We start from the raw sequence: 144,179 nt of genomic DNA, 5'->3' as shown, positions 1-144,179 counted from the left end.
TTTCTCCTGGTATCTCTAGCTAGTTTAAGGCCACTTTCTGCTGCAGATTGAGAATCTAGCCTAAAGTCTCCAATGAAACTGTGTGGGGAATTTTTGGAGGCAGATCCTAATTACCTCATTTTGGAGTTTAGCCAGAAGACCAGAGCTAACGCCCCAGTGCTTGGAGTTACTAAAAGTCTCTGGCACTTTCCACTAGTGGCCAGAAGTTTGGGTTTAGGTTTCTGCTGAAAGAAAAGAACTTATGCTGCTTTATCTGAATACTGCAGTGGCTCATCTGCTGCATGAGATCATGTGTTACACAGAATGAAGGGAGTTAAAGGGGCAGTAAAAGGCTTAGCTCAGTACTCCTCTGTAGGATGGAACTGGCTTGGTGATCTTGCAGTAACCCTACACTGCCAGGTGAAACAGGGGAGAGACATAGACATGCTTCAAACCCTGTATACTCCTGGATTAGATCTGGGACCAGTGAGGAAATAGTTTCAAGGGTAGACCTATGTTGGGAGAGATCCTTTGATGTATGTTTCCCTCCCCTGTCCCACCCATCTCAGGGTCCCAGTTCAGTCATTTTATTCTCTCTAGTATCTTAAAAATCCATTCTCTCTTCTCCCTGTCCTCGATGAATTGCTGAAATCCCTTTCATCACGCTGGCCTTCTCTCACCTTGACTATGTTAGCCTTCTCCTGCCTGGAGCTTCTCACATCTCCCCCGCAAATCTGTCCAAGTGCTGCTGCTGACATTTTCTCCCCCCTGCTCCGACCATGTTCTCACCCTCTTTAAATCCCTCCACGACCTTCCTGATTCTTACTGCACTGGATTCAAGTTCCTCCTCATTTCATAGCCTTACATAATCAGGGTCACTATCTCTGTTCTCAATTCCTCTTCCTGTTCTCGCTCTCCCCCCCAATACTCCCTCCTTATTCCTCCCACTCTTGCCTGGTTGCCTTCTGTTACCTGTGCCTGAAACATTCTCCCTGCCCTCATCCACGAAGGGCCCTCTTTCTCGTCCTTCAAAGTCCTCCTCAGAACTCACCTCTTCAAGCAATCCCTCCTCTCTTTTTCTCATCAGTTATCCCCCCGCACTTCCCTTCTCTTGAGTTCTTACCTTATTCAGAGACTGTAAGCCTTTTGGGGCAGGGAATGTGGCTTATTGGCGACTGCACATTTCTGTGTATATTTATAGTCCTAAATAAATATTTTATAACCATAACAACTCAACTTTGCCATTTAATGGCTACGATGGGAGCTCTGCCCAGTACTCCTCCATGGGAAAAAGGAGGTTTAGGGGAAGGAAAGGTGGTAGTGTGGTAGTTGGGACTGCAGCTAGTGAAAAATAACACTGAGTTTCCCTGTTGCCCCGTCTGTTTCTAGACATCTTTTTTAAAGCTTTGTGTTTCCACAGAACACAATCTTTAAGGGCATGGGAAGTACAGCCTGCCCTGTACAAACCCATCAATTACATGAATCCTATTATTTGTTTCCCCTTCTCGCCCAATCTGGCCCACCTGTTTGTCTCCACCAACCTGGTAAATCTCACCTTTTAGACTGTAAGCTCTCTGAGGCAGGGGTTGTCATTTATTGTGTGTTGATACAGAGCCTGGCACAACATGGTTGAGGCTTTGAGGTGCTACCAACAATATAAATGTCTGATGATGTACTGCAACCCTGATCCAGAGGGAGTACTTACAGTGGAAGGAGGAACTGTGGTCTCCACGGCCTATTCAGTCTTTGGCCTCTGGGCTGTGACCACCCAGAAGTGGTCAGCTGTGATCGCTGGTTCTGTGTTGTGAATCATGTCCACTAGGAATGGGATTGAGATCATCCATCCTCTTCCCCACCAATTCGTGCCACTCAATGACCCACCAGACAGCCAGAAGATGGTAATAGCTCTTGGTTGAGAGGGCTTATGTTTAAAAAGACAAGCAAAACCTGATGTCTTTTACAACTAAAAGCTAATTGATGCAGCCCTAGTGTATCAGTGAATCCTTAGATCACTCTGCTTGATATTCACAACACTTTCTTCATGGGAAAACTGCTATGATTATTCACCAGACACCTAAAAACATTCAATATGCTCTGATTTTTAGAAACATTTTGCTATTTCATTTTCTCTAGTCAGTGAATGCTGCTGGTCCTCTCTGAAACTTTCTAACAGGAGCTCCAGTATGATGTAGAGCAGGACATGGGAAAACCAGCTTCTATGTAAATGCACTACAAAAACAGGAGACGTTCCAAGCTGTTGGAAAGGAAGGTTTTCTACATTCTTTTTAATTGCTCTGTTTAATTTACTACTCATAAAATGACCAAACACACTGTTAAATTAATCCAAATAGGAACAAAATGCGGATGTTAAAAATACTCTATTTTACCAAGCAGTTTCCGTGAGAGTCTTCTGCCTCTTTCATGCCTGTATCTTGCTGAGCCTCATACATGGAGTGCAACTCTACATCATCAGACTGCCACGACGGTGGTTTCCAATATCACTGTTAATGTTTTTTTTTTTAAATGACATGTCAGACACTTTTCAGTAAATCTCAATGGTTTCCAATGCTCCTATATTATGGCAGTGGTGACTTGTCAAGGTGGGTGGTGGTGGTGATGACACTTATTCTAACCACTAATTCCCATTACAAATATCTCTTCTGTTTTACAGGGGGAACACCTGAGCACGCCATACCCAGGACAATAACCCCCTAACAGAAAGTGCTCCGGATGTTTTAGTGACCACAGATAATAAGGCTTCCATTTTAACCAGATGGTTAGTAAGAAGGCACCTCCCAGCACCATACTGAGGTATGAGTTCTGTTAAAATATTCTTTGCCATTATATAAGAATATCTTACAGCAAGGAACAGTTGGCAGGGAGGACCTAACAGATCTTTACCATCTTTAAATTCTCTGATTTTTAATAGAGCATGTTTTGAATGTGGCATTAGATTGCAAGCTCTTTGGCGCAGGGACCACATCTTACACGTTTGTGCAGCACCTAGCGCAACAGTGCTCCGGTGCTGGCTGGGGCTCTGAGCGCGATCTCAGTACAAAAGAATAATGACAATATCTTGGCTGCTTGCAACTTGAAAAGGGAGAGATGACATGCTGAGACCTGTAGTCTCTGTAAGCCACAGATTGTATTAAAATTAATGGTGGCTGCAGTTTGTTCCAATGTATGCAAATTAGCTGCATCTCACAGGCTGTTGGAACGCTGCCAAAGTATGGTGGGTTTTGCTTTGTTTTGTTTATTTTTTGGCTGGACAAAGTTTGGGCATCATTAAAATGGCATTTCCTTTCCCCAGTGCTACACTGAGGGCAGTTTAAGGCTGGCTTTCTCGCAGTATCATTGTACAGGATGCTTACAGTGTATTTGTGATGTGCACTTTGCAGGCAGTTCAGCAGCTTGCTGCTCTCACTCAGAGAGACAGCGGGGAAGGATCTCGGTTGTGTGTCATGTTTCTTGCCGACAGAGACTGTATTTCTTAACCTGTCCAGGCATGCTAAGGTGGCATTTGTGTGATCTGACAAGCCCATCCCACAGGAACATAAGAAAAGAGCAAAAGAGGCAGATGGAAGACAAAACATCCTTTTAGAAAGATCAGAACTTCTAAAAAATTAATCTAGAGAATGTCTCCCTGCCAATGGGATTTCACTAAACCATTGATCTGAATCATGCTGCAGATGGTAATGTCTTTCCAAGTGTTAGGAAAACACAGGCCTCGACCCTTAGTTTCCTTGCATCGCAATTTCTGATCCAGAAACATAATGAGCCCAAAAAGGAAGAGCATGTAAAAGCTGCTCTTCAGCAGCATTGCTATTAGAGATCTGAATAGCTGGCTCGTAGATAGGAAAATTGCCCCCATTTTGTTCAGCACAGCAGTTTGAACACGTTCGCTGAGTAAAATGCACAAGGCACTGCCAACAGAGTGTGAAATCTATAACTCTGCATTTAAGGTTAAGATTCCAATTGACATGTCTCCGCGTAGTGCTAGGGTGACCCAACTGGATAGAAGGTGAGCCCAGTTGTGACGTCGGCAGCAGTAGAGCTCCAACTGTAAATCAGTCTGCAACCAGTTTGAGGCTAAGTTAGATGTTTTCAAGAAGAATTAGAAGTTTTAAAATTGATTTTTAAATATTAAATTAGGTGCTTTACAATGCTATCTATCATCCTTCTATGGTCTCTGAGCACCTCTCATTTAATGTATTTATCCTCCCCAATCCCAGGGCCCGTGTGACATAGGGAAGTGCTATTATCCCCCTTTTACAGTTGGGGAACAAAGGCACAGAGAGACTCCGTGATTTTCTCAAGGTCACACAGGAAGTCTGTGGCAGAGCAGGGACTTGAACCCACGTCTCCCAACTCCAATGTTAGTCCGTAACCATTGGACCAGCCTTCCTCTCTAGAGCACCCATTTGTAATTCCTTAATAAAGATGCTCAACTTAGTAAAAATGTTATACACACAACTACATTAAAAGGACATTGTTAGAGTTGGAAAGTCAAGCACTCCGACATTGGGAAAATGCCAGAATTGAGGTTGCCCATGCAACCTCAGTTCAGCCCCCTTGTGTGTATGCATTATGATAGTCTTTAAATTACATGATTACATGTTTTTCCTCTACAGGACCCCTGCTTTGTTCAGTGCATAGGATTGGCCTGCTCTGGGCATGACTCAGAGTTGTGTGGTGAAGGAGGAGGCTGTCTGGAAGACCCCTACTTTGTTTCTTGCAGAATTTAGAAGGTGTGCACCTGTTGTGGTTGCTGGGAGACAGTGGGCCTAAACCTGTCCATAGCTAAAGCCCATCCTCCCCTCAACTGAGGGGGAGGGACCAGTGGATACTGAGGACAACAAATAAAACAGGGATGGGAGTGAAGGTCATAGGGTCTAAAGGGACACAGAGCAGAGAACCCCTGACAGTGCCCACTGCTCCTTAGAAGCATCTGAGGAATCAGTGGATGCCACCCAGAGGAATCCGCCAGCAGAGGCGATTGAACTAGGGAACAGAAATAGGTCCCACAATTGCAGAGCAACCTCACCATCCAGCTTCTTCCTCCTGGTGTGATGAATGTCTGTCTTGTCCAGCACCAGAAGGAGGAGGTTGATGAGGCGGTCTCGCAACTTTGTGGGGCCAGGAATGGGATGTGTGAATGAGGCAGGGCATTGCAGGAAGAGAAAGGATGGTCTCATGGCTAAGGCAGGTGAATGCTGCCCTGGAGAACTAGATTCTATCCCTTCCTCTGCCACAGAGCTCCTGTGTGATGCTGGACAAATCACTTAAACCAGACTTCTCCCGGATGGTCACTAATTGTGTGTCCCTCGTTTTCTGGGTGCTCAATTTGAGACACTGGGGTCTGATTTGTAGAAGTGCTGAGCATTCATAGTGCAACTGAAATCAATGGGAGCTAAGTTTTGAACCCATATAATCCTAAATACACTGAAAAATGAGGTCTTAAGTGTCTCAAATTGGGCATCCAAAGTTAGTGCATGCTTTTGGCTTTATGTCCTCTGTTCCTCAGTTACCCAACTGTAAAATGGGGATAATATCTCACAGGGGAATGATGGAAAGTAATTCAAGTCTAAGAAGCACTCAGATATTTATAGTGATGAGCACCATAGAAAAGCCCATGTGGAAATTAATAATGCTGTTTCCAGAGCAGAAATAGTGTGCAGTAAACAAGGCCTGGGACCATATATTGAACAATGAGGATTAAACGAACTATTGAATAGTTGATTGTTAGATGAGCACGGTCCATTCTGTGCACTGAAGGAGGCAGGAGTCTTATGGAAAATATAGTGTATGATCAGGTAATTAAAGACAGTATCATAATGCATATGCACAAGAGGGCTGAATTAACGTTGCACAGGCAATCAATTCTGGAATGTCCTAACTTTTGACTGCTTGACTTTGCAATCTTAATAATATTCTTTTATTGTAGGCTGGTGTGTGTGGAATTTTCTAGTGTATTTTTTTTTAAATAAAGGAAGCTGAGAAAATAAATCCAAGTCATGTGGCATCATATTGCCACCTACATAGATCATCACCAGGGTTGGAACCTCTAGGTCCGTTGCATGGACCTCTGCATTTGAGCTAATAGAGTAACTGATAGCAGTAGTAGGTTGTCATCTTCTCTGTGGACCAGCACTAGGGGAGGATGGGGCAGTTTGGGTTCCACAGATATTTGCTGACATCAGAGGAATGCTAAAACTCAGGAACCAAGGGTTACATTTCAGACTCTAGTGTGCTGTAGTGGGGACTGAATCTTCTGCCCATTTCCTCCAAGTATGACCCCTTCTGCTCTGCCTCCTCTAATCTGTCCTTGTCCCAGTACCATTCTCCTCACCTCTCCAGTCCTACTCTCCATTTCTCAGGCTTCTCATCCTAGACCCAGTTTCCTTGCCCAGCCAGTCTCTGTTCCCTCCCATGACTCCCCATCTGATTGGTCTCTCTCCCCCAGCCTGGCCTTCAGTTGCTTCTTTCCCCTGCCCACACTTCCTGTCCTGGCTGGCTCCCAGTCTCACTTTTCCTCCCCAAGATCCTCCTCCAATCTCAGTTCCCCACCTCCTTAGTTCCTTGTCTCAGTCTTTTTTGCCCAGCCAGTGCCAGTTCTCCCTCTGAACCCTGGCAGATCTGTCTCCTCTTCCCCCACCCTAATGGTTCTCAGTCCCAGACTCTTTGCCCAGCCAGTCCCAATCTCTTCTCTCGCCACAACTCCCAATCTCTGTTTCCCTTCCCCTTCCCCTCCACCCCCCAGGCTCACTGTCTCAATCTACTCTTCACCCCCCCCACACATACACACTTGAAAAGTGGTCTGTGATTTTGGGTGTCTCATCTCAAGTTGAGCACTCCAACTACCTTGGGCATCATTTTCAAAAGTTCCAAGCGCTTCCAGCTCTCGCTGAATTGAACGGGAGCTGCAAGTGTTCAGCACCATTGGAAATCAGGCACTACGTGTCTCAAATAAGGCACCCAGAAAGTGAGAGGCTAAAATCAGTGGCTGCTCTTGAGTTGTTGGGTTTTTTTTTTTCCTCAATGACTTGGCCAAGGCCATAGGCGTCAGTGAGTGCTGCAATTAGAGCTTAGGAGTTCCTGGCTCCAGCTCCCTGTGCACTGACTATTTGACCATGTTCCCCTTTTATGAAACCCTTTCTTGTGACTGTTAAACCAGTCTCTCAAAGCACATGGGAACTCTGGTCCCCAGTCTCTTTCACAGGGCTTGCCTGCTGTCAGCATCTCAAATAACATCAGTTTCCAGCAAGAGGGCTGCTTCTAGACTAAGTGCAGCACTGCCATCAATTGGAATTAAAAACGTTGTAAAGTGCACTTGAGTTTATCATCTAGAATTCGAGCAGAAAAGAAACAATCTGACAACAGACTGAGTGAGTGAGGGGCTGTTTTTAGGAGAGCAGACACCGGAGAAGAGATTACAAATATCATTTCACTTGGAATTTTTATAAAAGTGGCCTGAGGAAAATGCACTTTTCTTCAAACCACATAATACCTGGCCGACTTACAGCATAGACAAAGTGGATGTTTCTGTTACTGATATCATCCTTGGTCTTACTCAGCTACCAATGATAGAAAAATGCATTAGCTGAGGAAGCGTCCACCTCCATTTACACACAGCATGGCTGTAATTACATTCAAAAAGATCTGATGATAAGTTAGGGCTTGAGCCAACAGCCAACGCCCTTTCAAATCCATTAAAAGACTCCTGTTGACTTTAGTGGGCATTGGCTCAGGCGCCATAACCTACAAAAAAGTATGAATCACCGGAATCCCCTATGGAGTTGCATGAAAGGGCAGATGCTGTTCCCTGTTAAGTATTGGGAGACTTGGCCCTGATGTTGGTGGGAGCAGAATCAAGCCCCAAATGCAGTGAGTAGCAGGAAAAGAGCTCTGTCAAAATCGCACCCTGAAGTTCCTGGTTTACATTGTTTTACTTAATTTGCAGATCGAATGTGTGGTATACATATAGCTATATGACTTACCTACCTACTGCACCTTCGTGTTTCTAAGGCATCCGTCTGCCTGCAAGGGCAGCTGCCATTGGTGTTCAGTTCAGAAGATACCGAATTGTTAATCGCTCACTTTCTTCTTTGGAGACTTCATATTTGTTCTTTTTGGTTGCTGTTTCTTTAATCTGAAAATATGGGCCAGATTGTCAATCATTATTAGTTTGCATAGTTCCCTGGACACCAACGATTGAAACTAGCTAAGGAGCTGGCCCCTTGTCTTTTGCTCTTTGTGTTCAAGAAAAACAACAATCCAAGCTAATTTTTGTAACTGGCAAAGCTGCAAATTTTAATCTAGCTGGGATCTTTCTATCTATTACAGACTGAATGAAATAGAGATTCTGCTCTTGGAATTGAGCTGACAATATTGTTGCACAAACCTGAAGAGACTCCAGTTTTGTGTGTGTGTGTGAACGTGAACTGTGCCGGCTGTGTGGAGCCACAAGGAATTTAAAACATATTGAGTCATTATGAAACTTATCTTATGTCACTGAGCTGTTGTGATTCCAAGACTCACAATTAACAGAAATGCCAAATAAGGAAGGGCCATTATTTTGCAAAGTCACTTTGCTGGCTGTAACCACACTTGAATCTGGGAACACTTTAGGGATTTGAGTATGTAAGAAATTATCATTTTTTAAGAAGTAAGAACTGTTAAAAATAAACAAAACAGCCTAAGGTGCTTTTTGTGTGTGGCATTTGTCTAAGATTTTAGATTTAAAAACTATAATATAGTAAGTGATTAGTCCATAATTTGACAAATTGCTTAGAGATGTTGAAAAATATAGATTAAAAATGGTTGTAACCTCCCATTGTCCAGTGCTTCCTTCCTCTTTGTTCCCAAAATGTATCATGCACAGTGACTGTGTGTGAGCAGAAAGTGGGTTGATAGTGCACTTAATCCAAGTAGAAACCCATGAATGGAGGTATATTTCTATCACACTTCAGCATTTACAGATTTGCTAAGCAACCCCATTTTTTGACAAATGCCTAAGTCAACTTTCTCAGCTGACCTCTTTGGAGCACATAGCATGTTATCTGAAGAAGAGGGTACAATCTAGAAAACAGCAGCAAGCTGTCTGCTGGGCAAATAACACAACCTTCTCAATACTAGTTGGCTACTGCAGGTATATAGTAGTGGTGAAAGAGGGGTTGAAGATTTAGTTCCCACAAGTTTGCTGATTAGTCGATAGTTTCTTCAGCTGCATGCAGGGCCTTGGATGACTATCCGAAGTTAACAAAATTAAGGTCCCCCTGGCTCACAATGTGAGGATTTCTTCCTCCTTTAGGTTCTAGGCCTCAGAGTTCACCTGGATCCATAATCTGAACACGAAGCAGTGATGGGTGAAACTCAAAATATTTGAAGCGTCAGTTCAAATAAATAAACTTAACTTTTGGGGTATCTGAATCTGCTGCGTGTGCAAAACTGGACTAGAAATGGCAAGTGAACAACCTGTTTCATGGTATCCTACTACTTTCTCTGTTGGTCCTGGCTAGACCCCAGCAATGCTAAATCAAGTATAATATTGTCAAGCCTCTGAAAAAAGGTCAGATTGGGCTTGGTTTAAGTTTGGGGGAAGATAGAAAGGAGAGAATTTGGAAGACGGATTATTTTATCCACATCAAGTTCCCCATTTGTTATAAAGTATTTGATAACTTTAAATCCAAATTCTACTTAACTTTTGAGCTGAAGTGGCTCCACTGAATCAGAGAGGACATAACCTTTACAGATGTTTTTTGTGCGTGTTTGACACCAGAGCAGGAGGAAGGGCAAACTGATGTCTATTTAACCTGGCTCAGAGTTACTGGATACACTCCTGTGCTTCCAATCTTTGTCACGTCAGGCTTCCTTTTTGGAGATGCAGAAGGCAGTTGCCTGGATTTCAGCTCTTTTGGATTTTTGATTTGCTGAGGTCATTTAGACAGCAGCATTGTGAGCAGGACTGTCAAGCAATTACAAAATTTAATCCCACTGTTAAACAATAATAGAATACCGTTTATATAAATATTTTTGGATGTTTTCTACATTTTCAAATATATTGATTTCAATTACAGCTCAGAGTAAAAAGTGTACAGTGCTCACTTTCTATTTATTTTTAATACTATTTCTTTTGTTTTTTACAGTGCAAATATTTGTATTTTTCAATTTACCTAATACAAGTACTGTAGTGCAATCTTTTTATCATGAAAGTTGAACTTACAAATGTTGAATTATATACAAAAAATAACTGCATTCAAAAATAAAACAATATAAAACTTTAGAGCCTACAAGTCCACTCAGTCCTACTTCAGCCAATCGCTCAGACAAACAAATTCGATTACATTTGCAGGAGATAATGGTGCCCACTTCTCGTTTACAATGGAAGTAAGAACAGGCATTCACATGGTACTCTTGTATCCAGCATTGCAAGATATGTACATGCTAGATGCGCTAAAGATTCCTATGTCCCTTCATGCTTAAACCACCATTCCAGAGGACATGCGTCCATTCTGATGATGGGTTCTGCTCGATAACCATCCAAAGCAGAGAGGACTGATGCATGTTCATTTTCATCATCTGAGTAAGATGCCACCAGCAGAAGGTTGATTTTTTTTTTTTTTGGTGGTTCGGGTTCTCTAGTTTCTGCATCGGAGTGTTACTCTTTTAAGTCTTCTGAAAGCATGCTCCATACCTCATCCCTTTCAGATTTTGGAAGGCACTTCAGATTCTTAAATGTTGGGTCAAGTGCTGGAGCTACTTTTAGAAATCTCACATTGGTACCTTCTTTATGTTTTGTCAAATCTGCAGTGACAGTGTTCGTAAGTCAAACAATATGGGCTGGGTCATCACCCGAGACTGCTATAACATGAAATCTATGGCAGAATGTGGGTAAAACGGAGAAGGAGACGTACAATTCTCCCACAAGGGGTACAGTCACAAATGTAATTAGCACACTATATTTTTAACGAACATCATCAGCATGGAAGCATGTCCTCCGGAACGGTGGCTGAAGCATGAACGTTTAGCATATCTGACATGTAAATACCAATGCTGGCTACGAAAGTGCCATGTGAACGCCTGTTCTCACTTTCAGGTGATATTGTAAATAAGAAGCAGGCAGTGAGTTTTTCTTTGCTGTGGAGACATACCCTAAAACAGTTGTTCTCAACCAGGGGTACGTGTACCCCTCAGGGTACGTAGGGGTCTTCGAGGGGGTACATCAACTCATCTAGATATTTGCCTAGTTTTACAACAAGCTACATAAAAAGTACTAGTGAAGTCAGTACAAACTAAAATTTCATATAAATAATGACTTGTTTATTCTACTCTATATACAATACACTGAAATGTAAGTACAATATTTGTTTCAATTGATTTATTTTATAACTGTGGTAAAAATGAGAAAGTGAGCAATTTTTCAGTAATAGTTGCTGTGACACTTGTATTTTTAGGACTGATTTTGTAAGCAAATAGTTTAAGTGAGGTGAAACTTGGGGATACACAAGACAAATCAAACTCCTGAAAGGGGTACAGTAGTCTGGAAAGGTTGAGAACCATTGCCCTAAGAGGCCCAACCGAGGATGGGGTCCCATTGTGCTAGGCCCTGTACATACACATGGAGACAGTCCCTGCCTTGAAGAGCTTACTATCTAAGTCAGTGATACTCAGACTGAGGCTCAGGAGCTGCAAGTGGCTCTTTAATATGTCTCCTGCGGCTCTTTGCAGGACATAATATTAAAACACTGTGTGGTTTAATTATTAACCAATCAGGATGCTTTTACTATGTTATTAATCAATTGTAGAATACTTGGTCAGTCATTCTGCTGTGAGAATTATATATAAATACAAAAATAGTAAATGAAACAAGGAATTCACACTATTGTGGCTCTTTGGGGTAATGCTAATCACCAGTTTGGCTCCTGAACCACTGAGGTCTGAGTATCACTGTTGTAAATTGGCAAGGCAGATGAGGAGAAAGGAAGGCGTGTCATCTCCATTTATGGGGAACTGAGGTGCAGAGAGATTAAGTGATCTGGGAAAGGTCACACAGGAAAGGGTCAGGAAATGAACTCGGTCACCTGAGTCTCAGCCCAGTGACTTAACCAGTCCTTCCTGTCCTGCTACAGTGCAGCGGTGGTGGAAAAAACCCAACACACACAGAAAACGGCATTTTAATTTGTTACTAAATAAAACCTGTCTCTACGTTCTCTGCAGTAGTAGGGCAAGTAGTAGGGCAACTGGCCCCTTGGTGGGCTACATATCAATTTACTAGTGTGGCTTCTCCTTAGTAATTCATCACTCAGGCAGAAACACAAAGAAACAAATGAAGGGGAGGAAAACCAAGAGTTCAATATTTCATAATAAGCTCTCTCTGTTGTAGCAGCAGCTGCAGTTTCTCCTCTGAGTTCTCTTCTGTTTTTTTGTCTGAAAGAATCAGCAGCTGCTTAGGAAATATTCCAGAAAGATTCACTGAGAAGTTCCTAGTTGCTCTTCAAATGTGACTTGACAGAATCAAGCTCTTTGGAGGCAGGGACTACCTTCTTTCTTCTACATTATATTCGGACAATATGCTCATCTAAAAGTATGTAATAGGGAGAAGAATAAACCCAGAAGGTTATAGAAGACTCAGAAACCAGTTTTTCATGTTATAAGGGGGGAAATAATTTGTTACTTTAAGGGGCCTATTTAATTTACTGAAAATTCCCTGCTAAACCATGCTGCTTTCCACCTTGGAGTATGCGGGAATGGTGGTACAGGTAACACCAATGGAAGGGTCAGTTTGGAGAGTCAGAATTCAGAATAGTCTAAAAGTCTTACCTTTAGGATGGATTAGCCAATGACATTCAGTTCTGATGAAGGAATACTTCTACTTGGTATTTTATTAGTTGTGTGGTGTCAGCTGATATCCCGTTGGAAAGTTGGAGGAGGAGACTTCTTTGGAAAAGCACAGAATCGTCTCTCGCATGCTATTCTATTATTCTCATTCACCTTTGACCCTTCATTATGATTACTACCAAACAGGAATGTCTCTACCGCTACTCAGGGCCCTGGCTGAGAGAGATGCCAGGCCTGACTGCAATGAGAGCGCTTATGAAGAATCTTCCTGTTGTACAGGCCAGAGGAGGAGAAGTTGGCAGTATTTTCAGAGAGCATGATGTCCCCATGGCAGCTCGGAACTGTCAACCTCAAGAGTGAGTTTTACATGGATGGGAGACAGAACTTCTCCGCAACTGGCTGTGGACCTAACTTCCAGAAGCAGAATTCATTTTCCCACTTCTTAGGATCCAATTTATTATAACCATTCATATGCAAACTTAAACCAAAACAAGTCTTCCCCTGCTCCACAATATCTTCAGCCCTTTGCTGGGCTGAACAGTTCTTTCCAAACGCTCAGGTTCTGCTACATGGGATTTCCTAAAGACTCTCTGCTTCAGGTTTCTGCTCCAGTCCATCACTTCAGGTAGCTTTAGCTGGGTTTTTTCACCTTGCTGGTATGGTGAGTCCTTCTCCAGCTCTCTTTGACCTTGGGCCCCTTCTGGAACCTCTGCGCTAGCGTTCCATAAGTCTCTCTCCTCGGTTACCCTTGTATTAGGGCTTCACCCCCAGCTTGCTTGCTGTTTGCATCCCAGATTCTTCTGAACAGGGGAACTCAGGCCCACTTGACAGTTTTCTGGAAAGCCCTCCCGCAAACTCTTCCTAATCTTTGATCTCTCTCGCTCTCCTATGGAGTAGGCTCCCCCTTCTAGGAAGCCCTACCCTGGGTTACCATCATGTAATTATTGAGTCCATGACCAGTTTCCAGCTGCATCACCTATGACTGGATGACAAGGCATGGGTAAAGCTGAGCCCAATCTCTTAAAGGATCATCACCCTGTGACAACCGCTGTGATGCTGGCAGACCACGTGCCAGCTAACGTCAAGGCTCTGAAGCCTCACTGAACAATGACAAATGCATAGCTGGGAATGAGTTTGACTCATCTGTGTTAGCATTGTTAAAATAGATGTTAAGTGAAAAGAATGTGTTGCGTGTTTAGACTTTATGAAATGCTTGTATATTGCTGCATGCATTAATCTCACTTATAATATCTGTATTGTATGTTATAAGATAATAGTTAAGTTTTTGTAACTATAAAAGTGTTTGCTCTAAAACTGTAGATCTCCACTGTCAGGAGAGAAGCATTACCAAGTATGGAGGTAGAAGTTTGCCACACGAGGTATCCCCTCCTGCTCAACAGAAGAAGACCTACAGACACCAGACAAACTATTGTGCGACATCAGTGCATAAAAGGCTTTCATGATTTCTCCCACCACCACCACACATGAAGAGGAGAAATCCTTGTTACATCAGACTGAGCTCTGGGGGAAAGGGATAAAAATCCCTGTAAAGAAAATGTATCGCTATGCTGCTTGGAATTTGGAGAGGGCAATATTTCTGAGCATAAGCCAGTTTAGGTTGGGTTAGCCCCAAAGGACATATAGAGCTTGCGCATTAAAGCAACTTCTGTTACTTTTTGAAACCTCAGACAGTCCTAGGTTTACCTGCTATATCCTTGTAAACCACTCTCATTTCTTTTTCCTAGTTAATATATCTTTAGTATGTTTCTTACTGGACTGGCTACAAGCGTTGTCTTTGGTGAGAGATCTAAGGTACAATTGACCTGGGGTAACTGACTGGTCCTTTGGGACTGGGAGTAACGTGAATATTGTTGTGGATTTTTGGTGTAAAGGACCACCTATCACAAAGGCAGGCTCACCTAGGGGGCATGATAGATGTCTGGAGTGCCAAAGGGGATGGTCTGTGACTCCATGTTAAAGCTGTTAATGTGCTTTAGGAGTTCACACTTGTTACTTGGTTGGTGAAATCCATTAGAGAACATACCACTAGTCTGTGGTTTGTGCCCTGTTCCTTTGACAGTGTGCCCTGAGGTTGGCACTCATGGTCATGAGCTACTCTACACAGCTTGACATCCACAAACCTCAGTGTGTTCAGAACTAAATGCATTTCTTCAATATAACTTTCCCTTGATAACCTTGCCAAAATAAGACTTTTCTTTAGATAACAAAAAAGACCCCCCCTCCCATTATCCTGTCAAGCCAGAGATGTAGGATGCCAGAGCGCTTTTCATACACCTTTGCTCTGTTTCAGCCAGATATAAGTGAAAATGGACAAGTTGGCAAGTCGCTTGGTTTGTGTTACATGGAAAGAAATCACTGGCTTTTTGGTGCCCAAAACTCCGGAATCTTGTATATTAGGGTATTTAAACTCTAAGGAATGTGACGGCGAGAACTTGGGGATAACAGCTTCTGCTACTGGTGCTCATTTGTAAGCAATGGAAAAATTCTGACTCTTCCTCCGTATTGGAATGTGTCCAACAGGCCTGGAACCTTGTGATTCTGTGCAGATCAGCACAGTTATAATCTGAGAAGGCGTACATATTTGTGCACATGTGGCATGCTTGTGCCAAATTATTTTAACAAAAACAAAATAAGACTGTAAACTAGAATGTTCCCTCAAGAGAAAAGTTGATGAACTTATTCCTTTCCTTTATTTTCTCTTTCTTTTGTTTCATTTTTTTCTGGTTTCATTCATTATCTGTTTAAGTGTTATGTTGCCATTTATATTACTGTATGGAAAATAACACTCTTACTGTATTTTGTCAGCTTTCATTCATGAAGCTTTCTATTATTTTACAGCAATAAAAATAAAATCAACAATAGAATCTCCATCCCCAAATAACACAGTAAGATTCAAAGATTTGCTTGTGTTGGCTTTAATAAGTATGATGGGCGTAATCTAAAAAGATTAGATACATTAACTAATTAAACAGGAGCTCCCTGATATCTAAGATGTTTGTGAGACCTTGTTTTGCCCAGCCTGTGCCTTTCTTTTCTGCCATTTTTTCTTTGAGCCCTTTCATTTCTGAGACCCCAGTGACAAATTGTTCTGAGGATCCATGGATGTAACTTGATAACCTGCTTCTGGATTTATGATGGGTAGAATGTCTGTAGAACCAAATAAATGACACTAGAATTCTTCCTCTCCTGTGCCCTCTTAGCTCACTTGAGCTATAGTTATTCAAAGGGGATGTAGTGGTTTACAGAAAATATAAATGGGAGAGTCACTGCCCCAAATGACAGTCTAGCTCAGACCAGTCATAGCCAGGGAACAGCTGTTCAGGTCTGAAAAGGTGCAGACGTAATCACAGAGGAGATGAACGTAGGAAAGCCTTTCAAAATAAGCTGGTTTTGAGGAAGGATTTGTAAGAAGACAGGGTGCTGGGAAGTGGGAGGCTGTTCCAACTGAAGCGGGGCGGGGGAGAGGGGGTGTGAAAAGAGGTCTGTAGCCAAAAGTGGAGGAAGGAGTTTTAACCTTTGGAACTAGACTCCTCCATTCAGTGAGCTCATTTGTGAAATGCCAACATTTCCAGACCTTTATTCTCGGCATTAGGAGCAACTCTTCCAATGGCCAAGCGTCTATTTTAGTTGTGAGAATTATTATTATGGCCCGGGAAACAGTCATCACCTCTATGTTCGCACTTCCAGATCCAAACATGTCCTTGCAGCAACTCCCTGCTCGTTCTGTGCAGGTTTACAGCCTGGGATGGTCACCATCTGAGCATGCCCTAAAGCAAATCTTCCCAGACAGAGCCTCCTCCTGACTTATTTCACCCCAGCAAGCACAGCACCTGCTTACTGGCTGTTAAGAGAGAGCTAGAAGCCCCTACAATTGCTGTCTGGGAAATCACTGCTGAAAGAAAAGGCCTGCACCTTCCTCTCTACAATGACTATTCCTCATCAAACTTTATTCCAAGAATGGAGAGACTTTCTGTTGCTGATCATCTGGACTTGTCACATGACTCTGTGTAGAGTCTAACTAGAAAGAGCCAGTTTCCTGAAGGCTTTCACACATGCCAGTAATGATCTCAGACTCACATAACTCCTCCAAAAATAGGGCCTGATGCTCTCTCATAGTAACCAAACCCCCATAACAAACCTACATCCCTTGTCTCAGTGGCTGCCCAGCTGGCCTGATCCCCCATGACAAGCTCTGGATGTTCTAAGGTGTCAATCCCTTCCATCTCATGATTTGACAAGTTTCCAGCCCCCTTCCAAGGGGTCAACCCTTCTACTCCCCACCCCATCCCTGTGGCAAACACACTGTTCCCCCTTCCCCTTCTCAGCTAGAGTCAATATTTCAGAACCTCACTTTTGTACAGGATAGAGGAACAACAGCCAATCTAAAGATCCCATGGCCTGAGAGCCTTCCTGGAGGTATGAATTGCAAGAGAATATGGGATAGCAAAAGGTTCCTATATGTTCCAATGATTGAGAGAAAGCTTGGGCCTGATTCTTCTGTCCATTTGTACATTGTAACTTCATTTAACTTGAATGGAGCTCCAAAAACAATGTAAAGGAATAATGATTCCTTGCCTGTAGCTTCTGTGTGCAGACCTGAACTTTACAGCTTTTGTGATACACTCCAAACTGTTCAAAGGGGATTGTTTAAAACAATGTTAACATTATTTATTTATTTGGATTCTACAGACCAATCACCTTCTCTCCTAAAACAAGTAACCCACATCTTGGATTGGTGTGTGCTAACCATTCCACAATGATATTAATTTTGATGCCTGTGATATGTGCATCCCTTTGAGGCTTTTCCTATCGCAGTATAGTCTCTCTTAGAGCTAAATTCTGCCCTGGTGTAAGAAGGCCACAGGCAGAGTTGGTTGCTCAACTAACTTGGGCATACAGTATTAAGGCCTTAATGTGCCAAGAGCAAGACCTTGAAATGAATCTCTTTTCTTACTGGCAACTGGTGCAGATCATAGCGTGGGCACTTACTCCTCTGCCAAGCTCACTCACAGTATATTGTATCTTATGATAATGCACCGTCCTTTTTATACCTAATAATTTGGCCTTTTGGACTCTCTCAGTCACCAGACATGCTTAATGTTCTGCCAAATGGCCACATTCGAAACCAGTTGTTGAAGTGGAATACAAGATTTACAAAAAGGCACAGCTGCACTGGCCAGTATCATAAAGTTCTGCAGAATTCCCCAGCAAAAGGCTAATTGGAAGGATTGGTAACGGATATGGCTACAGTGAGAAGTGATCGTGCAAGCTGCCTTTCTGAAAATTCTCCAAGACTCACGCCAGAAATGTTGGATGAGCTGACAAGGCTGCTGCATCGTAGATACCCAAAACAGCTGCAGGGTCAAGAGCAAAATGCCAGACTCTGGAATCAATGAGTCCTTATGCAAACACTCAAGAATGACATGCCAACCAATAGATTTGCAGGGCAGCCTGCAATAGCTGTTATCAAATGCCCCCTGGCAGTGAAGACTGAGACATCTGCAATTCCTGACCCATTTTCCTGCTGGCTTGATAACTAGATAATTGGTCACCCAATAGGGAAGCAAAATCGAGAGAGAGGCACCAAATCACAATGAGCAAGAGATGCCGACGCATGAAGAGGCACCTAGAAAGAATTGAAGGGAAATGCATACACAGGTTGTCTTGTATACTGTTGTTATTTAAGCATCACACTCTCTGGGTTGCTGCTGGAACTGTGTGAAAAATGGAGGTTTCATTTTGCCATGTTGTCTGTGAATCTTTGTTTTTATTTTGCATGCATTTGCATCCTCTGTTTTATGTACTTGAAGTTTCAAGTTAAAATGAACCTAAAAGTACATATCAAAACTCCACCAAAGCTGCCAAGTTTTCCTTAGTTTTCATCTGAAACCAGAAAGCTCTCCTTGGCATCCCCTCCTCTGGTCTCAGCACAGAGGGAAGATCCCCACAATTCTGGTCTCTGGAGCAGCCTTTGTAACAGGATCTCTGCTCCGCAGGGTGCAGGGTTCGTAATGACCCTGAGCTCCACTCCATTTTCTTTTGAGGCAGAAGATGACCAGTGGTCCTCACCTCCCCCTACCCACACTGCAGGGTCAGACAAGATGCCTTTTAGGTTCCTGGCATGCTTTGGGGCCAGCCAGCATCCTGACATTTGTGTCTGTAACCTGCATGTCTTGAGCTATTATGGCTACAATTTATTTAAGAGTCTACATATGGATTTAGCAGTGTAATTTTAGACACCTAGGTTTTAAAATTTACACTGCTAAATCCATGTGTAGACACTTAAATTTAGGTGGCTTGAGTTTTCAGAAATGCTGAACACTAACACATCCCATTTAAGTTTGCATGTTTGAATATCAGGCAATTTATATTGAGCTGTCTACATCTAGATTTAAGAATGGGTATGTCTACACGACAAAATTAGGTCGAATTTATAGAAGTCGGTTTTTTAGAAATCGTTTTTATATAGTCGATTGTGTGCTCTAAAATGCTCTAAGTGCATTAACTCGGTGAAGTGCTTCCACAGTACCGAGGCTAGCGTCGACTTCTGGAGCGTTGCACTGTGGGTAGCTATCCCACAGTTCCCGCAGTCTCCGCCGCCCATTGGAATTCTGGGTTGAGATCCCAATGCCTGATGGGGCAAAAAACATTGTCGCGGGTGGTTCTGGGTACATGTCATCAGGCCCTCCCTCCGTGAAAGCAACAGCAGACAATCGTTTCATGCCTTTTTTCCTGGGTTACCTGTGCAGATGCCATACCATGGCAAGGATGGAGCCTGCTCAGCTCACTGTCACCCTACGTCTCCTGGGTGCTGGCAGACGCGGTATTGCATTGCTACACAGCAGTAGCTCATTGCCTTGTGGCAGCAGACGGTGCAATAGGCCTGATAACCATCGTCATCATGTCCTTGGTGCTCTTGGCCAAGGTCGGTCAGGAGCGCCTGTGCAGACCTGGGTGCAGGGACTGTAATAGGAGTGACTCGACCAGGTCATTCTCTTTAGTCCTGCTAGCAGTCCTATTGCACCATCTTCTGGTGAGCAGCCAGGAGATGAGGCTGGCTAGTAGTCCTGTTGCACCATCTTCTGCCGAGCAGCCAGGAGATGAGGATGGCTAACAGTCCTACTGCACTGTCTGCTGCCAGCCAAAGATGTAAAAGATCAAAACAAGAAATAGACCAGATTTGTTTTGTATTCATTTGCTCCTCCATCCCTCCTTCTCTCCCTCCGTGAAATCAATGGCTGACAATTGTTTTGGTGAGGTCTATCAGTGGCACCTTGAAAAGTTTAATGGAGATTCAGTCCTGTCTGGAATACCAGGGGGAGGGACAGCTCAGTGGGTTGAGCATTGGCCTGCTAAACCTAGGGTTTTGAGTTCAGTCCTTGAGGGGGCCATTCTGTGTGACAGTTGTTTTTGTTTCTCCTTTATGTAAAGCCACCCCCTTTGTTGATTTTAATCGCCTGTAGGCCATTCCGATAAGCTATGTCATCAGTCACCCCTCCCTCCATCAGAGCAACGGCAGACAATCGTTCTACGCCTTTTTTCCATGCAGACGCCATACCAAGGCAAGCATGGAGCCCACTCAGATCACTTTGGCAATTAGGAGCACATTAAACACCACGCGCATTATCCAGCAGTATACGCAGCACCAGAACCTGGCAGAACAATACCGGGAGAGGAGGCGATGTCAGCACGGTCACGTGAGTGATCAGGACATGGACACAAATTATTGGACACATTGTTATTGCTGCTTGCTGTGCGCTCCACAATCTCTGTGAGAGTAAGGGGGAGATTTTTATGGCGGGGTGGGAGGTTGAGGGAAATTGCCTGGCCATTGGTAACGCGCAGCCAGACACCAGGGCGGTTAGAAGAGCACAAGAGGGCACGGTGCGCATCAGAGAAGCTTTGAAAACCAGTTTCACGACTGGCCAGGCTACGGTGTGAAATTTCTGTTTGTTTCTCCCCGATGAAAACCCCCCCCCCGCTGGTTCACTCTACTTCCCTGTAAGCTAACTACCCTCCCTTCCCCTCCCCCCCTTTGATCACTGCTTGCAGAGGCAATAAAGTCATTGTTGCTTCACATTCATGCCTTCTTTATTAATTCATCACACAAATAGGGGGATAACTGCCAAGGTAGCCCGGTAGGGGTGGTGGAGGAGGGAAGGACAAGGCCACACAGCACTTTAAAACTTATTGAATGCAAGCCTTCTGTTGCTTGGGCAATCCTTTGGGGTGGAGTGGCCGAGGCCCCCCCACCGCGTTCTTGGGCGTCTGGGTGAGGAGGCTATGGAACTTGGGGAGGAGGGTGGTTGGTTACACAGGGGCTGTAGTGGCAGTCTGTGCTCCAGCTGCCTTTGCTGCAGGTCAACCATATGCTGGAGCATATTAGTTTGATCCTCCAGCAGCCTCAGCATTGAATCCTGCCTTTTCTCATCACGCTGCTGCCACCTATCGTCTTCACCCCGCTACTTACTCTCTTCAGCCCGCCACTTCTCCTCGCGTTCATTTTGTGTTTTCCTGCACTCTGACATTGTCTACCTCCACCTCCTCATCTGTGCTCTGTCAGTGTGGGAGGACAGCATGAGGTCAGAGAACATTTCATCGCAAGTGTGTTTTTTTCACCTTCTAAACTTCGCTAGCCTCTGGGAAGGAGAAGACCCTGTGATCCTTGAAACACATGCAGCTGGTGGAGGAGGAAAAAAAAAGGGACAGTGGTATTTAAAAAGACACATTTTATAGAACAGTGGCTACACTCTTTCAGGGTAAACCTTGCTGTTAACATTACATACATAGCACATGTGCTTTCGTTACAAGGTCATATTTTGCCTCCCCCACCGCGGGGCTAACCCCTCCCCCCCACTGCGTGACTAACAGCGAGGAACATTTCTGTTTAGCCACAGGCAAACGGCCCAGCAGGAACGGGCACCTCTGAATGTCCCCTTAAGAAAAGCACCCTATTTCAACCAGGTGACCATGAATGATGTCACTCTCCTGAGGATAACACAGAGAGATAAAGAATGGATGTTGTTTGAATGCCAGCAAACATATGCTGCAATGCTTTGTTTTGCAACGATTCCTGACTACGTTCTACTGGCCTGGCGTGGTAAAGTGTCCTACCATGGTGGATGGAATAAGGCTGCCCTTTCCAGAAAGGCTTTGGGAGTACATCCAGGAGAGCTTTATGGAGATGTCCCTGGAGGATTTCTGCTCCATCCCCAGACACGTTAACAGACTTTTCCAGTAGCTGTACTGGCCATGAATGCCAGGGCAAATTAATCATTAAACCCACTTGCTTTTACACCATGTATACTATTTAAAAAGGTACACTAACCAAAGGTCCCTTCTCCGTCTGGCAGGTCCAGGAGGCAGCCTTGGGTGGGTTTGGGGGTGTACTGGTTCCAGGTCCAGGGTGAGAAACAGTTTCTGGCTGTCGGGAAAACCGGTTTCTCCACTTGCTTGCTGTGAGCTATCTACAACCTCCTCCTCATCATCTTCCTCGTCCCCAGAACCTGCTTCCGTGTTGCCTCCCTCTCCATTGATGGAGTCAAAGCACACAGTTGGGTAGTGGTGGCTGAACACCCTAAAATGGCATGTAGCTCATCATAGAAGTGGTATGTTTGGGGCTCTGACCCGGCTCTGACCCGTTTGCCTCTCTGGTTTTCTGGTAGGCTTGCCTCAGCTCCTGAAGTTTCACGTGGCACTGCTTCTGGTCCTTGTTATGGCCTCTGTCCTTCATGCCCTGGGAGATTTTGACAAATGTTTTGGCATTTCGAAAACTGGAACGGAGTTCTGATAGCACGGATTCCTCTCCCCATACAGCGATCAGATCCCGTACCTCCCGTTCGGTCCATGCTGGAGCTCTTTTGCGATTCTGGGACTCCTTCATGGTCACCTCTGCTGATGAGCTCTGCACTCACCTGCAGCTTGCCACGCTGGCCAAACAGGAAATTGAAATTCAAAAGTTTGCGGCTTTTTCCTGTCTACCTGACCAGTGCATCTGAGTTTAGAGTACTGTCCAGAGCGGTGTACAATGGAGCACTCTGGGATAGCTCCCAGAGGCCAATACCGTCGAATTGCGTCCACACTATGCCAAATTCGACCAGGCAAGGCCGATTTCAGTGCTAATCCCCTTGTCGGGGTGGCGTAAAGAAATCGATTTTAAGAGCCCTTTAAGTCAAAAAAAAAGGGTTTTGTCGTGTGGATGGGTGCAGGGTTAAATTGATTTAACGCTGCTAAATTCGACCTCAACTCCTAGTGTAGACCAGGGCTAACTTTAGGCACCCAGATTTGAAAATTTAGTCTACACGCTGTGTCAAGGAATCTTGTAAGGAGTCTAGCATGTCGTTGGTCATGAAGTCTGAGAAAGAGTTTATGAAGTAATTATTCCTGCAGAAAACGTCTGCCTGCTTTCCAAGGACCAGGGCCGGCTCTACCTTTTCTGCCGCCCCAAGCAGTGAAGCAAAAAAAAAAAAAAAAGAAGAAGAAAAAATAAAAAAGCTGGCACCGAAGTGCCACCGACGAAGGAAAAAATAAAAAAAACAAAACGCTGGAGTGCCACCCCAAAAACAGCCGAAGCGTCGCCCCTTCTGATTTGCCACCCCAGGCACCAGCTTCCTTAGCTGGTGCCTAGAGCCAGCCCTGCCAAGGACCCAGACTTCTTCTGAATTCATAATACATTCCTGCCTTGCAGAGCAGCTGGGACACTAAATTCATTAAGTCTGTAAAGTGCTTTGAGAGCCTCAACTGGAAGGCGCTAGAGAAGTAAAAGGTATTCCAAATTATTACAAGTATTATTTTATTACACTGGGCATTTTTTCCAAATATAGAATCTATTCTATGGTTAGTAATAAACAGCACTTAGGCCCCAATTCAGGAAAGCATTTAAGTACAGTATGTACCGGAGCTTATTTTACTGAGAAGGGGAATGTTGGCCAAGTCTAGTGCTGTTTGAATAATATTGTCAAATTGTTTATTTGACCACTTTCTTCTGTAAATTTTCAAATAAATCATTCACAAATATTTTTCTTCATGATTTGGCTAACTACAGATGGTTGAACAATATTTATTAAACAAATTACTCACACATTTTCCCATCAGTCAGCAATAACCTATTCCAAATATTTTTTTTATACACTATCTGGCCAGCTCTAGCCAGGACAAATCAAGGAAATCCCTGTTCTCTTTATCAAATGCCAAGATGACTTTATCATGGACAGCTCAATAGAGACAAGTTTTAATGTGTATTATATAGTGGGAAAACTGAGCTTTTCACAATTTTTTGTGAACTGTCTGCTGTTCCCCATCTTTCTGTTCAGCTACTGAGATCAGAATGTCAACAGGGGTATGCATTTTTCATCCAAATGGATACCAAGCATTTTACAAAACTGATTGTAGAATGTACTATATGTAGGAATCATGTCACCCACTACTGAAATGCAGCAACCTCTGGGGTTGAAGATGGAAGCTGTTTAATATTGCGTGGCAACACTACAGCAGTTTAGGACAAGAAGTGAAGACTACTGTACTCAGCTGAAACTACAAGGGGAACTAGAGGAAGAATGCAATCAACTAAAATGGAATTTGGTCAGTACAGTGGAGGTCATCCCTCCAGCTCTTGAGAAAAATGCCAAAGGATGTTTAATGATCAGGCATGGTGTCATAAATATAAAGGGAAGGGTAACCACCTTTCTGTATACAGAACTATAAAATCCCTCCTGGCCAAAGGCAAAACCCTTTCACCTGTAAAGGGTTAAGAAGCTAAGATAACCTCACTGGCACCTGACCCAAAATAACCAATGAGGAGACAAGTTACTTTTAAAGCTGGAGGTGGGGAGAGGGGGAACAAAGGGTCTGTCTGTCTGTGTGATGCTTTTGCCGGGGCCAGAGCAGGAATGCAGTCAGAACTCCTGTAAAGGGTTAATAAGCAATCTAGTTAGATATGCGTTAGATACTGTTTTGTTTAAATGGCTGATAAAATAAGTTGTGCTGAATGTATATTCCTGTTTTTGTGTCTTTTTGTAACTTAAGGTTTTGCCTAGAGGGATTCTCTATGTTTTGAATCTGATTACCCTGTAAGGTATTTCCCTTCCTGATTTTACAGAGGTTTTTCTTTTACTTTTTCTTTAATCAAAATTCTCTTTTAAGAACCTGATTGCTTTTTCATTGTTCTTAAGATCCAAGGGTTTGGGTCTGTGTTCACCTATGCAAATTGGTGAGGATTTTTTTCAAGCCTTCCCCAGGAAAGGGGATGTAGTGGTTGGGGGGATATTTTGGGGGGGAGACGTTTCCAAGTGGGCACTTCCCCTGTTATTCTTTGTGTAACACTTTGGTGGTGGCAGCTTTTAACCTAAGCTGGTAAGAATAAGCTTAGGGGGTCTTTCAGGCAGGTCCCCACATCTGTACCCTAGAGTTCAGAGTGGGGAAGGAACCTTGACACATGGTCAAAACCAAGACAGCACTTCTACCTGTAATGTATCTTCCTGTACAATGGTAGGGCCCTGGTTCAGTATGGAGTCAGTGCGAAGAGTGGCAACTAATGAATTGCCATCTCCACTTCCTACAGCACCGTGGATTTGGTGCAGAGGTCTTTGAAAATAAAGACTTTGCCCAGAACAAGAGCAAAATGTAAAAAAAAGCCACAAAATCAACAACAACAAAAAAGAGAAATTTTTCACATGAACAGTTTTCAAGAAAAATTGAGTTTTGGAAGAACTTAAACAGAATTTTTGAGCTGTCTGGCTGGAAGGCTCTTGTCAGTTTCATGGGCTCTCTGCTTCTGCAGCCCCAGACCCGGGATGGGGGGGTAAGAGCCAGGGAGGCTTCTGCAGGCCCAGACTGTGGGGCGCAGGTAAGAGCCAGGGAGGCATCCTCCAGGAACGCTTTTGTCAGTTTCACTGGCAGAAAGTGAAATTGACAGGAGCTTCCCAAACAAGCAGCTGGTGAGCTGTCATTTGGAGTTTTCTGATGGAAAATCGAATTTTTTGGCAAAACTGAAACTTTCATGCAGAAAATTTTGGTTTTTCAACAAGAGCATTTTTTGTTGTAAAATCATTTTGATAAAAAAAAATGTGACCAGCTCTATAAGATTTGTGCTGAGGTAACAAACTAGAGGGACACTTAGTGAGAGCTATAGCCTCTTCAACTATTTTTTCCCTACGTGCCCTCCATGAACTACTACAGAAAGGGATTTGCTGGGGAACGGAGAGTGAGTTGTTTGAATGTGTATGTGGGGGTTCTTGTTTCACTGAAGATGAATGAGTGCTGTTTTTGCTGTGTGGGAATAAATGGGGCTTGGTTTAAGGCAGGGATCAGCAACCTTTGGCCCGTGGCCCGCCAGAGTTACCCCCCTGAAGGCTGGGCTGGTTTGTTTATCTGCTGCATCTGCAGGTTTGGCCGATCGCGGCTCCCACTGGCCATGGTTCGCTGTCCCAGGCCAATGGGAGCTGCGGGAAGCGGTGCGGGCTGAGGGATGTGCTGGCCACCACTTCCTGCAGCCCCCATTGGCCTGGAGAGGTGAACTGGCGAACTACGGCCAGTGGGAGCCGCGATCGTCTGAACCTGCGGATATGGCAGGTAAACAAACTGGCCTGGCGTGCTAGGGGGCTTACCCTGGTGGGCCGCAGGCCAAAGGTTGCCGCTCCCTGGTTTAAGGTGTGTATATGCAATACTGTGAAGCCCATGCATTCAAACATCATGAGTCAGACCCCAGTTAGGGGACAAGAGCTGAGGAAGCGTTGTTCTAAGTTAGCCATAAAATGTTGGCATACTGTGGGGCCATGCGGGTACCCATAGCAGTGCTGCTGATTTGAAGGTATACATTGTCCCCAAATGTAAAATAGTTATGGGTAAGGACAAAGTCACAAAGTTCAGCCACCAGGTAAGCCGTGACATTATCGGGGATAGTGTTCTTGATGGCTTGTAGTCCATCTTTGTGTGGAATGTTGGTGTAGAGGGCTTCTACATCCATAGTGGCCAGGATGGTGTTATCAGGAAGATCACCGATGGATTGTAGTTTCCTCAGGAAGTCAGTGGTGTCTCGAAGGTAGCTGGGAGTGCTGGTAGTGTAGGGCCTGAGGAGGGAGTCTACATAGCCAGACAATCCTGCTGTCAGGGTGCCAATGCCTGAGATGATGGGGCGCCCAGGATTTCCAGGTTTATGGATCTTGGGTAGTAGATAGAATATCCCAGGTAGAGGTTCCAGGGGTGTGTCTGTGCGGATTTGATCTTGTGCTTTTTCAGGGAGTTTCTTGAGCAAATGCTGTAGTTTCTTTTGGTAACTCACAGTGGGATCAGAGGGTAATGGCTTGTACTGAGGAAACTACAATCCATCGGTGATCTTCCTGATAACACTATCCTGGTCCCACAGTATGCCAACATTTTTATGGCTGACTTAGAACAACGCTTCCTCAGCTCTCGTCCCCTAAACCCCTACTCTACTTGCGCTATATTGATGACATCTTCATCATCTGGACCCATGGAAAAGAAGCCCTTGAGGAATTCCACCATGATTTCAACAATTTCCATCCCACCATCAACCTCAGCCTGGTCCAGTCTACACAAGAGATCCACTTTCTGGACACTACAGTGCTAATAAACGATGGTCACATAAACACCACTCCAAACCGGAAACCTACTGACCACTATTCCTACCTACATGCCTCCAGCTTTCACCCTGACCACACCACACGATCCATTGTCTACAGCCAAGCTCTACGATACAATCGCATTTGCTCCAACCCCTCAGACAGAGACAAACACCTACAAGATCTCTATCAAGCATTCTTACAACTACAATACCCACCTGCGGAAGTGAAGAAACAGATTGATAGAGCCAGAAGAGTTCCCAGAAGTCACCTACGACAGGACAGGCCTAACAAAGAAAATAACAGAACGCCACTAGCCGTCACCTTCAGCCCCCAACTAAAACCCCTCCAATCAAGGATCTACAACCTATCCTGAAGGATGACCCAACACTCTCACAAATCTTGGGAGACAGGCCACTCCTTGCCTACAGACAGCCCCCCAACCTGAAGCAAATACTCACCAGCAACCACATACCACACAACAGAACCACTAACCCAGGAACCTATCCTTGCAATAAAGCCCGTTGCCAACTGTGCCCACATATCTATTCAGGGGACACCATCACAGGGCCTAATCACATCAGCCACATTATCGGAGGCTCATTCACCTGCACATCCACCAATGTGATATGTGCCATCATGTGCCAGCAATGCCCCTCTGCCATGTACATTGGTCAAACTAGACAGTCTCTACGTAAAAGAATAAATGGACACAAATCAGATGTCAAGAATTATAACATTCATAAACCAGTCAGAGAACACTTCAATCTCTCTGGTCACGCGATTACAGACATAAAAGTTGCGATATTACAACAGAAAAACTTCAAATCCAGACTCCAGCGAGAGACTGCTGAATTGGAATTCATTTTCAAATTGGATACAATTAACTTAGGTTACCTTGCATAATGACTTAGCCACTCCCAGTCTCTATTCAAGCCTATTTCCCCTTGTTTTTTCCTACCCTCGCCCCTCCCCGTTCCTCAGACGTTCTTGTTAAACCCTGGATTTGTGCTGGAAATGGCCCACCTTGATTATCATACACATTGTAAGGAGAGTGATCACTTTACATAAGCTATTACCAGCAGGAGAGTGGGGTGGGTGGGGGAGAAAAAACCTTTTGTAGTGATAATCACCCATTTTTTCATGGTTTGTGTGTATAAAAAGTCTTCTGTACTTTCCACAGTATGCATCCGATGAAGTGAGCTGTAGCTCATGAAAGCTTATGCACAAGTAAATTGGTTAGTCTCTAAGGTGCCACAAGTACTCCTTTTCTTTTTGCAAAAAAGTTCAGTGTCGCATGTTTGAGTGGGCAGAGACAGTGAGTTTGTTTCAGGCTCCAGAGAATGTGCATCGAGGCTTTTGAGGGATTGCTTAGGGCTTGGGGGCGAGGCTGCCAAGTGTTAGACATCTCAGAGGACACTCACACTGACAGGGGCCCCTCCCCTGGGATTCTCACGCATCCAGCTGGGAGGCAACAGGTATTCTCCAGAAGCTGCTCCTTCCTGCTATTGGTAGGCACTGTGGTGCCTGCTGAACAGGTGGCTAAGCATCTCTCTGTCTCTGTGGTCCCTGTTCCCCCTCAGAGTTGGTAGCCACCACAGAGCAGCTGCCAGAAGCAAGCTGAGCAGAGCAGATGCAGCAAGACAAAGGACCAGGCGAGGGATTCCCCTACCCAAGGCTCTCCACCACCTTCTCCTGCATTCCCACCACTACTGTGAACTTCCCCTCCCTTACCCCCCCCAAGCTAGGTTTGCTGGATGCTTATGTGCATGGGCCCTTCTGCCACCTGCTTCTAGGGAGTGTTGAGCTTCCACTCACACTTGCTCCCAATGCTCTAGGTGAGTTTGTATGTATCTACACCAGTGGTGGGCAGCCTGCAGGCTGCATGTGGCCCATCAGGGTAATCCACTGGTGGGCCATGAGACAATTTGTTTACATTGACTGTCTGCAGGCATGGCCGCCCGCAGCTCCCAGTGGCTGCAGTTTGCTGTTCCTGGCCAATAGGAGCTGCGGGAAGCGGTGGCCAGCACGTATCTGTGGCCCGCGCCGCTTTCGCAGCTCCCATTGGCCAGGAACAGCGAACCGTGGCCACTGGGAGCTGCGGGTGGTCGTGCAAATGTAAACAAACTGTTTCGTGGCCCCCCAGCGGATTACCCTGATGGGCCATGGGCAGTCCGTGTGCCGCAGGTTGGCCACCACTAATCTACACTGTCCCTGCCCTCTATTACTTAGGTGGTGAGAATAACTGACTCTTGTCCGTGCAAAATGTTATGCATGGGGCTTTACCAAACTTGGCAATTGTGGAGTGGTGTGAATGTGGAGCCCTTTGTCTTGCTGCATCTGCTCTGCATGTGTGCATGGTGCTTCAGGATCACTGGATGTGAGTGTGTGCGTGTGTGTGGTGTTTCAGGATCACTGGATGTGAGTGTGTGTGTGTGTGTGTGTGCCTGTCTGTCTGTCTGTCTATCATTTGCAAATTGGATACTATTAATTTAGGCTTAAATAGAGACTGGGAGTGGCTAAGTCATTATGCAAGGTAGCCTGTGTCCTCTTGTTTTTTCCTACCCCCCCCCCCAGATGTTCTGGTTTAACTTGGATTTAAACTTGGAGAGTGGTCAGTTTGGATGAGCTATTACCAGCAGGAGAGTGAGTTTGTGTGTGTATGGGGGTGGGGGGGGGATGTGAGAAAACCTGGATTTGTGCAGGAAATAGCCCAACTTGATTGTCATGCACATTGTGTAAAGAGTTGTCACTTTGGATGGGCTATCACCAGCAGGAGAGTGAATTTGTGTGGGGGGGTGGAGGGTGAGAAAACCTGGATTTGTGCTGGAAATGGCCCACCTGATGATCACTTTAGATAAGCTATTACCAGCAGGACAGTGGGGTGGGAGGAGGTATTGTTTCATATTCTCTGTGTATATATAAAGTCTGCTGCAGTTTCCACAGTATGCATCCGATGAAGTGAGCTGTAGCTCACGAAAGCTTATGCTCAAATAAATTGGTTAGTCTCTAAGGTGCCACAAGTACTCCTTTTCTTTTTGCGAATACAGACTAACACGGCTGTTACTCTGAAACCTGTCTGTCTGTCTGTATACTATAACCTAACCCTCAAGTCTGGACACTTCCCTAAGATATGGTTGGATAAAATAAGAGATGCCTTCAGCCCAATAATTACAGAGCACTCGGTGTTTGAAGAAATGTCAGTAAACTATTCTGCAACAGCATCAGTGAAAGAATAATACAGTATCTAACCAACAACGTAACACATGAAAGTCAAATTGGATTCCTTCCTGAGAAACAAACCACTGACCACATATTTACTCCGCATGTCATAAATAAATATGTAGAAACAAACCAACCAACCAGCCAAATATGGGAAGATATTTGTCTGCTTTATAGACATTTAAAAAGCTTTTGATTCAATCTGGCTCTCAAGACTGAACCTTAAGATGCTACAAAATAAAATCGGTGAGAAAATTTGACATATTTAAATCCAAGTAACAATCCATCAAAGGTGAGATAAAAATAAACAAGCAAACAATCTTTCAAGCAAAAAAGAAAAGTAAACCTGGGAAACAAACTCAGCCATGCTCTTTGCAACTTATACATCAATAAACTATCAATCTCATGGACACAGTTCCCAAATTCAGGGTTTCCACGAAATGCAAAGTTAAAGGATCTGCATCTTCAATGCCTTTCACCTTGTGCAGTCATTTACACCTCTGCAAAATGAATGTAATGTACTAACAAATCAGAATGGCAGTGTTTTTCACTTCCTGTGCACTGGTGTAAATGACTACACAAGGGATAGGGCAATTCTGAATTGGGCCTTTGCAGCTGGGCCTTATAATAGATGCCTTTGGAAGTTTCAAACTGGCTATTAAAGTATCACATGGAAAAACTATTCAGGCCTCCTATGACATAATGAAACCACAACTCTGATAAAACTGCTGCTAAAACTATTCAACAGTAGAATTCAGGCTATGAATCAGTGTTCATCAGCTAGAGATGGAAATAGAGACACAAAGCACAGTGAAAACTGAGATCCCGATCCTGCAAATACAGGCACACATGAGGGTAATTTTATGTACATGGCTAATCTCATTGAAATCAGTGGGACTGCACATTCAAGTAAAGTTAAGCACATGGGTAAGTACTTGCTGGACCAATGCTTGAGAGAGGAGCGACTGTTAAACCAATGTGACAGAGGACAGTGGAGGTAGAGAGAGATTTTCTAGTCTGTTTTCCAAAGTACAGGAATCCGCAAATTATCAGATTAAAGTAATTGATTAGGGGGGAAAAACAGCATAACCCCAAGAGAAAGGAAAGCTACAGCAGAGCTAATCAGGAGTAGGCAGTAATGACAGATGAACATGGGATAATATCTTAAACATACTGTGAAGTCCCATCCTGGATAGCCCTTCTTCAGACAGATTTTTGTGGCTTCTGTCTTATTTACACTTTGGAAGCACTGGGTTAGTTTGTCATGTCAACAAATCATTGTTCAATTGAACTGAAAAATTCTCTTACCCAGAAGCAAAGTCTGGAGCCCAACTTTGCCAACCAAATTCACTAAATGGGACTAAAAACCCAACAGAAATTGGACACGTACAGTTCTGCAAACACATTCTACATGTGCGGAGGAACCCAAGGTATACTGGTGGCAGGGCAGAAACAGCATAATTCACCTTCCTAATCAATTTACAAGAAGAATCCATGTCGGCCAAGACAGCAAATGCTCCTTCCACTGCAAAGCACTAGAGGATTAAAAACTAAACCAAACTAAAACAAAATCCATTCCTATAATCACGCCCAGCTCTCAACAATGTCCTGAGCAGAGAAGCAAACCCTTTGGCACCAAACCAAAGAATACTCAAAACCTAAAACACCAATTGATTGTACAAAGCACTGGGAAATAAAAAACAAACCCAACAAGCCAGACTGCTGAAGATCCTTGCACAGTCAAACTTGCAAACCTGAGGCAGGCTCCTTTTACCAAACAATTGATAATCAGTAACCCAGGTGGGGATCAGGAGGCATAAAGCATAATTGGAAGAGAGATGAGAAACAACTTGTAATGTGGCAGAAGAACTGAAACAGAAGATAGTGTCCAAAATACTAGAGTCCAAGAAATATTTCCTCAATCAGGTTTCCTCAATAATCCGAAATGATCAAAGGCTTTCCATTACAAACAAACCAAACCAAAATTTAAAAAAAAATTAACTAACCCAGGGAAAAAGGAGAGAGACAGCAGAGATAGCACTAGGCTGTGCAGAAGTCTGTCACTGAATCTGCAGGGAACCGTCAAAGTACTGATTGAACTCCCAAAAGACTGTAGAAGCTCATGAGGAGATGCTTGGTGTATGGCAGGGGTTCTCAAACTTCATTGCACTGCAACCCCCTTCTGACAACAAAAATGAGTACACGATCTCAGAAGGGGAAACCGAAGCCTGAGCCTGCCCGCGCCCCGCGGCCCCAGGCGGGGGAGGGGTCAAAGTCCTAGGACTTCAGCCCCAGGCAGGGGGCCTGTAACCTAAGCCCCGCTACCCAGGCTAACGCCCTCAGGCTTCAGTTTCAGCCCCAAGCAGTGCGGCTCGGGTTTTGGCAAGACTAACGCCAGCCCCGGCGCCCCCATTAAACAGGGTCATGGCCCACTTTGGGTCCCGGCCCACAGTTTGAAAACCGCTGGTGTACGGTGTTGGGGAATAACCCGCAAACACATGGTGAAGTCCTGTCCTGCGGGGGCAGATTCCTGACAGCTGTCACAGGGAGCGGAGGGTCTGTCACGGTGACACTTCTGTGGCTCAAATATTATGGAACGGACCAATGCACTGTTTCAGACGTGGACATGTTTGGTGAGAGGAGGGAGGATGGGGACCCCTCTGCGACTAGGGGGTGTCACTCAGGGTGTGTGTGTGTGGAGGAGGAGGGAAAGTTCTTTGAGATCAGGGAAATTCCTCTGTGTGTGTGTGGGTGGGACGGGATGAGTGTGTATTCAGGCAGGGGGAGGATGTGTGTGTAGGCAGGAGGAGGAGCACTTCCCACTGACCGGGGTACATGTCTGGGACCAAGGGATCCGTCTCCCCTGTTGCTGTCCCTTACATGGGAGCTCCCCCATCATGTCCAGGGACGTGGGGAGGAGAGGAGGAGGAGGAATCTCTCAGTGGAGCAGGATTTCCCTTCCCCTCATGTGACCAGGCCTCCCCCCGGGCAGAGGTTACCCCGGCGGGCGGGGAATCTCCTCTGCCGGAGCAGGGCAGCCCCCTCCCGGGTGGGCGGGGATGTGTTGCGAGCGGGAGCTCCAGGGCGGGCCGGGGGCCGGCTCTCTCCTCCCCTTTAAGGGGGCGGGGGCCGGGCCGGACCCCAGCGCCTCCCCCCGATACCTGCGGGAGGGGGAGCGGGGGCGGGGGCTGGCAAAGTTTGTCTCTGTGGTTGGCTGCGCCGCGCGGCCGGGCGGCTCCCGGGCGCTCCCAGCCAGGGCAGCGAGCTAGCGGCTGGTGCGCGGCGCTCTCGGGTCGGCGGCGGGTCCAGCAGCTCCCCAGCGCTGGGGCCGGGCGGGGGGCTCCGAGCCGCATCTTCCGCCCCGCACGCAGCCCGGCCAGCATGGGGCACCGCGTGGGGAGCGCGCCCCTTCTCCTGCTGCTGCTGGGTGAGCCCCGGCGCGGGGGGAGCGGGCAGTGGGGCGGGGTTATTGGAGCAATGTAGGGGCTGAGGGAGGGGGTTATTGGGGCGGGAGCGCTGGCTCCCCATGGGGATATTGCACCCCCCCCCGCCGTGTAGCTGCGGGGGAGGAGGTGCCCCAGCCAGGGGGGCTTCGGGCGAGGTGCCCTCTGGGGAGTCCCGGCTGCTTGCGGTGGCCACAGCAGCGCGGAGTGTCCCCCTCCGCCGTGGGCTCAGCTGTGCGAGGCAGCACATTTGCAACGCCGAGGCACTTAGCCTGGATTTGCTCTGCAGCTGGAGCTGACCCCCTCCCTTTCCCAGAAAAGCGCACAGCCCCGAGAAGTTAACCCCCCCACCCCCCCGGTTTGTATCGATTCATGTTGCTGAGAGGGCGTCTGGCTTCCTCTCCCGCCTTGCATGTTGGCAGGGCCTGAGGGACGCTCACCTTGAGCCCCTCCCTTTGGGCTAGGGAGCTTGGCACGGCTTGGCCTGTAATCGTTTACCCTGCTTCCCAAAGGTGCGTCTGTGTTTCTCGGAAGGGGTGGGGGTTAGGAAGTCCCTGAATTTCCCAGTCTCTTGTTAGTCTCAGTATTGTGGCTGAAAGTAAAGCTGTTGCTTCAGTGCGTTCATGCCCTGTGCACATGGCTATGATTCAGCCCTCCATAACCTCTGCCAGGTTCCTTTCTCTCATTGTTTGGTTATTGACTCTGCCATGGCAATGTCTCCAGCAGTTGTTTTTACTCCACTTTGCTATGACAGCTAGGCTAACAGAAATGCAGAATCCTTCTACTGGAACCAGCCAAGGTAACAGTAGAAAGGGCTGGCATAGCTCAGGAGGGAATCCAGCTCCCACCCTGGCATTCAAAGGCTCTCTGGCACTAATTTTAGCCTTGTTAGCTACCATTCTGAATGTACCAAACTGATTAACTCTTGACACATCTGTAATTACTTATTAAAGTATAAATCTCCTGAGTAGCTATGCTAGGTATGGGTGACAGTGCTTCTAGACAAGACAGGAGGTGTAATCTGTGCTTGTGCCCTGGTCTCTAAATGCTGTGCTGTGTTTTCTCTGTAGATTTAATGACACCTTTTTAATTGTCAAATAAGGTGTGTGTGAGCAAATAACCCCAGAGCAGTTAATTGGGGTCAGTAATCTCTAGCTGTATTGGCATTTTAAAGACGAGATAAAATGCTCCCTATGACTCTTACAGCTTCAATAAAATAACTGAGACAGGCAAAGTACTGCTTTTTCCTCCTCTTTAAAAAGAGACTGAAATACCACTTCACACAGTGGATAGTCAGCCTGTGGAATTCATTTTCATAGGAGGTCAGGGATAGAGAGTGTAGCTGAATTCATAAGGAAGTGGGATAATGTTGACATTCTAGTAATACTTTTCTACAGCCTAGTAGAATTGGTATTATCTGTTCAAGATAAGGGTAATGAAATCTTATACTTCAGAGTCAGGAAGAGATTTTTCTCGTGTACAAGCGCCGTTGGCAAGATGCATTATAGGAGTGTTTCAAGCTTCCTCTGAAAAGCTGGATATTGGCTACTACCAGAGCCAGAATGCTGGACTCGATAGTCCAATGATTTTGTCTGATACATCAAATGTTATGTTCCTCTGTTCATCTGTAACAACATATGAGCTCCCTGGGAGGTTCGTTAACTTACATTTTGTAGCACTATTTTTTCTTTTCTTTCACAGTCTATCACTAACAGTGGGCTAAAATGAAGATGATTCCTGCCTTGAAGATCATACAATCTAAAAGTATTTTTCTGCAGATTAAATATGTGTTTTGCAGCTGACAATAGTATTGGAGTAGGGGTATATTTAAGTAGAGACCAAAGATTGCTCAAGTAAGAACAGAATTACACACACTATTTAAATGATGCTGCATTATATCCATTTAATTGGATAGCAGTACTAGAGGTGTTGCTGCATTGTTGTTATAGGCAGGGTGTGAATAGTCTATTTCATTAATTGCTAGTAGCAAATGGGTGCTAAGGCATCAATTTTTACAGAATTTAACATTTCGTTTAAACAAAACAAATTTTCTAGCCTTCATGGCTGCTGAGTTAACCTCCTGAATGTAAGCTCTTAGTTTTGCCTTCCTGAGGCTGCGGACAGAGTATGCTCCGCATTACAAGCAGCTGTGGTGTCGGCTGGGCTTCTCAACAGGCTATTGTTTCCGGGCCTCAGAGGGACTCCCTACCCAAAGAGATGGAGTCTGGGTTTACCAAAAATAAATAAATCCCTGAGTGTAACACTGAATTTACATGGTGCTTTAGGAACTAAATCTTAGGTTAAGATAAGCCCCAAAGGCTTTCGAAGGGTAGTGTTACCCTTGTAGGAGATAAAACGTGAATGAAACATCTCCTTAAAGTAGGGGTGGGCAAACTTTTTGGTCCAAGGGCCACATCGGGCTGCGAAACTGTATGGAGGGCCTGGTAGGGAAGGCTGCGTGTCCCCAAACAGCTTGGCCCTGGCCCCCGCCCCTTATCCACCCCCTGACTGCTCCCCTCAGAACCCCCCACCCATCCAACCCCCCCTGCTCCTTGTCCCCTGACTGCCCTCCGGGACCCCACCCCTGATCCTCTCTCCCCCCCCCCCCGAACCTCTGCCCCATCCAACTGCCCCGGGACCTCCTACCCCACATCCAACCCCCCCAGCCCTGAGCCCCTTACCATGCAGCTCAGAGCAGCATGTCCGGAGCCGCGCTGCTCCACTCTGCTGGAGCCAGGTGCGCTGCCCTGCATGAGCGCACAGCCCCGCTGCCCAGAGTGCTGCCCGTGTGGCTGCGGGGGAGGGGCTGGGGGCTAGCCTCCCCAGCCAGGAGCTCAAGCTGGGCAGGACGGTTCTGCGGGCCGGAGTTTGCCCACCTAATGGCCAGCCAGCAGACTAGAAGGCTGTGTTCGTAGCATGGTTTGCTTGAGTACTCTGGGTGGTTATAGCTGCTTGTTGATTTTTCCCTTATGTTGGGGATTGTTCTATTAAAGCTACAAATGCTGCTGTTACCCAGAAGCTCCTGAGCCTGCCAACATTGCCTGGTGAGAAGGTATAAGTGTTTAGGCTTGGTTTTCTTCTGGTATAAACTACTCAGAGCTGAGGTAACTTAGAGCAGGGGGGAAGCTGGGCTTCACTTGGGGAAGTGCATCTCTTCATACTGGGATGAACAGAGTCTGCTTTCTTTAACCAGTTGTGCATTTTCAAGCAGTTAAATGTGTAACAAATCCAGGTAACTTTCCCCTGCGCCAAACAACTGTCTTTTAAAAACTGTTTTTCTGACATTCAGTTTGTTCAGTGAGAGCTTTTGTGTAAGGGGGATGGGGAAAGGATTTTGGAGTTAAGCAGTGAACAATTTTTCTGATGTGCCCTTCATAGGGGTTTGTACTGTGCTCACTGGGGTAGTGCAGCTCAAGATGTGTGTGGCTGAAGCACTTGTGTGTCAGATTAGGAATAACTCTTATATTCTTAGCAGAGCCAATAGCTATTTAATGAAAACAACCACCATCACAGCTGCCATGGAGTGGCCTATTAGTGCCAGTCTCAGCAGAGAGGCTGTGAGGTCTGAACTCTCCTCTCTCCTGGCTTAGATCTCTCTGGGACAGTGGGAGGGGAAACTTGCTCTGCTGTTGCCAATGTCTTCAATCTGCAGGGCTGTCAGGTGAACACATTTGGTCAGTATGAAAATCACTCAGAAAAAAAACATCCAGGATAGGACTCTGTTTTTAAAAATAATGATCTAGTGATTATTTTATTATTGCTGGCATATGGTGTGTATTTAATCAGCAACCCGAATAACTGCCTTCTTTTTCTTCCTTATTATTTAAAAGTATCATAAGTATTTAAACTTAATTTAAAAAACAAAGCTTGCTCTTATATGAGTGAGAAGGAACTTGGGAGAAGCAGACGGAGACAATAGTCAGGTCCCATTACTGGCACATCTGCTCTGCCTCCAAATGTACAACGTTCTTCATTGGCACAGAAGCCCTTGCAACAGCTTCTCTCCTCTGTAATTCCAGAGATCTGTCCAGCATTACAGATCCTTGCCAGAAACCTTCTGGTATGGACTTCTCGGGTTATTTGTTATGACTTTCCTCTGAAATTGTTCGGTTTCTCAGGTGCTAAACAATTAATATTTTTTGAATCAAGGTTTAATTCAAACTTGGCAATTAAAGGCTTCCAATAATTAGTTGCCTGTATATTGTTGTTGTCAACCTCAAGCCTTTTCTAGTCATTTTCGGCAGCTGCAGTTACACTACGGATAGCATTAGAAAAAACAGAAAATGGTAGAATCTTGAGGTTCTAGGGGATGGGATGGCAGAGGTAAGAGGGATACAGGGCGGGGAGGAAGCTTACCAAACATAGTACAGTGAAACCAGCACTGTGTTCCCTAATCCTCCTCCCCATCACTGGCATGCTTCTGTTGGCAGGCTTTTTATTCTACCACATGGAGTAAGAGAGCGGGAAAGGGCTGTTCCCTCACTGGTGTTTGGAGGGGTGGGAGACATCAGTCCAGGTCCTTTCCTTTTCCCCCCAGAGGTGGATGAAAGTCCCACCAGGAGGGGAGTATCCAGCCCAGTCTTTTGCCATCTTTAGGAAGGGGAAGTATTTTCCATATAATCTTGTCAGTCTGATTTATGTTCTTGGAGGGTGGAGTTAGGGAAGCAGGGGTGGAAGGAAGAGATGGGAGGCACAGCTGTTTTTCTTCATCCCCCTTCCACAATCTGCCCCAACAGGGTTGTAAGATGTTTCTTCCTCTGTACTCCAGGCTGACTTTCACTGGGGCAGGGGGGGGAGTGCTGCTTTCTCCCATATCTGCTTATACCCTCCCACCCCACCTGACAGGCTGGCAAATAGTAGCTTATCCTCATCCTTTCTCCAGCCCTTTCCCATCCTTGGTGTGATGTTTCTCAGAAGTCTATTCAAAACTTCAGCATGAAAGTAGGTAGCACAGGTGTTTGTTTTCTAGAATTCCCCCCTCCCTCCCATGCCACTCTTGATTGCTGCTCTTTGAAGCAGCAGTTTGTTGTCTTCAGGCAGCTACTGCTGTGTTTGACCCAGTGCCCTGCTGTTGATGATGTATATAAGCCTGCCTGAGCAAGAGGTAGGATAAAAAGTGAGGGTCAATTTTAAAAAAATTGCAGCCATGCTCTACAGAAATAAACCCCTTTAAAAATGGTACATGTGCATGTAAAAGTCAATTTTTCTATGATTTGTTTCATGGACTTTACAGAACTCTGTAGATGCTGTTGAAGGGCTATATTTTCTGCAGTACCTCCTTAATGTTCGTAGGCATTCATAGAGTTCCCACAGGTTCCAGGTTTCACCTCTAATAACTCTAAAAATTTTCCACCCAAATCAAATAAAATAGTCCTGGTCCATAGTTCTTGTTAACCACAAATGTGTGAAACAGATTTTGGAAGTTTTCTTTACAGAGATGCAGTTACAAGACCTCATTTTTAGAAAGTGGAAAATTTAATTGTCTTTTCAATATTTGAGAAGTCTTTTAGTGCTTTTGGTAAAGTTGCATATTGGGGGGAAGGGTACAGATTATTCTGATCTGTCTAGACCAATCATTAGAAATTCCAGTCAGAAATAATTTATATATATTAAGCTCGTTGGGTCAGAATCAGGCTTATAATGGAGTATTTCATAATCTTAACAGTTGCTACTTTCTAGCTCAATAATTCCCCCAAACCAAAACAAATGGACAAAAAACCTCTACATTAAAATGGAGTTAAGATTAAAAATATGTATCAGTAATTTAAGAGTAAAAAAAAAAAAAGAGGGCTGTTGCAATTATACCCAAACTTATAAGAACCAGGAGGGGTCCACAGGAGAAGGCATGGAGTTTATTGTCGGCACACTTTGTAAGACAAAAATGCTTATGGATGCTGAATGTTTCATTTTGGTAAATTGTATTTCTTGAGCGTTTTTGGTGGCTGGGGTGGTTTAGTGAAGGTTGTCATCTAAACTGCATTAGCACTCCAAGAGTACCAGGCCTTTTGCCAATACATGTGACACAGTTCTGAAGAAAAGTTATAAAAAGACACCCCAAAATCAACTTCTTGGACATCATGATTAGCTTCAACAATGGAGCTCTACAGATAACTATATATAAGAAACCCACAGATCACCACACTTACTTTCACAGGTTTAGTAACCACTCCAGACACAGTAACAAATGTTATCTATGGCAGTGGTTCTCAGCCTTTCCAGACTACTTGTATCCCTTTCAGGAGTCTGATTTGTGTTGCGTACCCCCAAGTTTCACTTCAATTAAAAACTACTTACTTACAAAATCAGATATCAAAATACAAAAGTGTCACAGCACACTGTTACTGAGAAATTGCTTACTTTCTCATTTTTACCATATAATTATAAAATAATTGGAATATAAATATTGTACTTACATTTCAGCATATAGTGTATATATGCAGACAATGACTTGTTTATATTGCTCTGAAATTTTAGTTTGTACTGACTTTGCTAGTGCTTTTTATGTAGCCTGTTGTAAAACTATGCAGATATCTTGATGAGTTGATGTAGCCCCTGGAAGAACTTTGCATACCCTCAGGGGTACACGTACCCCTGGTTGAGAACCACTGATCTACGGCTAGGCACTCGGATACCACAGAATATATTCCAAAGAGAAAGTCTGGGATTCACACTTAAAACCGCCTCACCAAAAAAGGATGCTCCATGGGAGAAGTAGATCACATCATGGAACGGGTCACCCAAATACCCTGAGAGAACCTGCTTCTATACAGAAATAAAATCCCCTCCCACTGCATACCCCTACTTGTCACCTACTGCCCCATCCTGGAACCTATGCGGGGTATCATTAAACAGTTACAACTCAGACTCAATGGGGAGCACATCCAGTAAGAAATCTGTCCCAAACCCTCTTTTCTGGCCTTCAAATAGTCCCTCAACCTCACCAAGCTCATCATCTGAAGCAAGCTCCCCACAGACCAGGACCCACCAATTCAAGCAGCTGCAGGCCCTGCCACAAGAACAGATGCAGAATCTGCAGACATCTCTCTACTGCTATCATGATCAGTACCACCCACAATACACCTTTCGAGATCCATAGGTCCTACACATGCTTATCACAGTATGTGGCGTACCTCATCCAGTGCACTAAATACCCCAGTAACAACTATGTGGGTAAAATGAGACAATCACTATGCTTTCAAATGAACTCTCACAGAAAAATAAGACAAAAGCACCCTCTTTCCTGTGGGCAAACGCTTTTCACAAAATGATCACTCCATATCTGACCTCTCAGTCCTCAGCGTGAAAGGAAACCTGTACAATGCCCTCAAAAGATGAGCCTAGGATCTTAAATTCATAACTCTACTAGACACCAAAAATCATGGTCTTAATAAAGGCAGTGGATTTATAGCTCATTACAACAATCTGTAACCCACTAACTCTCACTTTGTCCTCTGACTGTAGAGGTGTTAACTGACTGCTTCACCTTGAATGGTCTCTTGCAACATGTTAACTCCTTATCTGTCCACCTTTATTACCTCTTCCATCTTGTCTCCCTTATAAAAAGAAAAGGAGGACTTGTGACACCTTAGAGACTAACAAATTTATTTGAGCATAAGCTTTCGTGAGCTGTATACAGCTCACTTCATCGGATCCGATGAAGTGAGCTGTAGCTCACGAAAGCTTATGCTCAAATAAATTTGTTAGTCTCTGAGGTGCCACAAGTCCTCCTTTTTCTTTTTGCGGATACAGACTAACATGGCTGCTACTCTGAAACTTATAAAAAGAGACTGACAAAAGTTTTGGGAAAAGGGATGTTATGTATAAGCGAGTTGGTCAGGATATTGATAGGTGTACATCTTAACTTGTGCTCTGAAGAGCAAAAAAAAAAAAAAAAAATCTGCTTTCCCAACCATATTGGTGTTCACTAACAAGTTAATTCAGTCCAAAAGTTCCAAGTTTTCAGACACCTTCTGAAGTTCATATATTTGCAGAGAAGAACTCTAAAAGTAACCAGGTAACTGTAAAGTCCTGATGAATCAGATTACATTGAGGTCAAAAGAATAAAACAAACTTAGTTTCTAGACCAAAATGCTTTTGAGATAGGATTTTCTAGATAACAGTGTGAGGGCACCTAGAGCCTTGGATACGTAACTTTCTTTTCTAAATCTTAATAGATAAAACTTAAGACATTTGGAAAGTGAAAAACTACTAAATTTTAGAAATTCCGTATCTCAAAACTGGCTTATCTAATTCAACTTGGACTTCAATTTTTTTATTTTTTTTATTAATTTTTTTTAAAAGATCTGCTCTGGTCTGAGTAAGCAGGACAAAGCAAACAGGATAGAGTTTTTTCAGCGTTAGATGAGGTTTCAAAAGGTGGGCTTATAATGGAAATTGTCTCACAACCTTAACTATGGAGTCACTACTGTGGTGCTATAATTAAGTTTAATGTCCTTAAAGGAGATTTGAGTAAGAGGTGGGGCAATGTCACTAAACTTCAAGAAGGGGATTTTTTTTTTAAAGTAGTCAGAGCCTGAAAGGGGAAGTTAGTAAATTAGAATCAAATACAGTACAGTGTCATGGAGGCTGCTTAAGACATACTGTAGAGCAGGGGTAGGCAACCTATGGCATGTGCACCAAAGGCGGCACGCGAGCTGATTTTCAGTGGCACTCTCACTGCCTGGGTCCTGGCCACCGGTCCAGGGGGGCTCTGCATTTTAATTTAATTTTAAATGAAGCTTCTAAAACATTTTAAAAACCTTATTTACTTTATAATATATAACTAAACTATTGTTGTATGTAGACTTATAGAAAGAGACCTTCTAAAAACGTTAAAATGTATTACTGGCCCGCAAAACCTTAAATTAGAGTGACTAAACGAAGACTCGGCACACCACCTCTGAAAGGTTGCCGACCCCTGCTGTAGAGCATCATGGAAGACTTTTCTATTCCAGAACATAAAAAGGAAACAAATGGAGGAAGAATCCTAGCATGGTTGTATTAATGAATAGGAGTTTATCGAGGCCCTAAAAAAGTCCTTTAACAGATGGAGATCCAGCCTAAGCAATGCTAATAGAACAGAATAATTGTTCTATGCAGTGTTGTTGTAACCGAGTTGGTCCCACAATATTAGAGAGACTAGCTGGTGACGTGGTATTTTTTTACAAGACCAACTTCTGTTGATGAGAGAGAGAGAGAGAAGCTTTCAAGCTTAAGATGAATTGTGTAAGTTTGAAAGCTTCTCTCTTTCAGCAGTAGAGGCTGGTCCCATAGAAGACGTTACCTCTCCCACCTTGCCCCCCCAGAATAATTGTTGACAGTTAACTGGTGATTAAGAACCTGATCCAAAGCACTTGCCCAGGGAAAAGTGCCATTGAAATTGTTGGTAATTCTGCCCTTGGAGGGGAATACAGGGCTGTATAAGTAGCAAGAGGAAATTTGAAAAAGCAAAGCCAAATATAACCTTTTCAGTTTCGTTTGAAATGGGAAATTTGTGGGAGGTTCAATGGGTTCATAATATCCCCAGGGTATAATCTGAGATTATAAGGAGACTGCATCACGCTTTACCAAAGAGGATGATGAGAAAATAACTACCGGGGAGTTTCTTATTTTCAGGTAGTGAAGGTGAAATACTGTCAGAGAGAAGTATCAAGAAGTGATGAAACAAGTCAAAATTTCACTGGACTTGATGATATTTATGTGGGTCTTCTAAAAGAACTGAAGAATTAACTGAGCTACTAACAAAAATAACTACTAAAGTAGAAGACTGAAAGTTGGCCAATATTGTAATCTACTTTTAAAATGGATCTAAAGATGTTTTTTGGAATTAATTGATCGGTGAAGTTCAGTACCAGGAAAAGCAGCTGAGGAACTACTTAGATTGAATTCTAAGGCACTCTATGACTATCAAAGGGACAAACTACACAGCTGTTGATATGCAGAGCAGCTAGCAATGCCTATACTTCAGGTTGCCTAACACTTTCCAGTATAAGACTGTTTGGAACAGTTTGCCTCCAGAGGTTGTGGAAGCTCCTTTGCTGGAGGTTTTCAAAAGGAGGCTGGATAGCCATCTCTCTTGGACGGTTTGGACACAACAATTGCTGCATCTTGGTAGGGGATTAGACTAGATCAATGGTTCTCAACCAGGGGTGCACAGAGTTCTTCCAGGAGGGGGTACATCAAATCATCTAGATATTTGCTTAGTTTTACAACAGGCTACGTAAAAAGCATTAACGAAGTCAGTACAAACTAAAATTTCATACAATGACTTGTTTACACTGCTCTATGTACTGTACACTGAAATGTAAGTACAATATTTATATTCCAATTCATTTATTTTATAATTATATGGTAAAAATGAGAGAGTGCACAATTTTTTCAGTAAGCGTGTGCTGTGACACTTTTGTATTTTTTGTTTGATTTTGTAAGCAAGTAGTTTTTAAGTGAGGTGAAACTTGGGGGTATGCAAGACAAATCAGAAATACAGTAGTCTGGAAAGGTTGAGAGCCACTGGACGAGATGACCCTTGTGGTCTCTTCTATCCCTATGATTCTATGTTTTAGTTGTTTATAATGAAGCTTGGCAGAATTTGATTTTTCAGTTTTTCATAATTTTGATGGCTAATAGCTACAGTTCAAGCATTTCTTTAGCTTTCCATCAATTTAAATGTTCATAGTTATAGGAAATTATGAAGGGGGGGGTCAGACAATCTTTAATGACAGTAAATGTCTGTCATTACTGGCCTGTTCAGTAGTTTGTACTGACACGTTACCCTTCATGATAACCAGTGTATCCTCTAGCTATGGCATTTTTCTTAGTCTAAAAAGGAATTGTTCAGCAGAATCTAAACTCTTGTTTTAAAAATGTTCCTGGCCCATATGTGGGCAAAGAATATCTGCCAGATATGTAGCAAACTTGAACTAATCCAGCACTCTTCCTGGATTTTCAGACAACCCTAAGTTGTTTAGAGAGAAGTGCCTTGTTTCTTCATCTCATTTGGGTGTTAACTCTGAAGCTTAATGATGACCATTTAAATCCCAACACTAACTATATCACTGCTGATCATTAGAATAGCAATATATCCAGCTAACGTACTTATCCACTGTGGTTGAATACAGTGACTGGTATTGAGGGGTGGGTCACTGAGAGAGCCCTTTACTAATGAGAACTGCTGGGATGGACTGAGGTGTTCAAGGTTTCTTCCTGTCTGCTCTAACCCTACCCATAACATGAGGAATGGAGGGTGGAAAGAGATGATGCGTCTCCCTCCCCATTGGCAAAATCTTCTTCTGCCTCCTAGGCACCAAAAAACCATGAATGTCCCCAACCCAGACGTCAAAACCTCTAGCTTTTCTCCAAGACAAGAGTTGTATTTTTAGTGCTATATCCCTATGCCACAATGAATATTTGGGGTCAGCATAAAAGAAATGGACCTTAGTGTCAAAGTAGCATAGAGTGCTGCACTGCTAATATTGTGCATTTCTTGTTTAATTCAGTTTTAAAAAAATCATATTTACTTGAATGTGCTGCAGAGTTTCCAGTCTGCTGCAGAAACTAGGCGACCCTTTGGGAGACCTAGCACTAATGGGGGGCTGAATAGTCACTGTCTGGGCTATTGACCAAGTGCTGGGCACAGGAAGCTGTATTGATAGGTGTCTGTCAACAGTACACAGCTACTGACAAATGTGTGTTTGGGAATGCTGGGAGGAACAAAAGGTGTAGCGAGGTGATAGGCTGCTTCAGAAACAAGATGGGGCGGGCGGGGGGTGGGGGGGAAGGGGAGCGGGCAAAGGTCAGAAAGAAAGGGGAGTTCTGTCTGCAAGTGAAGAATGAGGTAAGAAAACCTTCACCAAGGAACAGTCCTTGCAAAAGATGAGAGAGAGCATGTTCAAGCTTTACTGCTTTAATGCAGTACTAGGAAGGGAGCCTGAAACATCAGATCTTGAAGTCACCTTGCCTATTACTCACCAGTGTTGAGTAGGAAACTTTCCCTAGGAAGTCAGGGATCTAATGGATTTCTTCAGAACATAAGTTTTAACTCAAAACAAGGGCTGAATAGTCCCTGGGGACTGTACTTCTTTCCTGGCTATTAGAGAGAGTCCCTCTTGGCTATGGTTGAGGACAGCATGGGAAAAGCTTGCACTTCTGTTGTCCCTGCTGTCTGTCCTGTGGGTGAATAAAGGACTTTGGTGTCCAAGACTGAGTTGAGCACCTCTTACTAGCACTTCACCTTCCCCTCCTCCCACCAGTTTTATTTTCTATATATTTATACAGTAATTTGAAAGACTAGTGAATTGGCAATTATTTCCATTAAATGCAGCTGAGGGTGACTTTAACAAGCATGTGGGGTAACTGACTCCCAAACCCAAGAACTTCCCTGAGATGTTGGTCATATACCATCATCTTACGATATAAAACTCGCCTGACAATGTTCTTGACTCTGGGGAGAGACTCCAGTAAGCCATTCCAGGTGGCCCATTCTGTGTTTTGTATCCTTACACTTTTTTTCTTCTCTAACTCTGTTTAAAAGCTGCTATTGGCCATGGTAGCACATGTAAGCTATTTAAAGGGAAGGTTCAAGACTTGGTCTCCAAGGTGCATGATTTTATTGGAGATTAATAGCGAGTGTGGAGAATTCCTTTGTGCTCCTAATAATTTCCCATATTGAGAGGTGCCCAAACTCTGCCCGGTAGAAGACTGCAGTGGCAACTTGCAGGAGCTTCACAAATTCTCCAGAGTGTTGTAAAACAGAGCAGATGCAGCTCAGATATATTGTTGTGGTCCATGGAGACTACGGGTTCCTACGCATAATTGTCACTTGTATCAAGGTGGTATGTTACCTGTCGAGATCTCTAGTTTCTCTGTGTCACTCCGTAGTTGTGGAGTCCCAGCAGTCTCTGCAATAAATGTAATACAGTGCAGATCTATTCCAGTCTGGTGGTACTGAAATTGCGTTACTATTTCTGAAAAAGATGACATGAGTGCGCTGAACTTGAGTTTATAAAAAGCTGATAATGCCTGCTGAGAAACTTGAATAGCTTTCTATTTAGAGTGATAATTTTGCTTATCTGGCACATAATTCTGTCTTTCTGAAATTTCATCTGTTTTCTCTTTATTATTAGGCATTTGTAGGAAAATGGCATCTCATCTGGCTTTTTTAGAATTTCTGTTTCTACACTTGAAAACATAATCCTGTCTTCTATTCTTGCTTCCCTTTTCTTCCTCCAGTTGAATCTACTGCTTTTGTCCAAAGTGCTTTCTTCACAGTGTCAGAATTGCAAGCTGATGAGGCTCTTATTGGTCTCTCTTGGGTGCGGCTTCTCCTGGGGAAAGTGCTATGGGCAGCAGCAGAGTGATATTCTGTCTTTAAAATGTGAGAAGTGGGAAGTCATGAGACGGCCATGGGCCTGTGCTGAATTTAAGCTGTTTACTGGATGGAGGATTAGGACCAGGATTACTCCCTGTCTCACTAGACCTAAATTATGCCATAATTATATTATGATTTATTACAATTATGATATTTTTTGCCACATACATGCTGAAATAGGCAGCATGTAGAAGTTTCTGCATAAACTTCAAGTAAACTCAAAACCAGAGGTTTTTAATTTAATTAGCCATGAAAATGGGTAATAGTACAGTATGCCTTGTATTTATTTTGATGTGCAGTTTGCTCAAAATCTCCATTTTTTTTTTAGACTATCTCAACTTAATGCCCCTGAGTTTTCAATCTGTGGCATAAATTTGTATTTCTGATATGAACTTCAGAAGCTGCTGACGGGGATGAGGTGAAGGCTTTGGTTGTGGGGGCTGTTGACGTGCAAGAAGGGATTGGGAAATGTATGGCATGTTGCCATGAGGGTTGCCAATGGTCCCTTATTACAAAGGAAGTCCCTTATTTTTTCATTTCTATACATTAAGATCGGGAGTTGCTGAGTGCTGCAAAAAGCAACAAGGAATACCCTTGGCGAATATAGGGGAGTGCTGCTTGTTTATTATTTTATTAATAATAATAATATTGGGAGGAGGGGTGGGGTGGGGGTGCAAAGAAAACAGACCCTTATTTTTGAAATACAGTGTTGGCAACCCTAGTGTCAGTGCCATCCAGATTCAGCTAAGCTCGTGGCACTGGGAGGCTTCTCCTCTTCCCTTCCTCTTTCTGGGCAGGGGTGGAAGTGACCTGGAGTTCCGTTTCCCTTTCAAAACTTTCTGGAGCCCTGTTCCAACAATCCTTGAGCCCTTTCAGCAGCTTCACTCCACCCTCAAATCTGCATCCAACAAAAGCAAATAAGCACATTTGTTGGATATTTCTGCTAAAGCTAGCAATGAAATAATTAATGAGGATACTACATTTGCTGTCTTTAGCTTCAGTGTTCAGACCCACTAGAACTGACTGAGACTGAGCTTGCTGTCTCCGGCTATGTATAGATTCATGACTGCACTGGTTTACATTAAGTCTATATTTGGGAGGGTAGCCTCACTAAGCAGAGGAGCTAAATGTTAACTTTTTAAAAACTAGATTCTGGAGCATGGTTCTGTCAGAGGGTGGATTCTGCAGCTGCATAAACACAGGGCTCTGACTATCACCTCAAGTTGAGAACAAACTGTATAAGTAAAGGTGTTTCATTAAGGCCAAAAGTCTTTTCTTCCAAATTGTTTATATTATAAATACTGTAGTAGCAGCCAGATGCCCAGTCACGATTAGGGCCCTGGTGTTCTAGACACTGCACAAGTGCATAGAAGTATGTAGTTCTTGCCATAAAGAACTCATAAACTTGAGTAGAGAGTGTATATGGTAACTCTCACAAACTTAAACACAGCCTGTTTTGAAGATCTTGTAATCTAACTCTGACTAATGCAGTGTGAGAACAGCTTCATTAGAGACTTATAAAGACATATAATAATGAGAGGGACAGATATACCTGCCAGATAGATCACGAACAGTTAATTCATTACATTTTATAGAGGGGCTTTCCAATGGGATCCCAAAGAACTTTAGAAGCTTTCACTGACTGCAAATTATATATGCTGTATAAGGAAATGAATCTGCCATAAATTAATGCATCCACCAGTAGAGTGAAAAAACAAGTAACATGAAATGAATCAGGACAGGACAGAAAGTGATGAATATCCTAACTGAAACTACAGGTAATTGTACTTGTAAACTGGTTAAATGCAAGATGTATGTCTTGACGGGAAAAAGGGGTGGGTTTTTTTTTTTTAATTTTTCAAGCTAACATGATTGGAAAAAATACTTCCTTTTTGTCTATCAATGCAGGGGTAAGCGTGAGCACTTCTACTCTTTTGGTGCAATGAGCACATACTTTGTGTATAGATTTACAGTTAAACCTACCAATTAGTAGGTTACAAAGTGTACCACTTGCTTAAAATATTTTACAGTATGAAGCCTGTTCTATCTGAGTACTTTGAAATGTCTTAATCTGATGGTGGTATTATCTCCTGGGAAGTGTTGTTCAGATCACTAATTTTTTTTTTAAATTCAGTTCTTGTTGCTGAGAAATTAGGGAAGAAAAAAAACTGACTTGTTAATTAGGACCCCACAAATGTAGCTTTTTGTTAGTTCTCAAGAGGCAAGATAAGTGCCTTAGTTACTTTTTTGATTGCTTTTTATAAGCGTAATAACTGATTTACTGTTTAATAATTAACTAAACAAACTTTAACAGTGGTGCTGTTAACATGACTGATTCCGGAGTATAAACAAAGAGGTAAAATCAAATAACTTTGAGATACAATCGAATAAAAAATCATTTACCAGAGAAAATGAACAGGGATCTTACTTTCAAGCTTCCAAGCAGGAATTGCAAACAATGAAGAATTAATAAATATCTGTTTTAATAGGTTTACATAGGAAGGACCTGTCAGCCTTTTTGTTGTGGCTTTTAAATCTATCAACATGTATCTTGTTGGCTTTAGACATGGCATAGATGCAAAGTTGTTGTTTTGCTTAAAAATAAAGATTTTTTTTTTAAATGTTCAGAAGTCTGTGATAACTTGATAGTTTTTCTGTTGCAGCTGTTTCTAAGAGATAATTAAATCATAGCTCCTTTCCTCCTGCTTACTGGGTTTTGTGGGTGTTAACACCTCAGATACATACTATCATGGGACATGAGTGAGGGGGCCATTTTCTCACATCGTGTGGATTTCAGTGTCTCTTGTTTGTTCATCCTTTATTTTTTGGCTAATGTTTTTGGTCAGAGCTTTCAACTTTTTGTGCATGGGAGGTCAAAGGATCAGAAGCAGCTAGGCAACTCTTGGGTTTAAGTTGGTGCTGGGTAAATGCTATGGCAAATCTGTTTTTGTTTTTCTCTTTTTGCGGGGTGGGAGGTTGTTTGCCTCATGTTTTGAAAGACATAAGTACTCCCTGTTCTCTTTGTCGCAAAGGCCAGAGAGGGAGTCCTTGACTTGGTACGATTGTTACGATATTCTGATAAGGATCAGAAACTAGCCCTGGGTTTGATGGCACAGATGTATGCTTTTGTCGGCTGATCTAATCAAAAACACTTTTCTGAAAATCTGGTTCCAATAGAACTGTGCAACTCCCTTTGTAACTTGAGCGCTACTCAGAATCAGATTGGGCAGCTAGGAGAGTTGATTATAATGGCTGTATATTAGTTTTTTATGTAGCATCTTTCATTCAGAAGGGTCTCAAAGAGCTTTACAGAATATATATATTAATAATCTCATAATGGTCCCCCACCCTTATAAAAGATACTAAGAGAAATTTGGGGCCATAGTACATGATGTTCGTTGGGTACCCACCCACTCCCATTTCACTTTATTTTTACAGACTTTTGTGGAGGGCCCTGAGCTCAGGACCCTGGTATAATTGTTCCCCTTTCTGCTTCTCTCATCGGTCCTGGTGTGTTTTTGTGTGTGAGGGGGGTGCTAATCCTGAAGTCTTGATCAAATTCCAGTTTGAATACTGCAGAAAATTACTAACTCAGCCCCCCTCCCCTTGATTTTAAATGGGGTGTTCTTCACTTTCTATCTGCACTGTTAAACAGCTGCCACACTATGGTCAGAAGTGGCTGCTTTTCAGTGATGGGTGAAGTGATTCCTTTGTAGAAATGGATACAGTGATTAGCATAAGGCTGCCAAGATCTGAAGTATTCATAGGCCAAACCTTCATTCTGGTGATGAGGGGGGCTGCTGCTGATTTTGTTGTTAATTTTTAGGCAAATGAGGTGCATCCCCTCTGGCTCCTGAACAGTTGGTAGCATGCTCTGTGGTTGGGTAAAGCTTGGTTCTGGAGCTTTTTGCTCATGAAAGCTCTAGGCATTATGATGTCTTAGACTTTAGGTGACAGATGAACAAGATATATTGGGTCATATCCAGTCGTTCCCCTTCCTTTTCCTCTCTCCACCCCCGCAGTAAAGTTATTTTTTTTGTTTATTTTTTTGTCTGTAACAAATAGCATTGTTTTGTTACTGTCTTGATTCCTATAAACATATAAGCTGATTCTCAGTGTTAGTTACTAAACAATTTCAGGTACTTACATAATGCAAAAGTTAGGTATATGGGAGTTGCTAATTGTAATAAAAAAAGGTTTCAGAGTAGCAGCCGTGTTAGTCTGTATTCGCAAAAAGAAAAGTGAGCTGTAGCTCACAAAAGCTTATGCTCAAATAAATTTGTTAGTCTCTAAGGTGCCATAAGTACTCCTTTTCTTTTTGTAATAAAGAGAATTCTCTTTCCATTTGCAGGATGGCAAACAAACTAGTACAACCTAGAACAATCCTACAACTATATCAGCAGCCAAACAAAATAACACGATCTCCATCCTAATATTAAACAATTCCTCTGCTGGCCCCAAGGTCCGAGATTCTGTACATTTTTTTTTCTGCTCCTTTGGTTCAATCTCTGTCTTCGCCCTGTCTGTCTCCCACATTGTTTGAGATTCTCTATTCCCTTTATTCTTGAAGGAGTTCTTCTAAAATTCCATGTTCTCTTTTGCTTCCTTTTTCACCCTCCCTGCTGACTCATGCACTGAAAGTGCAGTGTCCTCAGTGCTCCCCTCCCCTCTTGGCCCAGAGAATGCGAATGAGTTGATCCTAATTGATGTGTACTGCATTAGGTTGCTGTTCCAGGTTCCCAAACTTAGACACTATATAGTGTTGGTGGCCATATAAATACCCAGTTAAATGAATTAATTGGGGCATCTGAATGTGAGTTTCTCTTTCCTTCCTCCCTCACTCATTGTCATCTATGTTGAGCATACCGTGTGTTCCCAGAAGAGGCAGGCAGCAGAGAGAAATCCAACTTTAACTTTAAGCAGAACGTTTGTTGCATATTTAAGCTCTAGGGTGACCATAAAGCAAATGTGAAAAATTGGGACAGGGGTGGGGGGATAATAGGAGCCTATGTAAGAGAGAGACAAAAATCGGGACATCTGGTCACGGTATTAAGCACGTTGAAAAATTATTAATTTAAGGGTGAACATCCAACTTCTTCTAAGCCCCTTTGTGACTGTGCTTTATGATGTAGTCTTAAATTACATGGTCACATAATGTTTCTCGAATATATACTTTTTTTCAACAACCATAGCAATACATGTATAATATCTGCAGTACTGTGTGTGTGCCTGGCAGCCCATTAATCCTGTTTGTATGAAATAATACATTTAGTACAGATCAAATATAACCAAGTAATAGTGATTTTGTGTTTCAACTTGACATCTTTAAAGAAGCCTAATTTTTGACAGGTTTCATTCAGAGTGGTAGCCGTGTTAGTCTGTATCAGCAAAAAGAACAGGAGTACTTGTGGCACCTTAGCCCTGGTCTACACTAGGACTTTAGGTCGAATTTAGCAGCGTTAAATCGATGTAAACCTGCACCCGTCCACACGATGAAGCCCTTTATTTCAGCTTAAAGGGCTCTTAAAATCGATTTCCTTACTCCACCCCTGACAAGTGGATTAGCGTTTAAATCGGCCTTGCCGGGTCGAAGTTGGGGTACTGTGGACACAATTCGACGGTATTGGCCTCCAGGAGCTATCCCAGAGTGCTCCATTGTGACTGCTCTGGACAGCACTCTCAACTCAGATTCCCGATTGTTTGCCGTTGCTTTGACACAGGGAGGGGCGACTGATGACACGGCTTACAGGGTAGGCTTACAGGGAGTTAAAATCAACAAAGGGGGTGGCTTTACATCAAGGAGTATTTCAGGCAGGACTTCACAGAGGGTTCCAGTAAGAAATGGTGCACCTAAGTTATTGTTCTTATTGGAACAAGGAGATTAGTCTGGCCTCTGATTGATACATGGCTAGATTTACCTCGCTGCGCCTTCTCTGTGAGTGACTGCAGTGTGACCTAGAGGAATGAGTCCCCTAGACGGGGGGGGGGGGGGGTTTGCAAATGAGTACAAAACAAATCTGGTCTATTTCTTGTTTTGATCCACTCCATCTATCTTTTACATCTTTGGCTGGCAGCAGACGGTGCAGAAGGACTGCATGCCATCCACATCTCATGGCTGCTCAGCAGAAGATGGTACAATAGGACTGCTAGCCATCCTCATCTCTTGTGTGCCCAGCAGAAGATGATGCAATAGGACTGCTAGCAATCCGTATCACCTACCTGCTCACCATAAGATGGTTCAATAGGACTGACTGCAGGACTAAAGAGAATGACTTGATCAAGTCACTCCAAATTTAGTCCCTGTGCCCATGTCTGTCCAGGCATTCCTGATCGACCTCACACAGGTGACCAGGAGCACCTCGGACATGACGATGACGGCTACCAGTCCTACTGCACCGTCTGCTGCCACAAGGCAATGGGTTGCTGCTGCTGTGTAGCAATGCAGTACCGCATCTGCCAGCACCCAGGAGACATACGGTGACAGTGAGCTGAGCGGGCTCCATGCTTGCCGTGGTATGGTGTCTGCACAGGTAACTCAGAAAAAAGGCGCGAAACGATTTTCTGCCCTTGCTTTCACGGAGGGAGGGAGGGAACGGGGGCCTGACGATATGTACCCAGAACCACCCGCGACAATGTTTTAGCCCCATCAGGCATTGGGATCTCAACCCAGAATTCCAATGGGCAGCGGAAACTGTGAGATAGCTACCCATAGTGCAACGCTCCGGAAGTCGATGCTTGCCTCGGTACTGTGGAAGCACTCCGCTGAGTTAATGCACTTAGAGCATTTTCTGTGGGGACACACACACTCAAATATATAAAACCGATTTCTAAAAAAACGACTTCTATAAATTCGACCTAATTTCATAGTGTAGACATACCCTTAGAGACTAACAAATTTATCTGAGCATAAGCTTTTGTGGGCTAAAACCCACTCATCGGATGCATGCAGTGGAAAATACAATAGGAAGATACACACTCACACACAGAGAAGGTGAAAAAATGGGTGTTGCCATACACACTATAATGAGAGTGATCAATTAAGGTGAGTTATTATCAGCAGGAGAAAAAAACCTTTTGTAGTGATAATCAGGATGGCCCATTTCCGGGGTGGGCGGGGGGGGAGGGGATAAGCATGGGGAAATAGAAACTATTTCCCTGTGCTTATATCCCCCCTCCCCCCCCCCCCCGGCCCCACACACACACACTCTTGTCTCACACACACTCTCACCTTCTTGTCAACTGTTGGAAATGGGCCATCCTGATTATCACTACAAAAGGTTTTTTTTCTCCTGCTGGTAATAGCTCACCTTAATTGATCACTCTCATTATAGTGTGTCTGGCAACACCCATTTTTTCATGTTCTCTGTGTGTGTGTGTGTACGTGTACGTACGTACGTGTATATAATATCTTCCTACTGTATTTTCCACTGCATGCATCCAATGAAGTGGGTTTTAGCCCACGAAAGCTTATGCTCAAATAAATTTGTTAGTCTCTAAGTACTCTTCCTCCTACCAGTACTCCTCGTTCTTTTCCCTGATTTTTGAGAAAGTTAGTGGTCAGCACTTTCTGAAAATCAGGCCTCAAGATGTCTCAAGTTGGGTAGCCTTAAATCACTAGTTGTTTTTGAAACTCTGCTTCAGTGTATACTGTTATTTCTGTCTCTCCAAGACTGAAATAGCAGGGAGCAAGAGTGTGCTTCAGGTAAGGATCATGCATTTAAAGTTTAGCACTCCCTTGCAGGACTTCTGCATTTTCCATGTCTCCCCACACAACTGAAAGACTCTTCTTTCCATCTGTTTTACTAAGTTAGCAGCTCATGGCATGCATTTCTTTTAACCATCAGCACAGCCTTCCATAGGTGCAATTCAGGGATTGCGGCAGTTAACTATACAGCTAACTTGGCTGCAAGCTTTGGAAGCCTTTATATGCCAACACACTTTCCTTTATTCATACAATCTCTTGAGAAGAGAAGACTAATTATACCAAACTACATGGTGAATTTTGTGATGTGGACAGAGAGCCACTGAGGACTAAACTCTCTTTTATGGTATAAGGAGAACTTTTGACATGTAAACCCAGGTTTCTAGAGTTAAAATGTGAGTATGACTCATTAAGCCTCCATAAATTATGCATATGTGACATACTAGTGTATTAAGAGGTAGAACCCTTATACTTTCTGGTCCCATGGTGAAGTAAGGAAGAATACTGTCTTGGGTTATACCTGTTGATTTAAATAGCTTTACCCTCAATCTTTAGTAATCTAACACGAGAATTCTGCTTTACCTCACCAAGTTAATTTTGTGCTCCCAAGTCCCTTGATCACAGTGAAGACTATTGGGGCATAGTCAGCCTAAAACAGGCTGGTTTGCAAAAACATCTGGTAGTACTTTAGAAATGTGCTATGAGGCAGTGGGGTCTGGAGCACAGACTCTTTAAAGCTATTGACTTGTTTCTGTGTATCTTTTTAAAGGTTTTTATGAGCCTGCTCACTTCTGTCCTTCACCTACCCCTTTCACATTGTGTTTAAAATTAAAAATGTCTCTTGCTAAACAGTGAGGTTTCATTGTATCTATTTTGCCAGAGACTGGAATAGGTGCCTATCCTGCAACAAGAGAAGGTTGCTTTTTATCAAGATTATATCAAATAGGAAAGGCTCAGCAGTGATGACTGTAAATACCTTGTGCCCCCACTTTAAGTTACGGAATGGTTATAAAAATCTTTAGATTAAAGAAGGAAGAGCACGTGTGTGTGTGTGTGTGTGTGTGTGTGTGAGAGAGAGAGAGAGTCTGTCTGTCTGTCTCTGTCTTGCCTGGAGTTGCGGGAGAAGAGAGTTATCAGTGCTCCTGACATCCAGACTCTGTGGAGATTAGCATACTAAATAGTGCTGCTCTGCTCTGCGTGACCTGAAATTGGCTCTTAAGTATTGATTAGGATCCACTGGTTGTGAGAGAATGGGCCTGAAACCAGTAGTCTTCGTTGGTTTTCCAGATTGTCACAGTATACATGAGGTCGCAGTTTGCCTTGCACCAGGAAGATGAACAAATGCCCTTCGATAAGGGCTATTAAATTACAGGAACAACATCTTGTAGGAAATAAACTAAAATTAGTAATCACATATTTGCTTGCTTCTTTGCCAGAGTGCATGGCTTTCAATTTTCTTGACCAGTGAAGAGAGAGCATGATGTGGTGGAATAAACACTGGGCTGAAAACCTGGTTCCTATTCGTGACTGTCACTGATTTATTGCATGAGCTTGGGCAAGTCAGTTAATACCCCTGGATAGCAAAATACCCATATTCTATCAGTCAGTAATGGTGTATCCTGACCTACTTGTGGGGAGATGGCTCAGGAAATTTTATCATCATGCCATGCAAACCATGCTCTGTTTTCATTGTTTGTGCCTTAACTTGGTCCTTAGCATGGTTGTTTTTACAGTGAAAATGGACCCCGAGCTAATATAATGAAGATGGATCCCTAGACAATAAAATCTTCTCTAGGAATTTACAGTCTGAACGCTAGTTCATCACCAGTTTGTCACTGCAGTTTTGCCTCATGGCAAATAGTTTGCAAATGCACTCTCAAACTTGGTACCAGGGTGGTCCTGCACTGTCTGTTTCACTGTTTGTTCAGTACCTCCAGCAACTGCACTGCCCAGTCTCTCATTACCTCCAATCAACAATGCAGATTATGTAAACGGGGAAGAAACGGCTCAAGAGAGTCAGGACCCAAGGCAAAGTGGAGAGGCTAGAGCCTGATATGCATGTTTTGGGTTGGTCAGTGTTGTGGCTGCTGTTACCCATATTCTGGCTCTGCTGGATGGTTCTGTTTTGTTATAATGCCAGTTTTTGTCACCCAAAGTGCGACTTCCCAGAAGATCAGGCTACCCAGGGACTGACTTTGAATGGTTTTTCAAAAGAGGATTGAAAACTTATTGGAGAAGAATAGGGGGAAGGTGAAATTATGGGCATGTCTAGACCAGGAAAAATGATAGTATTTTTCCCCCCGACATGTTAGCTGACACATTTTAGTTAACATGACTTTACAGTAGTGCCTCAGAATTATGAACATCTCAGGAAAGGAGGTTGTTCATAACTCTGAACAAACATTACGGTTCTTTCAAAAGTTTACAGCTGAACCTTGACTTAATACAGCTTTGAAATTTTACTGTGCAGAAGAAAAATGCTGCTTTCCCTTTATTTTTTTTTAGTTGTTTACATTTAACACAGTACTGTATTTGCTTTCTTTGTCTCTGTTGCTGCCTGATTGCGTACTTTCTGTTCCAAATGAGGTGTGTGATTGACTGGTCAGTTCACAACTCTGAGGTTCTACTGTATGAGACCTTCCACCTAGTATCGATTGGGTGATGGGGGGGAGCCAAGGATTGACAGCTGTTGTGTTTCTAAAAGTGACTTTCCCTGTCTATGCTGGGTGTAAAGTCCTTTGTAAAATCATGTTGGTTAAAATGTGTGAGTCAATGTCTTAATGACCATTTCCTTATCTACACACGCACAGATAAAACCTAACTACAGTGTTTACACTGGCCCAGATGGTCTTTTCCAGTCTCAAAATTGTCCTTTGATGTTAAATAAGGACAATGGCTTAGATTTAGCGCCAAAGCTCTGTGCTGTACAATCCACAAAAATAGTCACTTGCTTCCGAAAGATACACATACATGTCTACATGCATTGGGACTGCTCCTCTCAGGCTCTGTCTACCTACAGACCTTACAGCGGCAAAGCTGTGCCACTGTAAGGTCCCCTATGTAGCTGCTCTGTGCCATTGGGAGAAAGCTCTCCTGCCAGCATAATTAAACCGCCCCCAATAGAGTGGCAGTAGCTACGTCGGCAGGAGAGCGTCTCCCGCTGCCCTAGCGCTGTCCACACTGGCGCTTTTGTTGATGAAACACATGTGGGTCAGGGGTGTGAAAAAACACACCACTGACTCACAAAAGGTTTTACCAACAAAAGTGCTAGTGTAGACATAGCCTCAGTTACACAACTGTTTAGGAGAGAACTGGGATAATAAATACAACAAACTAGATATTCTTGAACAGCTCTGATTTTAATCCTGTAAATTCTAGTTGGCAGACATCTTAATGTCAGAAAAATTTTATACAAATATTTACAGTTTGCTCTGACATTTGTATTTCCCAAGAATTAGGAGTGAGAATTGGAACGAATATTTCCACAAACCTTTTCAGCTTTGCTTCCAACCATGCCAGCTCTTCCACTTGTTCTTTTGTTGGAGCTGCTGTAACAACTTTTCTGCTTATTCTTCCTTAAAATTTAATGTATTAAAACTCTCCTCTTTGAATTCAGTTTCTCAGGCAGAAGAGCAGATAATTTCCCCCCTTCTTAGAGGTCTAAGTATCAATTTTGGAATAACTTAACTTCCTGGAACCAGAGTATAAATCTCTATGGGCAACTCAGCCCATTATCCTTTGGAGGTAGGTAAACTGAGTTCCATGCAGATTGCTATGTGAGGGTCTTTCAGATAGGACCATGGAAGAGCAGAGTTGTTTCTTTCTGGATTTTATAGATTTCTTCACTGCTTTCTGCAGCCTATTATTACCTTTTAACTATCCGTGGCAGTGAAAGGAAATACAGAGCCAGCACTTAATCGAGTTGTGTTTGATGTTCTGAGAAAGCTAACAACACAACATTTAGTGTTGTAAACATCTAGCAATCAATGCTCTGTTTAGAACAAGGGCCGCTTTAACAATTTACAGCAAGTTGTCTTCTCCCTTGTGAATTCATCTTTAATACTAGGTGTACTATCTTCATCTGATTTGCTTTGTGCAGTGATCAAGATGCAGCAGTGCACTTTGGGACCTGTACTCTCAAGCAGGCTGTGATATAAAATACTATCACCATATTTAGTGTTCCATTTTGGAACATCATCTGCTAGTCACTGCTTCTCCACAAACTGCCACTTCGTTTACCAGTCTCTGCATCTTGGGTAATGTAGGGTTCAGCCTGACAGCCAGAAGAAATAGATTGTCAAATTTTTTAGGAGATGAGGAACTACTGTATAGCTGGGTCATTTAAAAGATGGAAGTGGCAGGGGTTACCTTCTCTCTACCAGGGATTGGTGGCTTGGTAGGCTGGAACTCCTGTCCCATAACTCTTCAGCAGAGAAAAGAATCAGGGTAACTGATGATTGCCTTGGGAAGGAGGAGTCGGAGGCATCCTTCCTTCCTCGTTGGCAGGTAGAAGGAACTACTCCAAGGCAGACTTGTGGCCAGTGATCAAACGTGTGGTAAGCAACTATTTTTAGTCTTGCACTGTGAAATTGCTAGCTTATGAGCACAGAGTTTTTCTCATTTCTCTGCTTTGGTCACCCCTGACATAGTCATTGGGCCTTCCTATTGCTGTTCCTGCAGGTCCTGATCTTGCCCATCCACCATATATATCTCAATGGTGGCAGCATACGGGCACTTGTATGGGACAGGTGGAGAGACAGATCTGAATTTTCATCTGACACATCATGCGGAGGCTGGCTGTGCTTCTGCCCTTCCAGCAGAGCTCCTTTGCCTTAGAGCAACTTTTGCAATGTATCAAAATCCTCTGGCTTGGGAGTTTAGCCTCCCTAAGACCCCATCTATACTGCAGCTTAACTGGGAAGTGTGGAACACAGTTTCCTGTGGAAAGGTTTACCCCTTTCTCCAGGTATTAATATTGGGCCCAGTTAGCCCTCCCCATATGAATTTTTTCTCAGGACTTCAGGTCTCCTATTGCCCACTTAAGAAAAGCTGGGTTACAGGTTGCTCAGGTGAGTTGAAACTCCATTCCTGGGAAGGAGAGATGGATGAGATAACAAGCCAATAGTGTATAGAAAGAAATGTGAGGTTTTCACCTTGGTTGCTTTGTATGTGGAGCAGGACGTGAGAGCTTGTGGATGGAGCATGCTATGGAGTGGGATCCAGGAGGTATTCTGCATGGGCTGAGCAGTGGGAACCTGCAGGTCTCTGTTCTGATCTCATTGACATCTGAGTTACTAAAAAATTTAATGGAATTAGTCTCTGATCACGTTTGAGGCTTCACTTAAAATGCAATATGCGTTTCTTCAGCCTGATGGAGATAATGGGTTTTAAGCAATTACACCCTGGCTTAATTCCTTTAGATAAGCACTCTGCATTATCTAAAAAAAGAACCCCAACCAACTGGGAAAGAACAATGTAAATGTCTCTCTCATGCACTCTCCCATTCACTCCTTACTGATGTCTTGGGATGATAATGCTGCAGATCTGTTGAGCCATAACAATCTACAAGTCAGTGCTCTATCTAGAGGGTGCCGCAATAAGAGAGGTATAACAGCACTGTCAGGAGACAGGGTACAGAGCTCTGCATGCTTCAGATACTCCAGTGCTTGTAGGATGATTACAGCTTGGCCACAAAGTCTCAAATTTGGCCTCTCTTCATGAAGCCCTCAGCACTCTCCCTGTAGTCTCTGATTATGAGATGTCAGATGCTCTGAATGCTGTCGCTGAGCCTATCATTTCATGTAGTATAAACCCCCAAAACCCCGTCCCTTTGTTTGGGTCTGCATTAGGGAGGGGGGTATGGTGTGGGGGTATGGAGGGAAAATGAAAGAGATTTCCCTTAATTAGATTTAAGATGAGTAATGTAATTTATTTAAAGTCGCTAGCTGAATTTCTGACACCCGGAGAAATTCCTTTCAATCTGCTTAACCTACTTCTTGCCAGACTGCAAAGCGCAGTATGAGATAAAGGTTATTATTGGATGGATTTTTTTTTAAAAGATGTTGGTGTAAACATGTCATTTTTAGGGAGGTTATATTATAAAATATTATTGCTGTTACATACATTTTATCAGAGGGTTTTGACACACAATATGGGTGTATTCATTTTCCCCTTCCCTTCCCAGTGGTGGTTCTGTCACTTACTGCATTTGTTTCTTGGTTGGAGCTGCCTCATGGCAATCCAGCATGAAGGGATCAGAGATGAGGACCAAATTGTCTTTCACTCCCTGGGGAAGGAGAACTGTAGTGCTGCTGAGGAGAGCTACCAGAGGAATGGTAGACTTCCTGTCTCTTCAGTCGCTTTTCTTTCCTCAGATGACAGGCAGGCGAATGGTTTCTGACAGTGGTCTGACCAGTCTTCCTGTGGAAAGAAAGCTGCTCTGATGCACTTGCATGGGTGTTTCCTTGGGAGTGCAAAAAGAGTGTAAGGAACAGGGCTTGTTACCATTCTGTAGAACTACAATGGATACCACAAGTTTAGTGCATTTTCAGTTGCAGCATGGAAGTGGGAGATCTGGCACTTTGCTAGAAATAGGAGACATGTCAGCTAGCTGCCGGTGGAAGCAATTCCTGGATATTTGCAGCTGATGACACACTAAAGGGACTCTTCCCTTTGACACAATACTGCACTGAATCAAAGGCCAGATTGCAACTGTGGTAATGATTCTCCCTTCCTAAATACCTTCATTTATTTTCAAAGTTGGCTGCCGTGTTCTTCTTGTCATAAATTGTTGTACACTGTTTAAACAGATGCTTTGTTTCACCCCAGACATGCCTGCATTTCATTGGCAAATCAAGCATCCATTGTATATCTGCTTGAAAAGCACTTTAGTGTGTTCATCCCTGAAGGATCTCAGACATATATCATTTCATATGGTTGCCTTGGTTGAAAGAATCCACCTGGATGTTTCAACTATCGTTGCCTGCCTGAAGCATAGACATACGGTGCTTATTCTCAGCCAGTTTGCTCGTCTTTCAACCCTTTTTGGATATTGAATGGTTTTTTAATTGGCATTCCACTGCTTATCACATCACACTTACATTTGAGCAGCTGACATGGAGAGTTGACCTAGCTGTTGAAACCATGTTCTCCTTTTATTAGGTGGATGTGTCTAGGCCACAGAAGGAACTTCTTACAAGAGAATGGTCTCCAAAACAGTGGTCTGTTCTGTTGTGACTCTACAGGGGGCATGCTTAGCAAGTCCCAGTAGTGAGACATGAACAGGCTAGCTAGGGTGGTAAGGAAGATTCCCTTATTACCTTTAGTACACACATTTCACCTCCAGAGTAATACAACACATTACAGCAGCTTCATTTTTCTCTGGAAACTAACATTAGTGTGCAGTCCTATGATGCTAACAAACCAGAGCACTCTCCCAATGTAGTCTCCAGGTCTCTTGTGCTCTAGGAATAAATTCACTCTGCCTGTGTCATAAGAAAAAGGGCTGCTGACAGAATTCCAGGTTTTTGGGCCTTGTAGGTGTCTCTACAGATTCTCTACTTTCTTCTCCTATATGTAAAACCTGAGCAATCAAGAAGCATCTAAAATATTTTAGTATCGGATGCTCGTCACTTCCTATCAGCAGTATTCTCATATCGATTGAGGCAAGAGCTGAAAACTGGTATTGCTGGAGGGGATAATTGGGTTGGGAATTTCCTTGTCATTGAGAATACATTTATACAAAACTTAGAGGTGAGATAATTTTTAAACTTCTCTTCATCTGTCCCTCATCATCTAAAAACCATGAGCTGCTCTGCAGATAGTCTGGTTAACTTCAGCCTGTCCAATCAATCTTTCTTCCTCTCCTCACCTCAAACCCACTCACCCACAATCTCTACTCTGGCGTTTATTTAATCATTGGATAACACATAAACAGTGCATACCAGTGATTGAGAGAAAAGCCAAGGGGGCAGGTGAATGTGTGTACTGTATAGCAGGTACAGTGAAGAGGGCAATAATGGGACCTACACAACTGTTGATTAAAGGGGAAATAGGCACTAGTCCAGCGGTGGTTGAAGTGTGACCTCCACTACAGAGTGCTTTCAAGCTAACCTCATCTTAAATACAGCAATGAGGCTTGTGGAGACTACAGGTCCCAGTATGCAACATTCTATCTTGATGCAAGCTGCTTGCCACTCTGATCAAGATGAAGCATTTGTATACTGCGACTTGTGGATTCCAGTGGGTATATTAAGAGGTGTGAGCAAGTTAAATGTGCTCCATTTAAATGTTTCTGATAAATGATTAGCATAGCTCTTTGGTTTCCCTACATTCTGGTGGTTCTTGCTTAATCCCCCTAGAGTGCAGACACTAAGCCCTGGTCTACACTAGGACTTTAGGTCGAATTTAGCAGCGTTAAATTGATGTAAACCTGCACCCGTCCACACGATGAAGCCCTTCATTTCGACTTAAAGGGCTCTTAAAATCGATTTCCTTACTCCACCACTGACAAGTGGATTAATGCTTAAATCAGCCTTGCTGGGTCGAATTTGGGGTACTGTGGACACAATTCGATGGTATTGGCCTCCGGGAGCTATCCCAGAGTGCTCCATTGTGACCGCTCTGGACAGCACTCTCAACTCAGATGCACTGGCCAGGTAGACAGGAAAAGAACCGCAAACTTTTGAATCTCATTTCCTGTTTGGCCAGCATGGCAAGCTGCAGGTGACCATGCAGAGCTCATCAGCAGAGGTGACCATGATGGAGTCCCAGAATCGCAAAAGAGCTCCAGCATGGACTGAACGGGAGGTATGGGATCTGATCGCTGTATGGAGAGAGGAATCCGTGCTATCAGAACTCCGTTCCCGTTTTCGAAATGCCAAAACCTTTGTCAAAATCTCCCAGGGCATGAAGGACAGAGGCCATAACAGGGACCCGAAGCAGTGCCGCATGAAACTGAAGGAGCTGAGGCAAGCCTACCAGAAAACCAGAGAGGCGAACGGCCGCTCTGGGTCAGAGCCCCAAACATGCCGCTTCTATGATGAGCTGCATGCCATTTTAGGGGGTTCAGCCACCATTACCCCAGCCGTGTTGTTTGACTCCTTCAATGGAGATGGAGGCAACACGGAAGCAGGTTTTGGGGATGATGGCGATGATGATGAGGTTGTAGGTATCTCACAGCAAGCAAGCGGAGAAACCGGTTTTCCCGACAGCCAGGAACTGTTTCTCACCTGGACCTGGAGCCAGTACCCCCTGAACCCACCCAAGGCTGCCTCCTGGACCCGGCAGGCAGAGAAGGGACCTCTGGTGAGTACATTTTAAAATACTATACATAGTTTAAAAGCAAGCATGTGAAAGGATTAATTTGCCCTGGCATTCGCGGCTCTCCTGGATGTACTCCCAAAGCCTTTGAAAAAGTTTCTGGGGACGGCAGCCTTATTGCGTCCTCCATGGTAGGACACTTTACCACTCCAGGCCAGTAACACGTACTCGGGAATCATTGTACAACAAAGCATTGCAGTGTATGTTTGCTGGCGTTCAAACAACATCCGTTCTTTATCTCTCTGTGTTATCCTCAGGAGAGTGAGATATAATTCATGGTCACCTGGTTGAAATAGGGTGCTTTTCTTCAGGGGACACTCAGAGGTGCCCGTTCCTGCTGGGCTGTTTGCCTGTGGCTGAACAGAAATGTTCCTTGCTTTTAGCCACGGGGAGGGAGGAGGGTTGAGGGGGTAGCCACGCGGTGGGGGGAGGCAAAATGCGACCTTGTAACGAAAGCACATGTGCTATGTATGTAATGTTAACAGCAAGGTTTACCCTGAAAGAGTGTAGCCACTGTTTTATAAAATGTGTCTTTTTAAATACCGCTGTCCCTTTTTTTTTCCTCCACCAGCTGCATGTGTTTCAATGATCACAGGATCTTCTCCTTCCCAGAGGCTAGTGAAGCTTAGAAAGAAAAAAAAACACACTCGTGATGAAATGTTCTCCGAGCTCATGCTGTCCTCCAACACTGACAGAGCACAGACGAATGCGTGGAGGCAAATAATGTCAGAGTGCAGGAAAGCACAAAATGACCGGGAGGAGACGTGGCGGGCCGAAGAGAGTAAGTGGCGGGCTGAAGACAGGGCTGAAGCTCAAATGTGGCGGCAGCGTGATGAGAGGAGGCAGGATTCAATGCTGAGGCTACTGGAGGACCAAACCAGTATGCTCCAGTGTATGGTTGAGCTGCAGCAAAGGCAGCTGGAGCCCAGACTGTCACTACAGCCCCTGTGTAACCAACTGCCCTCCTCTCCAACTTCCATAGCCTCCACACCCAGACGCTCAAGAACACGGTGGGGGGGCCTCCGGCCAACCAGCCACTCCACCACAGAGGATTGCCCAAAAACCAGAAGGCTGGCATTCAATAAATTTTAAAGTTGTAAACTTTTAAAGTGCTGTGTGGCATTTTCCTTCCCTCCTCCACCACCCCTCCTGGCCTACCTTGGTAGTCATCCCCCTATTTGTGTGATGAATGAATAAAGAATGCATGAATGTGAAGCAACAATGACTTTATTGCCTCTGCAAGCAGTGATCGAAGGGAGGAGGGGAGGGTGGTTAGCTTACAGGGAAGTAGAGTGAACCAAGGGGCGGGGGGTTTCATCAAGGAGAAACAAACAGAACTTTCACACCATAGCCTGGCCGGTCATGAAACTGTTTTTCAAAGCTTCTCTGAGGCGTACCGCGCCCTCCTGTGCTCTTCTAACTGCCCTGGTGTCTGGCTGCGCGTAACCAGCAGCCAGGCGATTTGCCTCAACCTCCCACCCCACCATAAACGTCTCCCCCTTACTCTCACAGATATTGTGGAGCTCACAGCAAGCAGTAATAACAGTGGGAATATTGGTTTTGCTGAGGTCTAAGCGGGACAGTAAACTGCACCAGCGCGCCTTTAAACGTCCAAATGCACATTCTACCACCATTCTGCAATTGCTTAGCCTGTAGTTGAACAGCTCCTGACTACTGTCCAGGCTGCCTGTGTATGGCTTCATGAGCCATGGCATTAAGGGGTAGGCTGGGTCCCCAAGGATAACTATAGGCATTTCAACATCCCCAACAGTTATTTTCTGCTCTGGGAATAAAGTCCCTTCCTGCAGCTTTTGAAACAGACCAGAGTTCCTGAAGATGCGAGCGTCATGTACCTTTCCTGGCCATCCCACGTTGATGTTGGTGAAACGTCCCTTGTGATCCACCAGAGCTTGCAGCACTATCGAAAAGTACCCCTTGCGGTTTATGTACTCGCCGGCTTCGTGCTCCGGTGCCAAGATAGGGATATGGGTTCCGTCTATGGCCCCACTACAGTTAGGGAATCCCATTGCAGCAAAGCCATCCACTATGACCTGCACATTTCCCAGGGTCACTACCCTTGATATCAGCTGATCTTTGATTGCATGGGCTACTTGCATCACAGCAGCCCCCACAAGTAGATTTGCCCACTCCAAATTGATTCCCAACTGACCGGTAGCTGTCTGGCGTTGCAAGCTTCCACAGGGCTATCGCCACTTGCTTGTGAACTGTGAGGGCTGCTCTCATCTTGGTATTCATGCACTTCAGGGCAGGGGAAAGCAAGTCACAAAATTCCATGAAAGTGCCCTTACGCATGTGAAAGTTTCTCAGCCACTGGGAATCATCCCAGACCCACAACACTATGCGGTCCCACCAGTCTGTGCTTGTTTCCCGAGCCCAGAATTGGCGTTCCACTGCATGAACCTGCCCCATTAGCACCATGATGCATGCATTGGCAGGGCCCATGCTTTCAGAGAAATCTGTGTCCATGTCCTGATCACTCACGTGACCGCGCTGACGTCGCCTCCTCGCCCGGTATCGCTCTGCCAGGTTCTGGTGCTGCATATACTGCTGGATAATGTGTGTGGTGTTTAATGTGCTCCTAATTGCCAAAGTGAGCTGAGCGGCCTCCATGCTTGCCTTGGTATGGCGTCCGCACAGAAAAAAGGCGCGGAACGATTGTCTGCCGTTGCTCTGACAGAGGGAGGGGCGACTGACGACACGGCTTACAGGGAATTAAAATCAACAAAGGGGGTGGCTTTACACAATGAGTATTTCAGGCAGAACTTCACGGAGGGTTCCAATAAGAAATGGTGCACCTAAGTAATTGTTCTTATTGGAACAAGCAGGTTGGTCTGGCCTCTGATTGATACATGGCTAGATTTAACTCGCTGCACCTTCTCTGTGAGTGACTGCAGTGTGACCTAGAGGAATGAGTCCCCTAGACGGGGGGAAGCAAATGAGTACAAAACAAATCTGGTCTATTTCTTGTTTTGATCCACTCCATCTATCTTTTACATCTTTGGCTGGCAGCAGACGGTGCAGAAGGACTGCAAGCCATCCACATCTCATGGCTGCTCGGCAGAAGATGGTACAATAGGACTGCTAGCAATCTGTATCGCCTGCCTGCTCACCATAAGATGGTTCAATAGGACTGACTGCAGGACTAAAGAGAATGACCTGGTCAAGTCACTTCTAATGTAGTCCCTGCACCCATGTCTGCCCAGGCGCTCCTGGCCAACGTGGCCAGGAGCATCTCGGACATGACGATGACGGCTACCAGTCCTATTGTACTGTCTGCTGCCACAAGGCAAGGGGTTGCTGCTGCTGTGTAGCAATGCATACCACGTCTGCCAGCACCTAGGAGACATATGGTGACGGTTACCTGAGCGGGCTCCATGCTTGCCATGGTATGGCGTCTGCACAGGTAACTCAAGAAAAAAGGCGCAAAACGATTGTCTGCTGCTGCTTTCACGGAGGGAGGGAGGGAACGGGGGCCTGACGATATGTACCCAGAACCACCTGCGACAATGTTTTAGCCCCATCAGGCATTGGGATCTCAACCCAGAATTCCATTGGGCAGCGGAGACTGCGGGAACTGTGGGATAGCTACCCACAGTGCAACGCTCCGGAAGTCGACGCTTGCCTCGGTACTGTGGAAGCACTCTGCCGAGTTAATGCACTTAATGCACTTAGAGCATTTTCTGTGGGGACACACACGCTCGAATATATAAAACCGATTTCTAAAAAACCGACTTCTATAAATTCGACCTAATTTCGTAGTGTAGACATACCCTAAGTTACCTAGTCCGTCATTTGTATCACAAGGCTGAGGAATGTTCACTTGTCTATTGTATATGTGTTGGCCTCACTACAGAGATCCTTTTGTTTTTGTTTTTTAAAGTAACTCCAGTTCTTCAGCTGGTGGCCTGGTAGGTCTTTAAAGGAGGTTAGCATTTATGCAGGGTTTCTGTTCAACCAGGTTCAGTGTCTTAATTCTTGTTTGTTATATGAAGACAGTTGTCTTTAAGTCCAAGCTAAATAAACATTGGTGGTCTCTGTAATCGTATAAAATATTAAACTTTAAATATCCTTCTTGCTTTTCTGTCACTAACATATACAGTGTCTTGTCTTCTCCCCCATCTGTTTCTACAGTTAAATGGGATTCCAGTGAATTCATTACGAGCGTGCCACCCTGTATTAACACTGAAATGAATTAGATGCCTTGGGAGATAAATGCTCCCAATAAACCAATAGTTTGGAAACCTTTTGTATATCACAAAAGCTGAACTCTGTCTGCTCTTAGGGATGGGGAAAATATGCGTTTTAAACAATGCATTTTAAAACCAAATATTAATAAATTGTCTCCATGTATCTGCTAACACAAATAGGAGTTGTCCTTCTGCCAAGACCAGAGTTCATAACTGTAGCAGGAGATGCAGAAGCCATGTGCACCACTAACTTCAGTAGAGAACGCAGCACTGTACTTGGTTTTTAGGGATAGCGATGGCATTGACTGCAGCAGGAATAAAAGCAGAACCCTAAATTCCCGGGGTTGGTCAATATCCAGCCTTCCAGGTCACCTGTAACATCATGGAATGTCATCTGTCACAGGAGTCACCCAGTAATGGGTATCTTGAACAACTTGAGCCACATCAAATGCCCCTATCAGGTGAAGCTGTGCTCTTATGTGTTGGCTGATCAGAGAATGAGGTAAAATCTCGGCACTGAGAGAGACCCAGTTTATATTAGCAGCTGCAAATAGTGTTTTCAGAAAATAAAATTTCTTTCCTCCAGTTCACTTCCACCCCCAACATAAGAATGGAACGATCAATCCCATGTTGCTAAAACTGTGCCCTAAGGAGGAGGGGTTAGTCTGTCCTTTACCTGTAGGGGTGTTCAGGATGCATGCCCAACAAATTCACCACAGAGTCCACAGACCTGGTTTTCAGAGGTGCTAAATGCCCATGCCTTCAGTTTAAGTTAATGGGATCTGTAGTGACCTTGAAAGAATAAGGTGCTGAACTAACTCTGTCACTCACAGTGCAAATGTGTCGACCTCACCACATTAGCCATGCCTTTGTCACCTCTAGATTGGGTTAGTGCAGTACGCTGTATGTGGGGCTACACTTGAAGACTAGTGGAAAACATGGTTACCTTCTTATTTAGGCCATGTCTACATTACAAACTTCGATGCATACAAGTTATGGTAGCATACAACCACCAAAGTTTGTATATTGCTCAGGCATGTGCATACTTATCTGCTTGTGTGTTAGCTGCGCGTTCTCGCCAGGAGAGCTTGTGTCGATACAAAGTGCAGTGCACCATGGGTAGGTATCCCTGTATGACAAGTGCTGCTGTCTGGCGCAGTGCCTTTTGGGACACTTTAGCAATGTTTTGTGGGATAGTAATGACTTGCCCAGGGATTGCTGAGAGCCAGAGGTTAACTTCCCAGCGGGCAATTTTCTTCATCCCATAATGCCATCCATATCCCATAATTTTCATGCCTTTTAAAAAAAAAAAAAATCCCACAAACCCATGCTGCACTTTGTCTGCAATCTCTAATAGAAGCCTGGAGTCCAAAGAACTCTGTCCTGTTTTCATGAAGGTTGCAAATACAGGGCGCACGATTATCCTGAATTTACAGACCCGCAGGAACTACCGCAACAACTGAGGACATGATTTCTTCAAGGACAGTTTGCTGAGGGACAGAGTGGAAAAACAGTTCAAGGTTGTTGGTGGTACTCATGGAGCAGCTATGGGAGGCAGAGCACTGCTCTGGTCCCAAGAATGAGCAGACTGGTGGGATTGTGTTGTAATACAGATTTGGGATGATGAGCAGTGGCTGCAGAACTTTCAGATGCAAAAGGTCACGGTCCTGGATCTGTGTCCTGAGCTTGCCCCAGCCCTTCAGCTCAGGAACAACAGAATGAGAGCTGCAGTGACACTGGAGGAGCGAGTGGTAATCATACTCTGGAAACTTGGAACGTTGCATTGCTACCAGTCAGTGGAAAATCCTGTTGAAGTTGAAAAATCCACGGGGCGGGAGAGGGAAGCAGGGGTATGTTGTCATGCAGGTGTGCAGTGCCATTAATTGTCTCCTGCTATGCAGGACTTTGATCCTTGGCCATGCGCTGGGCGTAGTAGATGGCTTTGCAGCAATGAGATTCCCAAACTGTGTGGGTGATAGATGGCATGTACATCCTATTTTGGTACCACCCCACCTTGCCACAGAGTACATCCACAGAAATCTATGGTTATGCAAGTGTTGGTGGATCACTGGGGACACTTCATGGATATCAACATGGAGCTGCTCAGGGAAGGTGCATGACACTTGCTCCTTTAAGAATATAGGACTGTTCAGGAAGCTGCACTTGGACCTTCTTTTCTGACCAGCGGATTACCGTGTATAACCATATAGGGTTAGCTTTTCCATAATTTACTGATGTAAGATGAACCAGTTTAAAAAAAAAAGTTTTCACCCTTACTTAAAGTTCATCCTATGTTAGGGAGCTTGCACTACCTTAATTAAATCAATTTTGTTAAACCCACGCAGCTTTTCTAGTGTATTCAAGGCCTTCGATATTGCTTTTCCTCATGTTATTTCTCAACAGTTGTGATTGGTAGCCTACAGATTCTAATGTCCGGGGGCTCCTGGCCGAGTGTTGTAGGTGAAGTATCCTGGACTCTGGAATTCACTCCACTCGCTGGTCTGTCGAAGGCTGTTTTGACCTACAGGGCAAATGGCAAAGCTCGTCCTTTGCTTATGAGACTCACCCTTCAGAAAAGAGTAGAGGGTTAGGGAAGGATATGAGTTGAGTCTTACTGGGGTTTAAATGGGCTTGAGTCCTTTAACACTGGGTCAGTTTGTATTACTAACTTAACTTAATTTGTGGTGTGCATGTGTGTAGAGAGAGGAGATAAACATGTTGTAAAGCAATAAACTAGTCCCTCTAGCTTCTGTCTTCAGCAACCTGTAGGAGCACATCTTCATGCTTATTATATTCATCTCCACCCTTACACTGCAGACAGTAAATTCTGCCTCTCGCTGGGTGGGCTCCTGCATTAAAACTGAATTGGAGAAAGTGGAAGAAACATAGCTGGGTGGTGCAGAGAAGTCCAGTTTCCTTACTAGTAAACTAAATGACTTGATCTATCATGTAATTATGTTTTCCTGCTGTTATTTCATTTGGTTTATTATAGTGCTTTGTTTTTCTTAAAGATGTTAAAAGTAAAAAACCTACATTTAATGGAGCACTAAGGTTGGAAACTTAATAGCATGAAAGTTAGGAAATTAGCTAGGCTTACCACAATGTTCTCTTTGCCATATCATGCATATGCCCAGTAGAAATGAATGTACTACAAAATGAAGGGTTGAGTGTGGGCTGTGATTCTGTGGGAAAATGCATTATAGGAGTTAAGAGCAGGGGTGAAGAGGACCACCTATCAATGCTTCATTAATCTTCTTTTAGTTGAATTGCTAGGTCATGCTACCTGTGATCAGAAGATAAACAATCATACCAGATAATTTATTTTAATGTTTGGGCACAAAACTATGTTAAAATTATTGTGGAGGCTTTAATTGTTACAACTAACGTTGCACTGAAGTAAGTACTTATATTTCTGACTGGTGCAGGTTATGGGAAAGAAGTGTGGATGGGCAGGGCATACCCTGTGAGGAGTGACATGGGGCCCCTCCCTGAGAGAGAGGTTCCTATTGATAAATCCTGGCATTCTTACTGGGCTCAAATTCATATGACAACAGCATGACTTTTAACCAATGGGATGTTTTTGTTGGAAATCCTATAGCTAGACTTGGATGTGGCCAGCATCTCGCATTAGTCCCCCTGTATCCTGTGCGTGTCATTGATCTGCAAACAGGGATATCATTGAGTTTAATGGACCTTTTCTTGGACAAATATGTTGTTCTTCCATGTCTATAACGGGTGGCTTCCCTAGTGATGGTGAAGTGGTTAAAAGTTGTTGAACTTTATTTTTTAAAATCTGTGCTCAGAGTTCATGTGAGTGCTCTCCAGAGGACTCTGGATATTAGATCCACTTGACCTTGCTTTGTGGTCCTAGAAGCTGGGGTGGTCTCAGGAGGACAGATCCTTTCAGCATCCTGGCTGCCCCTCGGCACTCCCAAACACTATACCAATATGTCTTGCAATGGATGTGTAGCTAGGAGTGATGGAGCAGGATTACAGGTTTGTGTAAGTGATTTTGTTGAGCGACTGAATCTGAAAAGTTTGCGTCTTTTGCTGAAAAAGTGTTTTTCTTTCGTGGAAAGGCTGGGGTTGTGAATCAAGGCAGCTCTCGTTCTCTCTTGGGGAAGTGAGCTAACCTGCCAAAGCCAGCCTGCAGCTGCAGAGATTATTCTCTGGCTACAGAGCCAAACCCACTGGAAAAGTCTCACTACTGTTTCTTTGCCAGGTCATCTGGCTAAATTAAGTAGTTTGCATTTGGCCATAGTATAATGTATTGCTTCTCCAGTCTTCTGCAGAGAATTAACACTTCCTTTGTGCCTGCATGGTTGTGGGGTTTAAGGAATTCTATATGGGACCATGTCTTTCTTGATCTTCTCTACAGCTCTGTGCATGGTTGGTTTTCCAATAAATATTTGCAATATTATCCAGTCTTGTGGTACAGGAATCCTGATCTACCAACCCTGAGCCTTTGTGCCATGGTCTCCATTGGGGTTTTGGGGTGCCTGGTGGGGAGTGTTTGTCTTTCCTCTCTGTTTTGAGTTTTGTGCTTTTATTTTAAGCTGCTGTTTCTCCTGAACTCTCTAGACTTCCTTTTATTTGTTTTGGAATTTGTTTGTCAGCAATTCAGGCTGGATAGTTTAATCTTGATCAGGCTCTTTCTTCTGGTGTGGAAAGGAAAGACCACATTCTTTACTGAACGGCTCTGTGGCAGAAAAGAGGGAGAGCCCAGGTGACTTTTTGAAATGTGGTGTGCAAGGGGTGAAAGGACCTTGCCCTTTGGAACCTTAAATATCTGTGACTCCTTGGGTAATAGTCCCTTAGCCAGCAAATGATGACGGGTGCTGATTTTCTACAGATTGGATACAGAAACTGAATGTGCACAAAAGACTTGCAAGTGGCAAGATGCACACTTTTCATATTGTATTAGTGACCTTTTACCACAATTACAGTGTTTACCTATCATGGATAGAAACCCTGGCATATCAGGGTTTCTATCAGAAGATTTTAGAGGAGGATTGAGGGTGCAGTCAACAAGTGGTCTCAAAGTGTGCCCTAGAAGTGAGAGAAGTTGGGGATCTTTTAAGTAAATGAAAAGTTTGTTTTGTTTTAATTTTATTGTGGGAGTAAACTGTGGGAGAGGGAATACATAGGATTACAGAAGTGTTTAGAGCCACTAGCCTTTGGAGCAGAGGTTCTGAACTCCATTCTGTGGAGAAGGCTAAATACCATTTTTAATTTTGGTTGTCAAGGCAGAATAAAAATGTAAGACTTCATGGAGGTTTTCAGAGAGATCAGGTTAGAATGTCCTTTGTGTAGAAACAAAACTGTTAACTATTTGTTTAGTACCTTATTGTTGCATTCAGCATTGCCCCCTGCTATTTCCACCCTGGGTTTCTCTTCCTTCCTCATCCTCCTTCCTGTCTTCTCTCTTCTCCTTTCTTCTCTCTGCATATTCTAATGCTAATTTAAACAGTAAAAGAGTAATGCTTAAATTAGTGGGGTTAGGTTTTAGGTTCTTTGTAACCAGAAGGGCTAAAATTCACTTTTAAAAAGCATGAAAACTTAAGTTCTGCAAATTCTGAACATACTGCATAAATAAATTATACACCTAGATCCTGCCTCTAGGTTTTGTTTGACACATCTGCTCTAGAGGCTTTGGGGGAGCCCATGAGTGTTTTGGTCTTTGATCATTATGTCACATGGCAACTAGCCTGAAGGGGAAAGGAGCCCAGTGTGTCCAGGCTTCAGATCCTGTAGTAACTGCAGACTTTCACTTTTGGATGGCTGGCCAATTAGTTGCTTCTCTTGTGTAGTCACCCTACCTTCTACATACAAAGGGCTGTGTTTTAGTTGAAATTCTCTGGAGGCAAAAGGATTATGGCAATAAGATTGGGTGGTAAAGTAGAAGGGTCTAGTTCTTGGTTCAGTTCTTAGTTGTGCTATGTAAAGCCACTTGTGTGTCTAATCCAGCAACATGGAAGAGGGGAAAGGCGGAAATCTAAGTCTGAAGGAAATGGATTTTGTGGGATACCCTCATCTGATCTTAATGAGTGAATCTCAGTTGGCACTCCAGAGGAAGGTGGAAACTCCCTCAATAGACAGTGGGTCACTAAGCAAACAATAATAGAATGAATACAGAATGGGATAGGGAATAATGCTCAGAGTATTACAAAGTGTTTATGTAATCAGTGATGCACACCCACCTGGAATACCGTGTTGTCTTATGACCAACCCATCTCAAATATTTTATCAGGCATTGAAATTGGTGGGTGACAAATGATTAGAGACATGGGAAGACTTCCAGTCTTTTCACACTGTGCTCATATAGAACTGCTTGTTAGAAAGAGGAGTGAATATGATAACCGGTACACTCAACTGAGTAGAAAAGGTAGATAAGACACTCCTGTTTACCCTTTCTCATAAAGTTAAGGGGACATTCAAATGCAAATTGAAAGGCAACAAACTTAAAACTGAAAAGAGGAAATAGTTAACATGTGAAACTTATTTTCAGTAATATCTTGTGGTAGCTTAACAGGATTCAAAGGATTAGACGTAGCTATTCATGATCCATAGTTACATTAGACATGAAATGCAGATAGACGATAAAGCACCTAATGTGTATGACAGCCTGTAATTGACCAAGGTTAGAAGGAAAAACTTGTCAGGTTATTCCATAATTATCCATTCCATAATTATTTGGGCTTCTCACACCCCCCCCGAAGCATCTGATACTTGGCACAGTCCGAAGCCAAATGCTGGACTAGCCGGACATCACATCTGACCCAGCATGATAATTCCTGTGCTAATTGTCTGTTTTCTCTTCTCCCACCCAGCTTTCTGCAAAGGGCGAATTGTGAGGGTGCCCAAAAGCCCACTCATTCGAGTCGAAGGTACAGAGACGGTGATCCCTTGCAATGTTACTGACTATGATGGACCCAGTGAGCAGAACTTTGACTGGGAATTTTCCCAGGGAACTGACTTTGTGCGGATAGTGAGTACCTGGGACTCATCATTCACCTCCCAGCAATACCAGAAGAGGGTTAGCAGCAGGGAAATCGTGCTGAGGCGGAGCAGCAATAATGCTGTGGAACTTCTCATCAGAAGTATCCAGCCAATTGACCAAGGAGAATACAAGTGCATCACCCCCAGCACAGATGCCACTGTTCAGGGAAATTACGATGCTACAGTCCAAGTGAAAGGTATTTCCACAGGGTGAGGGGTGTTTGTAATCAGTACCAGACAAATACGTACTGCTGGGTGTTCTCATCATGTTGCGCATCTATACAGTCCTGAGAATAGGCATAGCCCTGTTTTGTCTAAATTGCTGTTTCCTCTTATCTGTATGTGGTTCCCCCTCCCTCCAGGTCCTTTCCTAAAGCCACCCTTCAAAAATATGCTATTCAAAGGGTGGCAACAGCAGAGGGAAGTAAGATAGAGGTGAAGGAGGAACATTATTGTAAATGGTGCCGAACTTTTTCATATTACCAGCTGCCAAAAACCAATAACACACTAAAGATTGTTTGTTCTTAGAGTCCAGGGTGCTGTAAATTTGCAATTTTTCCCGATTCGTAGATTCCAAGGGACCGTTGTGGCCATCTAGTCTGACCTCCTGTATCAAATGGGCCATAGAACGTCTCCAAAAGAACTCCTAGAGCACAGCTTTTAGAGCAACATCCAATCCTGATTGTAAAATGCTCAGCGGCGGAGAATCCACCGCGACCCGTGGTAAAATATTGGTGGAGGCAGGGAGAATAACTGAGGAGTGGGAGAAGGATGATGTTTTGTAGCTGAGGTACCGTCATCTAGGGGTTTCCCCGTGCGGTAGGAATAGTTTCCCCTTTTTCTAGATAGCATGCTGTGTTCCTTCAGCAGCAGCAGCATCCTGGCGTATCTCCTTTGATGTTAGAAAAGGAGCTTTTTTTGACTTGGTGTTTCTTCTCCGAATACCACAAGAACAGCTAGGCCCTTCCCTGGGGATGTACATTAGGTTGGAATGGTGTTGCCTTGGTCTTGCCCTAGAGAGCAGAACTAGAGGGAAAGGGGTGGTGATAAAATTAAGGACTTCAATCCTGATTCCTAAAGTGGGTGGCTTGCTCTGATAAAATACCTGGGGTTTAATGTGACTTTGTTTTTTGAGGGGGCAGGAAGGTTGTGGGGGAGATGAGTGATTGTCCAAGACCTGCTGTGAGAATTCAGTATAATTGCACAGTTGGGTCAGTCAGCCAACAGCATTTCCCATCCCCTCTCTTTACCGTTTCCATAAACTCACATATATTACTCTGTGTGTTTTATCATGTTTTCTTCTTTAAATAGTGATTGCCGATGGCTTAACTGTGAGTGGAGCCAAAGCTCGGTCCTCGAAACCTCTCAAACTGTCTGAGGGAGACTCATTTGAATTACGCTGCTCAGCTTCCACCACCTCCTCAGAACACACTCACCTGCAAGTTACTTGGGAGCTCAAGAATGGCCCAGCCTGGCAGGAAATCCTCTCTCTGACACACGAGGGCAAGTTCCAGCCCAGCCCGGAGTATGAAGAGCGCTACCTGAGTGGAGATGTGCGCTTGGACACAGTGGCAAATGACATTTACCGACTGTCTGTATCCCAGGCACTGCCTCTGGATGAGGGCCTCTACAGGTGTCTTGTGAGCGAGTGGGTGAAAGGTGCAGATAGTTCCTGGCAGAAGATCCAGGAGAAGAATGTGGAAGTAGCAAGCGTGGTAATCCAACAGACTGGTGAGTTTCAGGTGCATGGGTCTCCTTATGACTTGTAACCATGCCACACCTAAGCCAGGAGAACTTATGAGAGCAGAAGTGAAGCAGGGAAAGCCTGGGTCAGTACTCCTGGGAGAACCTAGATTGCTGCAGGAGGTGATACTGGTGGCTCTCTTCTTTCTGAGTCAGTGCTGGGACAGGGCCTCAGCATAGTGCTGGGGGCGATGTGCTGTTGAGGGCTCTGTCTTCTAAATGAGGTATAAAATCCAGATTCAAATCACTAAGGTATGTCTACACAGCAGTTAAAAACTCGCATCTGGTCTGGGTAAGGTGACTTGGGCTCACCGGGCTGTAAAATTGCTGTGTGGACATTTGGGCTTAGGCTGGAACCTGGGCTCTGGGAGCCTCCCCGCTCTCGGGGTCCCAGACCTCAGGCTCAAATGTCTGCATAGCAATTTCTAGCCATGCATGCTGAGCCCTGTGAGCCTGACTCGAGCCAGCCGTGGCTGTGCCGCGGGTCTTTGTATTCCACTGGAGACGTACCCCTTACGGTCATTTAATTTCCTGTCGCACCTCCCGAGAGCGGGGTTGTTACTGTGTCTTGGTGACATTTCTACTTGGGTACTCGTATTTTTCTGTCCCTGGATTCCTCTCTCCTTTTCCTCTATTTTCTGTCCTCTGGTGTTAAACAGCTGCCTCAGTCCTCCCCAGAGGTGTCTGTGCTTCAGTGGCAGGTGTGTAGTGTTTGCTGTATGTAGCTTTTCAGGGTAAAGACCAATATAATTTCAAAGTATGACTGTTTAGCTCTGCTTGTGTTCATTTTGCTGCCCCCAGCCCATTGGACTGCTTGCTCTGTAATGTTGGCAGCTGTTTAGCAAGGAGTATTTCTGAGCACTGATGTTTAGGCACTGTAAATTACATGTATTTAGGAAACAAAAAGACTCCTGGTGCTGGGTTGAGTATCCAAATATCTCTTTCCCACAGACTTCATGAATAGATACACTGAGCACATAAGTGTGCCAGCCCTGCCAAAGTGTGGGGTTGGGGGAGTTGTAATAGTGCTGATGCATCTTATCATGTAGTTGGTGGAAGAACAGGCATGATGTCCCCTCAGAAATGAGAGTGTGATAGTATTTTAGGAAGTGTGTGAGACAGGCTGACAATATCCTGAATACACCTTATGGAATTAAGACCAACTTTATTGAATGAAGTTAAACCTTATTTAATTGGGTTTGGTGCCTTTGGGGTCTCTTGTATTGAAAATGCAATTGTTCGTGTTACTGTAGAATTGCATGCGACTTTTCTAGGGACTTGTCTAATGTAAACATTGGGAACTTCAAAAGACTTTTTTTTTTTTTAGACAATGTGCGTAAAATAGTTTTCCTAGAAAATACAGGCAGGGGGGCGGGCATGGGGAGCGGTGGAGTGAGGAGAATGCAAATTATCCACTTTGTAGCTTCAAAAGGGAGAATTCAACCAGGGGAGGAAAACCCATTGTCCACTAACAGCCTGCTCCTGGAAACTCCAGCTCTAAGACCCCTGAGCTGTATAAAAGATGGACTAAACGTGTTAGGAGGGTCCTGATTGTGAGCTGAAGCTGTGATGAACCTGTGAAATCTGGATGGGGTGTGGAAGGACTACTCTGCTAGAGGCGGCGTTAGGGTTGGGAGATTCTCCGGTGAGCTTACCACTACACATGTAGATTCTTTAGTGTTTTCTCTATAGTGCTTTTTATCTTAAGAATAAAATAGGCTTGCACAGGAAGAACTGTGTAGTCATTTATACCTCTGTTATCAGTCTCTGAAAGGAAAGCAAATAGGTGAGGTTGGGCAGCCTGCTTGTGCTGGGAATAACACAGTGTAGGCAGGGAGCTGGGCCTCCTGGAAATTCCCTGATCAGAAAGAAGTGAGGTGTTTGTCTCCACCCAAGAAAGGCAACAGCTGGGGAGCTGGAAGCCTGAGAGGGGGTGCCCTTGCTGGATTTCTGAGGGGAAATATAGGTGAAGTTCTCCTGAACTGTGACTGTGTGCTCAGGCAGTAGAGGTATCTGCCATGTGAAATCCTTTGCCAGAGAGAGAACCCGGAACTTAGGGTTAGATAGCTAATTTTGGTTGGTGGGGCTTAGTTGTGAGCTCTGCTGGATCAGTCTGCTCCCTCTTCTCTTAGGGTATGTCTGCTAGACAGGAAAGCTCTCAAAGGCTCTCTCCAGAGCCATGGGGTACAGTACTGAGTAAGGGCTCTAATTCTGGCATTGCCTTGTCAAGTCCTTAAATTTCTGAGAAGCTTGCTTATGTAGGTGGGGTTTAATCAGTGATTGAATGAAAGGGGAGGGGGCACTAGGGACCAGCAATGCTGTGCATGATATTTTACTGCATTTTTGCTGATATTTTTTTATTTTGTTATAGGCTTCTAAATTCAGCCTGGTCAATGGCAGCACTAGCCATTTGTCAGGAGCAGGAGGCCTGTCCTAAATTGCATAACGTTGAGTAGATCACATCCTCCTCCTTATATATAAAATGGAGGGTGGTCCGATGTGGCCTGTACATGCTGTATATACCATCATGCAACATGGCCTGACTGCTTGGCTTTGGAGAGCATTTTGTACTGGGTCCTGTAGCCTCTGTAGACTGTACCTCCATATTAAAGACAAAGGTGGATGCAGTGTATTCCAGGCTATTTTGGCCGTCCTGGACACTACAATCTCTTCTGTAAATAAGGAGGTGTGAACCTGCAAAACTGATATAGTACTGTTAATTTGTGCACATAGGCTATGTAACTTCATGAACTTGTTACTGCTAACCTTGTCCTATTGCTACCTTCCATTCTATTGTTTGTCACATTTGCTTGCCTTGTTTTAAATTTGATTCTAAGATCTTGGGCACAGGGACTTGTCTTCTTCCTATGGTTAAGTGCACCATCTAGCATAGTGGGCCTGTAATCCTGAATGGGGCATTCAGGCACTTCAGTGATGATAGAACAAAGGAGGCTCAGGAATGTGGGGAGGGGTGAGATTCTTACGAAAGTATCTCTTGGTTTATAAATGTAGTGTTTGAGTGCCCCTGGCTTGTGTGAAGATACTTAAGTTTCTTGGAGGCTCCCTTCACCTTACAGTGGAGTTGTAATGTTAGTCTATTACAACCCTGAATAATTACTGTGAAGGTTTTACTGTCCTCTCTACTCATATCATGATGATCCTAACAGGAAAAACTAATGACCGCTTAGTCGGCTGTGAGGAGGTACTTGGGGCATGTAGGTGACTGCAAGTCTCCTGTATTGTGGTGTCAGCTTGAGCCTTCTCACTTTTCTGTGCTGTCAGATGCAGTGGTAAGCTGTGAGAGGAGTAATTCTTGGTTTTAAAGACAAGGGCTTTGAAAATTGAGAAAAAACACATAGGGCTTGTCTACTCTACCCGCCGGATCGGCAGGCAGCGATCAATCCAGTGGGGGTTGATTTATCGCATCTCGTATAGACGCGATAAATCAACTGCTGAGCGCTCTCCCATCGACTCTGGTACTCCCACCAGAACGAGGAGCGCAAGTGGGAGTTGACGGGGGAGAGTCACCTGTCGACTTACTGCAGTGGAGAAACCGCGGTGGGTAGATCTAAGTATGTCGACTTCAGCTACACTATTTACGTAGCTGAAGTTGTTGGATCTTAGATCAATCCTGCCCAGTAGTGTAGATAAGCCCATAGGTTCTTGCATTTATATAGTACCATTCCCAAGTATCCCTCAATGCTTTACAAGCTGATAGGCAATATGTACAGGAATGAGCATCTAAGCAGAAATCACTTCACCCACCATAAAAATGCCCAACCACCTTCTGAGGTGAGCACATGGTCACTGTTAAGGAACATGTAACAACTCTGCTTGTACAGGGTCTAGTAGAATTGGGCTCTTAATCCTTGATTCGGGTCCTTGGGATCCTTAGGTCCCTTAGAATGCGAATCAGGGATTAGAGCCAGTTCAACCAGACAGTGTACAAACAATAGCTCAAACAGTCCTTGGACCATGTGCATAAACAAATAGACAAATGAAGGAGAGGGGACAGGGTAACAGACACCTGAAAAGTCTTGCAGCAGGAGGTAAACAGCACTTGTTAACAAAGCATAAGGGATGAAAAGTGTGGAAGTCCCTCCTAATACATGCTTTTCATTATTAAAATAGGGCTGTCAAGTGATTAAAAAAATTAATTGTGATTAATCGCAATTAATTGTATGATTAATCACGCTGTTAAACAATAGAATACTATTTATATAAATATTTTTGGATATTTTCCGCATTTTCAAGTATATTAATTTCAATTACAATGCCGAATACAAAGTGTACAGTGCTCACTTTATATTTTTTTATTATAAATATTTTCACTGTAAAAATAAAAAATAGTATTTTTCAATTCACTTACTACAAGTACTGTAGTGCAATCTCTTTATCATGAAAGTTGAACTTACAAATGTAGAATTATGTACAAAAAATAACTGCACTCAAAAACAAAACAATGTAAAACTTTAGAGACCACAAGTCCACTCAGTCCTACTTCTTGTTCAGCCAATCGCTCAGACAAACAAGTTTGTTTACATTTGCAGGAGATAATGCTGCCCGCTTCTTGTTTACAATGTCACCTGAAACAGGCATTTACATGGCATTGTTGTAGCTGGTGTCGCAAGATATTTACGTGCCAGATGTGATAAAGATTCTTAAGTCCCTTCATGCTTCAACCATTATTCCAGAGGACATGCTTCTGCTCGATAATGATCCAAAGCAGTGCAGACCAACGTATATTCATTTTCATTATCTGAGTCAGATGCCACCAGCAGAAGGTTGATTTTTCTTTTTTGGTGGTTCGAGTTCTGTAGTTTTCGCATTGGAGTGTTGCTCTTTTAAGACTTCTGAAAGCATGTTCCACACCTCATCCCTCTTAGATTTTGGAAAGCACTTAAATCTTGGGTCAAGTGTAGTAGCTATCTTTTAGAAATCTCACATTGGTACCTTCTTTCCGTCTTGTCAAATCTGCAATGAAAGTGTTCTTAAAACTGGGCCGTCATCCAAGACTGCTATAACATGAAATATATGGCAGAATGCAGGTAAAACACAGAGTAGGAGATATACAATTCTCCCCCAAGAAGTTCAGTCACAAATTTAATTAACACATTATTTTTTTAATGAGCATCATCAGCATGGAGACATGTCCTCTGGAATGGTGGCCAAAGCATGAAGGGGCATATGAATGTTTAGCATATCTGGCAATGTAAATACCTTGCAATGCTGGCTACAAAAGTGCCATGTGAACGTATGTTCTCACTTTTTGGTGACGTAAATAAGAAGCGGGCAGCATTATCTTCTGTAAGTGTAAACAAATTTGTTTGTCTTAGTAATTGGCTGAACAAGAAGTTGGACTGAGTGGACTTGTAGGTGCTAAAGTTTTACATTTTTTTTGTTTTTGAGTGCAGTTATATAACCAAAAAAATCTACCTTTTGTAATTTGCACTATGGTACTTATAAGAGATGAATTGAAAAATACGATTTCTTTTGTTTATAATTTTTACAGTGCAATTATGTATAACAAAAATAATATAAAATGAGTACTGTACACTTTGTATTCTGTATTTGAATATATTTGAATATGTAGAAACATCCAAAATATTAAATACATTTCAATTGGTATTCTATTGTCTAACAGTGCAATTAAAACAGCGATTAATTGCGATTAATTCTTTTGTTAATCATGTGAGTTAACTGCGAGTAATCAACACCCCTAATTTAAATTAAACTAAATTGATGCTGTCATCAGCTGTGCAGCCTACTGATCACAAAGGTCCTCTCTGAATGCTGCCTGTGACCATGTGTTCTGTGAACTGAGTACAACCACTGGCCTGGAGAGGAGCCTGTTAAATGCTCTGAGTAAGTTTCCCAGAGCTGAAGAAGGGGTCTGTGTAGCTTGAAAGCTTGTCTCTCTCTCCAGCAGAAGTTGGTCCAACAAATGATATTCCCTCACCCACCTTGTCTCTCTAATATCCTGGGACTGATATAGTGACAACAACACTGAGTAGCTATTTGCATTGCTGTAAAATCTGTAGTGTATGTTGGACTCTGTAGTATGTGAAGAAGCAGCAGTCTATGGAACTACCATTGCCCTCTGTGCACTTTCATTTCTGGTCTCAGCAACTCCCTTAAGGTGAGTCAGGAGTTCAAGATTTGGCCATGGCTGCTTACATTAAGTCACGCTTAACTTTCTGTAGCTGTTGCTGCTGCTTTTCTTTTATCTTTTCATTTTTATTTATTTATTTATTCATTTATCCTTTTGATCACAGGAGCTCAAAATTGTTTAGACAGAGACCAAATTCAGCTCTGATATAAATGGGTGCACTTCAGTAGGAGTTCTGCCTTCTGTGAATTAGACCCCAAATGTCTCAGCACCACAGTAAGATGAGGAAATATTATCCGCCTTTTCTTTATGGGAAAGCAAGTGCAGAGGTTGTTCCTTGCCTAAAGACACACCGGAAGTCTGTAGCAAAGCTGGGAATAAAAACTCAAGTCTTGATTTCTCCCTCCCTAACTGCTATACACACTCATAGTTTGCAACTTTTATAGATAGGTACAAACCTGTAGTCAAGTCATCGAGCGCTGAAAGCAGAGAGCTGAAGTTACTTAAGAACTTGCAGTACCAGAGCAGTAGGCACTAAATAGTTTGTGACAAACACTTGAATACTTGTCTTGTCTTGTTTTTTAATATTCAAGCTCTGGATGTGCTTATTGCCACAAGCAACATGTCTGTGACTGAAAGGGATTCCCTGGACCTAACCTGCAACATCACAACAGACCGAAGTGGCATCTTCCAAGCTCAGGTGACGTGGTACTTCAGTGAGTCACTTGATGATACCTTGTCGGATGCCCGGGTTTTATTGAGTGTGGACCGTGATTCTGTGGTCAGCAACTCTCCCCTCATCAGTCTGAGTCACATGGATAGAAATTCCTATCACCTGCTGGTGCGTGATGTGGGTGTGGAAGACTCTGGCTACTATTTCTGCCAAGCATCTGTCTGGGTGCCACAGCACAATGGGAGCTGGCACAAGGTGGTGGAGAAGACCTCTTCACCAGTCAGCGTGGTGGTGACAGCATTAGGTGAGTGGCTCCATCCTGAGGCTCAACAGATAATGAGCCATTCTTTTCCTGTGTTCAATTCCATTATGGAGTATGCAGAGCAAAGACATTACAGGGTCTGTTCTGGGCACCCCTCTATCCTATTGACCACAGATATGGAAAAATGTTCCTACGCCAGAGTCTTTTTATCCATGCCCCTTGCGATACAGATCCATTCACACCCACTCTTCTGGCCTCTGTTGTCATGTATTTTAGGAGATTTGCCAGGAGCCTAAGGGCTTTGTACTACAACCTACAGGAACTGGTGAACTCTGGAGCTTCCACACCTTTAGTAGCCTGATAAGTCCCTATGGGGGCGGTTATCTTTATTCTTTTATGACCGGTTGTTCCATAAGTGTGACTTAGTAATCTGTTCTGTAAAGGTTTTTATACTGCACTCGCTGAATACCTCAATATTAAGACAGATGGTATTTGTTTGCAGGTGACCATTAATGTAAGTTGACCTGGACTAGCGGAATTTTCTATTCACTGTAAATAAGTTTTAAAATTCTAGAAATGAGTGAATTTTTCTAATTTAACCGTACAAATAAACAAATAATTGTCTGTTTGGCTGTACACGGGACTACCAAGCCAGGCAATCTTCGTACAGTAACTTCTCGTGGCTCCACTCACTAACCACAAGTGTCTAATCTAGTCGTAAATTTACTGACCTTATAGTTACTTTTTAGTGGTCTCCCCTATATTTCTTTATTATAGAGACCCTTAATACCATATGACATCAAGGGACTTGTTTTACAAGTCAAAGGTCATGCCATGTGTCACTTAGGAGTAAGTCATGTCTTCCAGTTCATATGGTATGTTAAAAATCCTTGAATTCTTAAGCTACAAAGATCCTGTTTTTATGCAAATATCCTGAGAAGCGAACAGTCACGCTGGAGTGATCCAGAAAACCAAACCTAAGCAGAATTTCTAAAGAGCTGTATTTTTCAGTTTGCCATGACATGTCAGCCTCTCTCAACAAATGATTAAAACAATTTCTTTATTTGACTTCTGCATTTAGGATCTAAATTACTTCTGACAGCATTTCAAACCTGGAGGAAGTTGGGGGGCATTTCTACCTACTCTCTGTGCTAAAATCCAGAAAGTACTGATTATCTTTCAGAGTTAACTGAGCCTAGTTAATGCCTAGGCTGGTGTGCAAGGTACCCCAGTTCTGCCAGTGCACTCAGTTGTGGCTTGAAGCCTCCTACTATTCCTGTTCAGAGCCATTCCTGATCAGACACTAGCAGTAATGCCAAACTGTGGTGCTGGTCTGAGGATTAGAATGGAGGCCAACAAGCCTAAATTCGGGTCTGAACCCAGGTACTTGGAAGCGAATGACCAAGTCACGAGGTTGACCGTCTCACTGAGACCCCTTTGGGTTACTCTTTATTTCCCATATGCATTGTAGGGAGAATAGACACACTTCTGTCTCCATCTCCAAAACAGTAAATAGCCATTAACATTTTAAAAAATGTTCCCAATATGCTTTAGGAGATGGATGCCATTGCTATCCTGTGCTGGCCCCCGTCTTCCTTTCAAACTATCATCTGGCCATTCCCAACTTCCTGTTACGTTTCTGGGCTTCAAAACCTGGCTGCAGCACGTCACTTTGTCTCTGGTCTGAAGCATTCCTTAGGCTGGTAGAAATTTCCTGTCCTATCTCTCACCGGTTGCCTGAGATACAGGAGTGTATAAATGTTACTCCTCATACGATACTGCTGCCTAGGGCTGGGAGGGAGTGGGAGAAGAGTTCTCAGCATGTGAGGTTCTAAACTGCATCCTAAACTCACCACTAACCCCTTCCTCCTTGATTGAAGTTCAGTGCGAATGTGGTATTAAGTCACTGAACTGTCAGTGAGGCTGTTCGTTGACAGCTGACAGAGTGGAGGAATGAGGCTTATCCAGGGAGCCTTTTATTCCTTTTAAATCCTCTGTCTGAGAGTGTCTGTCAGTGTGATGTGCTTAGCCAGAGTGGTGCTGTCAAAGCCAAAACTCTCCCTAGCATTCCTTCCTCCTCCTCAATAATTATTAATTATTATTATTAATAAATAATTAATACTAATATCAAAGTGATTACCTGAAAACTGTTTGTTTCAGCTCTTTTCTCATCCTGTTCCTGGCCTGAGAAGAACTTCAGCCTTCAAACTCTCCCATGTTTGTACCAAGCTGCTAAAGCAGTCACAGGACACAACCTTCTGTAGCTACCACTCTTGAATCATAACCCCTCTGGCTTTGGAGGGGTCAGATTACTGCAGTATGGTTTAAGTAACTTGTCCTTGAGTTTCAAGTCTTGAAGATTATTGCTGTGTGTAAACGGGATGTGAGGAGTGGTATAGTTGTCTAGGATCTGTGGGGATTTAGTTCTCTCAAGGATCGCGGTGTTGAGTCTCATGGCCTCCCACACAGACCCTGTTGTTTGAAAGTGGAACCAGAATTCTGTGCATTTTTTTTTAAGGCCTTGTTTATACTGGGAATTTTAGGGAAATTTCCCACTGTTACTGGTGCTAGCAACCATGGAAGCAGTAGTGTAAACTAGCTTCTTTCATTTTTACCCTGGTCATCTAATCCTGTAAAAACCAATGATTAAAACAACTGATGTCTAGTCTACACTAGTGCTCCCATGGTTACTAGCGCTGATGAAACTGCACCAGAGATAGCAACTACGGGAGATTCCCTTAAACTTTCCAGTGTAGATGTAGCCAGATTAAGTGGAATTGTACTATCAAATGCACCCGGAGAGAAAAGGCGCTAGGGCTTACCTCCTCACGTTTCCGCTAATCTAGTGCAGAGGTGGGCAAACTACGGCCTGCGGGCCACATCGGGCCCACTGGACCCTCCTGCCTGGCCCCTGAGCTCCTGGCCCAGGAGGCTCACCCCTGGCCCCTCCTTTGCTGTTCCCCCTTCCCTGCAGCCTCCGCTCACTGTGCCGCTGGCGCAATGCTCTGGGCTGGGGGCTGCGAGCTCCTTGGGCAGCGCAACTGCAGAGCCCGGCCTGACTCAGTGCTCTGTGCTGCGCAGTGTGCGGCTGGCTCCAGCCGGGCGGCACGGCTGTAGCTCCGCCAGCCACCGGCGCTCCAGGTAGCACGGTAAGGGGGCAGGGAGTATGCGGCGGGGGGGAGATGGACAGAGGGTGGGGCGGTCAGAGGGTGGGGAACGGCTGGGTAGAATGGGGGCAGTCAGGAAGAGGGAAGGGTTGGATGGGGCGGCAGGGGGCAGTCAGGGGTAGGGGTCCGGGGGGGGGGTAGTCAGGAAGGAGAGGAGGGGTTGGATGGGGTGGCAGGGGGCAGTGTGGGGGTTCTGGGGGCGGTCAGGGGACAGGGAGCAGGGGGGTGGGGGGTGAATGGGGCAGGGATCCTAGAGGGGTGGGCCGTCAGGGAATTGGGGGCTTGGATGGGGCAGGAGTCCGCGGGGGGGGTCCATCGGGGATGAGAAGAGGTGGCGGGGGGGAATAGGGGGTGGAAGCCGGGCCACGCTTGGCTGTTTGGGGAGGCACAGCCTCCCCTAACCGGCCCTCCATACAATTTCCAAAACCTGATGCAGCCCTCAGGCCAAAAAGTTTGCTCGCTCCTGTTCTAGTGCCATATTTGAGAGATGGCTACATTTTAGACTTGCATTTCCTTCTTTGTCCCAGTTATAGACAATTACTGTTTCTGAGATTAATACATCAACCACAAGATAAAGGAATAAAGAATAAATTTGTTGAAAACAAAAACAAAATGTTGGGATATTTAGTCAGAAAACAGTAGGAAGTTGTTTTTCAAGTAACATTAAAAAAAGTAATTCAGGAAAAATAAGTCTTATCATTGGTAGAAAAGCACTTATTTCCATAACTAAAATTCAGTGTTGAGAGATTCTTACCATAGTAGCTCAGTTCACAAGCCTGTAGTCTGCTGTCTCTGTAATCTAGTCGAGAACAAAGTCATGCACCCTTGACTCCTCCTTTCCTGGGTCAGGACAACCAGCTATTCCACCTTCGATTCAGCTGCTCAGCTCTTAAACTATGAACCTTGAGAGATTCCAGCTCCATACAGGTCATACCACTTCACAATTCAAACTCAAAATTGCTTTTGGTACGTGCATCCTTGGTTGTCATGTTAACCAGCTAAACATTCTAGGATGCTTGCTGGAGTTAACCTTGACAAGGTGATGGTATGGGGGATCTGTGGGGCATGGGACTGTAAGTGGGAAGTGGTGATTTCTGGGGATGGCCTTTTTATCCTGGAGAGGGAGAGGAGATGGGGTGTCATTTACTAGAGTCTCAACTGATCAGTTTGCAACTTGAGAATGAAGAGTCCCAAGTCATACATTCATCCTGAACTCTCTGAGGAAACACAAAAGGTGATTTAAAATCTGAGACTGAAACTTGCACACTTGGATGTCGGAGAACAGGCCAGGGAAGGAAACATTATTTCTCAGAGGCCACATCACCTTGAGAGGCTTTGGACCTGATTTTCTGAAGTACTGGACTCTGGCAACTCCCGCTAAAGTCCATGAGAGCTGAAAATCAAGCTCAACGAGTAAGTTGGATGCCTAAAATAAAAGGCCACTTATGAAAATTTTGACCTCTGGGACTTGCTGATGGTCTCACAAATCTATGGCAGAGCCTGAGTCCAGGTTCCCAGTCCCTTGATTTTACAAGTCTTCTATATTTAGCCCACATGCTTTTTCTGTGTCGTGTTTGATAGCTCCAGATCTCAGGACGGCACTTGGTTTTCACTGTTACCTGGGTGTTTGCTTTTTACTTGCTACTTTTAACATGTTCTCTTGGCTTTCTTCCCGCTTTTCCAATTCCCTTGCAGAGCTGGACTACCAGATAGTTCTGAATGCTTCTAAAACGCCTAAATTTTCAGACGACCCCACAGAATTGGAGTGCAGGATTGTGAATGCGCAGAACACAGAAGCAAACGTACGTTTTACCGTCTCTTGGTATTACAGAATGCGCCTGCGCAATGACGCTGTTGTGACGGATGAACTTCTTGCCACTATGGATGCAGACTGGACATTGCTGGTTGGGGATAAGAGCAGACAGAGGACCCAGAATGGGGAAATAATTTTCTCTAAACAGGCCATGGGTACTTTCAGTTTACGAATCCAATGGACCTCTGAAGCAGACCGAGGGGATTATTACTGTGTCGTCTCTGCCTGGAGCAAGCACCACAACAACAGCTGGGTAAAGAGCAAGGATGTGACGTCCGCACTGGTCAGTGTTTTCTGGGCTACCCAAGGTAGGTACTTCACACTTACTGGTTTAAATCTCTTGCTGCTGATAGCTGCTGATTTCACAGCTTTCTCTTACGTAGCCCCTCTCAGCCAGAAGCATTCCAGTGGGCTTTGGAAGCTCGCTCGCTCTCTCTCTCTCTCTCTCTCTATATATATATAATATAAAATATTGGATTTGTTTAATCCACTACAGAATTGTAGCCCCTTCTGAAGTGAAAGGTAGCAACTACTTAATGGTACTAACAGTATCATGCAATGTTTTGGAAAGGAAGTGAAGAATAACCGTGTATCCATCAAACTGCAGTGGGAATTTAGGGAGGCAGAATGTAACTTTCAGAACTGGAATCAGGCCAGGGCGCTGAGGTTATTGTGCCTTCTATTAAGAAAAATGTCATGGTACACAAAGCCCAAGCGGTCAGGATCTCTGTCTCCCATGTAAGGATTTTTCCAGGATGCATCTCGTTGCCAACAAGTGGGACATTCTCTCTGCCTCTGTAATGCCTTTACTGTTAAGCAGGTAACCTGTGCTTGGTACTTTGTAAGGCCCAAAATGAAGACAGTCCATGCCTGGACAAGCCTACAACCAGAAGCTATAGTCTTCTCCCTCCCATCCTTTCTTTACCTGTAGGTGCTGGCTTTAAGAAGGCGCCACAGAGAAACTTGCAGGCATGCAAGGAATTGGCTTTTGAAAAATTAATGGCCAAGTGTGAGAGCCATACAGTGCTGAAATCCCATTTAGAGCTGGTTTGCTGGAAAGAGCAAGACTTCGACCGTTCATCACCCCATCTACGCAGGGGCTAAAAAAAATTACCTCAACCAATTCTAAAAACTAGTTTAAAATGGATTCAGGCTGACTCTGTCTAGCTGGGTACTTTTGGGTCGCTCCAAAATATGTTTAAAACAGAGTTTAACAGTGTTACAATTTAGATGTAGGGTCACTGAATGGGGGATTAGACTAGAACATAGCATTTAGGCAAAAGGCTTTATAAACTTTCTCTTTGTTTAATGTGTGCATCTTCCAAAATATATTTGTTTAAACAGTCTGATCCCCTCCACCCTTGGTTGACAAAGCCATGTCTAAAACCCAGCTAGCTTGAACCAGTGTAAAACTGCTCAGGTCACAGCCTCAGCCTAGAGAGGGACCAAAGGGAATCCCTACAGTAATTCAGCTCCAGCAAAGAGAAGATCTGTAAGAATCATGCATAACTTCAAAGCACGATTTGTAACTTGGCCTGGGAATGGAGAGGTTTAATCCCTGCAAGATCAAATGAGTTACTATGTTTCTCTGAAGTTTGCTTCTCCAGCAGTGATGTGATCTCATTCATAGGAAAGACCTCACATGGCAGTCAGTCCAATCACTAATATGGCTGGCACTCGCTCTGATCACAAGCAGGTGCAAACAGAATTACCAAGCACCATGTTAATGGAAACATCTGATGAAGATGGAAACATCTGCTTTTGTGATACAAGGGATGTTGCTGTATGCCACAACATGCAGCGTGCATGTGTGCATGTATAACGGTCTTCCGTTCAGCTGGGGCAACGTGGAGCTATGAGATGTCTTTGCCCATGTTAATTTCTGTGGAAAAAATTGTGACAGGTGTAAATATTCCTGATTCTGGTACTCTTCCAAAATTTCTGCTAGTTTCCACAGTATTCACTGATGGGCTACAATATTTACACTTGCACAAGTGCCCGAGGGTTTTCTGAAAAAGACATTTACTGGAAAGAAGTGGAGCACTTGCTGACATGAAAGGCAACTCTGCATGCACGCGCACACGCGCACGCACACACGCACACACACACACACACACAAAAAACACCTTTGTGATGAGAAACTTGGTGTGAACATATTAGGACTGACTTACTCCATCTCCACTTATTTTTCAGCAATTTGACTAAAACCTTCTTATCCTTCTCCCCCACCCAGTCAGTTTTGCAAGTGGCAAGGTTCTCCCCTCCTCCTTACCCCAAAGCTCCAGGACCTGGTGTGCACCAACATTGTCGCCAGCAGCCATGAAAGAGTTAAGCTGCCACATGCTTTTCTGTTCCTTGTGATGATTGGTTTAACAAGAATCTTTGGTGATTTTGAGTTCCTGGCTGCTCCCAAGCCTAATAAAAAGAACGCAGCCTGCTTCCTGTGTGCTTGTCTAAGGAGAGAAGCTTTTGCATGTCCCCTTCGAAGCCAAAAGTTGGCCTGTTCTAAATACAGCTTGTGCCTACACTGCGTTTTTTCTGAGATTCTCTCACGGTTAGCAATGCCACACTGGTGTTAGTGCAACATTGAGAGAATTTGAGAAAAACCACAGTTTAGGCAAGGCCAGCGTCCAACCATGCTTTACAGAAAGGAGGGAAGACTTTGTACTGCATTCATTGATCTGTTGGGATACATAGGTGTTCAGTTTCTTGCTTGAAATGTAAAAGCCACATGTAGAGATTGAGGAGTCGTCTTTTGGCTTGTATTATGCGGTAACTGTATTGTTTGTCCATTAATGTGAGATTGTTAATCTATTTTGTTCGTTCTCAGGAGACCGATATAGCTTAAAGGCTTTTCTGCTTGCTCAGCTTTGCAAATACAGCTAGTCATTAAGATATGTCGTGACTGGTTTCTGACGTAGTCTGTGTAAAGTTCTTCTGTTTGTTTTTGAAGGCATCTTGGCTAGATCTAACTTTGCTTCACTTTTGTTTATTTTTTTTACTTCAACACCAAACATAACTCTTGTGTAAAAAAAAAAAAAAAAAAAAAAACAAACAAACAAACAAAAATAAGTGCTACTAATGGTACCTGAGGTTATTTAATATCAAAGAAATCTGACCGTCTGATTTACTACTTTCATCACTGATGCTTGCATATAAAACAAAGTTGTCTGCTTGCGTAGAGATTCCATGCTGGTCTGGGTCTCATGCCTGACCCAGTGCTGTTGCATTTGGGTTTGCAGCACTGTCTGGGAATGTTCATATAAGAGAGAACTTCTCCTTTCAATTATATTGTTCTTTAGACATCCACACATTTTTCAAAAGCTATCAGGCTTTGTAAAACTCTCCATTTCTTATACAGTATCTAAATATTTGGCCTAAAGTTAGTTTAGTTTCGTTTGGCCTGAAGTCCCATGTAGCGATTACCCTGGTTTACATTGTGCGCAGAAGCTGCATGATTCTTGTGCTTCAGAAATAACTGAAAATAGAAGTGAAAAGAAATTGTGACCCTTTTTCACAACTCTTCTTGACCCTTGCTAGTGTAGGACAGATTCATGAGAATTAAGAGTTGATACTCTTCACTTGGAGACTCTGCATTGGAGATGCTGGTATAGTGATTTCCCTTACTCTTAAACTTCCAATTTGCCTTAAATAAGAGTACCTTGGTGTTTGCAGCACTACCAGCAGGGGATAGTGCAGATATTGAGGTAGTGTTACTTAAGGTAACTGTATTAAATGCCGATCCTGTCAGAATATCTGTTCTAGCCACAATTTCCCTTTTTTCTGTTTTGTCAGGGTGGGAATTGGTGGAAAAGTGCATTTCCCCCCATTTGTTTCTAAACTCTTCCTCCGTTATAACCATCTCTTTTTTTCAGTGATTTGTCATGGCCACGTTTTGAATTGGTGATTTTCTTTGAAAACTTGTCTTCAGTCATTACCCAGAAGTATATTCTGTACTGATTGCTAAGGCCTTGAAAAAGTGTACATTAAATAGTAGGAGCAACAGAGGAATACTGTAACTTATAGAATTGAAACAGCCAGTCATACAAGTCAGGAAGTACTGCAAGACCAAAAGGAATAATTTGGCCAGGATTTCTTTTGTCTTTGGCCTTGGTCTATTTGGAGTAACACCCAGACTAACGGTAAGCTGGGGGTGTATTCTTGTGGTTTCCTTCCGGGATCTTATCTGTTTTGTTTTTTTTCTGCTGCCAACATTGTGCCCTTTTGTATATGTAGGTATTGGGTGGATTTCTGTTGCACTTTTGACCCTTTTTATTAATTGGAGGTTCCAGGAGTCTGTCTCCGAAGATGACTTTGTGGGACTACTGCAGATGGGAGGAGATGCATACCCTAGAAGGATTCAGGTTACATTCTTTGAGGAAAGCGCCTCTTTTTTTAACCTTTCTGGCCAGTCTTTCTTTAAAGGTTAATAAGTTGCACTGTTGCTTAGTATTAGGAAATGTGAAGAAACGTTTTCCCCATTTCATTCTTTACTTAACTTCTGAAGCATTCTCTTTCTAAGTATCAAATCTTGGATTTTTCTGTTATCTGCACAACTACCACTGGCTGGCCTGTCCAGAGGGAAATGTTGATGATGGTGGTGCTGCTCTGTAGCTTGTGTGCTGTGTGCAATGAGAGAGAAAAGGCATATTTCACAGATCACATTAAGAAGGCCCCCTGTTCTTTAACCAGTAGCAACTGATGGAGTGTAGTTTTGGGGAGAGCTTTCTGTTTTGATCACTAAAGACATAAGAACGGCCATGCTGGGTCAAACCAATGGTCCATCCAGCCCAGTATCCTGTCTTCTGACAGTGGCCAGGGCCAGATGCTTCAGAGGGAATGAACAGAACGGGGCAGTTTTTCAGTGATCCAGCTTCTGTCAGTTAGAATAGGGCCATCTGAGCCCTATTTTAGCCTAAATCCATACCTTGCTACATGGATGATCCCAGCTATGGTAGTGTGTGAGGTACAGTTGCATAAATTAGTGCCAAAAATATTGATGTTGTGTATTAGAGATGCAGAAATGCCCACTCTTTTTCCTTATGTGACTTTTCCTCACTCTTGTTCAGCAATAACTGTCTAAGCCAGTGGTGGGCAACCTGTGGCCCATCAGAGTAACCTGCTGGCAGACGTGCTGGCTGCTGCTTCCCACAGCTCCCATTGGGCAGGAATGGTGAACCGCTGCCACTGGGAGCTGTGGGTGACCGTGCATGTGAATGGTCAATGTAAACACTGTCTCGCGGCCTTCCAGCAGATTACCCTGATGGGTCGCAGGTTGCCCACCACTGGTCTAAGCACATGTATGTTTCCTGGTGATCCTTGCTGTGCTTTCTTTTCCCCTTTCTTCTGAAGCAGTCCCCTTTTGATCCTTAGGCTTGGATGAATCAGAAGGTGGAAAAACTTGGCTAGATTGAAAATACTGGCTTCGTGCCCCTGTCTACAGCAGCAAGGTAACAAAGGCTATGAAGTGGGATGTAGATAAAGGCAGGCCGGGATGCCCTATAGAACAGAACAGTGCTACCTTAATGTGAAATCTAAATAGGACATTTCCTGGGAGGGGAAATGACTCTCTTGGAGTCCTGGGGATGACTGGGTCATTCCAATTGGAGAGGTTGTTCTCTACCCTTTTGTCAAGGTTCCTTTCCCACTCTGAACTCTAGGGTACAGATGTGGGGACCTGCATGAAAGACCCCCTAAGCTTATTCTTACTAGCTTAGGTTAAAAACTTTCCCAAGGTACAAACTTTGCCTTGTCGTTGAACCGTATGCTGCCACCACCAAATGTTTTAAACAAAGAACAGGGAAAGAGCCCACTTGGAGACATCTTCCCCCAAGCACTACACCCCCTTTCCTGGGGAAGGCTGGATAAGAATCCTCACCAATTTGTACAGGTGAACACAGACCCAAACCCTTGGATCTTAAGAACAATGAAAAATCAATCAGGTTCTTAAAAAAAGAATTTTAATTAAAGAAAAGGTAAAAGAATCACTTCTGTAAAATCAGGATGGTAAATACTTTACAGGGTAATCAGATTCAAAACATAGAGAATCCCTCTAGGCAAAACCTTAAGTTACAAAAAGACACAAAAACAGGAATATACCTTCCCTCCAGCACAGCTTATTTTATCAGCCATTTAAACAAAACAGAATCTAATGCATATCTAACTAGATTGCTTACTAACTCTCTTTACAGGATTCCTGTATTCCTTTACAGGATTCCTGTATTCCTGCTCTGGTCCCAGCAAAAGCATCACACAGACAGACAGACAGACCCCTCCCCCCCCTCCCCAGCTTTGAAAGTAACTTGTCCTCTCATTGGTCATTTTGGGTCAGGTGCCAGCGAGGTTATCTTAGCTTCTTAACCCTTTACAGGTGAAAGGGTTTTGCCTCTAGCCAGGATGGATTTTATAGCACTGTATACAGAAAGGTGGTTACCCTTCCCTTTATATGTATGACACCTTTCCTTGTCACTTCTGGGATCAGAGCATCATTGTAAGAACTGGTTTTATAGTGGTCTTGTTCTAGGAGGGTCAGATGTTCTCATGAAGGGGATTGTTCATAGACAAAGTGGGGTTGCATGTTAAATCACCATGGCCCTCCGATTTATATTACAAATATATATTGTACCTACTGGCATCTTAGGCATGTTTATGAAAAATCCCTCTGTGTATTAGGTCCTAGAATTGACACGTCAGACTCTCCAAAAGCAAAACAAAAAGCTTCCCACCCATCCTTGAAAATCAATTCCTCCCACTCTATCCCATGTGTGCAAAAGCCTGATTGAAGATATGGGATTTGCAGCATGTCCGGTCTGTCAGCCCACTCCAGCTCCATCAGATGAGTCGGAGAAGTGAATCTGAGTAAGGCCTTTTGCTGAAAATGCTTTTCCACAGTAAGCCCTCAAGACATAAACTGTGGATTGTCAACTTGAGTCTTTCATGCTGGGAACTGAAATCAGTGGAAGCATTTATAAAACAGCTAGGACCCAAAACATACTAGGCTTTGTAGTTTAAACCTAAAATCTTGAATTGTACCCCAAAACAACTTGAAAGCTAGCACAGTTTGTGAAGCACAAGTGTAATATGCTCCATGCATGAAACACTAAGTAGTGTAGCCCCAAGAATAGCTCGCTGCAGTAATCTAATATGAAAGGGAGAAAGGTGTGGATAGCTGTAGCAATGTGTTTGTAAAGTGCAGATGGATCAGAGCATGCTCAGATACTACTGGTTCCTGGAATTCCAGAGGTAACTCAAGGTTCACTAGGATCAGCAGGCTGTGAACATTAATAAAAAGCAGATGTATCCCTTCTCTCATGAGAACCAATATTGCCTCTGCCATCTGACTGCTTCCCTCCTCCAGTCAGCATCACTCCTGTCTTATCTGGACTGAGCCACAGCCAGTTATCTCTGATTCAGGTCGTGGTCTCAGACAGGCATTGGGAAACTCAAGAGAGCACCATTTGGGGGCAGTGAAAAGGAGATACGGAGCTGAGTGGTATCCACATGCAACAGTAACTCGACCGCCTTGTGTGTATGCATCATGATAATCCCCTAATTACATAATCACAAGTGATAGTATTTCTCAAATGAAATATAAAACATGAAACCGCTTTTTTCTATATACATTACAGACCCATTTGGGCCAGCTTTCAATACTCTGTTCTCTTCGGAGTATGCCAGCTATGCCAGGTTGGCCATGAAAATTGGGAACAAGAAGTAATACGCCACTCCTATTACAGAGTAAATATAAAATAGCAAAAATTTCCGGCCAAGCCCCGCCCTCCCCCGCAATAGGTAAGGTGGAAGGCAAAAATATTTCAAATATGTATAAACTTTCAAGAATGTTAGTGTTAAACAAATAAGAAATTCAGAATTAAAAATATAAGTCTAGAGTTAACCACAGCCACTTAAAACATCCATCACAATCTTAATTCTGTCCCATTTGGCCAACAAATGCCAAAACTCCGACTGGGGAGGTTGAGGGGCAGGGGTGGAGGCATTCAGGTACTATGGCAATGAACCATATGAACCACTATGGTAAAGAACCTCAAAGGAACAGAACATTCCATTACTGTAACCAGTCCTCAGGAGGTGCTAATAAGTTAGCTGTAATACTGCAGTAGGAACTGGCTTATTTCAAAATGCTCTGCATTGTAGACATTGAAATTACTAGGCTTATCTATTCTGCTTTTCACTACATAGCGAACAAGAGTAATTTTAAATTCAAAAATGTGCTCAGTTCCTCTCTCAAGAGCTAGGAGTTAAAATGGGGACATATAGCATATACTTAATTAAATTAGGTACACTTTATATAACGTATCTGAAGATACCTTACATTATTAAAGCCATTTTCAGAGCATGTGGTTTGAGTACATAAATGCTTGGGTAAAGCTATACATCAAGATGGAAATAGACGAAGGTGCTATTCCTCTGTTTATTACATACATGGACTGCAGACTTTATTGTGCTTGTATTTATCAATGGAAAACTACTTAAAAATAACCTTCCAGGCAAGATGTTCATGAGCAAGAGTTGGACAGTTGGTCCATAAATCAAGCTGTGAGTTGTTACCAGCACTCTTAACTGACTTCTTAACTGAAAAAATTCAGTTGAATGCATAATTTCTGGAAATGAACTGTTTTGAAAGCCAAAAAACTCCCAACCCTGTAACTAAATTAACCTGCAAATACAGAATAGTTGCAACTCCACTGGGACAGCCTTGACTCTGTGGTTTTGTAACGCCTGTTCTTGATGTATGCAGTCAGTCAAAATCCTGATATGTACCGGCCACCTCATCTTCAGTAAAAAGATATTTGGAATGCTAGTTTCTATTTTCTAGGCCCCAAGTTCCGTTAGACAGGAGCCCTGTCTCTGTAATTCCTAGAATCTTTACAAGAGAGGAGCCCTGATCAAGCAGTCCTTAAAAGGAGGTCATTGCCAGCATATGTGAAACCATCAGTAACTGGTCATAAATCATCTGCTAACCACAGTCCTTATGCACCATCCTTTGGAAAGGAGTCCTGATGCTATAAGCCTGTGGCCTGCCAAAAGGAGTCCCATTTCTATGAACCCCCTGTAGGCCCTAAGGATCAGGGGCCCCTCTCCTAAAGAGCCTAGGAGGGGAGCCACAGTCCTGTCAACTTCCTACGGTCCACAGGCCTGGGGCTGTCCTAAGGTCTGCAGGAAAGGGAGATGTATGGAGTTTGCAGGAGACTCAAAGGTGATCAGAATCCAGTGGGAGAACTTTCCCCTACCTTGCCTCTTACTGTTGTCTGGTTTCTCTGGAGCAGGTCATGTGAAGAACTTCTTCCTCATCCTCCATGGTGCCTTCTAATCCTCCACAGAGTTGGTGGGCTGTCTTCCATTTCTCTGTTGTTCTCCTCACCTGACAATCCCCAGGAAGCACATCGTGGTTGAGGAGCCTAAGAAGGCTCATTGGATGGGCTCAGTAAGGGTTTTTAGGGTGGAGATTGTGGTCCCAGGGAATGAAGAACCTCTTCCCTGCTGTCCCCGCTCTGTTCTCTGGACCCTGTGGAAGGGTGGGGGAAGCAGAACTGGGACCAGGAGGACAAGGTGAGGGCTGGAGCAGGAAGGGAGGCAAGGAAAGAGATCATTCAGGCTCCCTGCATGAGGCCCAGGTGGTAGCAGGGAGGTGATAGTCCCCTTCTGTGCTGCTTCCCCTTCCTCCTCGGATGTCCCAAAGCCCCCTCAGTAGACCTTATAGTAGTGATGCTCAGACCTCAGTGGTAAAAGCATCCTGATTGGTTAATAACTTAAACTGGTTATTAATTAAATCACATATTGTTTTAATATGTGCTGCAAAGTGTGCCATGAGACACATTAAAGAGCCACTTGTGTCTTGTGAGCCACAGTGTGAGTATCACTGCCTTATAGGAGGGGACTGGGCAAGCACGGAGAGCCTGGGGGACAGCCTACCTCAGGGACAGTCCCCATGCCCAATCTTGCTTGCCTTCTTACTTGCAGGAGAGCCAGGAAGTGGGCAAACCCTTATCCTACTCTTTCCCCTAGCCTGACTCTTGCTGCTTTCAGGCTTGATCTGTTGAACTTCTGCTGAGCACTATCACAGCAGAGTTGATATGCCATCTACCATTATTACTTGTTGTTTAACCAGGTCCTGGTCACTAGATCTCAACTAGGCGAGTCCAGCAAACTAGGTTTTCTCTTCTTTCTATTTTCTGGCTACAGAGTGATGAAATAGTTAATGATTCTAATTCATCCTCAACTCCTAATGTATCAACCCCTTGTCTGATTTACTTAAATTTGATAGAATAATTCTACCCATTTCAGACTTAACCTGTCAAAATTGGTCTTATAATGGAAACTTGGTTCCAACTTAAACTGTGGCATGCCCACTGCTGCCTACTAGAGGCATTCAGAATCCAGTTGCACTGGTAACTATTTTAATAACTACATTACTGTCCATTGGATTTCATTATATTCCCTCTGACTGTTTGTTAAACTGTTACTGCTTAATGTGCACAAGGGGGCAGAGACTTGGTTGTGCATGCAACCACAATTTTGGGATCTCTTGACTTTTGAGCACCTAACTGCAATCCTAATATTCTCAAATTTTGTTATATGGAATATCTAATTCCATGCTCACCCAGACCACTGCTAATACCATATTCCTTTTCTGTTCCTGCTGATGCTTTATGTAGCATTGCATAGTGATCTACTTTGTACAGTGCTGATTTTAAAGTTGTCATACCCAGTTTCTCATTTCGTGCACTGTTTAGTCATTGGACAAACTGCTGCTTAAAGGCAAAACACTGCAAAATGTAATCATGACTAGTATCTTGTTGCTCTCCTGGGGAAGGCAGAAGTATTTATTTCAATGTGGGGGGTATGTGTTGCAGTCTTACTCTAGCTTATTTCCCTGTTGCCCTGTAAAGTTTTGCCTTGCACAGCGTGGCTGGGTTTGTGTTTAATATGCAGTCATTTTCATTACTGGAAGAAAATTCACTGTCGCAAAATCAGTACTGAACACTGAGCTGACTCCAGTCTACTGTTTGCACTTCTGTGTTTTCTTGCCATAATAACCAATAGATACCTTGACTCGTGTGGGTTGACTGACAAGTTAAATATACTGGCATTGTGTGGCGCAGGCAAAGGTTAGACAGAAAGCATGCTCACGCAGACCAGGTTAATATGGTCTCCCAAATGGCTCAGGGGGTTATGCTTTAGGGATCTATGTTGCTTTGTTTAGAAGGGATGGGCAATGCCAATCCAGAGGCTTTTTCAGCTTATAATGCGTGGGTGGGTATGTTGTACTCTCTCCACTGGAAGGAGCCATAGCTCATGAGATAAATGGAGGATCAATCCCAGCAATGAGAGCTGGAAAGATGATATTGGGGTCATCTTTTCCCACCCACTTCCGCCAAACTAGGACACTGTTGGAAGTTAACAGAACCCTGTATTCCTTATGGAAGGGATATGAATTGGAGCCCTAGTTGCTCTTTGTCTCATAGATTGGCCACAAGGCCTTCATATAACTTCTTTTGTTCTATGAAATGTAACTAGTGCAAAGTTCTTATCTAAACATGGAAATGTCACCTTGTTTGTAAAATGTGCTGGTGGAAGCTAAACTGAGAGTTGTAAATTGATGCATCTGTACAACTATTTAACTGACTTTTATAAATTGACTTTAGTGAAACCAGTGCAATTTCTGTGTGCAGACCAGGACATAGATATTATGGCATTTGGTGTCTTAAGTGCCTCAAAAAGTAGGACCCTTCTCAAGTGTGTGATCTTTCCCAGTAGTGAACAATATACTTAAGTTTGCAACTCCGCTACCTTTATCTACCTCTGGTCTTTGGTTTTTGTTGGTTTTTATTTTTGTTTTTTGCCTATAACTTTTTTGATTCTTTGCTCTTAAGCTCAAATTTTCCATGTCTGGGGGCTCTGCTCCCCTCCTACATGCAGAACTTTTGAAAATCCTGTCAATAAGGGATATTTAGGATTCAGGCTCCCAGAGATTGGGAAGGAGCAGGGAAATGTAGGGCAAGTCCTCTGCTCTTTTTTTATTGTAGTTAATTATGTCAAATATGCAACTTCTAACATTCCAATATTAGTTATTGACTGATTTAGACAAATAAGTAGAGTACAGGTGAGAAGTCCAGCGGTGGAGGAAGATCTATCCTGGATTTTTTTCCTATATGTAGAAGTGTGAGGGGGACTTTTTTGTTTTTGTAACCAACCCTCCTTATTCTCTGATCCCAGCTGATCTTGCAAGGGTAGGACACTACTTGAATGGATCTTCAAGGCAAACCCATAGTGCTGCAGGAATTGGTGTTGATCCAAAAGGCTGTAATTTTCATTTTGAATCACTGGTGCTGAACCAATGCCCCAGCACTTTGATCTGAAATGGCACTTCCTATAGCAACATAAAACTGAGGCCCTGATCCCTTTAGGGATTTATTCAAATGTAGGGGTACTATCCTTGATATTCTGGCCACATCTGACTTGAGTAATTAAGTTCCACCTGTCACAGTTTCTCTGCGGTGTCTGTCAGGAATAATGTTCTTCGTGTCCTATCCTAAGCTGTTTATGTAACAGTGTAGGTTGATAAATAGCAAGCTGCACACTACACCAGCAATAGGCAAAGTGTTCTAGGACTGTGTCTACTTTGTTCGTGAAGCATTTTGAAAATCTGCTGGGTTGTAAGGTGCTACATAAATGCAGACTGCTATTTATTGCTTCTGATTTCCTTCCCTCTTTCAGATTATACACTAACAGTGGAGGCTGTGAAACTGAAGCCGTTCTTCATGGCAGGACACACCTTTGAGATGATATGCAAAGTGTCTTCCCAAAACATCAAGACACCGCGTTACTCTGTTCTCATTACAGCAGAAAAGCCACTGACTGATCAGTCAAACCCTAATGGAACCACTCGCATAATCTCCTTGAACCAGGATTCGGTGGTAAGACTGGAAGACTGGACAGACCAGGCCCGAGTGGATGGTGTGGTCCTGGAGAAGGTTCAGGAGAATGAGTTCCGCTATAGGATGTACCAAACGCAGATGTCGGACGCTGGTCTGTATCGCTGCGTGGTGACCGCCTGGTCCCCAGGCGGCAGTGGCATGTGGCGAGAGGCAGTGAACGGCTTATCCAATCCCATCCAGATAGATTTCCAAACCTCAGGTCAGTACAGAATTCAGTGTATACATGTATGTGCTTTGGGAGGGAGCTGAGTGCTGCATGGTGCTTGTGGCAGTGTCCCTAATCTCTGGGGTCATTGCTGCTATTCCTTAGCTTGATCTGAGAGCATCTCCATGCTGAGATGGGTATGGTCGCTAGAATGTTGCGTATCTGCACTCCCCTGGCACTTCTCTGCTGTTCATTGTGCCTAGTTATATCTTGGAATACTTTAAATGAACTGTGTCTGACCTTGGAGTCCTGGCCCACATTCCTTCCTTCGCTAATACAGGCTTGAAAGTCTCCCGTGGCATGACCTATCTCTGAGTGGAGAATGGCTACTACTACGCTTGCCAGTTCAGTCACTATATTGCTGGTATATAACGATTGCTTTGGGAGAGCTTTAACGCTAAAAAGCCATGGAGAATCCTATTTCTGTTCTAAAGCAAACTTAATTAGTTTGGAGTAAAATTGCCCAAGTGCATTTCCTATCAATATAATTGCAAAAAAATCCAGGAAATTGCCAGTTAAGCCAACTTTTACATTGCAGCAGCCTCTGCTTGCATGCACCACTACCCAAACATCTTAAAACCCAATCATACTTGGACTCCAAAGTGTGACTTGGTATTTTGAATTTCAGCAAATACACAACTGCAGTGCATGCATCTGTTCCTCAGAATTACACTCAAACTCACAACCTTAGCTGCTAGATTAAACTATTTCCGTGGATGTTGTCTGTCCATGGGTATGATGTCTGTGTGCACTTGAGTGTGACTGAGGCATCAGATAGGTGCATTTCTGATTTGTTATACGTTGCATTGTTACATTTTTATGGTGCTGAACCGTCTGGGAGGGTTTTGAGTGATTATACAAGAGCTGAGGCTGCTCTAGATGTTGATGTTGGTTTAACTGGCAATTTACTGAATTTTTAGTGATTACATATTTCAGATTCCCCAAGAGCATTTCCATCAAAGTTAACGGCTCCGTGGGCAAATTGACCCTGGTTTTTTTTAATGTATCAATGCAGGTAGCAACTTTGTTTTTATCTCTGTTCCCCATGTGTTCCTTCCCCTTGCACCATCTCACTCCTTCTCTGTGGTCCCACGCACGGCCCAGAGTCACATTAGGTGCACAGTATCTGAAGCTTTGGGGAAGAGGAATTCTGGGTTTGGTGAGAGGACAAACATTTGCACAAACTAGGATCTGTTCATTTCCAGTTGTCCAAATAATAATGAAATGATCCTCAACCAGCCGGTATTTAAATCTGAAACATCTTATGGCAAGGACCACAGGCTAAGCCTTAAGCAGTCATCATAAAACGATGTCCTCCACTGCAACTGTGCAGGGCTCAGAAACTAGCACTGCTAGGCATTACTCTTTACTCCCTCTTCCCTTTTTGCTTCTAACCATAAAACAATCATTCTAAAAGCAGACATTACCCATGCTCTGGTCCCATTCAGAGTACCACGGCTCGTGGCTTATCGCTCCAGCAGGATGCGTGTTACCTGAATGCTTGTGTTGCCAGTGTACAACGAGTACTACAAGAAGCCTGAAAAGGCGAGCCTTTTTCCCCTACCCAGAGCCTCCCTCTCCCCCCGAGAAGGGGGGGGGGTGTCACTAATACGACTCTTTTGAATGTGTTCATATGTGTCACTTTGTATTCATGCCAAACAGTTTGACAAAAAAGGCACTCCATTAATCTCCACAGTATGGAGGAAAACCTGTGAGCTTGTAAGGGATGGGTCTGTTTGTTGCATTGCCATCTTTCCTGGCCAAAAGAGAATCTTATTTCCCTTTTCAGTTCTTCCAAGAGAAGAAAAAGCTGTTTCCCAAAATAAATCTGGCAAATAGCAAAGGCTGATTTAAAATTTTCACATTGGCAATTCAAGTTTCATGGCACATGAACAAATTTCACAGTCTTATCTGGTTCTGATTGTAATATCGTCTGCACTGGCCTTCCCAGTCCCCCCGAGTAGTAGCTTTTCTAAAAGCTCTCTTGCATCTCGACCTGTTGCCTCACTTTGACTGAGTGATTAGCTGACATTTTAAAATCCTATTTGTCTGCAGGTTATTTATTTGGGACCTTTTCTTGAACTGTCTGAATACAGTTTGGATGGGAAATGCTGGTGTTGCCAGACTGAAGCATCTGTGGAGAAAAAGGAACTAGTCAAGCTCAGTTAGAAGGGACGTTGGCAAACATGCCAAACCAAAAAGACGTCCTGCTTATCATTAGGAATAGGGGCACACATGAGAGTGCATACCACACCTGCCTTCCTCTAGCTCCATTCCTATCTCTTGTGCCTTTTTGTTCTGTTCTTGGATTCAGACAGGCGAGTGAAATTTAGAGGAATGATTACAGGCAGATACAATACACCTAGCTTTCTAGGGGGAATGAATATCTATGGTTGGCTTACGTGAAAGATGGGTTAAAATACAACTTAAATTCAGGATACAGTATGGATTGAAGTAATAGTTACATAGATGAATAACAAAGGTAGGGAGAAATTAAAAAGCATAGTTCGAGGAGAAATGTTTCTACTCAGATTTGAAGATATCTCACCGGCCTCAGACAGTGCCCAATAACGGTAAAGGTGCTTATGCAAATTAATTTACCCTTATATCTCCTCCATGTCAGACAAGAGGTGGTATGCCTGTTTTACTGATGAGAAAATGGGCACAGAGTCAGGGGTGCTGGAACAATTTGTATAGTGGGGGTGCAGAGAGCCACTGAACTAACTGTAAACCCGTTATATAATGGAAACCACTTCACGCCAGGGAGTGCGGCAGCATCCCTAGTTCCAGCGCCTATGCACAGAGTTTGACTTGATCGAGGTCAAAGTCAAGAGGCAGAAAGGTAAGGTAGGCTATTCCACATGGCAAACTCTGCAGAAGGGAAGGCACTCATGAAGACGGTGTGAAGGGAACAAAAGCCAATGGGTGGGGAGTAGTGAGATGAGGTCCTTGACATGAGTTGGAAGAAGTCCATGGAGGATTGAAAAAGCTAGAAAGTGCCACTTTGCAGTAAATCCTGAACTAAGTGGAGGCCTGATGGGGGTGAACTCTGACTCGCTCCGAAGGATGCTCCCATCTTCTGTTCGGTAATAGTGCTGCCTCACCATCTGGAATTCCTGACCATTTAGAACCGTCACTGCTGACCAGCAAGGCATTTTAACTGCTGGTGGTGGTTTACAATCAGGTTATTTATCTAAACAATTAACAACTGTAGTGTTCCAATCTTCTCCAATTTGACAAGCTCAAACTATGACCATATCCTGAGTCCATGCTTTGGGGGTGGGGGGAGGGGAATAAATAAGAAAATAGAGAAACTCTCTCAGCAAAGGAAGTCCTTAATGAGTGTTACATGAAAGCTTTTAGTGGTTGTAGGACTATCCTTCTGTGTCTTTATTGATTTCTGTTTGGAGCTGGGGGACTTGTTGGATTGGAAGTCCTTTCCTGTAACCTGGCTTCCTCCCAGATCTGTTTTGTCTGAGCTTGGCTGTGTTTCAAGGAAAACTTTTTTTTTTATTGCACGTATACACCTTGTGAAATGTGAAGGAGGCCTGTAAGATTTTTATATACGAGCTGGAGACTGCACACACAAACTCCACCAATAATGATCTTGAAATGTGGCATTGTTATGAAAAGTTTTTCCATGAATATCTATGGGAAAATGTCTCCCTCCAGATTCTGTCCAGTGGTGGCACGACTTGCTGGCTGCAGGCAGAGGCAATCTTGTTTCTTTGCTCAGTGCTGCATAAAAATGAATTTACTACAGTAAATTCGTGGTCTGAAACTTAAAGGGAAAAACCTACTTGAAATTTCATTAATTGAAAGACGTGATACAATCTATATTTCAGAATCCCATAAATTAGAAGTTTGTGGGGGAGAAGCGGAAGGGAACTATTAGGTATAGTCTATGTACTCCCAAAACCTGAGTCGATTGGAGATTGTTCCCTAGTGGATAGCTTCATAGATTTTTTTTTTTTTTTTTTAATGGCCAAAAAGGACCATTGTGATCATCTAATTTAACCTCCTGCATAACCTGCCACAGGACTTGTTTTAATTCCTGCTCCAAGTCCGATAGCTGCGATTGATTTAAAGCATGTCTTCTAGAAAAACGTCCAGTCTTGATTTAAAGATTTCCAGTGATTATCCAATGCTCTTTTTTAGTCTACTTTGAAAAGTATCCTGAAATTTCCTTTGGGAGATTATTCTGCAGTCTAATAGTTCTCACTGTTGACAAATGTTTGATATCCAGCCTGAAATCTCCTTCTCTTAATTTCATGCCACCACTCCTAGTGACATCTCCTGGCACAACCCTAAGCAGTTCTTCTCCCTCCTTAGTGCGTGCACTCTTCAAATATGTGTACATGTGTCCTCTCAATCTGGCCAAACTGTGTATCTGTTTAGTTCTTTTAACTCCTCACAAGGTAGTCCCTGTCATAGAGCATACTCCTCCAACCCAAAGCTCATGATTCTTCCTAGCCCTCCTTCAGACCAGGCTTCTTAAACATTAGAACTACTTGTAACATGTTGAATACTTTCCATCTCAGGGTATAAACCATGCATTTTAGGTGATGTTAGAGCTGCTCCTTGATACAGTGCAACACCCAGGCTGCCTCTTGCTAGACCAGTGCCTCAGTTCTCTCTGGCCTAAAGGACCTGTTGTTAGCCCACTTGGAGAAATTCTCCGAGTCCTTTGAGGGCAAAGGTCTATTTGGCAACTGAAAGGTGCTAAATCAACCGCCCTGGAGACTGGCGATTACTAAGACTCTGAGCAGTGCTAACTTCTTATTCCACAATATGTCTTTTCACTGCACTCACACGGGATCACCATTAAAAGAGAGGAGTGTTCACTTTCTCATAGTCCTTTTCATCCTCTTGCTGAGCTGGGTAACAAAGGTCTAATTAGCACTTAACTGCATGTATGGTTTTTGTGAAGCAGATCCCTATCTGCTAGGCCTCAGACTGGGACTAAAACATTCATTTCACACAGGTCGTTGTACAGCCATCAGATAGTAATAGGTTCATTTTCTTCCCAGCTGGACCGCAGTTGAGCCAGTGACCTTGACATGAAAAGCCTCCTACTCTTGTACTCAGAGGCACACAGTCAGCCTGCAATTCAGATGGCTTATCCCATAGCGTTAAATTCTTTGCCATCATCCTCCCAGATAGTATTTAGAATGGCTTCTCCCACAGCATGGTTACACAGAGATCCAGTACAGTTTTTCTGTTCCACAGAAGTGCTTTGGTGGGGGTTGGGGGGGGGGGGCGTGCGTGTCTGATAATGTGCTTCTCTAAAATAAGATGTATGAGAGAGAAGAATCGAGCTCGGCTTCATTCTGCTGGCTGCCTCCAGAGAAACCCCAGCAAAGGCTGAAAGCTGGTGAAAGTCAGAAACAAAAGGGAATTTAAGAAGCTTCTTGGTTGTAATCTTCAACTCTGGATGATATCTGTGTATGAGCTCATTACACAGCAATGTTTTATCACTTGTTTTGGAAGGAGCAAAGATAAACCAAGAAATGTTGAAATGTGAGCTGAATATTTGTTGTTAAACTTCAGATTAAAATAAAACCGTGCCCCCTGCTGACCTGGAGATCTGATTTCTCCCTTGCCTTCTCTTCCTGCGTCACTCACTCACTTGATCAAATATATTTGTCTTAATCAGGGAAGTGAATGAAGAGCAATACAGCAGAAACTCCCTGGCAAGAAAGCCCTGTATTTTCTACCCTTAATTAGTGGATAGAAATATGCTTAGTCATCATAGTTTTTTCCTCTCGTCAATTTGTAGTTGGAAATATAAACCACAGATTAAAGTACAGAGGGTTCTTTCCAGGAACAACTATTATGAAACTTGGGATGGTGCTGGTTAGGGAAATCTATATAGAAAGAATAAAGGCGGTGGGGGAGGTTGAGAGAAGGAGTTTATTACTTGGAGAAGAGCAGATTATGGTCTCTTCAGTGCAATAGTGGATGGCTTGGTGCCAGGGCAGTTATGAGTAATATTTTTGAATAGAGAGAATTTGCAGATTGCATCAATTTTTCCTCACATGGTTTATGGCACTGCTTGATTTCAAGTAGAAAAGGCACACTACAATGATTGCTGTCTGGCTGTTGAGGAAGAGAGTATATGACAGAATTCCTTGTTTGTACTTCTGATTCTGAGTCACTGTTACCTTGGGCAAGTTACTTAACTTCTCCATCCCCCACTTTTCCCATCTATAAAATAGGCATAATACTTGTCTACATGAAACTAAAATTTGATTTTTGTATAGTGCTTTGAGAACACAGTCTAAAATGCAGTAATGGAGGCCAGAAGTTAAGGTTGCCATCTTCCATTATAAATCCTTTTCCCCATTAATTCTAACTTTCTGAAATGTTTATTTTGGGAATGAAATTTTCCGCGCTTTACTTGGTCTTGATCCAGTGATCTAGAAAGATTGATTGCTATCAATTCAGCTGTTTTTATTTTAAATTCTCTGTATGAGTCTTTAAAAATAAAAGGAAAACAATCCTTAAACTCTGAGTTATACTTGCACAAAACCTCTATCAACCAAGCCAATTTTGTTCAAGCCTGGCTTCTTGTGTAGATGTCTGAGGTATAAGGAATAAATCAAGCTTGATGTTGTTTGAACCATTAGCTTTTTTCAGTGTATCCACAGAAGAAATTGCTGTAACTTTTTTTTTTAAAATCTAAAGCTAAGTTACTTCAAACTGCTAGGCACTGAGTTGTACTCTATTTTTTGGATGGAACTAAACTCTGGCCCAGAATTTGGGCCTGGAGAGTTAACCAATAGCTGCATTCAGAAGGAATTAAACCAGTAAATCCTGGTTCTGGAATTTACAAATTCCCATTTAGCAACTTTTACTCTTGGTTGTTTTTAAAATTGTGCTTAACCTCATTCCTCCCTAACCCCCCACTCCCAAAATCAAGGTGGTGTAATGTTGGACTTGAGTAATCAGTCTTTCAAAAATGAAGAGATGAAGAGCTGTGGTTGAAAGATCTATTTTACCTTTGCCATTATTATGTTTATAGCTTTTTAATATAACAACTTTTTAACCTTTACAACCATAATACAGGTTTCAGAGTAGTAGCCGTGTTAGTCTGTGTTCGCAGAAAGAAAAGGAGGACTTGTGGCACCTTAGAGACTAACCAGTTTATTTGAGCATAAGCTTTCGTGAGCTACAGCTCACTTCATTGGATGCATAATATAGTAGAATAAAAACAGGTATTTCTTATTACCTGTGTACGTATGACAGCTTACTGTCTGACTTCGATCTTGGTTTGATTTTTAAGTTTCAATGAGATTTACAAAATGTCAACTTAATTTCAAAACTAGGAAATCAGTTTTCCTTTAATAATGCTTGTCTGTAAAGTTTATGTTCAAGCTTTTTCATTGGATTTCTTAGCTTGAGTCAAAGCTACATTGGAAAAAATCAAGGTCTAAGCCAAACTCGAGGTCATTCAGCTTTAAATGTTCCAGATTTTAAACCTACTGAATAATATTTTCAAACTTGGCTTGATTTAGGTCTCAATGAGATCTGTAAAACAAGTCATGTGATTTGTCAGTACTGTAACTGAAATTTCTTTTTGTAGTTTATAATAGTGACTGTCCATATTTTGAAGTATTAAGTACAGGGACCTGGATTAAGATGGAGCTATGAGCGTGAGGGAAAACCAACCTGATTTGCATAAATGTCCCAGAAGTCTTTACTGTTGCTCATTTAATTTGGGTGCCCTGTGCTAAGAGGCATGCCTGAAAGCTGCATGCTATTGCACTGATACCAGTGCTTGCCAAGATGCTTTTCTTAGAGCCCTCAGAAATAAAATGCCTAGCTAGCAGGTTTTTTGCTATGTATGCTTTCGCTGACAGATCACAATGTTGTTTTTCTGTGGTAATGGTTCACTGCTCATTCCTGCTCATCTCTTCCTATTAGCTTTAGCTGAAGTCAGGGCAACTGGTTTAAACAGAAAGAAAAGGAGGACTTGTGGCACCTTAGAGACTAACCAATTTATTTGAGCATAAACTTTCGTGAGCTGTAGCTGTAGCTCACGAAAGCTTATGCTCAAATAAATTGGTTAGTCTCGAAGGTGCCACAAGTACTCCTTTTCTTTTTGCGGATACAGACTAACACGGCTGCTACTCTGAAACCTGGTTTAAACAGGGAGATCTAAATCAAGGCAAATAGCACTCTGAATGAAATAAAGATTACTTTCACCTGCCTTTTTTTTTTTTTTTAAAGGAATGGGGAGTTGGTGGCTGCAGGGGCTTTTAGTGAGTTATGGAGCACTTCACAGCTAGGTCACTAGTACAAATCCTGCCCAGGTGGCAAGTGATCAAAACTTGTTACTTTTTGGTTGGGTTCCGTGGCGTGTGTGAAATACAGTCCAGTTCCTGGTTAAGTGCCCACATCACAAACAATCATAACCATGAGTATTTATTGTCCTCAGGTACTTGCAACTTCTGCAGAGGGACAAAGAATTGAATGAGCCATGAGCTTATCTCTGAAGATGGTCTCTTCAGGCCAGGGTGAGGCACTTTGGTGTGAGAAGTGGAATGGTGCCTCACTGGGAAACTGCTCTCCTCGAAGCCATAATTGTGTGTATAGAGTTTCCCAGATTGTCAGCCTAGCAGCGTTTACTAGAACAAAGCTTTGCTTAAAACATTGTTTAAAAGAGGAAGCCCAAGATTTTTAGTCTGTTGGATGAAGGGAGAGGATGGTGACCCCGGAAATGTTTCAGGGCTTTCTGTTGAAGTCCAGCACTTCTGACGTAGGATGATGGTATTCTTCTCTCCTTCTAACTTTCTTTGTGCTTCAGGGACACTTTTCCCCAGCGTGGAGATGATTTGCAGGAGTTGTGTACTCTGGAAGGGAACTAATGATTTTCCGCTGGTTACTGTGGTTTACCCAGGGGAAGTGTGATCATTAAATGATGGACATAGGGAAGCAGCTGCTCTAGTTGTTGCATCAGTATTGCCCTAGAAACTTGGGCATGCTGATGACAAGCCGGGAGATGCAGCTGATGGTCTGAAAGCAGAAATTCTCTTTTATAAGAGATGAAGAAATTTGATCTGATAATAACCGAAGCACATTGACTTCTGCTTTTAAGGTCTTTTATGGTAAAGGGTGCTCAGATTCTGCCCAGATGAGAAGCTACACTGGCAACTTGCTGGGGCCTTGATGGCTACAATCAATGTCTATAAAATGGAGTAAATCACAGATGACCTCATCTTTAATATAGAGACATGACCTGTAGAAACTACAGGTCACAGTGTGCAATGTTCTGCATTGATAACTCTCCCCTCTCCTCCTTCTCCTTCTTCTTCTTCTCCCCCCCCCCCCCCCCCCCCCCACACACACACACAGTATCCAGGCTGTGCTTCTGAAACACTCAGCAGGGCAAAGTGACATTGACAAGGATCAGACAATTCTTCTCTCACTCTGTCTGTCCATGGCCTCTAGGGAGGTATGTACAGGAACGCAAGCTTGATTCTCTTCTCCCTACCAGTATAGTGGCAGGATCTGTGGGAATGCAGTGATTCTCTCCTCACCTGATGTGAGAGTTCACTCATTGATTCTGAAACGCTGCAGTTACTTACGGTAAAATGGGGTGCATGTAAAACAGGAGTCAGTGATGACGGTGCCATTCACATTCAGTCTACACTGCAACACATTAGACTCTGGGAGGGCAGTGGCACTGCAAGCAAACATGACAATCTCATGCATTGAGACTGATGTTTTATAAATCTAAATAAAATCAAATGAAGGGATGCTGGCCTGAACGTGATGGTTAACATTGACTTTGTAACAAGTGTGTTAGCATCTTTAATTTCTAGCTGCACAACTCACTGAAGACTCACAGGAAAGAGCTTAATTTGTTTTATTTGAAGGATAAACTTTATAACAACACCTCTAATGAAAGTGAGGTTGCTGGCTATCTTTGGAAACAAATTGAATGTTCATAGGAAGATCTTGGACAGAGTCTGAGGAAGTGGTCATGCTAATATTCCTTCCCCTTTGCTTGCAGGGGACCGAGGGGGAGGGCTCAACTTTTAAATGTGTGCCAATTTTAATGCATTTATAAGACACCCATCACCATAGCATCTGAACTTCATAATATTCTAGGTCTCTTATTTCCGTAAATATGTTCTAGCAGACTCTTCAAGTCTAAACCAATAGTCCATACAACTTCTAAGGCATCTTTGGTATTCATTTATCTCCATGTTTTCAGGGACATCTTACACTTTTATATAATGCCTTTCATGTGACAGTGATTTTATAAACTTACATAGGTAGACCTTGCTTCATCACTGCCAAAATGCAGCCATGGGGGAGTGTGGGGGGGGGGGGGGAATGGAAGATTTAACTGCAACAAGAATGTTGCACTACAGTTTAACAGAAAGTAAAGAAAATTATGCCCATTTGAAATCATCATACGAATTTAGGAAGCCACAAAGTAATTGCTTCCTCTTAATTGGAATTTTGGCTCTTGTAAAAAGTGCTCTGTAATCTCCGTGGACCACAAATAGTCATCCCCCTGCGGTCTTCAATATCTCAACCAGTAGGTTACAACTAGTGGCACAATACCCTAATTCCATTCCAGAACATTGGTTCAGTAGTGACTTGAAGAAAAAGTACAATCTACTCAGTCACTAGTACAGCTACCTACAGAAACCTGGATTTTCCTTGGAGGTTTCCTGTCAAAAGCCTGGTGGGACTCTGCAAGAGTTATGAAGATTCTTGGATTTAAAGTAGGGCCTAGACCTCAGAATGATGGAGACAACCATAAACAGTGCTGTCTTGTTTCTCACCTCTCTGGTAGGTGAATCCTTATTTTAGTGGAGGACTCAGATTATGGGATATTCAGATATCTGTCCTTCAGTCTTCTGCCTACAAAAGAGGTACAGTTCTAGCCATGTAAACCTATGTGAAGTACCATCACTCTGTCATTAATTTTGCACCATGGATTTGGTACTGGTCAAAAGTGGGTGTCTTGATCTAAAGGCTTTTCTGTGATGCACATCACCATAGTAGCTGAGCACCTCACCACACCCCTGTGAGGGTATATCCATATTATAACCATTGTATAGGTGGAGGAATTCAGACACAGATATTTTGACTTGCCTAGGATCATAGAAGAAGTTGTATGGGGTAGAGCCAGGACCCATATGAAAACCATATGGAATTGTGGCCATATAATAAAGGTTACATGTTCTAAGAGGTGAGTTGGTCTTTGTTCAGCTCCTAATAGAAATGTCCACATCACACACGTCAGTGGCTCCGCAATCAAAGCGGGGGGGGGTTCCCAAGACTGAACAGGTGAAAGACACCCATAGGGGCCTCCTCCAGGGCAAGTGGATGGCATATTGGCAGAGGACAGTGTGTGGTAAACTCCTCCTGCCATACTGTGCCTGTTCTATGAATCAGTAGAGGACTTCAGAGCTCGTGATTGGTACTTTCCACCAGCATGAAATTTAGTGTCTTAAAGAATATGCAGGTGGTTCCATAAATCTTCACTTTGAGAGCAGAGGCAATATATTAGTCATCTGACATCAAAGTGCTTCACAAACTAACCTAGATTGTTTTAAGCACTGGTTAAAAGCTTTTGGGTAACACAAAGAAGGAACCTTGAATGAATAATGGGATTAAATTGCTATCTTTTAGGTCCCGTGTTTAATGTCTCAGTGCATTCGGACAACCCGACGGTTTACCAGGGCGAGCTGGCAGATCTGCTCTGCATTGTCACCATCGACAGAGTGGTACTTGAGCCAGGTACTCCACTGAACTTTATTTCATTTTTTGTTTTTTGGAAATAACTCCGTTACCTTCACTGTACTGTACAACACGGGCAACTGGGACACTATTTGAATAGGTCTAGAAATCAAGAACCACCACAAAGCCCCATAATACTAGTCAAAGCAATGGAGAATATAGGAAAATATAGGCCAAAAGGTTATATGTGTATATATAAAACAAACTGGTAGGTTCTCATTTCATATCCTAGTGAAGAGGTGTTCTCATCACAAACCTCCATTACTGTTCACACTAACAGTCCCCATTGCTGGCAGTCTGAGCAAAGAGCCAAAGATTGAATGCGCTGTGGGCCCAGTCACCCTTAGTTAGGAATGAGATTCATTGTCAGGGCAGTGCGGGGGAAAAGCTGTGTATCTTCTGTGGATAGTCATTAAATCTCCACGTGTCAGCTTAGCACTGTTTGTCCAACACTAAACTTACTTTATATCTTGTTTTTACAATTTTAAAATTTAGCCAAGATGCCAACAGTCCTTTCTCATTGCTGATCTCTTTAGTAATGAGCCTGTTTCTAGATTCAGGAGCTTTTGTATGAAATACCAAGAAGAAATGTTGCATTCTGTTCATTGCTAACATGGTAGGATGCACACTGAATGCAAACCTTAAAAGGTTATGAGGTTCAGAGACGCACCAAAAGTTCAGATGCCTGCTTGACACTAGCTTGGCTGATCCTGACTTGGGGTAAAAAAACCATGAAATAGCTTTAAATGATATATTTATGCTTTGAGAACTCAAAAACAAACAAAAAAAAACCCTAGGCTTGATATGAGTTTTGGATGAAGGTTTAGTTTGGTTTATATTCTCTTTAATTTGTCCCTATTTGTTATGTAAATTAGTACATGTGGCACTTATGACCTCTGTAAGCATGATGCTTCTCCAAAAAAGATTACATCTTTTATTATAGAAGCGTATAACATGACATACCAAGAGTTAGTCAAGCAGTTTGTGCTGCAGAGGCAAATGCAGTAGGGAAGTAGTCTGCTAAATTACTGCTCTGTGCTGTCTGTGAAAATATGAGTGAAGACTGTAGTAAGAATGGTGAAAACCTGGTTTGAGTGTCTTATTTGAATTGGTAGGTGGGGAGAAAGTTGAGGAATCTTTAATGTTGACAAGATTCATAACCCTGGAGAATGGGCATGATCTGCAGCAATATAATTGTGTTCTTTGTGCCCCAATCTGCCCTTAGTGTGCTTTGCACAAGAGCCCTTTAGAAATCATCAGACAATTTAGTCTCCGTGGCCCATTTTCAGCTCTTGATGCCTCTGAGATTTCCAACAAGGAGGCCACTCAGTGTACATTGTAGTGAGGTTTATTATATGACTGTTCTGGGGGGTATGCGGAGAACAAGAGATTGGAGGTATTCAGACAAGGGGTGGAAGGATGATAGAGAACAGAGTTTTACACTGGAACGGTGACCTCTCCAGAAAACTGCCAATCCCTATGGCCAAGGTGTGAATAGTGCAGTCTCACTGGGGTTGAGATGCTTATTGAAAGCATTGATACTGCTGAGAATTAGAAATGTCCTTGTCACCCAGAGCAATCAGTGCAGAGTTTCCATTATCATAGCACTGAAGATTTTTGTAATCGATTCTGCTTCTGGGAATTGTCTCATTGTGTTTGGCAGAGCTCTGCTCCCACAGTTCCTTAAGTCTGTAACAGCTGGGCAAACAGACCCGTGTTCAGCTTGTACAGTGGACGTGCGCAGCAGGGAATGACTAAGTGTGGAATTGTGACAGGTGTCCAAGTAACTTAGTCAGTGGTCTGTGCAAACATTGTTTAACAAGATTTGAGATTCAAACCAGCCCCATCTGTGTCCTCATGGAGAAGCTGCATCTGGGCCCTTCAGGCATGCCAGAGAAACTGGCACGTCTCCAGCCCTCTGTTGGACCCCTGTGGATGGGAGTCTGATATCTTTCTCTCCTGTTGGTGGCTTGGCCTGTTTTTAGTGAGACATCTCTCCATATCGCAAAACTTAATTCACAACTGGAATTAATAACCCAAACTTAGCAGAGACGCCAAGGAAATGAACAGACCATGGGAACTCCCCCCAAATTGGAACTGACACCCAATACTGGGGAAAGCTTGCACCAACTGTATACATACAGCAAGAGTTGATGTACTTTCTGGGTTGACTGAGCAATGTAGTGCTGGTCTCCGTCTGCCCCCGGGATGTGGGAAGTTAAGTGAAGGCAGAGCAGACATCACTGCTCTGCCAACTGTCTGCTTAACTTGCACAGAGAGGTAGCACCACCCCTGGCCCACTTGCATCTTCTGGAATATCATAGAAGTCAAGTCTCCATATTAAATCCTTGCTGTTTTGGTCTCTGATGTTCCAGAATTGTTCATTCTAGGTTATCTCTCATGAACACAGACGAGCCAGTGGATTTGAGAGGATCTTTTATTTTAAAGTCCGCAGACGTGTTGCTGAGGGCATTAAGCCCAGATTTGTGCTGAACTATTTTCATCTAAGCTTTGCAGCTCTCCTTCACAAGTGTGCAATTCTAATAGATGTTTATATTTCATGGAGTAAGGTAGGGAAACATCTGGGGTGATCTGTTTACACGCTCCTTAATTTTCATAACCATCTGTGCAAAGTACTTATAGGAAGATTTTGAAATATTTGCTGTGCTTGAGAGAAGACAATGTCTTTCTCTTTATCAGTCAGCTTATCCTCCTTCTGTTACACCCAGAATCAATTTAGAGTACTTATAATAGTACTGGTTCTAGGTCAGACTTAGGTGGGGCAAAGTAACTTGTCTTAGCTAGCTGTACATTTATCCATCACTGAAGGCACTTTTGGATGTCTCCCGCAGTGCTCTGCTCTGGCCGCAACACTATGCAAAGGAGTGCCGTTGCTGCTCTGAGCCCCGAATGGAGTGTGCGTTATGGAGGGTTGGGACACTGGAACATCTGTCCCTTATAGATTCTTCATCTGGGAGAGCCAGTCTGTTAGTTTAACAGCTGTGATTAGTGTGCTGAATTCAAATGAAATTTTTTTAATTCTTTGAGTAAGGTAGTGTCTCCATTGCCTCAAGGGCAGAGTCTCTTCTATTAGTTCTGTAAAAATTCTTCTTCGAACAGATAACAATGTCTCCCAAATGACCCCTTCATAGGCCTGTATTCTCAGGTCCTTGAGAGTATTACAGTGTCTCTCTCTGAAAAAGTAGTTTTATGTGCTCCAGACAGACCCAGTGAGTGCCCTGGAAAATTAACAAAGCCAGCTTCTTTACACTGTCTTGAAGAGTGGTACTCTCAGCTCTCTAGGAAGCCCTGTTCAACCTCATATCAATTTAGCAAACAAAAAGGGGTTTCAAAATTGTGATTCAGCACAATCACAAGATGCTAAAAGAGCTCCATTCTGTCGAGTGGAAGTGCATGGTGTCTAGTAGGTGGGCTGGGAATAGAATTCACTATCTTGAGGACTGAGTAGCCAGGAAAGTAGCTAAAACCCAGACAGCTTAGTCCTGTGTGTCAAATTGGAATATGCATAAAGATGTGCCTTACATGTTGATGATTCTAGCCAGCCTGGAGGGAGAAAGCAGGACACCACCACGTTAGTCTGCATGTAGAGAGGACCTGAGAGTTTCATCACCCAAAGGGATCAGCAACCCCCTGGATTTGTCACTGGGATGTTATATTTCTCCCTCATAATATCCCAGGGAGCATTTAGCCTCTCTTTTCCTGGTGCCTGATATTGACTAATATAAGACTGTATGGTAGGGGCAGGGAAGAATAGCAATGAATTTGTGGTGACAATGATCTGTTCCAGTGATCCAAAAATGGAGACTTTATTTTTGTTCCCTAATTAAAATTGATACTTAGTATGAACAACGGGGATGGAGGAAAGATTTTTTTTTTCTTGCTTTTGGGGATACCAGTGGATAACCAAATATTTAAATATGCTGTTTAATTGATCAGATTCTGGGAGCAGCTGGACGTATTTGCTACTAATCTTTATAGAGCACCAAATTCATGTCCTGCTGTTGCTAAATTTCTAATATTTTGTAATGTGAAAAATCACACAAAACTCAGGAATAAAGCAAATGACTTTGGCACACAGCCCCTTCAAGGGATATAATAACGAGGAAATCTTTCAGGCAGACAAAATCTCCCTCTGATTCTCTGTGTGTCGGTACTGAGTCACTAATTGCGCACTGTGTATACTGATTAATAAGATATGTTGGCATAATACTATTATGCCATGGTGTAATTACAAAAGATAGATTTGGCATTCTCAAAATGACAGCAAGATCTTATAACTTTCAACTCATTATCGCTGTATGAAGGAAAAAGAGAACCTCAAATTAACAGTATAATTTTAAACAGAAAACAATTCTTCAAAGGTATGAATTTGCCTGAGACGTTAAAAGGACTTGTTTGTTAAAATTTTATTCTGCAAGTGTAACTGTGTGTGACTGGGGATTTGGGGGAGGCAATGGGTCAGAGCTGTGTCATCATTGATGTCATTTATCCTGGAGAATGTCCAAGTGTTCTTACTATAACTGGATCGAGCTTGTCTGAAGTAGAATATGCGGAAGTAAGAGGAATTTATGGGCAATGTATGTCTTCAGAGATTGGGTGTAGCCAGGGTGTGTGGACCTGTTACCTCGGGTCACGGTTTCAAACTCAACCCAGCTTGGTGGAGACAAAAAAGCTAATGGCTGTCTTAATGATCTTTGAAATGAGTGGGTGGTTTTCAATCTGGCTTCTTGTGGACTGGTGTCCGCTACCACATAACAGGCCACCTTTTTAGCAGTCTCCACAGAAGTCAAGAACTGACTGGGCTATGGAGATGGAACTCTTCCCCTAGAAGTGGTTGGTCCAGGTGCAGAATGAGGGACACTGGTGGTGAAGGGAGCAGGCAAGATAGAGGGTGAAATTCTGGCTGTGTTGAAACAAATGGGAATTTTTCCCTTGACTTTAGGGGGGCCAGGATGTCACCCTGAGTAACTAAAAGTAGCCTCTGCAGTTACAGGCAGTAGGAATGATCTACAAGGACTATCTGTCAACAAATGTGCTTCAGGGCATTAACTGATCCCCAGGTGGGGTTGGGTAATGTTTCCCTTCTCCAGAACTGCAAAATACACCAGGTACTTTTATGGAGGTTCTGTGGCATCTTCTGGTACTGGCCATTGTTGCAGTCAGGATAGTGAACTTTCTGGGTGAATGGACTATTTGGAGATGCCAGTGTCTCTGTTGCTATATAGTGTGCCCCTATCTGCTGTCTTTCCCTCTTTTCATTACAGAAGACGTACATGAAAATAGGACATTTTATCCCATAGCGTTTATCTGCTCCTGCTACGTATTTCAATCCTGTTTATGGGTACTTCCAGGTCAATTAATGATATTACAAACAGAATTATCCCCTCCAGTAGGGGAATAAGTAACAGAATTTGAAATGCAATACATAGCTATTAGAGAGACAAGGTAGGTGAGGTAATATCTTTCATTTTAGACAGAGTTTTTCTTCAGGTCCTTCCTGAAACATGAAGAGCTCTGTGTAGCTCGATCACTTCTCTCTCTCATCAGCAGAATTTGGTCCAGTAAAAGATATTATCGCATCCACCTTGCCTTTCTAATCTCCTGGAACCATCACGGCTACAGCTCAGCATACGTACGTAGATGTGGCACCTGCTAACTACAGATAAGCCGAGGAGATACCCCCTGCAAGTGTAGGGTAGGGCTAGGTACTGAGTTTGAAGCTCAATTCAGGACTGGCAGTGCTGATATCCTGCAAAATGTTAGTGTTATTTTGGTTGGACCTTACTCAGAACTGGAAAACATAAACCCTTTCCAGTTTTAGATCTGATGTGGATCCAAAATTGTAGAGGCTGGCTTGGATATGGGAACTCAACTAATTCATATTCAGTATCCTATCCTCCCTCCCCCCTCACTCCCCGCCAACACCAATCTGTATCCAAAATTCATAAGGATGTGAGCGTCAGTTGTGGCCCATCTGTGTGCTTAATGTGTAGGGGAATCAGAGATGCAGATAATGTATAGAAGCAGCAGAATTGTCTAAGGCTGTGTCCTCATTACACTCAAAGCCATGCTAGCCCCTACTACATCTGAGGCACTTGTGTGGTAAGAAGAGCTCAACACAGTTTTCCTTGGACAGTGTGGGCCACTGATTATTTAGTTAAGAACAGTATTATATGTGTGCTGTGTATTATTAGAGCCCATTGACTACAGTGTGGTCAGTCTAGCACACCTCAGGATAAAGTCCCCAGCTCTGGTGATCAAGGAGATAGTGTTAGGTCCCTCCTGCTTAGCTTCCTGACATTGTGGATAGGTCAGATTGAGAATGGTCCATCCCACCCCTATCATCCCTACACACAGATTATGAGAATATTTCATTATTGCTCTCAGATGGAATCCATCTTCAGCTGGAGTTTAGACAAGTTTGTTAAAGAGACCATAAAAAACAATGACTTCTTTAGCAGCTTTCTGTATATTACTCATATATAATAGCATCCATGTTGGTTTTCTAACCCGCTGTGCGGTGAATTGGGGTATTAACACAGAGGATGTTGCAGTGATTAAACTGCATCCTCAGCTGCCAGCCTAATAGGGTTAAAAGTGCAGATCTGCTAAATGGATCAATATGATCTTGTATGAGCACGGAAAGGGACGGTAGTACTGATGGACTCTGACTATCTGTCAACTGGTGTTAGAGGTGGAAGTCACTACAAAGGCACTTGGTAGATTATCTCCTTGCAAGTGCAATGTGTGTGAGGCATAGTTCCTTCTGACACATAATTAAAGAAAAACTATGGCAGAAAGGTAGGCTGTTTCATGGGCAGGATGTGAAGGCAAATATTTAGTGATATCATTATGTGTGTGGTGTTTTATGAGCAATTCTAGCATGTTCATCGCTGTACTACCTGGGGGCCTGCCTTTTTATGTTGAGAACACAGCACGCTAACTACAGCTGGGAGGCTGTCTTTTTAGAGGAGAGACTTCTCTGAAAGCATGAGAGACTAGACAAGGTCAAGGATGTTGTTTGGAAACTGTTGCCCGCTAGCAAACTTCTAGCATTCTGCTCCTCAGGCCTTGCGCTTTAGTTTAATCATGTGGGAATTACAACAGTCTTACCCAGCTTCTAGGCTTGCTTAGCAAAGACTCACCTATGAAATTAAATTTGAGATTTCAGTCTAAAATAGTAGGAAAAAGACACAATAGAAGATCTTCTGCTGTCCCCAGTAGGAAACCCTGTCCCTCTCCCAACTATCCATAGCCTTCCTACTGTTGTACCCCAGCCCAACTTCATGACACACTTACCCTCCCAACAAGTACCTGCACGATTTACCCACTGTCCCCTAGTTGCTAAACCTGTGTTTTGACAAGATCTTAATCCCATTCCTCTTCAGCTGCTAAACACTTATGTGCTGCCCTCTACAAGGGCTCCAGCAGTGGGGCTCTGGCGGCAATTTAAAGGGCCTGGGGCTCCAGCCGCTGCTGGGAGCCCCAGGCCCTTTAAATTGCCACCTGCGAAAGCCAGGTCACCCCGGTACGGCGCACCGGCTTACTTTCACCTCTGCTCACTACCCTTCCTATGCTCCCACTGACAGTCCTTCCCAGGTGCTAAAAATCCCTTGCTACCATCCCTGAAAAAAAGACCCAACCACCCCACTAAGTGTCCTAGCCCTGACTCTTCCCTTTCTGCTTCCTCTGCTTTAGCAAGTGCCCACGACTCCCAACATCTCTGTCATAATTAGGTAGCATTCCAAGGGTTAATGCCAAATACTGATCCAGCCTACTTAGTTTCCTGCAGTCATAATCTTCTTTGTGTGTCTGGTCAATTCAGAAATGAGGTTAACTGCCTAAGAGTTCATATTTTCATGATACCACCTGCATTGTAATCCTTCTGTGATTTACCTGGTTTGTGCTGGAAAGCTGAGTTGTCAAAGAACAGGGTGTTTTTGGTTTGTTTTGTTTTTTGTTTTTAAATCTATGCTGTATTTTCAGTCATTTGGTTATAATGCTCCTGTATGTTCCGAGACACCAGACTCTGCCCATTTGCTGACTAAGTGACACTGTAAATATCCTTCAGAGCTCACTGTCCTTGCCAAATTCTGTTTGCCTTCAAACTCAGATGATATGTCCTTCGACGTCTCCTGGTTTGCTGTGCATTCCTTTGCACTGGACAGAGCCCCTGTCTTGCTAGCTTCCTTGGATCGGAAAGGGATCGTGACCCAGGCCAGGAGGAACTGGAGCAGCGATGTCAGCCTGGAGAGGATCAGCCCCATGGAGTTCCGGCTGCGGGTGCATGGCTGTGAGGGCCAGGATTTCGGCAACCATTACTGCTCAATAACCCCTTGGGTGCGATCAGCCACGGGTGTCTGGCAGCGGGAACCGGAGATCAAATCCAAGCCCATATTCATATCTGTGAAAATGGATGGTAAGGGTTTTAGATACTTTTCTTGTTGAGGCTGGGGAATGTACTTGCCACACCCCTGTTGGAGCCCTCAGGTACCAACTATTCCCCATTCTGCACGCGCCCCTCCCTCCAGCCCACCCCCACTTTTAGAGGCCCCTGCATTGTAGCTGCCTCCTTTCTTCCGAAGGTGACTGCACAGGGTACTTCATAGCCCATCTGTACACCTGCTGTATTCTGCCAGTGGGGATGCTAAGGCTCAGGAATACCAGTGATGACACTTTACCCCATGTTGATGATAAGAACACGTGTAATGCTATGGGTCTAATGTGTGCTGTCGTAGAACTAGAAAAGCTTTTTAAGTACTCTGCAACTGCCTCTAAATATGAAAAGTGCTAGTTCTATCTGCAGTTAAACTTTGCATTTTCTCTTGCATGTTAAACTTTTAATTCCTGATCATACAATGTGCCCAGCAATGTATCGTGCTTACAAAAGCAAAGCTTTCCCCTTTCCCAACCCGTTGAGTGGCCTGATACTTCTCACACCTATAGCATCTTTTAACCAAGACTCTCCACATGATATACATTGTAAAGTAACCCTGATGCTGACCACACAAGGGAAGTATTAAGCCATGTCTACATTACAAACTCTGGTAAATGTAAGTTCTATCGGTGTAAAGCCACAGCAGTTACTGCATCACTTGTGCATACATGACTGCTTGTGTTGGTGCTGCATGTACACACCAGCAGAGCTTGTGTCAATGTAAAATGCGGTGCACCATAGGTAGGTATCTCAGTGCGTCATGCGCTGCCCTCTGGTGCAATACCTTTTGGGAAATTTTTGGAACGTGCTTGCACACACACGAGTCACGGGGAAGGGGGAGCAAGGGGTCATGTTCCCACCAGGCAATTTTCTCATCCCATAATGCTATCTCTATCCTATCACGTTTTTGTGTCTTTTTTAAAAACCCTACAAACCCACACTTGTTAGTGTCTGCCATCTCTGACAGAAGCATGGAGCCTGCACAGCTGTGTACTGTTGTCATGAACATTACAAACTCAGGGAGAATGGTGCTCTGGTATTTGCAGAGCTGCAGGAAGTACCGCAACAACGGGGGACATGATGATTTCTTTGAGGACAGATTACTAGGGAACACAGTGGGGAAAAAAATAAAAATTAAAAAAATGCAAGGTTGTTGGTGTTCACAGAGCAGCTGCAGACGGTGGAGTGCCCCTTCTGGGCCTGAAAGCTGAGCACTGACTAGTGGGATCACATCATAACGAAGGTTTGGGATGATGAGCAGTGGCTGCAGAACTTTTGGGTGGGAAAGACTACGTTCCTGGATCTGTGTGCCGAGCTGGCACCCGCAATCCAGTGCAGGGACACCAGAATGAGAGCTGCATTGATGGTTGAGAAGTGAGTGATGATAGCACCATGGAAACTTGCAATGCCAGGTTGCTGCCGGTTAGTGGAAAATAATTTTGGAATTGGAAAATCCACAGTAGGGGGCTGCTTTCATGCGAGTGTGTAGGACCATTAACTGTATCCTGGTACACAGGACTGTGACTCTAGGCAATGTGCAGGACGATATGGATGGATTTTCAGCTGTGGGTTTCCAGAACTGTGGCACGCATATCCCTATTTTGGCCCCAGCCCTTCTTGGCACATGAACAGAAAGGGCTACTTTTCTATGGTTATGCAAGAGTTGGTGGATCACTGGAGATGCTTCACTGAGATCAATGTGGGCTGGTCCAGGAACATACATTGTGCTTCCATCTTTAAGAACACAGGGCTGTTCAGAAATCTGCATCAGGGACACTTGTTCTAGACAGGTGGATTACTATTTGGCAATGCTGAAATGCCAAGTGATCTTGGGTGACCACACCTATCCTTTGCTCCCCTGGTTTATGAAGCTGTACACTGTCCACTTTGACAGCTCCAAGGAAAGATTCAATTACCGGCTCAGCAGGTGCAGAATGGCAGCTGAATGTGCTTTCGGCAGATGGAAGGGATTTCGGCAGTGTTTACTCACTAGATTAGATCTCTGTGAGAAAAACATCTCAATGGTTATAGTTTCCTGCTGTGTACCGCATAATATCTATGAGGCAAAGAAGGAAAAGTTGCTGAGGGGTAGGATGGAGGTGGAACAGCTGTTGGCTGACATTGACACGAGCACCATTAGAAGAGCTCAGTGTGGAGCTGTGCAGCTGAGGGACACCTTGAAAGATCATTTTAACCAACAGCCACAGCAGTGTGGTGTGGTAGGCTGTACTCTACCTGGCCCTGACCTTTGGGTGGCTGTCAAGAATCGTGTAGTGCTTGGTGTACATTTATGTTAGTCTTTTAATGAACCAATGAACTGTGCAGTGCTTATTGTACATTTATAATTATTACACTGGGTTTTTCACTCAACCTATGAATTCTGTATCTCTGGTCTCTTATGAATAATCTAGTGGCACTCGAAGCACAGACATACCGCAGAATGTAATGAAGTAATAAAGATGAATTTGTCCAAAAAATAAAAATGTATTGCATACCTAAACCAGTGCCAAACATTAATGTGCAAAGAAAAACCAAGATAGTGCAAAATTTTAATTGTAAATTAACAGAACAGAACTTTAAAATTAGAATGGTGGAAAACATTCATGTCCATGCCAGTCCATTTCTGCCAAACATGCACCAATGCTGGCTCTCACAGGTCAGTGTATGTGAAGCTGTGGTTTTTCTCACTGTCCGTTGCTGTGGGGGGATAGGGATGTGGCCCCTGATGCAAGATGTAAGAAGCTGCTGAAGTGGAAGTCTTGGTTGACTGTAAGGGGAGGTGAGCCCGTGACTGTTGGAGCTGTAGGTCTACAAGAGTCTGCAGCATTTGTGTTTGCTGCCTGGGAAACCCCATTGTCCTGGTGCATCTTCCTCTCCTTTTCCTGCTGGGACTCCTGTGTCTTTCTCCTGCCCGTTCCTTCCTTCTCCAGGCTGTCTGCTGTGTTCACCCTCCTGGCCCTCTGTTCATGGTCTGATGCGCCACTGACTTTCATTATCTCGATGAACATGTCCTCTTTCTCTTCCTCATCAGGGGATGGGTGTGGAGGGGGCACCCCTCAAGACTGCAGTGGCAGCAGCCACAGATAAAACAGACAGATGTATCCTATTTACAGTCAAGACAGAAAGCAGAAGATCTTAGGATTCCCTTCCCTTATTCCCCTACAAGTTTTAAACAAGACCTGCTTGTTGACCCTCTGGAGTGCCTCTCCACAGCACCGCTCTTCAGCAGCAGCCACAGTCACTATGGCCACTAGGGGCAAGGTGGGGAATCAGGAGGGAATTGTTTGGTTGCGTAAAACAATAAAATTTCAGCACTTATTTCCGTGGGCATGAGGACAGGACAATGGCACTGAGTACTGGCACTATTTACCACGGGCACAAATGATTTTAGCTGATACCTTGCTCTTGAGGGTCACGAAGGCCCAGAGAACACAGTGACTTCTGGCATCCTGAAGCCATCTGGGCCCATATGCCATTAGCCTGTTTACTGCAACGGTGCCTGCCAAAGTCATCATGGAGTGACGTGGGGAAAGTGTCCAACCATGGAAGCAGAAATAAGGCAGCCATTCCTAAAAACCTTCGGAAGAGGATTGAAGAGTACCTCCATGGGCATTTCATCAAGATCTCTCAGGACAATACAAGGGATGTCCCTGTGTACATAAACTAAGTGCTCCACATCATGCGTGCCCCCCACTGCCTAAATCTACAGGAGACTGAAATGCAGAAAACACTACCTGTGTGTGTGTGTGTGGTACCTTTACCTCTTCTTGTTGAGTAAAACAGTGAAGCGTAGATACCAGTTGGGCCAGGCGCCATCTCCACATCTAAACACGTGAAGGGAGAATGCATGCCCACGTTTACCCTGAGGTTCCTTCTACTGGATCGGGCTCATTTGTGCTTGGCTGGCGGAACTGGCTAGATGGTTATGGAGTCTCCAAGTTCCCGGCTTGTGGCCTAGCTTGACCTCCTGCTGCATATCCCTCCTCCTCATTGCTCCAGGCAAGAGTCTCTGTCTGGGTATCCATGGTGATGTGCAGGGTCCAAGTATGGCCTGCAGCTCATTGTAAAAGTAGCAGGTCTGCAGCTCAGCACCAGGTAGATGGTTGGCCTCCCTGGCCTCCTGATATGCCTACCATAGTTCCTTCACTTTCATGCGGCACTGCTGCTGATCCCTGTCATACCCCTTCACCCACATCCCCTGTGCAATCTTTTCATAGATGTCCATGTTTCTATGACTGGTCCATAGCTGTGTCTGCACAGCCTCTTCTCCCCAGATGCCCAGGAGATCCAATACCTCCTGTCTGCTCCAGGCAGGAGCATGTCTATAGTATGTAGCTGCCATGGTTGGTTGGGCAGTTTTACGCAACAGTGAAGAGCTGTTGGGTGCACTTGTCAAAGCTGAACAATCGGGAAAAGACATTCCAAAAGTATGTGTGGGTTTTAAAGGGAAGTGGGTGGCTTCCAGCGTCTGAGCAGTGGAGTCACTGTCTAGCATTGTGGGACAGCTACTGGAGGATTGTTAGGATTGATACAGGTCACAGTGTCTGCACACGCACTGACCTCGGTGTGTAGACCATGGTGCAACGCCACTAGGAGAGGTGGCATCACTGTCAACAAAGGTTGACATAAGTCGTCTTAACTTCGTAGTGTAGACCAGGCCTTAGCTGCATTTCTCAGACAGGGGACTTGAGGCATGGTGAATTGTGGTGCAATTAGTATCTCCATCGATAACAGAACCCAGGAGTCTGACTCCTAATCCCCTGTTGTAAACACAATGAATACACTGCTCCCTGTGCTCATGGTTCTTGACCTATGTTTCAGCCCTTTCTGCATGTTACACGCAACCCTTAAATCTCCTGCAGTATAAGAAACTAATTTTCATAACTGCTGCATGTACTTAACATTAGTTGTATACATCCAGCAGATAGTTAAAACTGTGATTTAGTGATAATCTAGGGGGCATGTCAGGCCAAGTACTTACCAAAGTACTTCCCAGAAATTCAAGGAATGGCCTCACTGGGAGCCCCAAAGAAGATGAAATGAAACATAAGTCTTTGTTCTGCTTTCTGTGCAGCTAGTGAGTTACCTCAGGGACGAAATGTCCCTAATTTTCTAATGCTCTGCTCCCATCCCTGGTGGAGCTAATCCTACAATTAATATTGCTTGTCCATACCAGTCATAGAGAGAGCTGCAGTTGATTCAAACTCTGCATGAGCCTCCTGGAGCAGTGTGCCTCTTGAGTTGATTTACCTAATCCCCTGAATGGGTCCTCATTCCAGACCCTCCATTTCACTGAACTGCAGGATGTTCAGCACTTCTGAAAAGCAGGCCACTTCTTTGGGCACCTAAATATGGACTTGACTGGAAACTGCTAGGTGGCTAGAATGAATTTGCTTCCTAACGAGCTCTAAATCTACGTATACAGTCCTTCAAAAAGTCAGAGCCCTTGACTCGTCACTTGGAAGCTGTGTTGTAAAAGGAATGGGTTTCCATCCATCTTTGTTTAAATTGTTGGTGGATTAATCTGGTTTGGATAAGAACCCAAAATGTGGATGCTCCTCAGGACTAGCTTAACCTTTGGAGTCTGTCAGATTGGAGCTGGGAATCTCACAATGAGACATTTTCTTATGAGATTTTGCATCCTGTCCTTCTTGTTTCTATATGGGCTTGAGAATTATGGAAGCAAAACAGAGGGGAGTGAGAGCTGAATTTTTTCAGAACCTTCGAAATGGGGAGGGGGAACTAGAATTTCTTTCTGAATGGTTTCATCTGTCCCTGGCTGATGTGTATTTTCCCTTTCTTAGACAGAGTGAGCAAGTTTGGTATTTCTCTATACGCTGTATTTAATCATTTTGCTTTTGCTTTTTTTTTCTCCCCCTTCCTAGTGCTGAACGCTTTGAAATATCCACTGTTGATAGGCATTGGTCTAGCCACCATCATCGGACTCTTATCCTGCCTCATTGGCTACTGCAGTTCCCGCTGGTGTTGCAAGAAGGAAGTACAAGAAACCAGACGGGAGCGACGCCGGCTAATGTCAATGGAGATGGACTGAGTGTGAGAATGAGACTATGCACGTTTTGGGAGAGATTTGGGCAGTTGGCCCGAGACCGAGATGTGTGTGTGTGCGAGACACACAAATGCCCAATGGACAGTATCTTTCTCTCTGATCTAAGCCAGGACCTAGAGCTTCTCCTCTCCACATGCTAAGTACTGAGAGCACAGGCCATGTGTACCAGCACAGAGCTCTTCTTCCAGGGACACTTACTGTGGGGATATTTTCTTCTGACACGCAAACTGTTCAGCAGCCTTCAGACAAGATTCACTGTTAAATCCTTTTGTCTTGTTTTTAGGATCTCTCTTTGTGTGTGAACATCGTTGGGCGGGGGGGAGGGTTATTGTGGTGGGCAGGGCTTGGGAGAAATATTTTGCCTTTTATAAAATTAGCTGACCTGTTCTCTCTCTCTTTTCCCTCCCCTCCCCCCCCCCCGGGTTTTGTTCCTATCTCCAGTGCTGGGAAGGAAGCAGCCGTATGAGGTGCTCTAGTACTTGTTTGGTAAAGATGCAATGGTCAAGGTGGGTTTATGGTTGTCAGGGTGCCCTCTCTTCCCCTATTTTCAGGGGTTTGGAGTTCACTCCACAATACAGCATGTATGGACGTGTCTGTGACAATTTTCTTAAATATATTTTTTTTAAAGTTGGTCTTTGTTCTGGTGACAAGTGCTACCTTGGCAACCCTAGAGGCTGAATGCTCAGACCAAGTACTTCACAGTGCAGGCCTTCCTTCCCACCATAGCCCCTCCCACTGTGCCTCTACCCTGACCCACAGGGGGTGCTACTCTTCCTGAGTGGAGAGTGTCTCCCTGGCCTCTCTGCTGAGACCACCAGCAAGGCGCCAGTTACCAGTCATGGCGGTGGTGATGTGTTCGTCAGAGGAACACCCGTCCTTTTAGGAAGAGGATGGAGACCACCAGCTCTTTTCAGGTATATGGTCAACTGGCCGTTGGCTGGAAATGGTGTGGGAACCAGCTATTACCTATACACAGAGCAGGTTCTAAAGTAATTTCCATTTTGTTTCCTTGCAGCCACCTAACACACATCTCTGCAATCTCTAATTTGGCAGCAGTGTGTCCACAATCAACAGCAGCCAAATTGTGGCTGTGTGGGTGCAAAATCAGGCCATCATAGAAGGGAGTTTGATTTTTGATATTTTTTTTTTTAAAGCAGGTCTCTGTCTCTTTGTACCTGCAGTGACCCCTGTCTTTTCAAGGGGTCCTCTCCATTGCTGGACACTACATGGGCAGATCTCTCCAGGGGGTTTGAGGCATATTCATAGGTGCTATCGTATGAAAGCCCGGCTCTGGTCTTCCACACTCCCTTGGCATGGCTCCTAAGGAGCTGCTCTCAGTTATCCGGGCAGCTCTGTCTTCTAGCACAGCTGGTGTTTTTAAGCAATAAAAGTCAGACATTGTGTACAAAAGAAGTACACTGATATCGCATGTTGGGTTTGGCTAAAATCAACAAAGATAGGAAATTGAGTTACCACCAATGGTCCATCCTTCTCCATTATGCTTTAGGAATAAAGAACCAATGACAGATGAGACCATCTGCAAAAGCTAGAGGCCCTGCTGTATTGTTAACTGTCTCGAGACTTTCATTACATTCTAGGCCTTCTCTGTGACTAGTAGTCCATTCGCACGTACCCTCCGGGGTACTGCAGGATCTAACCTCCTTTTATTAACATGACTTCATTTCACAGCTGAGTGAAGTCTTTAACGCCATTGTATTGTAACCGCTACAGACGGCATTTATTTGAGATGCTCAGTGTTCAGTTACTTTTGTCCTGATATTTTCCCCAGCACTGGCACAAGACTTTGTCCCTGAAAGGGAACTGGGGCTAAGATTTTTCGCGTGACTATTTTGGATGTGTGCATTTCAAAAGCAGCCTGATTTTTCAGAGGGGGTGCTCAGCATCATTTTTTGTACTTTGGCCCCTTTAAGGTGTCTCATGTGGGCCATCCAGAAATGGAGGCACCCAAAATCACTCGTCACAGCTGGAAAATCTTGACCTGCGTCTTCTCGGCAGCCTCCCCCTATTGCTAGCTTTTTCTGAAGCCGAGCCTCGTGTTTCAGTGCCCTTCCTGAATCTGCATGTGGACACAGCAAGAAGCTGGTGGGGGAGGAATGGATAGCCATCATGGCACACCTGAGTTCCCTGTGTTAAAATGGAAGAACTTGCATCTATATACTCTCCAAAAAGAGGAAAGCATAGGAGTTGATTTGCTAGAGCAGGATGTCATCCTCTTCCAGAACCAGCACAGAATGTTTGTTGTCCTCTCCTGCGCTGCCTTACCACACTGAGGCACTCGCTTGCTGGTCTTGCGGGGCACTGAGTTTGTATTGATGTCCTCTTTCCCACACACAGCTAAACGACTCTTCTCTTTCCTGCTTTAATATTTGCTTTCCTCACATCATTGATGTTCTTTTAAAAATGTTCCTAGCATGTCTCTCTGTTGGGTGGGGTGGGGATTAGTTATCCAAAGCACAAGTCACTCGCTTTCCTTGCAGGTTTAACCCTCATCTCTGTTGCTGTCCGTTACGTTTGGGGGAAACAGAACCAAGCTTGGAATGCAGTAATATGGAATGAACAAGCATGGAATGGCAGCTCTTCCTAAGCACACACTGCATGCTGGCATTTTCTCCCTGCAGAAAGAAACTCAGGGATATTTTGGCTGTGGGGGTTCCTTACCCATTAGTGAAGGGTCCCCATGCCCTTAGCTAACATCAACCTTATTTTTCGAGTAGTGTCCCTCTGGGTGCGTGTGCGCCCCACATGCCCTCAATCGGAGATTTTCATTAGCAATGTCTGTTCAACCCACACTTGCGCCGTTGGTATCCTTGTGCCCCGGCCGAGGCTATATCAGGCTGCATCGGCACAATGGAGTTAGCATGTCCGCCTCTTGCCTACCTCGGTAGTTACAGAGTTTCTCCTAGTTAGCTAGTTTAGTTTAGTTGTTAGTAGTTAGATTAGTATTTGTTTAAAAGAAAAAGCATTTTTTTTATTATAGAGGGTGGAGTCCAGTCTTAGATCAAAGACTTTTCTGTTTGCTCACCCCACACCCATGTGATTCATGAAAGGCCTGGGGACCCTCTTCTCCCATACAAAGACCTTCCCACAGGTCATTGTGTAGGACCTGAACCTAGTTCCCAAAAGCCTCACAAAGCTCCCTTTTGAACCAATGGCGACCTGCTCCTTATTGACTTTATTACTATTGCCTCAGCCTGCAGAGTCAGAGAGATCAGGGTCTTAATGGCTGACCCTCCTTTCACAACATTCCACAAGGATAAGGTGCCCTTACGGCTACGTCTCCGGTTTCTCCTAAAGTAGCATACGAATTTCACCTGAATCAGAGCATATACCGACCAGTTTTCTTTCCGAAGCCACATTCTTCTAACCTGGGGACTGCTCTCCATGCTCTGGATGTCAGGAGGGCATTCTCTTTTCATCTGGACAGAGCTAAGCCATTTTATAAATCCACTAGAACGTTTTTGACCTGTCTGCAACTGAAACAGAGTTCTGCCATTTCTACCTAGAGACACGCTCTAAATGCGTGTCCGGGTATTTTATAGCCTGCTACTAGGCTGTTGACATTCCACCACCATCAGTGTTTTGGTGCACTCAGCTAGATCACAATCTACATCTGTGGCTCTCCTTAATGTTCCCTTTCCAGAAATCTGCAGAGCTGTCACATAATCTTCAATACATAGCTTCTCTAGGCACAGATGCGGCTGATGGCAATGCAGTTCTGTCTTCTGTGATGGACTCCAATCCTAAGCTCCCTGCTCGTATGGGGGGATAGTGCTCAGGAGTCTCCAAGAGTGGAGTACCCATACAGACACTACTTGAAGAAGAAGAGGTTACTTACCCTGTGTAGTAACTGTGTGGTTCTTCAAGATGTGTGTCCCTGTAGGTGCTCCGTTACCCACGCTCCTTCCCCTCTGTTTCAGTTTCCTCTGAGACTCAGTGGTGCAGAAGGCACTGGGGGGACAGTTCACCCATGTAGCCTGATACAGCCTTGGCGCCGGGCACAAGGATAACCATGATGCATGCAAGGGCTGAACGGACATTGCTCCTGAAAATCTCCAAGGGCCTCTGGGGCACACGTGCACCTTGGTGGAGCACCTGTAAGGGCACAAATCTCAAAGAACCACAGTTACTGCAGAGGGTGAGTAACCACTTCTTCCATCATAGCCCATAACACATCTCCTTCCTGTTCCAAATGAAAGGAGATGGCCACTACATTGCACAGCTGCTAGCCCTTTGGGAGATGGTGCTCCCTCCCCCTTACTCCCTGGTGTTGCTGTATTTTCAAAGGCTGAAATTCTTGGGGCAGTAGTTCCCCAGCAGGTCTTCCAAGTGTGCCAATTTTGTATTATCCTCTTTTTATACAATGGGAATCTCGTCTCTAACTAAAGAACCTGTGTCTCTTAGTCACTCCTTTTCCCATGATTTTTTTTTTACTCCCTGTGCCCACTTGTGTGTGTTAGGAGTGGTTGGTATCTGAGGAGATTAAGGATTAAGCTGCATGAGGTGCGATGCAAGGGTTCAGTACCATCTAAGCTGCAACTCCTGGGATTGAAACCAATAGCCAAGTATGCTAAGGGCTCCTGTTGATCTTACTCTGTTCACTTTGCCATGTGATTTCTACTCGGTTACAGCTGGGAAATTCCTCTCTACTTGGACTCTGAACCAGGCATTGCTTGAAAATGACTTTAGGAAATAGACAGGAATTGGTGTTTGGCACAATTCTGGAATGCCGGAATTGAACGGTTCTAATGATGCTATGTAATGTTTCTTTTTATGTTCAAAATAAAGAGCAAGTCTTTTGGTAACCGTTCTCTGGTCAGAATGTTCACACTGCAGGCGGCACTTCCCATCGACTTGGCACTCAGAGCTCCTCTCAAACAGACATCAGATTTGAGCCTCCAGCCCTCTTTTCTCTTCCCCCCCCCCCCCTCCAATTCAGTAAGTATTCTCCTGGTTTTATGGAAAGGTTAAATGACTGGACTATGGTTATATGGTGTATCCTTGTCAGAGGTAGGTCTAAACTTTGATTCCAGGCTCTGCCCGCTATACAACAGGCACTCTTGATAGCAGCAACTTTCTCCTCCTGCCCACCCTGACCCAGTCTGTTGGTTGCACAAGGGCCATGAGTTAATGCCTATTGTATCCTCTGAAACCAGTGCATCAGGCCTACTGGCTGGCTCTCCTGACTCTGCCAAACAGCCATCAGGAAAGTCAGTGGTGCTGGAGCGGAAAATCTGTGTGTTTCGCCTACTGTATCTGCCGGCGTCTGAGGGCTTGTCCACACTGGCAATTTACAGCCCTGCAACTTTCTCGCTCAGGGGTGTGAAAAAACACCCTTCTGAGCACAGCAAGTTTCAGCGCTATAAAGCACCAGTGTAGACCGTGCCCCAGAGCCACGCCTCTTGTGGAGGTGATTTTTTACAGCGCTGGAAGAGCTCTTTCCCAGTGCTCTGCCACGACCACTCAAGCCATGTTAAAGCCCTGCCAGTGAAGACGTGCCCCCAGACTGGGATTTTTTTTTTTCTTCCTGTCACAGCTGGTAACATCACCAACCCCTACAGCAGGGTAAAGAATGCACCTCCCTGCTCTGATGCGGGAAGGGTGGTAATTTGTCCTCCTGGAGGTATTTAAGTCTGCTGGTGCAAAAGCCTCTGGGAACTCCTGTACTCGTTCTTTGGCAAGGTCAGTCTTTCAGGTCACTCATGCTATCCTGCTTGATCGCAATACCAAAGCCACCTCACGGTAGCATGTAGAACTGCTGAGTGGTGGCTTGTGTGGCAGCTCCCACTGAAGTGTGTGCCTTGGTTTCTTTCCCTCCCCAGCTCAGGTCTGGCAGCCATGACTGAAAGAAAAGATCATGACAATCAGTATGGCGTTTTCATGATTTCCCAGATTCCAAGTTATGAGATCTTTGGGGGCAGGGTCTCTTTTGAAATAAATGTTGGTAGTGTCTGAGCGCAGTGAGGTTGAGAAGTGCTGTCCTGTCCTGTTAAACTGTCACCACTCAAATGGGAGCTGCATTTCCCTAGGGGAAGGTGTTTCCCTTGGGTATGTACAATAGGCGTAGTGCTTGGGGTCCTTTGGATGAAAGGTGCTGTGTCAATGTAGGATCGGTCTCACCATGTTGTAGTGCTGGTCCTGATGGCTCATTTATCAAGGTACTTTTCAAATCATTTCTTCTTCTAGAACCATTTGCACCCCTTGGAATAACAAAGGGGCGACTGCTTCCTCTGTGCGACAGGAGAGGTGAGGTAGAATATGGTTTATCCAGCACCCGCACGAATGTATCTGTGTCACAAAAACGGCATGTCTAAGAAGGTCCCTTTACTTAGCCCCACCTGCTTTTAAGAAACAAAGTCTGACTTGGCATAATGAGGGTTTCTTTTCAAGTAAATGTAGTAACGGTGAAAGATGCTGGAGCAGCCTCTCGCCAGAGCATTGGAGCAGCCTCTCGCCAGAGCATTGGCAGCAGCCGGACAGGTGTTACCTACCCTTGTCCTGCAATCTGATCTCCTGGGACCAGCTCTTCAGGGGAGAACAGGTCAGCCTACATAGTAGCCTGTTTAGTCTGTGGCTGTTTTGCTGAGACTGTCAAAGGGCTGGGAGGGCAGCAATTGTATTGATATGAAGAGCTGTCTGCTAGCAGGTGAGCAGAGACCACCTGCGCCCTGCCCGCAGAATAGCCATCAGTTGGTATCTCTTCAGTTACTGCCAAACAGTGCTGTATTTAAACTGGAAGTGAAAGGTTCTGCCCCCACCCCACGCTCTGCTGAGCCATGCATGATCCCGAGTTTGCAGATTATATTCATTTCAGAGGAGCTATAAATCACTATGAAGCAGGTTGGAAGCTTTAGGAGCCTGCGGTAAGCTAGAGTTTGCAGCTCCAGGCTTTCAGCTGGACCCACTTTGACTCTGCTAATGGACCTTGTGAAATCTGAGCAGCTTCTGTGGATGCTGCCTGTCTGACATACACAATTTCAAGGGTGGGGGAGGGGGAGGAGAGAGAGAATCGGTTTCTGTTTAGAGTGGAGTGTCACTGGCCATGCCCAAAGACATTGCTGGTGGGTATGTTGTACGTGTTATGGTGACAAGAGTGAGGCGCTACAGGACTGGGTAGTGTCAGACCCAGCTGGGGGTTCAGGAGCTGTGAGCTCTCCAGAGCTCTGCCAGTACCTCTGGGTGAGGAAGTGCAATCCCCTGATAGTCCAGTGCTGAACCCTTGGTTCTTAGCAGGGTGTTTTCATTGCAGTCCATTTCAGCATGTCTGTACAGCACCCCAATCCCTCCACGGAGCCAGGGCGCTTTATAAATACAGTGGCCCAGCAGCTGTCTCCCTGCAGCCTGGTTGCTTAGCCCTGCAGCATGATTGCTCCTCACCCAGTGTCAGAGCTGCTCAGCCAGTGCCTGCTAACAAGCCACCTTTTGTGGTTACAAGCCGGGCTCTCTTGACAACAAAGCTCAGGGCTTTGGGTGACTAGGCTGGCAGTAGAGAGCAAGAGCCCACTTTTAGGCAGCCAAGTTTGAAAATGTGTGGTTTGAGTCAACATTTATCCCAGTAACTGGTGTCAGCTAAGTCACTCACAGCACAATAAGGCCCAGCACTCCATGCTGTGATTGCAGTCGGCCTGTCTGGCTTTCGGCACCTGCAGCAAAAATTAGTGGTGAATTCACTCCAAGACTTCCCGCTTCCTCGAGCCTTTCACTGAAATGTTTCAGCAGAACCCACATGTTTCCTCTGGGAGGATTCAGCTCTCACACACCAAGAGGAGCAGAGGAAATATAATCCTGAGTTCAAATCCTAGCAATTTGGGAGGGGAGGAGGGGAAAAATGCAGCGCTACCATGATTATCTCAGAGTCTTGGGGGACACCAGCAGCCTTCAGATAATCAGGCGAGCTGGCGCAGCAGACTTTGAAGTCTGCTGTCAGGTTTTCTCAGCCCTGATCGCAGACTTCAAAGCCTGCCAGTTAGTTCTAATTACAGAGAGCGAGCTGACTGGCTGACTGCCCTAAGGCCGGCCAGATCAGCTACACTCCCACGTGCATGTATTCGTGTGCTGAAAGCTCACTCTGGAGCGCAAAGATCTGAATCCTCCAGTCCTTGCGTGGCCCAAACTCCCCATTAACTTCAATAGAGCGGCTGGCCTGTAGTCGCTTAAGCTCTTTCCTGCTGTTTTAATGGAGTCAAGTCAGATTTCAGTGGATAAAGGCTTGTGCAGCGAATGCCACTGAGCCAGCCAGCCTTAGGGAAGCCATCTGCCCCTAACTTGATGTGGTGGGGGGAAGGTACCAAGCAAGGGAAATGAAACTGCCATTCCTCCTACAGGAAGTAGCTGCCTAGGGAGCTCTGAGTGCAGCCACTGTTATCTGAGCCTCACTTGTCTAATGCCCCCCTGGGCTTTTGTGACCTGGTTTCAGATAAGAGGAAGGGTTCAGTTAAGGGAGGTGTAGTGATGAACCACCTGGGTAGCTTTGAAAGCAGAAAGGTGTGTGTGAGGGTTAGGTTTGTGCAGCAAGGAGGCTATTGATTCCCGAGCTTAAAAACCCATGGTTTTTAAACTAAAATTAAAGTCGTCGGGGGAGGGGGCGGGGATGCTGTCACTTCCTTGGACCTAGACTGCAAGCTGTGATAGCCAAAATAAATAGAGCTACTCAGCTGTTAGTCAATGAATCGTGTTCACAGTTTTGCTGTTATTCTTTGAGTAAGTTATTTAGGGAATAGTGTGCATCAAGTCAATCGCTGTTCAAATCAGACTGGACCCATGGTGAATAATGGCACCATCAGGCCCCTGCTTTATTGATCTCTGGATCATAAGCTGTTTCAGAAAGGAGGTTAAGTATCATTATGCCAGTTTTACATATGGGGAAGCACAGGCATGGGGAGATTAAGTGACTTGCCTAAGGTCACACTGTATGTGACTAAGGCAAAAATAGAGCCCATGTCTCCTCGCCCTGTGCCCTGTCCCACTTACCAAGTCTCTCAACCCTTTTGTCTGCCACTGATGAAATGGCTGGGGCCTGGGAGGAAATCCTGTCCCATGACTCTGTGTATCCTAAAGGACTATGGGATTTGGATCACAGTTCTTTTTGGATATATTGTGGGTTGAGGGACTTGTGGAGAATGGACCTAGTGGTGCGGGGGGCCATCTCCCTTTCCTCTCCCCTTCCTGCCTGCACATCCTTCAGCTCTGGGACTTCCTTGTTCCAGAGAACCATGAATCCAACCCCGTGGCCCTTTGAAGCACGCTTCTGCTGCCCGGGATGGGCAGAGAAGGGAAGAGCAAAAGCATCAGCAGGGAGGGCAGAAAGAAAGCTCCTGCTTCTCTTCCCTGCTGGAACACGTGGAGCATGGGATTGGTCTGCTGTCTCAGCCAAGAAGGTGCAATCCCGCAGATGGCCCTTCACAACTCCGTTCCTGGCCATGCCCCATAGGAAGAGCAGCCCGGCCCCGGACAATGCAGCCTAATTTCTTTTAAATAGGAATGTGACCCCTATTCCAGCACAGATGGGACCTACTCATTTACTAAACAGCTGAAAAAAGCAGGTGATAGCCTCGGTCTCATTGGTTGCTGGTCCTGCTGAGCTAGGCTACAGCAGGGCATTGTAAACTGTTACATAACCTGGTTAAACCTTGTCTGCGCTGGGATGTGAAGGCACACGAGCCTCTGTAGCAATAGTGATGCACGGTTCAAAATGCCTGATGGACAGAATGGCAGAGGTGATGCACATCGCGCCTCACCTGCCTTCCAGCTTCCTGACCCAAGCTCTTAAGGCAAATGCCGGGAGTTGGTGGGGGGGACCCAAGAGGGGAATGGAAATAAAAATTTCAGCTGACTATTGTTTCATGAGGCTTCTGTTTTGGAATTTAAAAGAAATAAGCAGTAAATGTTTGGGAAAGAAGCTGGGTTTTAATATTAAGCTGCTTATTTAGGTCTCCAAGTGCTGGAGATACAGTATTTCAAAACTAATTAGATTGACAGAGGCTTGGATTCGATTACAGGATTTCCAGCGGCCGAGGGTTTTTTAAATTAAATGGTTACATTTGAAACGGTAGAGAGAATTAAACAGCCACTGCTGCAGCCAATTATTAAATACCTCTAAGAGCTGCTAAACGTGATAATGCTGTCAACCGAAAAGCCTTCACTGCCCCTTTCAGCCCAAACTGCACCAAGCCCTGAGATGCAGGAGATGGGACCTACTTGCCGGACCATCTTGCCTAACAAAAACACATTAGATGGGGTTTGCTGCCGTCCAAGAAACAAAGTGGGAGTGGGGCACTTCCCTCACTCCTCTCTTCACGCTGGAGACCCCAACTTCAAGTCATCTGCATTCTTCACTCCTCAGCAGAACAGCAAGAAGGGCATCTGAACAGGGTGGTGGTTCATTGGGGGAGCTGTGTGAAGGCAGGACTGGAAGGAGAAAGGTGCTGCAGGTCAGGATTAAGGGTTCGCTGCTATAGCAGCTACAGCGCCCACCATAATCAATCCAGGTACTACTCAGCAAGGTCATTAGTTATGCTGCATACACAAGGCAAGAGGGTTAGAAGCATGATTTTTAAAGGGGTGAGTCCTATGTAGGGAGTCCCCTGAATTGAAGCTGAAAACACTTCTTGGGAAAAGTTGGATTTGCCCATGGTTTTTAAAAGCTGGGAGGAACAGGCTGTGCTAGATGTTTGAGAAGGAGTGGAGACCACCCCAGCAAAAGCTCTGTCAGCTGTTGGCAAGGAAGAATGGCAGTACTCTGAATAGGCAGGTGCTGTCAATTACAGATCCTCACCTGGCCAAGGGCTTCTCTAATGTAACAAGAAAAGGAGTACTTGTGGCACCTTAGAGACTAACCAATTTATTAGAGCATAAGCTTTCGTGAGCTACAGCTCACTTCATCAGATGCATATCGTGGAAACTGCAGCAGACTTTATATATACACAGAGAATATGAAACAATACCTCCTCCCACCCCACTGTCCTGCTGGTAATAGCTTATCTAAAGTGATCATCAGGTGGGCCATTTCCAGCACAAATCCAGGTTTTCTCACCCTCCACCCCCCCCACACAAATTCACTCTCCTGCTGGTGATAGCCCATCCAAAGTGACAACTCTTTACACAATGTGCATGACAATCAACTTGGGCTATTTCCTGCACAAATCCAGGTTTTCTCACATCCCCCCCCACCCCCATACACACACAAACTCACTCTCCTGCTGGTAATAGCTCATTCAAACTGACCACTCTTCTGGTTTAACTTGGATTTAAACTTGAACATCTGGGGGGGGGGGGGTAAGAAAAAACAAGAGGAAACAGGCTACCTTGCATAATGACTTAGCCACTCCCAATCTCTATTTAAGCCTAAATTAATAGTATCCAATTTGCAAATGAATTCCAATTCAGCAGTTTCTCGCTGGAGTCTGGATTTGAAGTTTTTTTGTTTTAAGATAGCGACCTTCATGTCTGTGATTGCGTGACCAGAGAGATTGAAGTGTTCTCCTACTGGTTTATGAATGTTATAATTCTTGACATCTGATTTGTGTCCATTTATTCTTTTACGTAGAAACTGTCCAGTTTGACCAATGTACATGGCAGAGGGGCATTGCTGGCACATGATGGCATATATCACATTGGTGGATGTGCAGGTGAACGAGCCTCTGATAGTGTGGCTGATGTTATTAGGCCCTGTGATGGTGTCCCCTGAATAGATATGTGGGCACAATTGGCAACGGGCTTTGTTGCAAGGATAAGTTCCTGGGTTAGTGGTTCTGTTGTGTGGTATGTGATTGTTGGTGAGTATTTGCTTCAGGTTGCGGGGCTGCCTGTAGGCAAGGACTGGCCTGTCTCCCAAGATTGTGGGGGGGGGTGGAGGGTGAGAAAACCTGGATTTGTGCTGGAAATGGCCCACCTGATGATCACTTTAGATAAGCTATTACCAGCAGGACAGTGGGGTGGGAGGAGGTATTGTTTCATATTCTCTGTGTATATATAAAGTCTGCTGCAGTTTCCACGATATGCATCTGATGAAGTGAGCTGTAGCTCACGAAAGCTTATGCTCTAATAAATTGGTTAGTCTCTAAGGTGCCACAAGTACTCCTTTTCTTTTTGCGAATACAGACTAACACGGCTGTTACTCTGAAATCTAATGTAACAGGGAGCCTATACCAGGCAAGGGGATGGAAATCAATGACTCAACTTTAAAACTCAATCTGCCCCCTTAAAACAGTGACCGAACACAGATCCTCTTGCCTCGGCTTGAATGGCTTCTTCTTCACCCTTTGAAAGATGTAGCCCTGCTTTTCCTATTTCTCAAACACTGCCTCACCCGGTGCAGTCATGGTGGAATGGGCTCATCTTGCTTGGCCACCCATAGCACCACACATGCGAGGCCCCTGTTCTCTCAGGCCAATTAAGGCATCCGCTTGGATGAGTGTCCCAAAGTGCTTTTAAAATGTTGATCCTAAATGGAGCGTTGTAAGAGTTGTCCTCTGGAAAGTTTAACATTTATAGGCACACCTGGTAGCACCACATATTAAGGTGGCCCTGATGCATCTCATTATCAGACCCTACTTTCAGTTGCTTGTCACTTTACCAAGCTTTAACTGTTCGGGTTGAACTTTCTCTCCGGCTCATTTTTTCTGGAAAATTTCAGCCAAAATGGTTCGGCCATGTCCAAGAAGGAGAATAAGGAAGAGGCATTGGCAGGGAGCCTAGAGGAGGAGGGAAAAGAGAGTGTGATCATGTGATTAAAACTGTATCATCATGCATGTGCGCAAGGGGGCTGAATGAAGATTGTAGCGGCAGCTTTTACTGTGTCAAAGTCAAGCACTCAAGTTAGAATAGGAAACCTTAATGTTGTTTTAACATAGTGTGTGTGTTACACGGGTATTTATAGATTTTAAAAAGTCTCCACTATTCCAATTCTTACATTGATCGAGCTTCCCCTGAGAAAGCGATGAGAGGTAACAACATCTGCCCCCAGAGGGTGCTAGAGTAACACTCGTAACACATCATTCAAGGTACAAGTGAGTGTCTATTTGTGCCCTAATTTTTTTTCCAGCTCTAATTTCATATCTAATCAATTCCCTGTGAGCTAGTGCATAGCTGGTCTATATATTATCCTGGTCTTAGTTGATTTTTTTTCATTTTCCTCTTTCTCTTCCCGCTCCCCATCCCTCCTTTTTTTGTCCAGGTACCTGAAAGATAGAATTGGTAAACCTCTAGCCACTGATCTGGCTTTGCTGATATGGTTTTTAACAGAATTGGCAACTTTTAACCAGCTTTGTAAAGGACTCTGATCCTTTCCCTTCTTTCTGCTTTCTGCCTTTGCTAGCCCTCCCCTATGTTTGTTTTAACATTTTCCCTCTGAGGAGGAGTGTTTTTAAAGACTGCAAATTCCTCCAGGCTGGGAGTTGTTGTTTCTCTTTGTTTAGAGAGCTCTATACACACACCTGTGGGGCTGGGTAAAGCAAGTGTATCCTTTTCAGAGGAGCCGCCGTGTTAGTCTGTATCCGCAAAAAGAACAGGAGGACTTGTGGCATTTTCCACTACACGCATCCGATGAAGTGAGCTGTAGCTCACAAAAGCTTATGCTCTAATAAATTGGTTAGTCTCTAAGGTGCCACAAGTACTCCTCCTTTTTTCAAGTGTATCCAGTTTTTCTTTTGCAAATGCAAAGGTCAGTTAACACATCATTTGACTTAGACTCAAAGCCAAATTGTCCCAGTGTTATTGTTTCTACACTGACTGTAGGAAACTCAGTGAGTCTGACCTCTGTGTTTCCTTTCCATTGCTCTGTTGGGGTAGCAATGGCAGTTTGCTCTCCCATGGATCTGGTAGGGGGATTGACCTGGGATCTTCAAGTAGGAGAGGCCAGAGTCATCCACAGGGAGCCCATGACAGTAGACCGCTCCCAGAATGTTCCCTAACCCCCGCCCAAGGGGGTTTCATGCTGGGGTGGAGGAACTAAGGTAAGCAAAAGCAGATGTGGTAAGCACTAACTTAGTCCAGGAACAATGCCATGGGCTTCAGCCATTTGCTTGACCCCCACACCTTGCCAGTCCTCTCCCATGATGTTTTGTCTCAATGAGGGGCTTTTGCAGTTTTGCAGAGGAGGGCAATTGGGGAAGGTCCCACAGAGCTTACTCCCTCCCCTATATACATATCCCTATAGAGAGACACGCTGCTGCTTGTCATGATCAGCCACTTTCTGCTTCCTGCCATTTGTGGAACCAGAGAGCAGAATTAGGCCCTGTACTCCCCCAGATCCCTGAAAGCACATGCTGTTTTTATATGGTTGCACATAGGAGAGAGGCAACATTCTGGCGGGGAGCTCTGTATGATGTGTGTCACCAAGGATGGAGGCTGGTCTCTGTCGCTGGGGCTGCTTGTCTGTACTGAAATCATTCAAGCAGGCTAACAAGCAGCCTGAGTAGGAGCGAACAACCTACCGAGTATCTGTCTTTATTTCCCAGACCTGCAGGTTCTGTCACATGAATCAGTTGATTAAAAGGAGAAAATAGAGATCTGATGTTTGGTTTTGTTCTTTAAATGCCCCTTGCTCCCTCTCCCAGTCTGGTGGGCTCACGCTAACAGCATTTGTTCTACAATCTGCCTTCCAACGCCACGTCCCTGAACCAGTGGTCTGTTTCAGCTGCTACCCCATCCGTGCTGCGCGGAGCTGCACAACTCTCGACCAACCATGTTGTGTCGACATTCTTCCTACGGAAAACTCCTTTCAGAAAGTCCCTCCAATTCAAACCATTTTCTGTGGATTAGCCAGATGCCTTGGGGGGGGGGGGGGCTGGATTTCCCATTGGCTGGGCTGTGCATCAGGCTGTGTTGCTCTCCTGCAGATTCCAGGTGTGGATAGAAATGGCGTGGACAGACCCCAGGATGCCCTTTAGGGGGCAGCTTGAAGCTGAAAGCCAGAGAGGTCATGGTGTTCCAAACCGTCCCGTTGAAATGAATGGGAAAGCAGCACTAGCCAGGATGCAACTCTTCCCCTCTCACAGAAGGAAAGAGGAGCAGCAGTGCTCCTCTCTGTAGCTGTGTGTCAGACCCTGCTGCCACAACTCCAAAAACCAGGAGTCTCAATTTCCACTGCGGTGCCCCCGCCCTCCTCAGTGCTCTCCGGGTCTCCTCAAATGTTTGCAGATGCCTTGGGTGCTGCTGAGCCTCTTGCTCGTGACTGCCTTTCCACCAGCCTTGCTTTGCTCAGCTGCATTTTGTGGGTGTGTGCAAACTGCTGAGCCGGGGGGGGGGGGGGTGTCTCGTTTTATTC

At 44.2% G+C, this 144,179-nt stretch overlaps 1 protein-coding gene across 1 annotated transcript; it reads left to right on the top strand.

The window, feature by feature from the left end:
• Nucleotides 1-33,863: 33,863 nt before the first annotated feature.
• PTGFRN (prostaglandin F2 receptor inhibitor) lies at nucleotides 33,864-133,719 on the top strand. Its single transcript, XM_084646872.1, has 9 exons — nucleotides 33,864-34,065; nucleotides 75,509-75,874; nucleotides 76,989-77,408; nucleotides 84,123-84,506; nucleotides 89,327-89,752; nucleotides 102,183-102,602; nucleotides 114,264-114,371; nucleotides 122,506-122,811; nucleotides 128,715-133,719. Exons 1-9 carry the CDS (start codon nucleotides 34,020-34,022, stop codon nucleotides 128,879-128,881), a joined length of 2,643 nt encoding a protein of 880 aa, XP_084502998.1. The 5' UTR covers nucleotides 33,864-34,019; the 3' UTR covers nucleotides 128,882-133,719.
• The last annotated feature ends 10,460 nt before the right edge of the window (nucleotides 133,720-144,179 follow it).

This window comes from Lepidochelys olivacea (genome assembly GCF_965140295.1).
Source record: "Lepidochelys olivacea isolate rLepOli2 genome assembly, chromosome: 1".
Taxonomy (NCBI): domain Eukaryota; kingdom Metazoa; phylum Chordata; order Testudines; family Cheloniidae; genus Lepidochelys; species Lepidochelys olivacea.
The sequence above is the reverse complement of the archived record's forward strand: the minus strand, read 5'-3'. Positions and strand labels throughout refer to the sequence as shown.

Coding starts and splice junctions, on each gene's coding strand:
- PTGFRN (XM_084646872.1), top strand. CDS start 34,020: ATGGGGCACCGCGTGGGGAGCGCGCCCCTTCTCCTGCTGCTGCTGG. Junction 102,603..114,263: donor GATAGATTTCCAAACCTCAG/GTCAGTACAGAA, acceptor GCTATCTTTTAG/GTCCCGTGTTTAATGTCTCA. Junction 114,372..122,505: donor CAGAGTGGTACTTGAGCCAG/GTACTCCACTGA, acceptor CTTCAAACTCAG/ATGATATGTCCTTCGACGTC.